Source organism: Eleutherodactylus coqui, chromosome 5, assembly GCF_035609145.1.
Source record: "Eleutherodactylus coqui strain aEleCoq1 chromosome 5, aEleCoq1.hap1, whole genome shotgun sequence".
Taxonomy (NCBI): Eukaryota; Metazoa; Chordata; class Amphibia; order Anura; family Eleutherodactylidae; genus Eleutherodactylus; species Eleutherodactylus coqui.
The window spans coordinates 263981198-264093599 of NC_089841.1; the positions used below are offsets into that span (position 1 = coordinate 263981198).

At 46.0% G+C, this 112402-nt stretch overlaps 1 protein-coding gene across 3 annotated transcripts; it reads right to left on the reverse strand.

The window, feature by feature from the left end:
- Positions 1-9829: 9829 nt before the first annotated feature.
- Positions 9830-84897, reverse strand: SIN3B (SIN3 transcription regulator family member B). 3 transcript variants are annotated; one of them, XM_066604616.1, is made up of 20 exons: positions 84731-84897; positions 68760-68933; positions 67338-67444; positions 64941-65094; positions 64604-64852; positions 60683-60826; positions 60465-60584; positions 60286-60375; positions 38595-38713; positions 35908-36118; positions 35530-35646; positions 33267-33505; positions 32814-32997; positions 29679-30279; positions 24516-24685; positions 22320-22493; positions 15936-16028; positions 13076-13167; positions 12364-12568; positions 9830-10795 (listed from the first exon to the last, which is right to left on the reverse strand). In XM_066604616.1, the coding sequence occupies exons 2-20, from the start codon at positions 68838-68840 to the stop codon at positions 10565-10567; spliced, it is 3381 nt and encodes a 1126-aa protein (XP_066460713.1). In that variant the 5' UTR covers positions 68841-68933; positions 84731-84897; the 3' UTR covers positions 9830-10564. The 3 variants fall into 3 exon arrangements, with proteins under 3 accessions (XP_066460713.1, XP_066460712.1, XP_066460714.1); XM_066604615.1 differs by having other exon boundaries at positions 68760-68936; XM_066604617.1 differs by having other exon boundaries at positions 68760-68936; positions 84803-84867.
- Positions 84898-112402: the final 27505 nt, after the last annotated feature.

Sequence of the window (112402 nt, forward strand, 5' to 3'; positions counted from 1 at the left end):
ACATTCTGGTCCTTCCAGGACCTGATGTCATACATCAGAGACTTGCTCTGAAGGGCTCGCGCTCTGAGGAATTTAAAACCTCTCTGCTTCCAGCTCCCATGCTCCAGGTAGCTTTCGTTTTGGCCGCTCAAGGGCTCTGCAAGTGTGCAATGAGGTCTGAAACACTTTCAAGCAAAATGTCTGTTTTGAAAGCCCCCGCCTGCTCCTTTCGGTTTGGGCCCTGTTGTGCATACAGACATATTAGGGCCACAATGGGTGCGTTTCTGAAAACAGGACACACAGGGGTATCCTTTTTTGGGTGCAAATCCACATTTTCATGTGCACTAAAGAAAAAAAAAAACCTCTAAGGATTTTAACCCCTTAATGACAGGGCCTATTTTGAGCTTAAGGACGCAACCATTTTTGGCGGAGTTTCATCTCCATTTTTCAAAAGTCATAACTTTTTTTTATTTTTCTGTCGACACGGCCGTAATAAGGGCTTGTTCTTTGCGTGGCGAACTATATTTTTTGATGGTGCCATTTTTGGGTACATAAGACTATATTGTAAACTTTTTTTTTTTATGATAACAGGGAGAGAATCAATTCTGCCATAGATTTTTGTTTTTTTTGCAGCGTTAATCATGCAGCATAAATTACACAATCCATTTTTTCTGCGAGTCTGTACGATTACAACAATACCAAAATTCTTCCTTTTTTTTAGGTTTTTCCACTTTTCTGCAATAAAACCCCTTTTTTTTGGAAATCCTTTTTTTTTTCTAAATCGCTGCATGAAAGTCCTGTGACTTTTATTTTTCTATGTACGAAGCTCTATGAGGGCTTATTTTTTGCGAGATGAGCTGTAGTTTTTATTGGTACCATTTTGGGGTACATACGGCTTTTTTGATCACTTTTATTGCGTTTTTAGGGAGGCAAAAGGCTAAGAAAAAAAAACAAAGCATTTTTCCTCGGTTTTTTAGCTTTTTTTTAATGCTTTTTTCCGTGCACAGTCAAAAGCATGTGCAACTTATTGTACGCGTCGTTACAGATGCGACAATACCAAATATGTGGGATTTTGTTTTTTACGCCAATATGACAAAAAGCCCCAAAAACCATTTTTTTTTATTTATTTTTTTTAGATTTTTCTCTTTTTTTTTTTTTTTTTTTTACACACAATTTATGTCCCTCTGAGGGACTTAGAGCACAGCACTCATGATCGTTGTGTTAAGGCATGGCAGGGCCCTACCATGCCTTGTCGCTTATGCAGCGATCACAGGCTATGGCAATACAGGATGCCGGTATCTGGCGTCCTGTTGCCATAGCAACCAGCCGGGCTCTCTGTGATTATATCGCAAGAGCCCGTCAACTTCACAGAGGGAGCGCGCTCCCTCTATGAACCCTTCCCATGCCGCGATCTACATAGATCGCGGCAGGGAAGGGGTAAACACTGGGGGGGCACATCTTCGACGGCCAGCTCCCGCTGCGGGATTGCTCGAGATCACTTATGATCTCGCGCTATCCCCAGGACGTAAGTTTACGCCCTGTTGCGGGAAGTAACCACTACCAGGACGTAAACTTACGCCCTGGGGCGGGAAGGGGTTAAAATGATATATTAGCAAAAATATGAAATTTTTTTATTCCTCTAAATTGCCTTTACTCTTGAAAAGAAACAGTGGGGTCAAAATGCTCATGATAGCCCTCTGTGAAAATATTAAGGGGTGTAGTTTTTAAAATGGGATCATTTGTGGGGGTACCTATCATTCTGACACCTATGAGCCTTTCCAATCTTGGCTTGCTGTAGGAAAACAAAATATTCCTCAAAATGTTAAGAATCAATGTTAAATTTGTACATCTCCTAAATGGTTAAACAAAAAAAAAAAAAAAAACACACAGTTTTTCCACTGTGCTTTCAGAATAAAGTAAACAGATGGAAATATATGTCTTAGCAAAAATTTCTACAGTATGTTTATTTTTGCACTTTTAATAGATACACATTCTAGCAGACTAGTTTTACCACCTAAATTAAGTACAATATGTGGCAAAAAAACATTTTCAGAATCACTTAGATCTGCAAAGCCTTTACGGAGTTATTCTATGTTAAAGTGACACAAGTCCGATTTCCAAATTAGTCACTAAAGGCCCATTTACACGGAGCGATGATCGCTCAAAGATCGTTCAAGCGACAGTTTGAGTGACAGCTTTGAGCGATCATTTTGCATAAACTATTAAGTAGCTACTCAGCTACTTAATAGCAAGTCTGCAAATGAAGCCTTTAGCTGAAAGCAGTTAATAGCCCGAAGGATGTTATCTGCATTCAGCTCCTTTGTTCTCCAATGGGAAACAATGCTATCAGCACTACCTGTGAAAAGCTGCTGATAAGGCCGAATGACGATTTTTAGTTTGGCCTGAAATTAACGATCAGCTAGCAGCGCACGATGGGCGCGCATTTAGACGCAACGATGATCGCTCAACAATCACATTTTAGCAATTTTTGAGCGATCATCGCTCTGTGTAAATGGGCCTTAAGGCGCAAACAGGCTTCGTCACTAAAAGGGTAAAACCCAAATATGAATTTTTTTATTTTTCTTTCTTACACACAAATACTTTTGTTACTCCCCATTCCCAGAGTAAAAACAGGATTTTTTGTTACTTACCGTAAAGTTTAATTCTCGTTATATTTATTGGGGGACACAGGAAATTTGGGTATAGTTGCTGCCATTAGGAGTCGGAAACAGCATTAGTTTCTCCCACCAACTATGCTCCTCCTGCAGGCACTGAGCTAAATTGTTTGTACAAAAGCACTAGGAGAAAACCATCAGATAGAAGTCAATCAAAACAAACTGTGACAAAAACCAATCATCGCATTTTCCCGAAAATAAGACACGGTCATTAATTATTGCCCCAAAAGAACTACTATTATATTACTTATCTAGCAGGTGTGGTTCCCACAGTCCTCAGATGGCCACACAGGATTACTTCCTGGTTATGGGATTCATAAATCCTGCCTCCACTAAGTGATGGCTGAGTTTAGTTCTTCGAGCACTGCTCAGCCAATCACAGCCAGTGCATTGGTTCATCGAGTGCTGCATTGACTGGCTGAGTAGCGCTCAAAGAACCAATCACAGACCTCGCGCATTGGTTCATTGAGCACTGCTCAGCCAATCAGATCCATCGCTTTCTGGACGCGGGATTTGTGAACTGGCTGAGTCAATTCATAAATCCCGCCTCCACATTACAATTACCAATAGGAGCCATTGCAATGCAAGTAGGTCTTATTATTGGGGTAGGCATATTTCAAGCAACCCCCGAAAACCCTGAAAAATCAGGCTAGGACTCATTTCCGAGGAAACACAAAGTAACTTGCTAGAACCAAAAGGTTTTGAAAATCTATTCAGGTAACTGGTTTGCATCTACTGTAGAAAGAAACAAACAATTGGGTGGGTGCTGTTGCTTCCTATGAATGTGACGAGAAATAAATTTATAGGCAAGTAACACAAAATCCTGTTTTCTTTACCAGGTAAAGAAATGCAGGAAAAAACAACAAACTAGTAAACAGTGGCTAAGGCTCCTTGAAGGGTCTTCAAGGAGCGTCTACCCCTGAGGCAGCTATGGTGTCAGGCAAGGAAGATAGGAACTCTTGCCCTTCAACTGGAACAGACTGCCAAAAACAGCTGTGGTAACATAGCTGGGGTGAAAGGCTGAGACAACTTTAAAGTTCCATGAAAAGACAGCTCAGAGTATCTAGTTCTGGTGGTTTCTTGTAACGTCCTGAGATAAATTAGGCCATCAGTGATGGAAATTGGTTAAAAAAAAAACCAAAAACACAAAAACAAAATAATATCTAAGGTGTCGAGCTAGAGCCCTATTAGTAGGCAGGAGAGTTGCAAAAGGAAGACGATTTATATACAAACACCAAGTGATGTTGAAGATGAATCTACATCGACCGACTAAAAGGGACGAAAAAAAAAAGCCAACCCCTCAGAATATCTTCAGACAGATGTGGATGATGACAAACCCGATGTCTGCCCAACAGATTGTAAAGTGTCACCCTCATGCACTACAACTGCTCATACCATCTCGAATGACCATAGCCAGTGGTCCCAAGTCAACTGAAGTGGAGTTTCGCCTATGCCCGGAGTGGAGAGTAGGCATAAGTGGATCATAGCATCATAGTATGCTAGGCCAAAAAGACATATGTCCATCCAGTTCAGCCCTGTTGATCCAGGTGCAGTCCTAGTGCTTGCCAGAAAAATACCAAAGCAAAACCCTGAATTAATGAGACCGTGTGATGTGCTCCATAAAGGAGAAGCCGTATTTGTGCAAGGTTGACCTAGGCACACCGTCTGCCTATGGAAGAGGAAATAGAGGCCAACATAAGTGTGAACTGCTTGGCAACGCCAGTTGCTTCTGTAGGAAGGGAGGGCAATATATCACCAATGTTTGAATACAGCTATTGATATGGGCCTGGCAAGTCTGAGTAGCAGTAACCAGAGGGTGTTATCCAAGAGAGCAGACTATAGCTACAAGAGTTTGACGAATCTGGATTTTGCAGTTTGTCGACATATTGTGCAGCCTCTAGCAATTGTGGTACTGAAGAGACTGAAGATCTAGAGATGACGTTGGGGCAGAATTCATCAAACATGAGAGATGCCCGATACACAGTAGTAGCTAGTAAAAAGGATGTAGACATAATAGGTAGCAGAAATTACCCTTATTCCTCCTATTACCCCCTTTAGTTGCATGCCCGGATATTTTCCGGGACGAGCTCCACTGCCCATAGTGATATAGCCTGGAAGATTTCCGGGCTATGTTTCACTGGTACCGTGCAGAACACAAGGCCATAAGCTGTGCATTGTGTTCTGCGCACACACAACACCTGCACAGTGCCACAGAGAACCAGTGCAGGACTTTAAAAAAAGAAGTGGGAAGATATAACCAAAATCACAGTGGTATTCCAAATCTATATGGTCGTATAGGCACCCTTCACAGATATAGATTAAAATTAAAATGAATAACTTTTATTAATAACTAGTTAAAATTGGGGCCACATAAATCATATAACAAACAAAGACAGACGTGGACTAACAACATGGATCATATAACAAGACCCAGTGATCAAATGATATGAGGGTATCGATTCCCTTCTAACAGCCAGTCAGGTTAACCCCTATTGACAATATTAGGGGACTGGGTCACTGGTTTGTAGCGGTACGTCACGAAGCAAAAAGTTGGTCAGAATGTATCAGGTTTCCGGTTAGGGAGAGCAGGGTACCTCCATTTATGATTAGAGGCTGGAAACCAGCTGACCTTATTTTTTGTCGCCGCTTTCAATATATCTGAATACAGTAGGGATTCATGTATTTAATCAGATGTATGTGTTACACAGTATGAAGTCCATAGTCACTCAGGGTTTGGGTATTACGGCGTTAGTACTGGAAGAATTGGTTTATATGGTAAACACCCACTCAGATACTATTATGCGTAATCCACCGTTGACAAATAGAGTAAATTGCTAAGCAGTCGCTCATGTATGTTACGTCTATTGACGTTTAGAGATAAAGTAATTGCTCCAAACGTGGGCGACTGCTTAAAGTGTCTTAACGTATAATGACTTTTTACTGTGTTTCAACTTTTAAAGAATAGGATATTTTGCTTGCTCAATAGGGTAATTGCTTGCTCAACGCGTTTCTCCGCCTCTGTCTGGGGCGGTTCCTCAGGAGCAGGGCCAAGGGTTGCCCTAGGATTTACGTGATTATCCCTATTAGTCCTATCGTAGTAGATAAGACCCTTGTTGATAGTCCTTTCGATTAAGAGGGAATAAGACTATATCCCTGATAGAAATGGAGTTCTCCTATTACTACTTCCCTCTCTCTCTTGGCTCAGAGACTTAGTTTAGGGAGTCGCTTTGCTATAAAGGTTCGCAAAGAGACCAGTGATAGCCTATAAGTATTAGTCTGAGACCATTTTTCAATGCATCGAGACCGGTTAACATATATGAGTCTCGAGGCGAGAAAGTGAGAGTTGGATGTACCAATTCCCTAACCCCCGGAGGAACCTAGGAAACCGATTCTCTCCTATGGCGCAGTATGTATCATGCCCAGAGATACTACAGGGCTAGTGGGATAGATCTGTTGGTTCACACCCACAAATACTGGACCAATGTCCTATTACAGCCTGCCGCCTGTAAAGGACTGTCTGTTACTTGGTCCCTAAAACAGGGATGGATCAATAAACCAATGCGCCTAATTGGGTTGGCAGCAATGCCCCAAATGCCGGACAGAGCTGCACAGCCCTGGTAGTAAGGGGGGGGGGGGGGGAGGGGGGTATATAGCGGATGGAGAAGAGGAGAAAAAGTATAGCGCCTATTTGTGGGTGTGAACCAACAGATCTATCCCACTAGCCCTGTAGTATCTCTGGGCATGATACATACTGCGCCATAGGAGAGAATCGGTTTCCTAGGTTCCTCCGGGGGTTAGGGAATTGGTACATCCAACTCTCACTTTCTCGCCTCGAGACTCATATATGTTAACCGGTCTCGATGCATTGAAAAATGGTCTCAGACTAATACTTATAGGCTATCACTGGTCTCTTTGCGAACCTTTATAGCAAAGCGACTCCCTAAACTAAGTCTCTGAGCCAAGAGAGAGAGGGAAGTAGTAATAGGAGAACTCCATTTCTATCAGGGATATAGTCTTATTCCCTCTTAATCGAAAGGACTATCAACAAGGGTCTTATCTACTACGATAGGACTAATAGGGATAATCACGTAAATCCTAGGGCAACCCTTGGCCCTGCTCCTGAGGAACCGCCCCAGACAGAGGCGGAGAAACGCGTTGAGCAAGCAATTACCCTATTGAGCAAGCAAAATATCCTATTCTTTAAAAGTTGAAACACAGTAAAAAGTCATTATACGTTAAGACACTTTAAGCAGTCGCCCACGTTTGGAGCAATTACTTTATCTCTAAACGTCAATAGACGTAACATACATGAGCGACTGCTTAGCAATTTACTCTATTTGTCAACGGTGGATTACGCATAATAGTATCTGAGTGGGTGTTTACCATATAAACCAATTCTTCCAGTACTAACGCCGTAATACCCAAACCCTGAGTGACTATGGACTTCATACTGTGTAACACATACATCTGATTAAATACATGAATCCCTACTGTATTCAGATATATTGAAAGCGGCGACAAAAAATAAGGTCAGCTGGTTTCCAGCCTCTAATCATAAATGGAGGTACCCTGCTCTCCCTAACCGGAAACCTGATACATTCTGACCAACTTTTTGCTTCGTGACGTACCGCTACAAACCAGTGACCCAGTCCCCTAATATTGTCAATAGGGGTTAACCTGACTGGCTGTTAGAAGGGAATCGATACCCTCATATCATTTGATCACTGGGTCTTGTTATATGATCCATGTTGTTAGTCCACGTCTGTCTTTGTTTGTTATATGATTTATGTGGCCCCAATTTTAACTAGTTATTAATAAAAGTTATTCATTTTAATTTTAATCTATATCTGTGAAGGGTGGGAAGATATAACCGATCTGCTGGCAACTTCCCACTTCTTGTTTTGAACTCCTACACTGTTTACATGTTGCCACGCAGACCATTGGCTTGTCAGAAGCCTGCCAATGGTCCCCGTGGCGGGGAGAGCTGGTGATCGACTGTCAGATGATAGCCGGTCACCAGCTCTTACAGCGGAGAACGAAAAACCCCTTCGATCTTCCTGTGGAAGGGGCTAATGAAGCCGCTGAAGCTTACTGTAACAGCAAAGTGGTGTCAGATAAAGACTGTAGAAGCAGAACACTTACCCTCCTACGGAAGGGAAAAGAGGAGGCTAACAGTCTGTAGTCCTGTCTGACACAAGTTTAGTGGTAACGTACCTATTGCCCTATGATGTTGTTAGTCGTTTAGTTATTCATGACCCTCGGAGACGTCCCTCCATGCTTTTCGGTTTTGCAATGCTTCTTTCAGTTGTGTGATATCCATGCCAGTATCAGCTCTGACAGTATCAGCCATTGTGTTCTTTGGCACCGGGTCTTCTGTTGCCACTGATCTGTTCATAGATTTTCCTAGTGACTCGCATTACATGGCCAAAATACGTGAGTCTACATTGAATCTACAAGATTACACCTCTCATAAAAGGGGGTAATGTAAGCCTATAGGCAGTTCTCGGCTGTTTTGACTGCTGGACACACATGGTTCCGTGTCAAAGATGGTGACTTTTCTCACCGAGTCTAACACCAGGTCCAATCAGCTAGGGAACTACATCCAAGATAGTGGTGGCCATGGAAAGGACACACCAGATACAGTGGGCCACATTCCCACTTATAACTCAGTAGGGACAGAGCTTGGGGACTGTAGAAAGGTATAATTCCCAACTGTTTGAGAGGGGGAACAGGAGTGACCCACTGGTAACCCATATCCCATTGAGGCAGAGAAGGGGGGATGGGGTATGCAGCACAGCGTTCATCTGTGTAGATGTAGGGTGGTCAGGGTTTCCAGGAAGGCTGCAGGCTGATAGGCAGTCCCATGTGACAGCTCTCCAGCCTGTGGCATTCAGTCTGTCATCTTTCCTGGGACAAAAGGGCTGGGAAATGGATGGCTGCTGGCTCATTGACTCGGGATGCCAGAATTGGAGACCAGCTTCCTTGAATGTGATAGACACAGAGTTGTTGGGGGAGGGGCAAGGGAACAAAAGGATCATAGAGGAGGTGTGCAGGGAAGGAAAAAAAAATCGTGAGTCCCTGCCATGTGAGCACGCGCAATACGACACGTGCCCCTTACACCCGTGGCCTGTACAGGCATGAAGCCTGGGCCTAAATTAGGAAGAGAGCGCACAGTGAAGACTGTGCACACCCAGGAAGTCCTGTCCCGCGCCCCTGTGGCCTGTATAGGCCAGAATTCAGGATCCAAATTAGGAGAAAAGGGCATGGTGAAGAGCATGTGGGGCGTCAGGCATGGAATTGAAGGAGGCCCTGATGCACTGGAGTGCCAGACCACCCAAGAGGGATAAAGGGGACAGAAGAACACAGGATGGCGTTGAAGATGGTGGTGGTGTTGGGAGGGGGGCCTTACTCACGTATTCCCGTTTACTCACTGTCTTCATCCTCTTCACTTCAGCTCCCCTGGAATACTAGCAGAGTATGCTGGATTAGTGGGTGAAGTCAAGAACAGCGGACGACCCCATGGCTGGCTATACTGCTCTGGTCTACTTTGCATTCTTGGAGGACGGAGTAACAGTGTGACTTTTTCAGCACTGCTCGCCCTTCCCACTTGGGAACAAACAAGGAGACCTTTGTCATTCCTGTTTTCCACCTAGAGGGGAGAAAGATTTAAAAAAAACAAAGAACCCATAATACCAGTTATGTTTAACGATGAGGCCTACTCAGTGATGATATCCCAAAACTCACTCAGACAAGCCTTTACAACACAGCCTTAGTCTGACAAAAAGCATCCAAACCCACAGTTTTCGACTAGTACATGCACTGGGGTCTGCAGACTTTCCTGCGACGAATGATACTGGAGGAAAGTAAGAAAGGGCACACTAAGTATAAGGCAATATCCTTTAAATTCCAGAACTGTCTAGTGGAGGCTTTCTCTGCTGTCCCCATATAAAAGACACGAACACTCTGTCAAACCGAGTATATGTGTGTATGGGGAAGCTACTAAATGCGTATGGGCACCATAACTTATATCACTGTGCACAGCCACAAACAAGGAACCAGTCAATGAGGATAGAGCTCACCTTTGCGCGCAAAAGTTGCTACAACACTGAAACCATAATCAAACACATGGGGCGCAAATGTTTTACAATTCTCAAATAGAGAATACATACAGCTGGTTTTTAATTTTTGACTGGCATTTTCCTTTATTACAAGTGTATAATGTATTAACCACACATGTACAATGTTAATTTTACAGCACTTGATTTGTTTTAACCATTATTATATAGGGTCAGTATAGACAAAAAAAAAAAAATTATAGATTTGTGGTATCACTGAATACTTTTATAATCAAACCTTGCCACAAACCCTGGGTAGTGCCAGACAACTTCAAAGGTTTATGGTCAACAGGGTAATACGAATTCATGTTCTAGATTGTTCCAAGGACTTGATCATCATTTCTGGAGCACTTTAGTAAGAGGATACCACAGCTTCATTGTAAGACATTTACAGTGGGCAGTATTAAATTACGGGTGCTACCACCACATGAACTGTGAAAGTCATCCATTTCAATTCCGTCATTTCAACAAAAAAAAGGTCCTGTCTCACAGCATCATAATTGACTTTGGATTGATGCAGAAACGGTCAATCCCATAAATCAGTGGCTCATAATTCATCAGTAACTGTAGCCAAAGCCAGATCTCATCCTGGCAGGTTTGCTGGCCCTTCTTGTCCCACGTTTGAGAAGGTCGATTAAGGTGTCCAAAGCACAAACTGAAGAATAAATGGCACTGGACTTTAAATGACTTCTAGTGTCAGACACCCCCTTTTAGGACAAAAAATAAGCCCTGTAAAAAAAAAAAAAAAAAAAGTTTCTCAGCAGCAAATGCAGACAGGGGAAACATGTGCCTATGTCAGGGAGAGGACGCTCTTCGTATGTACTGCACTCTGTATCTGGTGACTGTCATCCCATGAACCTCCGAGACTTCACAAACTGTCTTGCAAGGAACCATTTCTTCATCTTCTTCTCCGGTCAACCAGTCCTGTACCAGTTCAGCTGCTCTGGGACTGACGTTTTCCTGGAGCCAACTATTGTGCCAAGCAGCAAACTTCTCATGATGCTTCTGGAAGACCATCGACTGGAACTACACAAGGGACAAATATTTCCAGTTAGTACCGACATTCAGGGGATTGTGCTTCTAGTCTGTATTAGGACAAGCTAATAGGGAATGCCACACTAAAGCTGAAATCAAAAATAACTTCCAATTGCCTGGATTTTAAACACATTCATTAATACGCTTATCCAAAAGTTCTTTTTGATTGACTTAGTTCAAAAATTGCCACAGGGAGATGTTTTTTTTTTTTTTTTTTAAGGTCAATACTTTTGTTTTTGCGCTCAAAACACAGCATGCCCAAGGTATGGCGCCCTCTTCTGGATTTTTTTCTCATAGGCTTCACTATGGGACTTAAAAAAATTCTAACTATCATTACTTGAAGATTTATATATGATTAGTGGGACATGGAAGTTAAGGTCCTAGATCAAGCATAATAACGTACAAGGATGACATCACATGACAGACAAATTTTAACAACATACTTTAAAATGAATAGCGGCAAAAAATAAAATGAAAAAAATAATAAAAAATCATCTTTTAGTAAGTTGTCCCAAGAAAGCATGCTAGCCCCTATCCTAGCCCTTCAACTAAGCCATTCACAGTGGTCCCTCTGAAATTAAAGGGGTTGTCTCGCGAAATCATGTGGGGTTAAGTACTTCTGTATGGCCATATTAATGCACTTTGTAATGTACATTGTGCATTAAATATGAGCCATACAGAAGTTATTCACTTACCTGCTCCGTTGCTAGCGTCCCCGTCGCCATGGTTCCGTCTAATTTCGGTGTCGTCTTGCTTTTTTAGACGCGCTTGCGCTGTGCGGTCTTCTCCCTTCGGCTCCGCTCGGCAGCATCGGCGTTTTGGCTCCGCCTCTTGCACGCGTCATCGCGTAGCTCCGCCCCCCGTCACGTGCCGATTCCAGCCAATCAAGAGGCTGGAACCGGCACACGTCATGGGGCAACCCCTTTAATAGCAGTGTGCATGTATGACCACAACTTCATTCATTAGTGGAAGCAGAGGGAGTTTGGGCAGCTAGAAGGGGGAAGGTGCAAGGAGGAAGGCATATAACTAATTAAAACACGATAAGAGATGCAACCTTAAAAATGGTACTATAGCTTGACACACACACACAAAAAAATAATAGTCCTCTCATAGTTCAATCAAGAAAAAAAAAAAAGATTATGGATCTCAGAATACGGCAATGGAAAGCAATTAAAAAGTGTTTACCTTTTAAAAGTAGTAAAACTTAAAAAAACTATATAAATTTGTTCTTGTCACAATTGTACTAACCCACAGAATCAAATGCACGTGTAGCTTTCAGTGCGTTGTGAACATCAAAACTAATCCCCCAAAAATGTCGCAGTTGCATTTTTTTTTTATTTTGTCCCACTTAAATTTTATAACGTTTTTCGGTAAATTATATGGTCTGTGCCGCAAAAAACAAGCCCTCATTCTGCTGCGGTCGGAAAAAAAAAAAAAAGGTTATGGCTCTTGCAAGAAAAGGGATGAAAAATGGAAAATTACAAAACAAAAACAAAATTTTCTATCCTTGAACTGTTTTAAACATGAAAGTGTTAACTAGAATTTAAAGGTTGGCTTACCTCTTTGGCTCTAGTCAGTGTTCCCCAGCGATACATGTAATCTTCAGAGTTAACTATGAACATCATCTTGTGGCTATTGAGTCTAAAGCGGCAGTCCATATTGCTGGCACTTTCCACTCCCATCAGTCTTTTCCATGAGCTCTTCACTTCATCCTTCATCATTCGCATGGTTCTGCATTGCCACCTTTGGAAATGTCTGATATTTCTGTGGGGGGACAATTCAATTCTTATTACCTATGATTTGCTGTAAAACACACCCCATGTCCAGAAGAGGTAAACACTGGGGTGATTCATCCAAAAGGGGTGAAGGGGGATGAGGGACTTGTCATTTGTATAGCTCCAACTTATTCCACAGTGCTTTCAGGTCATTTGTTTATTACCCCCCAAGCAAGCTGGGTTCTCATTTTACGGACCTCGGAAGGCAGAGTCGACCTTGAGTCGGCTACCTGAACCAAGCGGAGATTGAACCTGCAACCTTCAGGTCGTGAGTGAGGACTGCCTTCTAAAAAATGCTAAACAAAAGTTCTTTGTTGCCTACAGCAGCCAATCACAACACAGTTCTCATTTCTTATAGCACTAATGAAAAATTAAGGCTAAACGGTGATTGCTTGCTCTTAGGAAACAGTGTTTCTGTCGTACATTTTTCAGGAATCTTCCAGTTATCTTAGCTTACGATGATCCATTCAAAGTGGTGCAAAAGTATAAAACTAACCTCTGTAAAAGCACGGGCTTCAGCAGAAATCCTTCGCTCTGGCTGTTCTGTTCATCTACATTGATGAATTGTTCAACATAGTTGGATAAGTGCTAAATAAAGAGATACGAGAAGAGAGTAATAAACACAAATAAGGTATAAACCATCTTATAAAGCTTTCTTTAGCAAATCAACGATTCACATCTATAGGCCCATCCCACATATTTGGCTGCAGTGGATCAATAAAAGGGTTTGTCTAAAACGATAGAAAAGAGTCATCATGATGAGCTCACAACCATCAACAGCCCATCTGTTCTCTCAATGGAGGGAATTTAAAGTTCTCCCTACCTACGTCCCCCTATGAAATGAAATGAACTGTGAAGGGGTGGGTGGGGTGGGGGGTGATGCTGTATTATGTTCAGCTTATTTCTACTGATGACATTTTTGGCATTTAACGGTGTTCAGATTATGGTCTTACTTGGAGTAGAAGCTACAAAGAAAGCCTGGCGCTGGGCTTATGACTCTCGATAATGGCAAGGAATGACCGAGTTATTGTACAAGCTATAAAAGGAGGAGACAATGGACTGGCTTGGCCAAGAGGCCGCAGTGGCTGATAAGCACTTGGTTTGAGCTTGGACAAAGTCGGAGTGAGAGGTGCCACACGTACAGTCATCCCAGTAGGACAGGATTGTGCTGCTGTTCTCCATATTTTGATAAGAGTGTCCCGAGTGTTGTGGTCGTATACACAATGAGATGTGGGGGTACCATGAAGACGGAGAAGAGCTTAAAGGGGTTGTCCCGCTCCGAAACGGGTTTTTTTTTTCAATAGCCCCCCCGTTCGGCGCGAGACAAACCCGATGCAGGGGTTAAAAAAGAAAACCGGATAGTGCTTACCTGAATCCCCGCGCTCCGGTGACTTCTTACTTACCTGGTGAAGATGGCCGCCGGGATCTTCACCCTCGGTGGACCGCAGGTCTTCTGTGCGGTCCATTGCCGATTCCAGCCTCCTGATTGGCTGGAATCGGCACGTGACGGGGCGGAGCTACGAGGAGCCGCTCTCTCCGGCACGAGCGGCCCCATTCAGAAAAGAAGAAGACCGGACTGCGCAAGCGCGTCTAATCCGGCGATTAGACGCCGAAAATTAGACGGCACCATGGAGACGAGGACGCTAGCAACGGAACAGGTAAGTGAATAACTTCTGTATGGCTCATAATTAATGCACAATGTACATTACAAAGTGCATTAATATGGCCATACAGAAGTGTATAGACCCACTTGCTGCCGCGGGACAACCCCTTTAACACTGTAGAGAGTAGCAACACATAGGAGAAGTTAGTGGGTCTTCAGGATTAAATCTTGTGGATCCTTAAAGAACAGGAGGTGTAACCAGCACTGGTCACCATGAACCACTTGACAAAAACAAGCAGGGAGGAACAGGCCCAGTGGTAAGCAGAGAAGTTACGTCTTCACCTGGTAGTTATAAGGTCTCATATGTCCAAGTTCCACAGTGATGGGGATGTTGCAGCTTGTACTCTTTCCTACGAGCACAGACTTGTAACACATGTGAACACCACTGAAATGATAATGAATGCTAAGGAAGAAAAGGGAGCACTAAAGGAGCAAGCCTAAGTAGAGCAGCGGTGACCTCCAGGGTGGTGACGGAAAAGCCTTTTCTTTCATTGCTTTTTGTGGCTGATTGCACCTCTATATACCAGTATGTTGTCTATACATACAATCAAGTTCCCCAAAATTTGCCTAGGCGCACTATCAGTAATATCATCATCTGGTGTGCTGCTTGTTGTGGGAATGGGATGGATAGCAGACCTGCATTACACAATTATCACCTGAGGTACTAGGGAGGAGAAAGGGGGTTAAAGGACTCTGTTAAGCTGTAGTAAAACAATGAACTTGATAAAACTAGAGATGAGCGGACGTGCTCGGCCACGCCCCTTTTTCGCCCGAATACCGCGATTTTCGAGTACTTCCGTACTCGGGCGAAAAAATTCGGGGGTCGCCGTGGCGGTGCGGGGGGTTGCAGCGGGGAGAGGGAGAGAGAGAGGGCTCCCCCCTGTTCCCCGCTGCTACTCCCCGCGCCGCCTCTCCCCGCCCTCTGGCGCACCCGAGTACTTTTCACCCGAGTAGTGAAGTACTCGAAAATCGCGGTGTTCGATTGCGAAATCGCCCTTACCGAGTACGTTCGCTCATCTCTAGATAAAACCTTCGGATCCTAGAGACTCCATTACACAGGCTTTGATTGTCTCCTCATTGGGTCTTCTGAACTTAAAGAGTGACGTATAACTTTTGTGGGTTGTACAGAAACCATTGAGACACTGCACCTCGTGATGAGGTTTCCAGACTTTAGTTACAGAGATTAAACTTAGAAATGTCTGGCAAGAGAGGTGGCCATAGGCCTGTGTAGGCCACATGGCCAGCTCAGTTATTACTGAGTCTTCAAAGGAGCGAGAATACGTTGGTGTGCCCAGATCCTGGGGCCGTGGAGAAGCCACCCGGAAAAGGAGATGATCTGTTACGAGAAAAGTGTGACGGCCACCTGGTCAGGGAGCGGTGCTGAGGCTACAGCCCATGTTGTTGATATTTTGGATTATTAACAACAATTCTGAGCTCCATCTGGACTGTCTAACTGCTGTATGAAGAACTCCCAAATCGTGCCTTGTCACAGAGATTCAGAAAATAACTACAGGGTGCATAAGAAAATTGCGCAATTATATACAACGATACACTATTTACTTGTAAAGAAAAAAAAAAAAAACCTTCTGAAAAGCTGCAAGCTGTCAGATCGCACGGCCCAATGTAAGAGCAGCTCATGTATACTGCTTCACTCTAAATATATATAAGCCATAAACCAGACTACTGTTCTCACCTGTACTTCTGTGGGGTCTTCTGTTTGGACATCTTCTGTGTCAAGCAGCTCAATTGTCATAACCACCTGGCCTTGTCTCTGAAGAAACATCATCTAACAAGAAAGAAGGAGTTAACCAGCAGTCGTCTTCATAACAAATCTTATTTATCATAATTTACAAGAGTCAGTTACATGGCTAGGACGAACTAAATAAAGCAGGGGGTGCACAATGGTTAATTTGGTTTGAGGGTTCCATTGTCAGAAAACACGGCTTCCAGAGTCGCCAGAAAAAAAAACAAGACAACTTAAAAAGTGTACCCAACTTTTTAGAATAAGTAGTTACTAGGGATGAGCGAGTATACTCGCTAAGGCACTACTCGCTCGAGTAATGTGCCTTAGCCGAGTATCTCCCTACTCGTCCATAAAGATTCGGGGGCCGCCGCAGCTGACAGGTGAGTTGCGGTGGGGAGCGGGCGGGAGAGAGAGATCTCCCCTCCGTTCCTCTCGGCTCTCCCCTGCTCTCCCCGCCCCGCGGCGGCACCCGAATCTTTCGGGACGAGCGGGGAGATACTCGGCTAAGGCACATTACTCGAGCGAGTAGTGCCTTAGCCAGTATACTCGCTCATCCCTAGTAGTTACGCATGTGTACATCAGGAATAACACCATCTCTGGCTACTATATGACTTGTATCCTACAGTTATCCCCATTTTCCCCTCTGCAGGCTGTATCTGTAATTCTCAGTTCTCTTTGAGCTGGTGGGAGGAGTCTAGCCGCAAGGTCATCTCTCATACACTGTGCAGAGAGAAAACTACAGATTCTGTTCCGTCACACACAGAAATATCATGCAAGACACAAGAGCCTTAGTGAGCAGCATTGGCATAACCTGAATTCATAAGACCCCCTAGAAAAACGAGATGGGCAGTTGTCAGTTGAGGCCTTTTCTGAATGTGCAATACGGAGGGCCTATACCTAGATCCTCCTACAAACTATATCCAGCCTGTATACACTTAGCTAAATGAGTTAATCTCTGAGCAACAGGAGAAGCACAAAGAAAAGGATGCGAGATAACAGAAAAAACTAACAACCCTCACAATTACTAATAGTATACCCTACATCAGCCCTGATAGTAACTGTGACCCCGAGACCCATATACTTACCCCTCCTCCTCGTTGAAGTGCCACTGCACTTCTGCTCGGTGCTACTGCTGGCGCTGATACCAGGTGCACACTGTGGAGTCAGTGTGTAAATCCAGACGCCTCCTCCCTCTGCTCTCGCAGAACCAAGGAGGAGGTGTCAGGGGAGGAGGATCCCGGGTGTACACTGACGCCACAGTGTACACCTGGGATCAGCACTGCTGAGTGAATACCGTCCGGGAAGCTGCGGCACCCTGGCCGGTATTCACTACCGTGGTGAGCAGCCGCCGGCCCATGTGCCAGCAGGGAGGACTCTGCGTGCCGCCTCTGCCACGCATGCCATAGGTTCACCACCAGTGATCTATATGTTCATTGTCTTATGATACTAGCTGGTGTCATGTGTCAATGATTTGTGCGCACATAACCAACTCCCAATCTGGACCAGGCAATAAAACCTGCTATGGAGTCCCTTTGTAGATTTTCCCACTAACAATATTGTGTTAATAACCCAGGATTTTTTTAAAAATTTTGTCTGTTATGATGTTGCCCTTTTCTAACATTTGCTTTGAAGGTGCCAGGAGACATCTGCGATGAGATTACAACATCTGCTTACCAGGAGTGCCTCAGCCACTCCTGAGATACTATAAGGTCAAGAACTCCTTTTGCTTTGATCTCCTTTAGCATCCACCCACAAAGTTACCAGATTGATGGTCGCAACTAACATTGGTTTGTGGGTCCTGGTGACAAACCACAGTACCTTGTGAAGTATCCAAGAAACTGAAAGGTCAATGTTTGGAGTGCCACAATACTCTCAAGAGTTGGGCAAAGAGAACAGGATGGTAAGCCTACTCACTGGAGTCTAGTTGTTCCCAACTGAGGGAGTCTGTGACCCAAATGTCTACTCCAAGAATGTGGGCTTCAGATATTGCCGAGATGAGATTCTATCCAGGGAAAGATGCAAGATCCTTCTTTTACATCACTTTTGCTGTGCATGCCACCCAAGAGGTTGGCATATGTAACAGCTAAGGCATTGTCCATCAGCATGACGTTGCTTTGAACTCCAAATTGTTGATGTGCAGAAGAGCATCTTGAGATTTAATGGCCATAGACTATGTGATTAAGAGAAAAATACTTGCCCCTCAACTCAGAACGTTGGCATCTAGGTCAGATTGAGATAGGGAGAATAAAAGGGAATAACGATACCAAAGGATCAAGAGGAGAGTGCAGTCACAGTGTAGATTGACGAAGTGGCCTGGGGGGGCGAACAGGCTCGACCGGTCCAGAGAGGGAGAGGACACATGCCACTTGGAGGTGGATAGTTGCCTAAAGGGCCCTAGGATGGGACTTTTTTTTTTTACGGCAAGTAAGAACCTACCCAATTGCTGCAAGGAAGAAGTTAGTGGGGACCCAGACTCCGGTCTTAAGAATTACTTAGTCTGATAAAACACACACAACCTTGGTGAATACATAGCATTGAGAAATGCACTGCGAAGGAGTAACACAACTGGAAATAATCCAGTCAAAATGAAGGTCTGGGAACCACAAAAGATGCCTCCTGGATTATAGGAGAGCCAAGTTTGTTGCCATTCCCCAGGGAAACGTTAAAAAGACAGACTCCACTGAAAGAGGGCCAAGGGCCTGATGTCTTGGTCTGGTGCATTCTGAAAGTGAAGGAGCGACCCTTGTTATCGAGTGCCTTCAGGTGAAGGAGGGTTTGAGAGCTCCACACTTAGAAAGGTCTCTTCTGCAGGGAGATGCATAGTTTGAACTAGTTATTCCAAAGGCAAATATGATGAGGAGCTCAATACGACCGCTCCTTAAAGGTAGGAGTATATGCACCATGAAAACCATGGCAGATTTGGCTTGCCAGACAACAGACCATCCATTGTGAGTAACGCTATCTATTTAAATACCAAGCAAGCAGGGCAATAGTAAAGTCTTATATTTTCAGGCTGGAAAAGTGAAACGCATCTCAGGGTGCTTCCATTTCCTGGCTTCGACCTCAGAATGGTAGCTTAAGAGTTTGTGGAAATTCTTGGGGCAACTAAAAGGAAACTTTCGCTTATGAGGCATCAGGCTGTGCATCCTTAATTTGCAGAGAGACGACTTTCTGGGTAATGCCATAATAAGACCGTCCCATACACTAAGGCCTCCTTCCCACGAACGGATTTCCGCCGCGTAATTCGCAGCGGAAATCCGCTGCGTTGCCCGCAGCTATTAGGTTCTATTGAATTAAATAGCTCGGTGTTCACGGTGCGTAATTCCACTGCGGAATTCCGCACCGTGAATTCACACATCCTCACCCGCGGCATGCTCTATTTGCCGCGGGTGTATGCGCGGACGGCTTCCATTGCAGTCAATGGAAGCCGTCCGTTCACGCTATCTTCCGCTGTAGCACAGCGGAAGATAGCGTGAAAACGCTTCCCCGCCCACCGCCGTGTCAGGTGACACGGTGGGCGTGTCACATGACGCGGCGGAGGTGGGCGGGGAAGCGTCATGCGGGAACGAGGACGCTGGATCCGCAGGTAAGTATGGGGTCTCCTAATGCAAACATGTTTTGTACTCATACACATGGCTTACAAATTAATTGAGCCTTGATTTCCTTACATATTTCTCTCAAAGTATCAACCCTTAGCAGCGATCACAGTATTTGCCTAAATAAAGCCTTTTTCATCTTCTTTTGGCCATTTTTGAAAAATTGACAATTTGGGTGATGCAAGGAAAAGAATAAGCCGTAGAGTAGGTTTCCCGTCAGAGTCGGATTCAGAGGCAGAATGCAAGCAAGGCTGGATTCTCACCGAAAGATGAGGGAAATCCCATGGAAAGGCAAACTATCCAACGAGTAAGGGTCCTTTCACACGGCGCCCAACAGACGTCCCCGGTGACAATCGCTCCAGTGGTTTCACACAAGAGCGAGGATTGCTCAGTGAATGGAGGTGGAGCTGGCTGGAGAACTCTTCCGGCCACCATTCACAGTAAAAAGGCAGTTGTTACAGAGGAACAATAAGTGGTTTACAAAAGCCTTTCGAACGATAAAGTCGTTTGTAAGTTTCTGCAGGTGTAATAATTAATCGCTGCGGGCATTTACACTGAATGATTATCATTCATATTTCCCCAATCCAGCGAGAATCTGAACGATTCGGTTAGTGTAAAAGGGTCCTACGTCAGAAAGATGGTTAGAACCATGGTGGTAGACCAAAGAGTTGGCCCTGGTGCCACATTGAGTCACCCTGGGAGGTGGGCAGCAAGCTAGAGATAGCTGGAAGATTTGAACGTCTTGCATTTTAGTTTTGCGCTACTCACGGAGTCATTGTGACCTGGAACCTCCCCTAACCAAAACAATGGATTGAAAACTCCGGTTAAGGTCTGTGACAGGTATGAGACAGAAAGAGAACTGATCTGGAGGTGGAACACAACCACCATGGGGGGGGAGCATTTCCAGCTGGTAACCTCTGAGTATCTTAGACTCACCACTTAGACTAACAGAATGGTATTTAACAAGGAGAAATGCAAAGATCTACATCTGGGCAAGAAAAATGAAAAAAGCACATATAGAATCGGAGGAATTGGGCTAAGTAGCAGCACGTGTGAAAAAGACTTGGGTATACTAATAGATCATAGACTGAACATGAGTCAACAATGTGATGCAGCAGCCAAAAAGGCAAACACAATTCTGGGATGTACTAAGAGAAGCATAGAGTCTAGATCACATGAGGTCATTATCCCCCTCTACTCTTCCTTAGTCAGACCTCATCTGGAATACTGTGTCTAGTTCTGGACACCCCACTTTAAAAATGACATAGACAAACTGGAGCAAGTTCAGAGAAGAGTTACCAAGATGGTGAGCGGTCTGCAAATCATGTCCTATGAGGAACGGTTAAAGGATCTGGGAATGTTCAGCTTGCAAAAAAGAAGGCTGAGAGACGACTTAATAGTGGTCTACAAATATCAGAAGGGTTGTCACACTGCAGAGGGATCAGCCCTATTTTCATTTGCACAAAGACAGACTAGAAGAAATGGTGTGAAACTGAAAGGGAGGAGACACAGATTAGATATTAGACAGTGAGGGTGATTAATGAGTGGGACAGGTTACCACAGGAAGTGGTGAGTTCTCCTTCAATGGAAGTGTTCCAACAAAGGCTGGACAGACATCTGTCTGGGATGATTTAGGGAATCCTGCAATGAGCAGAGGGTTGAACCCAATGACCCTGGAGGTCCCTTCCAACTCTACCATTCTATGAGTTGCCAGTAGTGGACTTAGCAACCATGAAAGCTTTGCAGCCGGACTGGATGTAAAAGGGGACCCATACCGAAGGGGAACGACCAATTCTGCACAAAGGGAGTAACATAAGCAGTCTGCAGGAGAGGTATTGTGCCTAGTAGCTGCAGGCACGGCGTGTGCATAGCAGGCTCTTTGTTCAGCTCTCTGTTCTAACAACCATTTCATATAAGGCCCCCAGGTAGTGGATATGTAAGATATTAAACCGTTAAAAACAGATAGTATACTAGATATCAGTCAAAGAAAGACAGTTTGCCAATGGCCATAGAAAGTAAGCCCCAGAGGAACAGAGACTAATGTCCAATTTACCCAGGACTACTCTCGTATAAACGAGTGCACGAGTGACGTCACCGCTGGTTGTTCGCGCAGAATGTTTAGGCAAGCATGTCACTGAGAATCGCTCCCTTCTCACTCAGTGCTTTACGTTCTATTGGAAACACCGATCGGGCGTCTTCAAACATAGCGGGATTATTTTTATGCAAGCTGAAACTGAGCGACAAAACGAAATGTAAATGAATAGTACACGATAGCTACGCGCCTGAACATGACGATTATTACGCATTCTTGTTCGCTGGAACGACAATAGTTGCATGTACGTGGGCCATAAGAGTTTGTGACAGTCTACCAATAGTGCCAAACAGCTTGAAGCCTTGCAAGTTCTTATCAGACGGCGTGGGTTGATGTTCTGCACTAGAAAGCCCCTACATCTTTAGACAATTTCCTGAAAATTTGCTAGAAAAAGCAGCTTTGCAGAGATGTAATAAAAGGAAAAACCTAGGACTTACCAGAAGGCTAGGTCGGAGGCTGTACATAGACCACAGGTTGAACACTCTTGATATATTGTAAATGGGCTAATGCTGCAGCTAATCAACCCTGTTTATATTGAAGTTACAGAAGACCAATGTGCAAGACTCCTAAATATTTTGGCTGCCGTTTATTAAGTGTGTTTGGAAAAAAAGGCAATTACATGTACAGAAGGCATTTTGTAATTACCTTGAAGCAATTCTCATCTGCCATACAGTGTTCTGCTTTCCACTGGTAACTGGTCTCCTTCGATACTCGGACACATTGGGTAACCAGACTACCTCCGGCCGCGCCCCTCTTCTTCTCGCTGAGGTACAGCTCCACCACTTTCAAGCAGATCTCATCACTCACTAGATGATGGAGCTAAGAGAAAATACGGGTCAGAATACGGAACACCAATCACCATAGTAAAGAGAATCTAACACTGGTAAACCTATAATACTGTAGAGCCCAGCATCATGTGTTATAAAGACGTGTCCCAAAACAAATTCTTAAAGGGGTTGTCTGGTTAGAAATGCACTTATTAAATACAGAATCAAATCACTTAAAACAATGACAGAAAACGTGAAACTTACCTCCCTCAGTGCTGGCGATCCAGCGCTGCAGCCCTGCGATTTTCCCGGTCTTTGTTGACAGTGGAAGTCAGGTGACTGCTGCCTGCCAATCAGAGGCCACAACATCGCTGTGCATTCTCTTGACATCAGCACTCCCATTCAGGACATCAGGATGCTAGAAGTTCAGAATGGTGATGCTGTGGGCTCTGATTGGCAGGCAACTGTCATCTGACTTCCAGTGTCAGAGCCCGGAAGAATAGTAGGGTTGCAGCGCTGGACTGCAAAAAGTTAAGCCTCATGCCAATGGCCGGGTCGGATTCAGACTGCGAAATATAGCAGTGGAATCAGACCCCGTTGCCCCAAAGAGACCCTATACTCACCTCTCCGGATCCGCCATGAGAGTCTGGGCCGTCGAGCTTCCACGCATGCACATGACACGCCGGCGTTGGGCTGTGACACGGCTTCTCTTGGTACTTACTCAGAGCTCACTGTGGAAGTATCGCAGGACGGACGGCTTTCACTGACTGCAATGGAAGCCGTCTGTGCGATTTTCCGCACAGAATAGAACATGCTGCGGTTTTCTCTCGCGAACAGAAAATCACATTTCATTTCCACTTGTGGGCAGACAGCATGTCTATGGACGGTCATGGCTGTGGAATTCGCAGCTGGTGTCTCAATGCGAATTCCGCAGCGATAAAATCGGTCCGTGGGCATTAGGCCTTAAGGGAGCATTTACATCACGTACATTGGACCTTGATGAACGGAAGATGCAAGTTGAAAATCTTTACAGTTATTGATTGTGTAATTCATTGCAAACAAAAGTCCATATCAATGGCCAATGAAAACCAGAATTAACCAATTGAAGCCTGCGTTCCAAATCGCCCAGAAAATTTGCAAGAATTTCATCACGGCAACTCATATGTAAAATTATATGGTGCCACTGAAAAAAAACCATTCACCCCACAAAAAAAAAATCTGCCTTTAGACAGCTACGTTGATGGATAAACAAAAGTTTCTACATTTTTTTGAAAGTGGGGAGGAAAGAAAAAAACAATGGGAAAAAAAAAAAAAAGGCCACGTCCTTAAAGGGGTTGTCCCGCGCCGAAACGGGTTTTTTTTTTTTCAACAGCCCCCCCCCGTTCGGCGTGAGACAACCCCGATGCAGGGACCTAAAAAAAATCCGCACAGCGCTTACCTGAATCCCCGCGCTCCGGTGACTTCTTACTTACCGGTTGAAGATGGCCGCCGGGATCTTCTCCCTCGGTGGACCGCAGGGCTTCTGTGCGGTCCATTGCCGATTCCAGCCTCCTGATTGGCTGGAATCGGCACGTGACGGGGCGGAGCTACCAGGAGCCGCTCTCAGGCACGAGCGGCCCCATTGAGAAAAGAAGAAGACCCGGACTGCGCAAGCGCGTCTAATCCAGCGATTAGACGCTGAAAATTAGACGGCACCATGGAGACGGGGACGCCAGCAACGGAACAGGTAAGTGAATAACTTCTGTATGGCTCATAATTAATGCACAATGTACATTACAAAGTGCATTAATATGGCCATACAGAAGTGTATAGACCCACTTGCTGCCGCGGGACAACCCCTTTAAGGGGTCTAGCGTGCTAAACTTTACATAGCCACCTAAGTGCTATCAAAAATAAAGTAATTCTGCGTCCCACCTTATGGTTTCTCTTCAGAAGCAGAACTGAATTTCCAACCTTTTCCCCCCATAATCTCTTCTACTCAGTCCAGACTCGCGCAGTCTGAAACCGGTAGGCAGGCAAACAATCGCACAATGGCAGATTCTCATTAAAAAAGACACCAGAACACTCCAGTCACCTGTCGCGTTATGTTCTGGATCAGCTTGTCCATGGTAAAGCCAATGTAAGCGTGTATAGTGAACATCTCCCGGAGTGTGTCCTCATAATGCGTGGGGTCCAGATTTCCAACCAGAAGGTTCCTCACCATATCCAAAAATGCAGGATAATACTCTTCTAACTCCACCTCACCTAAAATAAAAAAGGGGATAAAAGCTCACGGCCGTGTAAGGAAACAAATACTTTTCTTCATTGACAAGGTTTCATTAGAAAAGCTGAAAAGCAATATAAAAGTACCGTATTTTTCGCTCTATAAGACGCACCGGTCTATAAGACGCACCCCCGATTAGAGCCGGAAAATGGGTGAAAAAAAAAATTACTCACCCTCCCCCGGCGGGCGGCGGCGTTCGGCGGCGGGCGGCATTCGGCGGTGGGCGGCGGCATTCGGCGGTGGGCGGCGGGCGGGCGGCAGCAGCGGCATTCAGCGCTGCAGGCTGTAGCTTCCTCCTGGTCCACGGCAGAGCAACTACTGTGATTGGCTAACACACCGTCAGCCAATCACAGCCATTCAATGACATCATTGAATGGCTGTGATTGGCTAACACACGTCCGCCTTCAGCCAATCACAGCCATTCAATGATGTCATTGAATGGCTGTGATTGGCTGAAGGCGGACGTGTGTTAGCCAATCACAGCCATTCAATGATGTCATTGAATGGCTGTGATTGGCTGACGGCGTGTGTTAGCCAACACAGTATTAGCTTTCTGGAGGCCGGGATTTCAAGCCCCGCGTCCAGAAAGCAATGCTGCGCCGGGGACCAGGAGGGAGCGACCGCCTGCAGCAGCGCCGCAGAACACCGGGAGAGGTGAGTAATGATTTTTTTGGGCGAATTTTCGGCACATTCGCTTTATAAGACGCAGGAACTTTCCCCCCCCGCTTTGGAGGCGGAAAAAGTGCGTCTTATAGAGCGAAAAATACGGTAATTAGCGCCTCTATTCTTCATGAGGAAAAGGCTGCACATTGAAGACATAACCGTAGTTTCTACCCAACCAGTCTGCAGAGATCCTCAACCTCCCCTTCTCCCTTGTAGGTATAAGTGGCAACATTTTAACAGAGAATACCAAAAATCATATACAAATACACTAGGTTGGCGTCACATTTGTGCTCAGGGGTTCTGCTTTCCTGCTCAATCTCTGGACGGAAATGAACAGTGCCAAGCGGACTCCATTGACTATAATGGGATCTGTCTGCTTTCCACCCAGCTTTTGCAGGCCGAGTTTTCTCTTCCTGGATTTTGAGCTCCATCTTTGATGGAACCTTCGACTGACGGTTCTAACGCAGATGTGAAACCGACCTAAGGCATGCACAATACAGATTTCCCCGGAAAGTTGCTGGGCGATGACGTGGGTCCCACGACCTTTCTAGAATTGTCATTCCGGTTAAGGATGCGGGTTGGACATCTTCCATTGACCTCAATGGAAGCTGTCCGTGCGGAAAACACACCGAAATGGAGAATGCTGTAATTTTTCCTCCATGAGTGGTCTCTGCGCATGTGCATGGAAGATTCACTTTTACATAGCATGCTATGGGCGGACATTGCTGCAAAACCCGCGGACAAACGCCCAGCGCAGATTCTGCAGCAATTATTTGCCTGTGTGCATTCGGCCTAACTCAGTCACTCCTCATCAGTGGAGAATACAATACATCAGTAAACGTTTAGGGCTCATGTCCACGGGCAAAAGAAGAATTAAAATCTGCAGCGGATTTTAACTCTTCTCCTGCCCGCGGATCCACACCCCATAGGGATGCATTGACCACCCGCGGGGTAGATAAATACCCGCGAATGGTCAATAAAAGTGATTTTTTAAAAAATGGAGCATGAAAAAATCTGGACCATGCTCCATTTTAGTGCGGGTCTCCTGCGGAGACCTAAAATAGGAATTTAAAAGAATTTACTCATCCGGAGCGGACCGGGAAGGTCTTCTCTTCCTCACGGCCGCATCTTTCTTGCTTCGGCTCGGCGGATGTGCCTGACGCATGCGCGCGGCACGTCGGCGACGTGCCGCCGGCGTGACGAGTTCATCCGCCGGCCGAAAAAGAAGATCCGGCCGTGAGGAAGAGAAGACTTTCCCCGCCCGCTCCGGATGAGTAAATTCTTTTAAATTCCTATTTTCAGCGCTCATGTCCGCGGGGCAGGAGGGACCCGCTGCAGATTCTACATGTAGAATCCGTAGCGGGCCTGATTTTCCCCGTGGACATGAGGCCTTATACTGCAGTGATGTAACCCAAATGCAGAAAGGATCCGTGGGCTGTCACTGATGAAACATGCATACTACATAAAAAGTTAAAACAACTTTAGAAATACTTAAATTTTTTTGGGTGGCAATAATGTTTTATTTTCCCTTTGCAGTTAGTAAATGGTCCCCAAGATCAGAGTGGCTGATCAAGACCCTCCCACAATGGTTAAGAACGGGGATCAGTGAAACGTTTTCAAAAAGCCAATAATCACTGAAAACCCTAATGCTGCTATGGCTTAGCAGAACGTATGGAATGAAGACAACTAGACTTCACCCTTTAAACCTGTGGTGCCATCCTGGCACAGAATGATTGGATCTTAAGGGAAAACAAGAGATCAAAGAGGTTAAAGGGAATCTGTCAATAACAGCAATGGGGATGTCAATCCCCCAGTAATGGGTGCGACTACAGCGATTACCGTATGAAAGCATGGCACCGCCACAGTGACTCCCAGAAACGTACGGCCCATTTACACTGAAAGATAAAGCACTCAAATGACAGTTCGAGTGACAGTTTTGAACGATCATCTTTGCATAAAGCTGGGTTTACCTGGGACCAATGTCAGGCAAACGATGCCCGACACTCGTCCCTGTGTGTCCTCGCAACCATACACGGCAGCTAGTAGTGCTGGCTCGCTCACAGAGTGGCCAGCAGGGGGGTGAGGCGGCTGCAGGAGATTTCTCTCTTCTTGCTCCCCCGCCCCTCTTTATTGACATAACATAGCGGCCGCTCAATACTGAACAGCTGCTACTTACACTGAACGATGAGCAATCAGCTCATCCTTTATGCAGTATAAACAATGGACGATGAGCTGAATGCTGTAAATAGCAGGTGTTCAGTACTGAACCGCTGCTGTGTTATGTCAATGGAGAGGGATGGGGCAGCGAGAGGAGAGAAATCTCCTGAAGCCTTCTTCATCGTCACATTCCAGGAGCCATAATTTTTTAATTTTTCCATTAATATATGCATATGAGGACTTGTTTTTTGCGGGGCAAGTTGTATTTTCTAATGGCATCATTGTTGGGTCCATATAATGTACAACGTATTAATTTTCTTTAGGGGGATTGGGGGAAAAAGAAAAAAATTCTGCCATTTATTTTTTTGGATTTGATTTTTACAGCGCTCAGTGTACAAAATAGGCAATGTGATAACATTACTCTCTGCGTCAGCATAATTCCAGCAACAAGGTTTATACAGTTTATGCTTTGCTATTTTTGCACACAAAAACCTAAAAAAAAAAAAATTTTTTTTTTTACTTTTGTTGCCGCATTCCAAAAGGCAAAGCATTTTTATTTTTCCATCAACAGAGCTTTAAGGGGGCTTGTTTTTTGCGGAATGTACTTGAGAAGTCATTTATCCATTTTTGGGGGAACCTGTAACATTTTGATTGCTTTTTATTCCATTTTTGAAAGCGGTACTTTCAAAATCTGCAAATCTGGTATGTTTTTTTTAATTTTTATTGGCGTTCACCATGCAGTATAAACATGTTAAATTAATTCTGCACACCAGTATGAACCAGTGAAAGTTTTTTCTTTTTCTGGGATGAGTTGTACTTTTTAATGGTACCACTTGTTGATCAATGCAATGTTTTGATCACTTCCTATTCTGTTTTTTTAAAAGGCGAGATAGGCAAAATTAGCTATTTTCGTCATAGAATCATAGAATAGTAGAGTTGGAAGGGACCTCTAGGGTCATCGGGTCCAACCCCCTGCTCAGTGCAGGATTCACTAAATCATCCCAGCCATGTTTTTAATATTTTTTTTTTCATGCACTGTGCAGGTTAAATAATGTTCTTATTTTTGATTTTATTTATTTATTTATTGGGGGGGGGGGGGGGCATTACAAACAGCAATACCACGTGTGATTTATTACATAGAAAAAGGGCAAAGGTGGGATTTTGACATTCTTATACTTTAACTTTTTTTTATTTTTGCTCCACTGGGGGACTATATTATTGGAATCTTTTAATCACTCTTCTAACACAAGACTGTGCTCACTATACTAGTACATTAGTAAGCCAATGAAGCTCAGCCAGTTAGTAAGCCAATGAAGGTCACCGTAGTTGGCAGACCCCGAGGCTATATTCAATAGCTTGAAATATAAGCCCCACTCTGAAAAGTAAGCCCTAGCTACGCTACAAGAAAAACCAATACTCACCTAGCAGGCACCATTTTGGTCTTTCCCGCTGTTCTCCACAGTACCGGTAGGCTTCTGAGCAGTCCTCAGCGCCGACAGAGCATGGTTTGCTGGTAATGGGGTTTGTAAACCCCACCTCCAGCAAGAGATTGCTCCGATTGATTCCTGAGTGCCGTGGCTCAGCCAATCAGAGCTGCCACTCCATAAACCAAATCAAGGCGCTTGCCAGGTGAGTATAAGACAGCCCCCAAAAACAAGACCCTGCATCTCTTTTGGGCCAAAAATTAATATAAGACAGGGTCTTATTTTCGGGAAAACACTATTTATAACATATACATACATATAAATGACATGCTGGTCTTTTTTTCTGTATGATTACAGCTAGACCAAAAAAAAAAAAAAAATATAGGTATATATTTTATTTTTTTTTATTACTGTGTAGTTGTAATCATACCAAAAACACAAAAAAAAGGCCATAATGTCAGTTATGCTGCATTATTATAAGTTTTACAATACATGTATGTAGTCAAAAAGGAACCAGTAGAAACTACAGCCCGTCATGCAAAAAACAAGCCCTTACTTGGCCATGTTATATAAAAAAAATAAAAAAGTTATGACTTTTGAAAAGCGAGAAGAAAATCCCCCCCCAAATTCTTTAAGGTGTCAACATATCCTCATATATTCCCAATATACCATCCATCTCTACGTCTAACACCACACTATATAGGTTTTCACAAACAGTAGAGCTGCTCACTGGGCTGCTTCAGCCGGAGTTCCATGGCCGGCCCATTTGACTTCTCCTTTTTGCCTTCGCACAGCAGTTTCTCTCGCTCCTTTTCAGTCCGATATTCCAGTAGCTGAATCTGTGCCTGGCGATAGATCCTCAAGAGGCGAGAGCAAAGTGTGTGGTGCAACCGAAAGAAGAAGTACCAGTTATTATTAGCAAACAACAAGCTATACATTTCTTCCGTCATCTTCGGAGGCGGCTCTGGTGGGGATCGTGTAGGGGTGGTGGGCTCCGGGGTCACCCCAGGGTTGGCTGCCTTCCTCCGTCGTTCAGGAACTTCAGCTACAGAAGGCTCTGTGGTCGTTTCTGCTGGAGTCTCATCAGCGGTGGAACTGAACAGTGACTGACAAGTGGAAGAGGATGAAGAAGAGAAAAAAAGTTCAGGGATGAACTGGTGCAGAACTTGGCGGATTGTGTCCTTGTCCTCCTTCTGGATGGCCGGCTGCCTTTTCACATAGTAGCTAATCAATGAGGCTGCATCCTCTAATATTTGCCAGTCCTCATAGGTATAAATAAGATGTGGTCCACTGGATGTAGCCGTCCTGCCTTCTGGTTGTTGTTCCTGGTGCTGTAGGGATTAAAAGGGGAAAAGTTAGCAATATACGGCCATCAAATGGTTAATGACTTAAAGACCTAGAGGTTGATTACAATTGGAAGAAACCGGGTTTCTACATGCAATCATATCACATCCTTTTTTTCCCCCTGAATCTGCTCATAATTTAAAGGGGCTTACCAGGCAGCGCCGGCTGTCAGTTCAGGATACACCGGGATCAGAGTGGAAGCCGCTGCTCTGACCTCTGTAGTGGCCAGCGCTCGTAATTGCAGGCGCAGATTTCACTGAAATCAATGGGACCCCAGCCTGCAATTACCAGCGCCAGCCACTACACAGGGGTCGGAGCAGTGGCTTCTGCACTGACCCCAGTGTATCACAGCACGGACAGCTGGTGCTGCCTGAAAAAACCCTTTAAGTTTTCCTGCCATGTGTTAATGAGGGCAGATGTGTCCACTAAGCGCTTGAGGACTAAAACGAGTCAGAAGTATTGATAAGCTTCTCGTGTACCCCCAGCCTGTTGACTCACATGAGGTTTCATGGGGCACTTCTTTGAGGCAGAAAGTACAGTTATGTTAATTTAAGCGACTGAATAGAAGTTCACGAATAAGGTGAACACTGTTGGTTGTTTCAGGATCAAAAATCAAATCTCCGGTCATTTACATATGGCGAGGGAAACCGTTAGAACAGAGGTGCTGTGCACGCTTATATGGGTTCAGAAGACAGAGCTGACTTGACAATGCATTCATGGCCATTTGAACAGTTCACGAAAGAAAGGAGGCATGGAAGTTTGCTGGCATGGAAGTCACATGGTCTTGAGTCATATGACCAAAAAGGAAGAAAAAGGGGCTTATTCCTATTCATGGCAAAAGACCATGTGACTTTCCCGTCAGCAGACCTAGAAGGCAGTGTGTTCTAGCGTCTATCTTTTCAGGAGGTTGCTGCCCAGAAGTAGAGTCACAGCAGTGACTTCCAGGCTACATAGCAATGGCGGCATCCTCCCCCTCCTAAGGTCCTCTACAGGTTGTAAGGGGCATCGGACTGCACATACTCCTATGTCTTGGAATTACTTGAAATCACCTATGTATGTGTTGTGCCTTCTAATATATGATATATACCCACACTAATGTTAATTACATATAACGCACGCACACACGCACGCACGCACGCACATACGTAATAAAATTAAAAAGAAACTGACAACAGCTGTAAAGGGAACCTGTCACATTGCACATGCAGCCGGATCTGCGGGCGTTACGTTCTAGAATTGGATCTACTCAATCTTTTCCCACAAAACTAGAGCGTTTTACACGGAAAGATTATTGCTCAAAAAAATTGTTGGATCGTGCGGCTTCGAATGACGATTGCTCGATGTAAACATGGACAATGATTGGACGGCGAATGATAACTTGTTCACTTCTCATTCGTCGTTCATTTTACGTGAGCACAAAAATCATTGTTCTCGAATCGTGCCGTGTAAACAGCAATCGGTAATTAGTTCACAATCGCTGGTACAATGAATGCAAACAACTGAACGACAGAGAGCCAGTCAAGAGCTTTAGCTGCCTTTATAACCCGGCCGAACAAAACGAACTCTTGGGGACTCTTAAATGTCCCTGCCGAGATAGATAAGGACTGCCTAGATGTTTACTGTCTATGGGCAATCCTGAAGGGGTTAAATGAATATAACACCAGTCATACTGAATCTTTTTCCCATTCCACTACATCTCAATGTGCTCAGCTCCTCCGGCTCTACATTACAAGGCCCACAGATCGGACTGCAAGTACTCTAACAAAAGTTCCCTTCAATGCTGGGTCTTAAAGGGGTTGTCCCGCACCAAAACGGTTTTTTTTTTTTTTCAACAGCCCCCCCGTTCGGCGCGAGACAAACCCGATGCAGGGACTTTAAAAAAAAAAAAACCGCACAGCGCTTACCTGAATCCCCGCGCTCCGGTGACTTCTTACTTACCGGTTGAAGATGGCCGCCGGGATCTTCTCCCTCCGTGGACCGCAGCTCTTCTGTGCGGTCCATTGCCGATTCCAGCCTCCTGATTGGCTGGAATCGGCACATGACGGGGCGGAGCTACACGGAGCCGCTCTCCTGCACGAGCGGCCCCATTGAGAAAAGCTGAAGACCGGACTGCGCAAGCGCGTCTAATCTGGAGATTAGACGCTGAAGATTAGACGGCACCATGGAGACGAGGACGCCAGCAACGGAACAGGTCAGTGAATAACTTCTGTATGGCTCATAATTAATGCACAATGTACATTACAAAGTGCATTAATATGGCCATACAGAAGTGTATAGACCCACTTGCTTTCGCGGGACAACCCCTTTAAGATAAATATATGAATGGATGTAAATAGGGCTGTAATCACAGGCTGCAGTTTTTCATGCGTTTTTAGTGAACCAGAAGTGGATTCAAAGGGAACAGGAAACACAAAAGGAAGGACTTCTACTTCTCCTATTGTTGGTGCTATTTAGATGGGGGGTTTTCTAAGCTAAACTGCATCCCAAACTTTTTGTCTGATCGCAGCTTAAACCATCTCACCTCATCGTAGACACTCTCAATCTCATTGAGTAAGCTTTTGGAACGCAGAGCTTTAGTGTCATTCTGCTTGAAGTTCACAGCCTGATGGTCGAGAGACTTCAGATATGCCCTCTCGTATTGTTCCCGCCAGGTCTTGTTGAATCCTTGCTGAGCCTCCCTCCACTCCTCTTCTTTTGCTTTCAATCTGTAAAGCAGGACAAGACGCGAACATTTAGTGTTTCCTATGATACAACATGCCTTGAGCTTACAGCTTCTACCTGATTAGCAACCATTTTCTGCTGTCAAGCTCTCGTTCCAATAAGACCAAAAAGAGAGTCAAATAGTGGGAGTAATACATGTAGTATCACACACTCACAACTTCAACTTTTGAAAAAGTTCTGGATCAGGAGCATCTGCTAATTCTGTGAACATTTATAATTGCATATTCAGATTAATACTTGAATCCTCACTAACCGCTTTAGTACAACCGGTACTGCAGTTACTGGGTTTTTCTTGAGACTCTCTATGATATCTGGAGCCTTGTCCCCATAAATACGGTAGATTGCCCGCCGCTGGATAACCTCTGAGGTGCCTCCCAAACAATCATCCAGTCTGAATTTCTCCTGATCCTCGGCGGACATGCGAGAGAGTTTTTTCTGGACGCTCTCCAGCACACGGATCGTTGCCAAATTGGTCTCCAGCACAACATCCAGCTGTGGAGAAGCAGAACACCATTGGAATTACACAACAAACTACAGCGGGTACACTTTTGTGATCCTAGAACCCCTAAGGCCTTCTGCAAACGGATGGATTCGCATTGCGAAATCCAGAGCAAGATTCCGCCTCCGGATTCTGCAGCAAATCCACCCATAGCATGCAATGAGAAAACGCAATTTCCTGCCCATGAGCGGAAATCGATTGCAATTTTCAGCTTGCGGGGGACAAATCGCAGCATGCTCCGATTTTATGCAGGCTACGCACGGCCAGCTTCAGAAGAAGCCGTCCGTCCCACAGTCATTCTGCAATCATTGCAGAATGACGCAGCTCCCGCGACCCATTGCCATAGCGACGGTGCGGCATCTTCTGTACTGTTCCAGCACATTTGCAGCAGAGGAGAAGATGGCGGAGAGGTAAGCAGGGGTCACCAGCTGGGCACTGTATCGAACTCTGCTGCATGAATCCCGTATGCGGGGTCCGACCCTCCAGTGTGCAGGAGGCCTTAATGCTACAGGATGTAAGTTTAGGTCCTGGCTGTGAGTTACTTAACTCAAAAGGACATAAAAACCTATGTCCTGTGGATGGTGCGGGATCAGAAGCTCCATCCTACAGTAGGAGCTGGCTGTGGCTATCGATCACCGCTGTTGCTGCGAAAGCCTGGCTAAAAACAGCTATCCATGCGGTTAACACCATACATGCTGCAATCATGCAGTGGCTCACATAGGGAGCGCATATCATAGCTGTTATAGTTCAAGTCCCCTACGGGTACAACAAGAGAAAAAAAAAAAAAGAAAAAAAAAAACTTTTTTGTGCACTTTGCCCTATCTGTATAAAAGCACACCATTCATCTGGAACAGCAAATACTGTATTAAAAAAACAGAGCCAAAATGCTTATTTTGTTCATTTTGTCTCCCAAAAAAACACAATAAGAGTGATAAAAAAAACATATTTACCCCAAAATGGTGGCAATAAAAACTACAGCTTGTCACGCAAAATACAAGCCCTCATACAGCCGTGTCAAATGGAAAAGAAAAAAGTGATGGCTTTTCAAAAGTGGAGATGAAAAATTGCCCCCAAATTTGCGTCCTTATGGTCAAAGTAGGCAGTGTCCTTAAAAGGGTTAAAAGGGATTCTGTCATCTGGTTCAGCTGCCAGAACAATTGGCAGCATGAAACCAGGACAGGGATACCTGTTGCCCCTGTGGGTGGTCATTTCAGAATGAAACACCCACAAGGGCAACAGAAATCTCTAACCCTGGTTCATGCTGGCCATGGTTCGGCATAAACCTAATGACAGAATCCCCTTAAAAGGGGTTATAGCAACATCACAACCTATTCCCTATCCACAGCATAGGGGATAACCTGCTGATCGGTGCAGGTCTTATCACTGAGACCCCCCCCAATCAATCCCAAAAACGGGAGGCCTGTGTCCTAAGTGCTACTAATTGCGGGCTTAATGCGCAATCACGTTTCGACTCCATTCAAATTTGCATAGGGACTAGAGATAGCGGATCAGGAAGCACTCGTGTATAACTATTAGCCCCATGGAAATGAAGCGAATGGAAGCATTCAATTAATTCTAACATCGCTGCAGGGGGTGAAACTACCCCGCAGTCAAAGACAAAGGGGGGTGTGGGCCTCCCATTCTTGTCACCTTCTCCGATCAGCAAGTTATTCCCTATCCTGTAAAAAGGGCCTAATTTGCTACAACCCCTCTAAAGGGAACCAGTCAGGTCCACAACGGTACCCGGGCTGCAGGCGATATAGTACAGTGACAAACATTTATTTAGCAGTCTTTCACCTATATGGATCGGTTCAAGCTTTTGGGGAAAACTCACATCTCAAAGTTTGCAGTGTAGCAGGGATGAGTCCAATGCAACTCATTAATATTGATGGCTACCCCCTATCACGTTGCCAGGTCTCTCTGAAATGTGCAGAGAGACCTGCCAACTTGTGGCAGGGGGGGCGGCCAAAATGAGAAACACTGACATACAAAACTGCCTTTAGAATATGCAACTCACCTCAAACCTTTCATCTTCACAACGGTGTAGCTGCTCTTCATACGGAGTCTTCTTCGAGCTGACAAAAGTAGAATCCTCAGACCAAGCTGGGAAGGACACCCAGGTGTCGTTTAATACCTGCACGAAACAAGGAAGGGGGAGGACAACCCCCATCATTTATAAGGGATTTCAGAAACAACAACTTTCACTGCTAAGCATACTTTAATGTAAGACTCTGCGAAGTTAGTCCTGCCTGCAGGACATCATATTACAGTACGAGCTGCTGCAAGTACGGAATTACAGATAAACCGTACAGGTTTACATGTTAGCGGAATGTTTAAAAAGGTATTTCCTTTATTTGCACCTTGGTGCTTTAGCTAACAGTCAGTCAGTGCACACCTCTTTGCAGACAGCGGTCCTACCACTGCACTTCGGCTGCTGATAGGTCTTCGGAAGAGCTCGGTAGCTGGAACCAATTCGTTTACAGGAGGCGTAGTCAATTTCCCGTCCGATCCCTTCATTAGAACGATCGTTGGTTACCGGAGAGGTAAAGGAGAGTTCCTTGACACCCAAAAAAGACTTAAACTGAGCAAAGAGCTCTGGAAATTTCCTGTGGTAAGAAACATAGGCAAGTGTGAAAACAGTGAGCTGTTCATAGCAATACTTGTAATGATTTCATCCTCATGCATGTCAATGGCACCATCTCTGTAAACCCCCCAAACGATGTCCGACACTCGTCCCCGCATATACTCGCTCATGTGCTGCTGCACTGAAGTGAGTATCGTTGACTCAGTGGGGCGGCTAGAGATTTCCTCGCTCTCCCCCGCCCTTCTCCATTCACTTAACACAGCGGCCGTTCAGTACTGAACGATCATTGTGCAGGATTAGATGCAGCCTAAGCGATGAAAGATGAGCTAATTGATAAGTGTTCAGTGTAAACAGCAGCTGTTCAGTACTGAGCGACTGCTGCTTACAGTGAATGGAGAGGGGCGGGGGGATATGAGGAGTGAAATCTCCTCCAGCTGTCCCGGCCCTCTGCTGATCGCTCTGTGAGCGAGCTAGCAATACTCGCTCCTGAGTAACAGCGCGAGACCGAGTATGTGTGGGACCGAGTGTCGAGCATCGTTTGCCTGATATTCATCCCGTGTAAATAGGGCTTAAGGCTGGGTCCACACAGGGTTGATTTCCAGCAGGATATCCGCAGTGGGCAGATGAGCTACGGAAAGCCTGCTTCCAAACCCGCATCATTTGGTGCAGGCTTTATTGTGAATGCCTGTGTGGAATTCACCCCCTCAATGAGAGTGGTTAAATTCCGCAGTGAGAACGGCGCAATAAATGACATGGAACGGAATTTAAGTGACGTCCCTCTGAATCGAGCGCTGGCTGAGCACGAGTAGTTAGCACTCCATTCATTCCAGAAGGAGCGAAGGAAATACCCGAGCGGGTGTGTCACTTGGCTACAGGTATGCAGTCCCCGTCACATGATCGCCGTTATCCAATGGATAACGGCTAACACGTAAAAGAAAAAAAAAATTAAGGTTTCACCTCCCGTCACGGATCCGATTCGTGAGGGGCGTGTGGGGGGAACTACTTAATTAAGGCCTCTGGCGGTGTCCCCAATGGGATCTTTACCTGCAGACTTTTTTCTGGCTTCTGCCATGCGCCTATCAGCAAGATGGCGGACGCAAGCGAAGAAGCAAGGGACGGCCGGGGAAATTTTAAAACTCCTCACTCCTGGCTACCAAGGTAGCCAGGAGCCTGGAGCAGTGACCGGTGGCCTCGTTGAGCGTTCCTCAGTCACATGATCACAGTTATCCAATGGAGAATAGCGATCACGTAAATGTTCAACATTTTTTTTTTAAGTTTAGGCCTCGTTCACACGAGCGACAAATTTTCTCACATTGTGACAAACCACAGGTATATGAATCCCCTGCTTTCCTATGGGTTCCCTCACATTTGTGATGTTTTGTAGCATGCGACATTGCGAGACAAAAACCTTGCGGGTTTCGTGATACATCACGAGATCTGTGATGGTTTGTAGCCCAGGTTTCCCTAAGTAGCCTTTCTCTCTGTTGCATCGCATGAAAACGCGGTTTTCATGCGGTGCGATGAAATTTTTACAGTAGGAGATACTACTGTAACAGCCCTAAAATAAGCCCTAGCTGCATAAAAAAAAATACATCAACCAAGAAGAGCTGTAAGCTCAGACGCGTCGGACTTTGAATTATTTTTAGGGCGTCTTTCTTTTCTACACAAGTGTGCAATGGAGCCTAAACGTTATTCAGTTATGCCTTGAAATCCAACGGCTGTTCCCTCCATTGTAGGCCTAGCCATGTGTCCTGTAACTAGATTGGGGCTACAACGGGGGTATTGCTGAACACAGAAGAACTACTGCTATAAAATTTGGGGTGTCTCCTCAGTTTTCCCTGCTTGAAACAAAGGAAATTCATCTGTACTATAGAAAAAAAAAAATGCCTTTAAAATGACCTATTTGCAAAAATATAAAATAATTTCTCCTCTAAATTGCATTAACTCGTAAAATAAACTGTGTAGTGCCCGGCACTTGTAGCTGTAGGTGCAGCGCTCATCAAAATCAATGGGATAGGTCATCAGTAGTATTTTGCATGGAAAACTCTCAGGATAGGTTAAGAATAGCTAAATCAACGGGGCCTGCTGCTTAGGATCCCCACTGATCATTAGCAGGCCAGGCATGGTTATTGATGGTCAGCGCCGGATGTGTAATGGCTAGCTTCACTCCCATTGAAATCAATGGGAGCGCTACCTCCTATTACACTTCCAACAACTGACTGCGTTGAGGAGCCAAAAGTCCTGCCCTAATCGCAATGAAAAGCTGGAATCGCAATAGAAGACATCACTTCCATTCATTCCAACTGGAGCTAAGCCAGCTTTTCCACTACCGTTGTGCTACCGATTTGCTGATTGGAGGGGATTCCAAGTGGTAGGCGATCAATCAACTATTGTTGACCTATTTTTAGGATAGGTCATCAGTAGTTAAAATCCTGGAATACCTCTTTAGCGTATATATTTTATAGTATGATAAACAGCTGCAGTATTTTTAAACTTACCCTAAAAAAGGTGTGACAAGTTGCAAAAGTTCTGAGCCAGACACCAGCTCCTGGTTAAAGAGGGCTATGCATCGCAGAAAATTTTCATAAACTTCCTGGCTCTTCAAAACTCGCCGAACCTTAAAAAGGAAAATGTACATGTAAATTCTACACTAAACAAGCTGTAAAAGACAATGAGTGAAGTACAATAAACCAATAGCTCCAGAAAACTTTGCAGACCATTAAAAGGGGTAGGCTCACAAAAACTCATAGTCGAAATGCAGCCCCAAACATGTTCTGAAGTTCCCATGAAAAACTTGAACTTGCGATCAATCAGCTGCTTTTACAATACACTGCAATACTTTTTGATTGCAGTATATTGAATATTTATCAGCATGAGTTGCAAAATTAAACTGTGGGTGCAATTTCACCTTTTAATGCAAAGGTAGTTGTGCTAGAGAGCCCATAAATGGAGAACTGCTATCCTGTAATATCAGACAATTATACTTAAAGGGGTTGTCCCGCGAAAGCAAGTGGGGTCATACACTTCTGTATGGCCATATTAATGCACTTTGTAATGTACATCTTGCATTAAATATGAGCCATACAGAAGTTATTCACTTACCTGCTCCGTTGCTAGCGTCCCCGTCGCCATGGATCCGTCTAATTCTGATGTCTTCTGGTGTTTTTAGACGCGCTTGCGCTGTGCGGTCTTCTGCCTGGTGAATGGGGCTGCTCGTGCCGGAGAGCTGGTCCTCGTAGCTCCGCACCGTCACGTGTGCCGATTCCAGCCAATCAGGAGGCTGGAATAGTCAATGGACCGCACAGAGCCCACGGTGCACCATGGGAGAAGACCCGCGGTGCATCGTGGGTGAAGATCCCGGCGGCCATCTTGGTGAAGGAAGAAGTAGGAAGAAAGAAGAAGTCGCAGAGCGGGGATTCGGGTAAGTTATATATATATATATTATATATATATATATATATATATATATATATATATATATATATATATATATATATATATATATATATATATATTTTTTTTAACACATCCCTTGGGTTTGTCCTGCGCCGAACGGGGATGCCTATGGAAAAAAAACAAAAAAAAACGTTTCGGCGCGAGACAACCCCTTTAAGAACCAAATTAAACAGAGTGAGAAAATTCAGTTTATTATAGCAGACACTGGAGACCTTTTAATAAGGTGTGATCCCCTTGGATAAATGCGGTACATTCCACAAATTTTAAGTAAAGGGGGGCGTGGCCAGCACATGGCAGGATAGGTCACAGTTTCTGAGAGCTCCCGCAGCACCTACCCTGTGAAAAGCCCTGAGGCATCGGCAAACTTCCTCAGAGAGATCCCCAGCAGGAGAGATGGGTCGGCGGAGGACTGGCAGCCCCAATTCAGCAGCAGAGGAGGGAAATAGTGGAGTGTTGGAGCGCTTTCTCAGCACCCCACGCTCTGCAAGAGAACAATCCAAGATGGCGCCGGACCCTCCAGGACACCTAGTGCAGGAGACCCACGTGGAAGGACCAGGAGAAGAGCTTCTCACTGCTGACACAGCCAGCCTGGAGAGAGAGAATGGATCTCCCCCACAAGGGCAGGCAGATAACGGCTGCTCCAGGGACTCTGACGGCACTACAGTGAGTAATACAGGCAGCAGCCTCTCTGCACTTCAGGGACACACTGGAGGGAACCAGCTGGAAGCCTGGGCACAAGACCTCTTTCAGCACCTGCTGGGCTGACCGCCTGAGCGTCCTATTGAAATCCACAGGGCGTTAGGTCCCAAGACCTCCGATATCAACCGTCCCAGGGACATAATATGCAGAATACATTTTTACAGGGACAAAGACGCCATACTCCGCAAAGCAAGAGATCAGCCAGAATTTCTTAGGACCGACGGCAAATCAATCATAATACTGCAGGACTTGGCACATCACACCCTTCAGCTGCAGAAAGCATTGAGACCCCTCCTGTCTGCACTTAAAAAGCGGGATATTCAATACCGTTGGGGCTTTCCATTTTCCTTGTCAGCGAAAAATGATGTCAAAGTGGCTGTTTTCCGCACATTAGGCGACCTCCCCAAATTCTTAGGGGTGTTTGAATTACCCATGGTAGCGCTTCCTGATTGGCCTACACCTCCTACTCTGCTCACGCAAGCATCGCAAGAGCAGTGGCAGACAGCACAGCCCAAGAGGCAACGGGATCGTCGCAGAGGAAGAGAACATCCCACCTGAACTTGAACTGTGAGGCCCTGATGGGTCGCAAGTTAGACCTGATGGTTGACTGAGGGGGCTCGCACCTGTCCACCTCCCTCTCTCCCACTGTTTCTGTGGTGGGGAGGGAGGAGTCAGATTGTGCGTTTATTCAGATTGAGTTCTAAATTATGGGACCTCTCGCCCACACGGTGGAGTGCGAAGTTATTTGAGGGATTATATTACAAGTTTTTTCTTCTTGGGCTGCCAGTGCCTGGAAATTATTATTGAAGACCTCTTGGAGGTCAATTCATCTACATAAGTTTGGGGGTGGGTGTAAGCGGGGGCTGCGTTCCTTCTTGTGGTGTGCTCCAATTCCTCCTATTGGGTGACTTGTCACACGACAGTGTGACCTCTAGCGAGTCGCTAGCAAGCAGGGCTCACCGTGAGAGCAACAGCGGCTGCTATATGCCGTTAGCAATGTTCTTTCCTACTTTCTATTTCTTTTCTCTTTTTTGTCTTTCCCTTTCCCATCCTTTTGTTTTTCATTCCTGGTCCCTTGTCTGTCCAGCTACAAAGGAGTATCACACGACAATAACATAATGGCAAGACTCTCATTCGGCACCTTTAATGTAAGGGGCCTAAACGAACCAGCAAAGAGGGGACAGATTTACTTACACAAACACAAAATTATGATAGCGTTACTTCAGGAAACACACTTTCAGACCGGGAAAATACCTGGGCTCGCACATCGCCATTATACCACCTGGCATCACAGCACCCACCCGGAGAAAAAAGCTGGAGGTACTTCCATAGCCATTCATAAACAACTTCCACATCAACTCATCTCATCTGAGGCAGACACAGAGGGGCGTTATTTATTCCTGAAAATACAACTGGGTACTGAAATATTTACGATTGCAAATGTGTATTTTCCAAATCAGGCACAGGTCCGTTTCGGGATCCGGATGCTGGGGGCTTTGGCGACCTTCGCGGACGGCTCAAACATAATCCTGGGAGGCGACTTCAACATGGGTAGGATTCCTAACCTTGACTCGTCAGGTGGTAAGTCAGGGGTTTCCTCCACAGCAACACGATAACTACAGAGGGAGCTGACCAACCTACGTCTGGTGGACATGTGGCGGGTCTTACATCCTAGAGAGAGGGATTACAGTTTCCACTCACCGGCCCATAATAGTTACCATCGCCTGGACTACCTCTTCATTTCCCATAGATTACTAGACCGCAGCCCTAAGTGTTCCATTGGATCCTTTTTGTGGTCAGACCATGCTCCGGTCTGGGGGTCACTGGAGGGGGGGGGCAGGGAGGGAGAGTTAACCACAATTGGAGGCTTAACGACAACCTGTTGAATGATGCGGTGTGTCTTCAGGAGATCCAGCGGGTGATAGAGCAGTTTAAAAATGATCACGCTCTAGATGCCACCCCAGCACCCTTTAAGTGGGAAGCGCTTAAGTGCGTATTGAGAGGTATCTATCTCTCAAGGGGCGAGACTAAAAAAGGACAGAGTTAACGCCCTGGAGGGGCTTTCTGCCCGGCTGGGTCTCTTGGAGTCATGTAATAAAGCTATGCCCACAGATCAAAAAAATGCTGAAATCTCAGACGTTCGTAACAAGATCCTTCTCCTCCTGAACCAAGCCTTGCTCTGCCAAAGAGACAAAGCGAAAGGGAGTTTTTATGAATATGGTAACAAGTGTAGTAGGGGTCTGGCCAGGATCCTCAATCCGAGATCTTCACAGATTTACGTCTTTTCTATACAATCTCGGAGGGAGGGACAGGTGCACGCCAATACTAAAATATTAGATAGTTTTCACTCATACTACCACAACCTGTCTGGGGGTCAGAGGGAGACCAGCGAAGAAGAGAACAAAGCAAGGGATACAAACTTATCAGATTATGCTCCTGAGGGCATCCCAGATGCTGAAAGACGCATGCTAGAGGAAGACTTCTCTCTAGAAGAGGTGACTGACATTATCCAGACCCTCAAGATAGGCAAAAGCCCCGGACCGGACGGTTTTACACCACGCTTCTTTAAAGTTTGTGGGGAAGCATTGGCGCCGGTAATGCTGGACGCCTTAAATGCCATTGCGCAGAGGTGCCCTTTTCCTCAACAGGCATTACAGGCTATTATAACCGTCATACCTAAGCCGGGAAAGGATCCATCCGACTGCGGCAGCTACAGGCCGATCTCCCTGTTAAATATCGATACCAAGATTTATTCTGGGATGCTTGCTGCCCGTCTCCGGCCTCTTGTTCCCTCGTTGATAGATAAAGACCAGGTGGGATTTGTTCCTGGGAGGGAGGCAGGGGACAACACCATCAGAACCTTAGCCATAGTGTCGAGGGCACGCCGATCAAGAGAACTCCTATGTTTGTTATCGGTAGATGCTGAGAAAGCGTTCGATAGGGTGGACTGGGGGTTCCTTGAGGAGACATTGAGGAAAATTGGCATAGGCCCAAAATTCTTGAGTAAGATTATGGCCCTTTATCATGGCCCAACTGCCAGAGTCCGTGTTAATGGACAGCTATCGTGCCCGGTGCAGATTAACAATGGCACCAGGCAGGGGTGTCCACTGTCCCCCTTCTTGTATATTCTGGTGATGGAGACGTTGGCGAACGCGTTGCAAGCTAATCGCAGTATTCGGGGGATCGAGATTGGCTGGACGGAACATAAGATCGCACTGTATGCGGACGACCTCTTGGTATACGTCGCCAACCCTAGAATAGCACCTGTATCCTAAAAGAATTTGAGACGTTTGGTAAATTATCTAACTTTAAAGTTAATTTAAACAAATCCGAGATACTTAACGTGACGCTACCTAGGACTGACAGGGAGTCTCTACAGTTGGCATTTCCCTTTGAAGGCCCTGGAGGCAGACCTTGACAGGTGGAAGACCCTCCCACTGTCGTGGTTTAGAAGGATAAACACAATTAAAATGAACTCTCTCCCTAAATTTCTTTACATGTTCCAAACAGTTCCCATAAAGCTAACAGGAGCGTTCCTGTCTCAGATTACAAGATCAATAATGAAGTTTATCTGGGGAAATCGTAGACCCAGGCGGAATTGGAGATCCCTCACTAGTACCAAAGAGATGGGAGGAATGGGTGTTTCAAATTTCGCTCTGTACTATAAGGCGTCCCTGACCAAATGTGTACTAGACCTGTTTCACAGCAGAACTTGCAAAAAGTGGGTGGTAGCGGAGCAAGATTCAGCTCCGTTCGGGGGGTTGGGGTGCGTCTGGTTGCCAGGTAGTGAAGGATATAGGAAATTGGGGTTCTCTCCTTTTTTAAAGAATATACTGAGGGCTTGGGTGGGTCCTGCCATTAAGTCAGGGCTGATATCCACTCCAGGCCCTCTTACTCCGCTGGTAGGCAACCCAGATGTACCAACCTTTTTTCGTGGTACCCCATTGACAGCTAGGATAGCGAGTCAGGTCCCACGAGTTCTGGATGTTATGATAGGCCATAGGTTGAAAACCTTGCAAGAGATTTTAGATGGAAGGGACCCCCCGACTGGAGCATGGTATCAATACTTGCAGTTGTGTCACTATCTGAGGTCACTTGGCAATGTACAACACTTGGGGAGACCGATAACTACTTTTGAGAAGACCTGTTTATCAAGTCCTGACGTTCCGCTGAAAATCTCCCTCTTATATAGAACCCTCTTAGAGACTGAGACGTCGGAGGGAAGCAGGACACTGGAGTTGGCCTGGGAGAGGGACTTGGGTTTGGGCCTCTCGAGTGAGTTATGGAAAAAGGCTTACGTCATGACACTTAAGATGAATATATCCAGCAGGATGCAGGAACTTAACTATAAAATCCTGACACGATGGTATAGGACGCCCGAACGGTTGGCCAGAGTGTACCCCCAGTATCCGGATCTGTGCTGGAGGTGTGATAGACATGATTAGTTAGTATAAAATGTCTATTGATTTGTATAAACCAAATGTATTATGCTATTGTAATGACTTTTTAACTTAGTGGAGGATAATGGCCACACAATCTCATCATGGTATTTGCTAGACAATGGCATGGTGAAAGATGTGTGGTGTAATGTTAGCTGAGTACATAAAGTTGTACAAACAGCCTCTAAGAGTTAAAGGTCATAGTGTTATATGTATACTCGTCCAATACGGAGTGTTTTCCTAGCCCTCTTCCACCCCCCCACACAGACACTATTTAAACAATGAGTTGCCACGTACACAGACATTGTTTAAGGTTGCCTGCATGCTAAGAAGACAAAGTCCAAGCTACATCGGGCTTGAGGAAGGGTGGGCAGAGAGGCGGGAGATTCTATATGATCCGACAAATGAGAATCTTATGTTACTGATGTAATCTGTCGCACGCCCATTAAAGGGCAGGTGTCATGTGTTATAATAAAAAGGCTGAGGCTCTACACATTGTAGAGACTCTCCCAGTTTTAGACCAGCATTTGTGTCTGATCTGGTCGATGATGTGTGCACACTATACAATTTGGAAGCTACAAAATACCCCGAAACCTGCTGGAGAAAATATAATCCAGCTCAGAGGTGCCTTAGAGAGAGAGGGACTTTAGTACACTTGTGGTGGTCCTGTGCTCTAATTCAGCCACTCTGGCAGGAGGTAGGAGCGCTGTATTCAACGGTCTGCAAACAGGTAATCAACCTTACCCCTGAAATCGCCTTGTTATCTATGATCCCGGGCTCGATGTCCCACATAAAAGGCTCTTTGTTGCGCTTTTTCTTGCTAGCCATGAGACAAATCATTCCTAGGAAATGGAAGTCCACGACTCCCCCCACGAGATTAATGTGGTTAGAGTCTCCAGACAATCTAAAATACATGGAGGAGTAGTGTGCCAAGGACGAGATGCGTTTCACCAAATTTTACTCCGTATAGGCGGTGTGGCTTCAGTTCCGCTCCTCCCCAGAACTGAACACCTGGTTGGATAATGGTGCCCTTATTCCCCGATTGGCCTGAGATACCCCTTGCCAAATGTACTAGACAATGATAGGACTGAGAGAACAAGCTGGAACCATGATCAATGTGGACAGATTATCCCTATCCCCTTCCCTTACCCCACCCCACCTCACCCCACCCTATGTTTTCTCCTTCCTTCTTTTTCTTTCCTGTCTCTATTGTTTCTGTCGTTCTTCCTTTTCTCTTTACTTTCCCCAGGCGGTTGGTTCCTTTCGGAGGAAGTTGTACTGGGGAGCTATATTATAACTGCTGCCTAAAATGTGCCTAGCTGAATAGCAAAACAGAACGGGTATTGTACTGCTACTTCTTTATTATAATGGTATTTCCATTCTGTATGCTTCGATATTAATGTGGCAGTGAATAAAATATTTTTTGAACCACAAATTTTAAGTATTATCTGTCCCTTTAGTATTTTTGATATGTGGGTCACTCTTGTTCTCCTGCTAATCTATATTGGATTTCAGATACCCCAGCCTCAACAGAAGTGCTGACTTTTAAAGGGAGCCCATCACCAGGAAACTGGTATCTCAGCCGTCGCCTTGTTCAGCATCTGAATAGCTTTACAAACAGGTTTGTGCCTTAAAACATGCAAGTAACTACTTTATATCCAGCACAATGATAGTCTGCCCGTCACGTAACACACATTTGAGTCCACGCTGGTAAAGTTTGTTGGATGCAGTTTTTCCAGTTACTGTAGGCGGTTATAATCTTGGATACTGTGCCTTACACAGCAAAAACTTTCGGCACTTTTATTACAGAAGCATCCACCATACGACCCTAACAACTGGACTGCGTTGAAATTCCGTCAGCTCTGCCATGATTCCCTACTAGCTGCACAGAACGCTGTCTTGGAGCAGTCATACAGATCATTGCATCAGGCAATAACTACAGCACCTACTAACTCCGCTGTAGTACATATGTTTGGATCCCGGACCATTAGGAGGGATCCACATGGGATTTTAGTCATTAGCACCGACCTGCTCTTTTGATATAGTTAACATTTCTGGTAATATTGTTCAATATGATTTATAATCCCATGTAACTGACAACATGCATTTCGTACGGTGTTTCCATATTTTTGCCTACCCCCTGTGTATGTGTGCAGAAGAACATAGTGGTCATACATATGCCAAATTGTAACAACAGGAGGATAACCCATATGTCAAGTTATACCAACGTATCCATGTAAGTGGCAATTATGTGCAATTCAAGTAGCAAGAAAGTATCATCTACTGATAATAGGATGAAAAAATATCCACAGGTGGTACTCACAAAACTTTGGTATGTGTGTATATAAAGGATTTAGGAGTGCAACTTTCAAGATGTGTAAGGCTGCCTGTCCACGGGCGTTGTGAAATCCCGTGGCAAATCTCCACCGCGGGAGCCACTGTCCGGGAGCTGGAGCCGGCAGACGACTTCCGCGGTGAGCCTGACAGATAGGCTCACCTTGGAGAATCGCAGCATATTGCGAATTGCCGGCCACGAGCGGAGAATCGCAATGATTCTCCGCTTGTGGACGGATGGTGGGGGTCTGCACGTTCCATAGAAACGCTATGAAAAGCGTGAACTGCTTTTCCCACGGTTGGATTGTCGGCGCGGGGAACGCAGTGAAAATTCGCCCTTGGACTGGGGCTCTAAATCTTTTTTTTTTTTAGGGTTTTTTTTTGCATTTTGTGAAGCCATATGTAGGCCTAAGAGGGTATATATGAACTCTGCCATGTTGAACTTTTATTTTTAGAAGATAACGTGCATCAAGTTTTTTTACCTGGGTGACTATTTTAGCCACAAACCTGAATATGTAGGTATTTTTTTTAAATGAAAAAGTACATTAATTCAAAATTGAATAAAGGTGCCTGTGTGTAGAAGGTGTCAAGCAGCCCTCGGACTATGTGCCAGCTCTCTGCTTCAGAATTTACTATGAATTTATTACAATTTATACATGTCAAAAAGTATGAAAATGATCCTGGCGGCCAATTATACAGAATGTGGGAAAAACCCTGGCAGTGAGACTGTTGAAGAAAATGTTAATGTAACTATCCCCCCATATATAAGGCAGCTAGCGTTACCTTGGTTACTTCTTTCTACCTGAAGCTCCTGGATTTCTACTCTTCATGTAGTCATGTGATCTCAATTCTAATCAGCTCAAATTTACTTGTTTATGTGCTCTTAAATTAGTGTGTTTTTTTCAGGCAGTATAACTTCTTTAGAGAGGGACACAGACACTCCTATCACAGTTCCTAATGATTAGAGGCTCCTGTCACACAGTTATAATGAAGGAGATCACAGTTCATCCCCCCTGATGATATACTTATGGTCTAGATCTTATTAAAATTAATATAAAACACTGATGGTAATTACATTGTCCTCCTTGCAGGCAGAAATGGTAGAGGCTGTAGCTGCTCATGTTGTTGTGCCAATGCATCATGGGATTGATAGCACAGAATAGTGAAAGAGAAAGCAGAGACAAATCTCTACATCAAGATGGTGTCTGATAGCCATCAAGACAGGGGGCTGCACTGCATAAAGTGAAAGCAATATACATAGGAGACATCCAAACATGCGGCTCACGGTGCTCTAACCGCAGCAATTGCTAGGAAAATCGAGAGACAACAACCCCTTGCCGGATGGCGGGAGGCCTCCTGGTTGTCTGTGGCGCTTGTGGCTGCAACAGATAGCCAACGGTACCTCCTCTGACATCAACACTGAATGGAACAATGCTCCCGGTTGGGGTCATTCTAGATTGGCGCTACAGACCCTCGTCGTCCAAGCGAGATAACTATCCAGAGTGTGACAGGCAATCAGGTGAGAAGGACAATGATGGAAAATTTGTGTTTTCCCCGGAGCCACATTTAAGGATCAGACAACCTCTTTTTAAAAAGATGATCCGCTTGCAGATGTTTGTGCGATTGAAAATGTATAATAAAACATTTACATGAGCAGACTTACTGTACAGTCATAGAACGACTCTTTAGGGAAACTGTATCAAAACTAATGTGAAGGAGAAGTTGTGCAGTTGCTGTAGGAACCAATTGGATTCAAAATTCGGAGGCCTTTTGAAAACAGATGTCAACAATCTGACCGATTTGCTATGGCCAACCTCTCCACCAGTTTTGATAGATCTTCCCCACATTGACTTCCATGACAAACTGCTCTAGGCATTATCTGTGATCTGTACAGATGTCATTGTGCAGATACTAGAAGGTGGGAGCCGTGACCAGCACACGTTGTCAATGGTGTGATCCGCGGTTATCCGCCCACTCAGCTAAAGAGTTCTCACCCGATACGCTCAAAAAGTGCTGTCAAGCCTATTAACCCCTTGAGTGGCGGGTTTCCTACCACCCTGTCGTGCCCACCAGGGCAGGTTTTTTAAAATGGTCTAATCATTGAATTTCAACTAATTTTGCAGTTGCGTCTCAAGAGCCATAACTTTTCATTTTTCCATTGACATGGCCATATGAGGGCTTGCTTTTTGCGGGACAAGTTGTGATTTTTTAAACAGGGGGGAGGAAAAAAAGAAATGGGGAAAAAAGAAAAAAAGGGGCCATGTCATTAAGGGGTTAAATAATGCATTAACTTCCTTCTTTGGGTCATTACGACGCACAGATACCACATGTGATTGTATTTTTGATTTTTTACAAAAGTAAAGGGAGACAAGTGTTTTAATAATTTTTTTTTAATACTTTTGTAACTTTTTTTTTTTAACTTTTTTTTTTTTTTTGTCCCTTTAGGGGACTTCCACAGGGACCCATCAGGACCCCCTGATCACATTCCGGGGGTCTGATGGTGACAGCCCTTTACATGCTGCAGTCACATAGACTGCAGCATGTAAAGGGTTAACAGCAGAGATCGGAGGTTTTCTCTGATCTCTGCTTTAAGAGCAGGTACCTAGCTGTCCTCTGATAGCCAAGCACCAGCTCTCCCTGCCATAGAGACCATCGGCTTGCTTCTGACAAGCCGATGGTCTCTATGGCAACCTGTAAACAAAGCAGGACATTGCAGGTATGCCGGCAATATCTTCTGCTGGTTTTTCAAAGCCCTTGCTTTGTTCTGTGGGTCTGTGCAGGCAGAGTACACTGTCACAGCTTGTGGCATTGTGCTCTGCAGCTCCCATAGTGATACATAGCCCGGAAATCTTCCGGGCTGTATCGCTATGAGCAGTGGAGCTCGGCCCAATTTCCGGGCGTGCCACTCAAGGGGTTAAGTGATGCAGCGGGGCCTCTGCTCATACAACATGCTCTTGCCTTTGGGCCATAATCTGTGGATTTACTGAGGACGTTTTCAGTAGTAGCTACTGCAATCCATTGGCTAGTGTTAAAAATGCGAAATCACCCTAACGTAACCACGGAAATACTCTGTAATGAATATGCCCGACTTTACTCGCAAAATCCTAAAAAATCCAGATATTGCAGCGTTTCTTCCTCCTGATATTTCAATGCCTTCACTAACAGAGGAGAGAGAATTACCCAACTCCCTTATATCACAAGCAGAAGTCGGGGAAGCAATACACAACCTGAAATCCAATCAAGCACCAGGCCCTGATGGCTATACGGAGGAATTCTTTAAAAACTCTGAAAGACCACATGGTCCCCATACTGGAAAAACGATATAACGGTTACACACAAAATATTCCTGTCCCCGCTGAGATGAACATTGCATACATTAAACTGCTCCCCAAACCTGACAAAGACTTCACTAATCCATCAGCATAACTTCCGATATCCCTGATAAACAACTTAAAAATACTGTCTAAAGTCATGGTGGACCCATTGGCCACCATCCTCCCGCGCCCAATCTCACCCCTGCAGACAGGGTTTGTGAAAGATAGGTCAGCAGTTTGCAGAATACTGTCGGTTCTCGACGAAATAAAACTCCGTCCCCAGCTGCACCCGTCCCCAGTGAGATTAACTATAGACGCCCGAGAAAGCCTCTGATAATATCTTAGGAGAGTGGCTCGGGGAGGTTTGCGGGAACCTTTGTACCTATATATGGAATTTATATACTTCACTGACGGCTCGCATTTATGTGCCAGGGTTCCTGTCTCCGAGGTTCTCACTTCAAAAAGGCACCAGACAGGGATGTCCTCTATCCCAGTTATTATGTAACAGCCATTGAATCTCTGATCCGGGTCCTGGAAGGCAGGAAAGACATAGGAGGTATAGCAATAGCCAAATCTACAGTCAAATCCATGTTTTTTGCTGGCCCTGGTCCGTCCTAATAGGGACCTCACAAATGTTTTCGCTATTTTTGATCCTTTTGGCAAACAGTCAGGATTTAAAATCAACGTATCAAAATGCGAACTACAGAAGGGCATGATAGATGCCAAACTTTCCATTACTTTAGCTAAATCAGTCAAATATTTGGGAATATACATAGGGAAAAACTGAGTCAATATACACACTTACCTACCATCCTTTAATACTTGATATGGAATAATCTACCACTATCTTTCCTGGGTCGTTTCACTTAATGATCAGTTTTCCTAAAAACTCTTAGGCCTCATGTCCACGGGGAAAATCAGGCCCGCTCCGGATTCTCCATGTAGAATCTGCAGCGGGTCCCTCCTGCCCCGCGGACATGAGCGCTGAAAATAGGAATTTAAAAGAATTTACTCATCCGGAGCGGGCGGGGAAAGTCTTCTCTTCCTCACGGCCGGATCTTCTTTTTCGGCCGGCGGATGAACTCGTCACGCCGGCGGCACGTCGCAGACGTGCCGCGCACGCATGCGCCAGGCACATCTGCCGAGCCAAAGCAAGAAAGATGCGGCCGTGAGGAAGAGAAGACCTTCCCGGCCCGCTCCGGATGAGTAAATTCTTTTAAATTCCTATTTTAGGTCTCCCGCGGATCCGGACGGCTTCCATAGGCTTCAATAGAAGCCCGCGGGAGCCGTCCCCGCGGGAGACCCGCACGAAAATGGAGCATGGTCCAGATTTTTTCATGCTCCATTTTTTTTTAAATCCCTTTTATTGACCATCCGCGGGTATTTATCTACCCGCGGGTGGTCAATGCATCCCTATGGGGTGCGGATCCGCGGGCAGGAGAAGAGTTAAAATCTGCTGCGGATTTTAATTCTTCTTTTGCCCGTGGACATGAGCCCTTATACCCCCTCCAAACGATCCCTTTACTTTTGAAGCGTGAAGACATTGGGAAGCTCCATGCGGCTTATTGCTCATTTATATGGAACAATAAGCGTCCGAGAATAGCACTGAAGAAACTGATGCTTCCGAAACATAGAGGCGGTACTGAATTTCCTAAACGCAAGAACCTACAACCTGGCTAGTTTGTTCCGACACTCCCTTGGCCGGCTCCAGGGTACTAATTATTTTTCAAGTTTCTCTTTGGAAGCAGACCTTCTCTCTCCATGGGATCTAAAATGCTCTTCCGCACGCCAGCTTCTCAAATCTTCCACCTTTGGTCAGACAATCACTTGTGGCTAAAGACACGATTGCAACCTGGAAGACTGTGAGAAAGGCATATAGGCTACCCTTTAAAATTTCAAAGCATATGAAGATATAGAGACACCCAGAATTCAAAGAGGGACGGGAAAGCAAATGATTTACACAATGGCAAACTAAAGGTCTAGAGACCGTGCAACATACATTACATCCCCAGGAGCCTAGACTACAAACGTTCTCGGAACTCCAAGAAGCCTTTGAGCTCCCAAACACACACTTCCTCTACTATGCGCAATTGAGAGGGTTTATACTCACCAACTTATGACAAATGGGTAAAGAACATATCTTTAACCCGCTAGACCTCTTAATCTCCTCCCCCTCGCGAAAGCACCCCCTCTCTAGTTTATAGCGAGTTTTCAGGTTAAACAATGCGGCATTCGATAGCTCATCAATTTTTTAAAAAATGGTCAGAAGAAATCAATGACCCAGAAAATCACGGATGGCTGGTCAGCAATGCGCAAAGACATTTCCAATGAAAGAGAGAGAAGAAACCCAGTTTAAAAATCATACATAGGGCCATATATGGTTGTGATATCCCACTACGTCCCAATGCAGACTGCTGGCCTGCCCTAAATGTGTCAAAAACAAACATGTCCCATAGTTTATGGAGCTGTCCTGAAGCTCAAAGATATTGGGCAGGGATAAGACACTAATAGACAAGGTCCATAAAACAATCTTACTACCATTGACACTGCAGGTTGTTACATTTCATTGTCTCCCTGCTGAACTACAATCAAGGCATTTGATCCATGCTGCTCTTCTAGTAAGCAAATGTTGCCTATTAAACACAATGGCTTCAGCCGCTAACTCCATCACTCACAGACATAACACACCAACTCAGACAAGTGTATGGAAAGATTGGAATTAGATCACAGAGTGGAGTCACAGGCTTCAGGTGTTTTTAAAAATGGCGTCTGTTCATTGAAGAATGTCTCATCACACAAGAGATCGTAGAATGTAGGAAGCCATTCAAGGATACCTCATGGTACCTTAAACTACATGACCCAAACCAGTTGGATAGATTAAGAATAGACTAAGGGAGGGGAGAAGAAAAAGAACGACAGTGAGAGAGAGCTTAAAGGGGTTATCCCGCGGCAGCAAGTGGGTCTATACACTTCTGTATGGCCATATTAATGCACTTTGTAATGTACATTGTGCATTAAATATGAGCCATACAGAAGTTATAAGAAGTTATTCACTTACCTGCTCCGTTGCTAGCGTCCTCGTTTCCATGGAGCCGACTAATTTTCGCTGTCTAATGGCCAAATTAGCCGCGCTTGCGCAGTCCGGGTCTTCTTCTTTCCTCAATGGGGCTCCGTGTAGCTCCGCCCTGTCACATGCCGATTCCAACCAATCAGGAGGCTGGAATCGGCAATGGACCGCACAGAAGCCCTGCGGTCCACCGAGGGTGAAGATCCCGGCGGCCATCTTCACCGGGTAAGTAAGAAGTCACCGGAGCGCGGGGATTCAGGTAAGCGCTGTGCGGTGTTCTTTTTTAACCCCTGCATCGGGGTTGTCTCGCGCCGAACAGGGGGAGGGGGGGTTGAAAAAAAAAAACCCCATTTTGGCGCGGGACAACCCCTTTAATGGAGGTCGGGATATAATTTTAATACCAATAACTGGCAAATTTTCGATTTAAAACCCCAATATTCATGTAGAATATAAAGTCCAGAGAGTGGTGGAATGACCTCGGTGCCCAGAAGGTTAGTTAGTTGGTTTACGTTTATGAATTGATCATGGCAGCACGGGACAATAATGGAAATGACATGATATAAACTACATCTACCTGTTTATATTGTCTAGAGAACGCAGAAACAACTATACCACAGAAGTTCTTCAAAAAGACTAACTCGTTAATAGTATCCTTCATCTGGGGGAAATCTAGAGCCAAACTCCGCATGGACACCCTACAAAGACCTGAGGAAATGGCAGGAATGGCGTTACCAGACTTTAAACTATATTACCTAGCGGGACAGATCAGATCTATCCGTCACTGGCTGTCGGGATCTCCTCTCCCCAACGCCGACCACCACTTGATGGTTTTTTTTTGCCTCTCAGAAATATCATTCTGGATCCTCCTGGAAAAACCAGGACTACTGACCAGACAAATGCTGCCCATCCATAGACTCGCAACAAATGTGTGGCTAACATGTAAGCTACTGACCAAACAAAAGGACATTCCTCTGGAAACCCCCCTATGAGATAACAGAGCATTACCACACCTGATGAACCTGCCAGATAGGCAGTTCTGGTCAAATCTGAGAGTCACATTGGAACATCTATACATTGACGGAGTATTGGCCTCCTTCGAGCAGCTGCAACTATACCAAGTCCCTAGAGTGGGTTTTTTCAGATACCTCCAGCTTAGACACGTCTTAAGAGCACAATTCCCAGAGCCCAGACAACCTTCTTCTCTACACCCATTAATAGGCATATTGCACACCCAAGGACCCAAAGGCCTAATTTCGGTGATATATACTCACTTACTACATTCCAAGATTCCTGATGCACCAATGACAGTGATAGAGAAATGGAAAGAACTTATCGCCTTGGGAGACTACAATGTCCACATACACTATGGCACAGGTGTCAAACACAAGGCCCGCGGGCCGAATCCGGCCCGCCGCCTCATTTTCTGAGGCCCGCCGGTTGTGCAGTAACTTCCCTCCCCCTCCGTGCTGCTGCCAGTAGATGATCTTCTATTGGCTTGTTCTGTCTAGTGCAGACAGTAACAGAGGAGTGCCGATAGACTGACAACGGCCGGAGGAGGGAAGATGACTGCAGAGAGCTTGATCTCTAGAGCGACGCTGAGGAGGAGCAGCTGCAGGGTGAGCGCCTGGTGAGCGCTGACCTCCTCTCACCGCCCCAAGAACGACTGAGAGCAGCCGGTATACCTGCCAGTGAGACCATATTGGATGCAGGTAAGTATAAATGTGTGTCAAAATGCAGAAGTGTCCTTGTGTGTGTGTACGTGTATATGTCTAATGGTGTGCGTATATGTTTAGAATGTGTGCGCCTGTGTGTGCGCGCAGAATGGTGTGCGCCTGCGCCCGTGTGCGCGCCTGCGCCCGTGTGTGCGCGCAGAATGGTGTGCGCCTGCGCCCGTGTGTGCGCGCAGAATGGTGTGCGCCTGCGCCCGTGTGCGCGCGCAGAATGGTGTGCGCCTGCGCCCGTGTGCGCGCGCAGAATGGTGTGCGCCTGCGCCCGTGTGCGCGCGCAGAATGGTGTGCGCCTGCGCCCGTGTGCGCGCGCAGAATGGTGTGCGCCTGCGCCCGTGTGCGCGCGCAGAATGGTGTGTGCGCCTGCGCCCGTGTGCGCGCGCAGAATGGTGTGTGCGCCTGCGCCCGTGTGCGCGCGCAGAATGGTGTGTGCGCCTGCGCCCGTGTGCGCGCGCAGAATGGTGTGTGCGCCTGCGCCCGTGTGCGCGCGCAGAATGGTGTGTGCGCGCAGAATGGTGTGCGCCTGCGCCCGCGTGTGCGCGCAGAATGGTGTGTGCGCGCAGAATGGTGTGCGCCTGCGCCCGTGTGTGCGCGCAGAATGGTGTGCGCCTGCGCCCGTGTGTGCGCGCAGAATGGTGTGCGCCTGCGCCCGTGTGTGCGCGCAGAATGGTGTGCGCCTGCGCCCGTGTGTGCGCGCAGAATGGTGTGCGCCTGCGCCCGTGTGTGCGCGCAGAATGGTGTGCGCCTGCGCCCGTGTGTGCGTGCAGAATGGTGTGCGCCTGCGCCCGTGTGTGCGCGCAGAATGGTGTGCGCCTGCGCCCGTGTATGCGCAGAATGTGTGCGTCACTGGCCCCTATGGAGGACCTTATTACCAATCGGGCCACTGTGGGGTTTACTTTTACTGTCTTACAATTAGAATCGGCCCTTTGAAGGCAACCATAAGGCTGATGTGGCCCTCGGAGAAAATGAGTTTGACACCCCTGCACTATGGTATCTCCAGCCGCAAACAATAAACTAACTCAATTGTATATTCTACACCAGCGTTACTTGACACCAATCAGGCTTCACAAAATGAATAGAACGACCACTAGTCAATGCCATTGCTGCCGGGCACCCAACGCAAATTTTAACCACCTAATTTGGCGCTGCCCAGCGGTTTACACGTACTGGGAGAGAGTTACAGAGTTCCTAACTTAACTCTTGTGACTACCGGTACCACCTGATCCAGCAATATGTCTGCTAGGTATTCTAGACGAAGAACAATGGCGACACCACGACAAGATATTTCTCATCAAAGTATTATTTTATGCCCGTAAAGCTATAGCCTTACGCTGGATGGATAGGCGCCCTCCGACACTCTCAAAATGGTAGAAGATCACCAATTTTACCATGCCATACGAGAAAATAGTCTATAAAAACAGAAAATGCCCTAAAAAATTCAATAAGGTATGGGGAAGATGGTGCGGGTCAACAAACACACATTTTACACAAGACTTATTCCAAAGTTTATTAAGAGGAATTATACCCAGGCCTACTCTGTAAAATGAATGACAATTCCATTGACATTATGAACAGGCAAATTAACACAATATTTTTAACCCTTTCCAATCCAATTTGTATCCTGGTTTTCCTAGGGGGCTTACTCTTTTTCTGCCGTTATACAACAGCGCTATCTGCTGGCTAAAGCCAGTACTGCATGAGGTGACAGGTTGGATAGGCTCCGACAGCGGAGAGGCTGGCAATATACAGTAAGAGAACCCTGACGGACGTCTTCCAACATCGGAGCTGTACAGCCTTAAATCATAATGTCTTCAGAGGTCAGACAGTGGATTGGAGAGGGTTGAAAAAAACAAACAAAAACGTTTCGGCGCGGGACAACCCCTTTAACAGTTTAATTCGTTCCGTAATGGAGCTCTTAATCCAAAACACCCTTATGTCAAATCAATTTTCCCCATTGAAATGAATTGAAAGGCCCTTAAATCCGTTCTGGGCCTCCCCAAAACACGGAATCAATTCCTTTTGGGTTTTTTTCAGTATCTCTGCTTGCTATCATGGAATGACACAAGATGAAATTGTTCCTGTTCACCATCACAACTCTCATTCTAGAAATCAGATCTCCCTTTTGTAAAGAGTCGGGGACAAATGTCATCATAATATCACCAATACAGATATTGGGTTCCTGGTAGTAAATGGTTTCCATTCAGTGACAGCAAGACGACACCCTGACAGACGGGAGTAGGAACTAACAAGGACTAGAGAGAGCTGGAGATGTGGCTGTATTTGAAGAGGTTCTGCAGTTCACCCCTATAACATGGCCTCTGATTGGCTGCTGCGCCGTGTGACGTAACCACGGATTCCCAGAGACAGCGGCGGCACTGCGCATGGGCAGTGACGTCACCTATCTCTGATGGAATGCAGAAGCAGGGGCTCGTAACCCGAGTTTTTGCTCTTAAATCAGAGTAAAAATTCGGGGGAGAGCCTGCTCGCAAGTCAAGAAGCTGGCAAGCTCAGACACCAGCAAGCCAAGGTACCACTGTACAGTATGTTCAAGGACCACTCTGAAAAATGTTTTGTCAATCCCTGCCCCCTCACCTGATTGCTTATCAGGCACTATCTTGAGAGTGAGATTTTTTTACTTTCACTTTCAAATCTATCCCACAATGCATCAGCACACCATTAGCTAGAGCCAATACCATTCTGCCTGCTGGGAGGACAATTTAATTATAACTACCTTCTGTATTCACCCAAAAATCCTATGGGCCACAAGTATACACAGTCAGTAGGATGAGCTGTGATCTCCTCTGTTATAACTGTTTGACAGGAGCTGTGAAAGGAGTTTCTGTGTTCCCCTCTAGTCAGTTTCTATGGCAAGAATTGGGCAACAGCATCACTCAAGACTCTGAAATTGACTAGTCTCAGACAGCATAACCCCAAATAAATCTGAGCTAGTCAGAGATTGAGACCAGCTGGAGGAGGAGGGGGGAGGGGTGGGGGGAGAGTCCGAAATATAAATAAATAAAAAAAAAAAGACAGGAGTTTTAGACAGAAAGGAATAACCTAGGTAACACTAGCTTTTTCGATTACTGTTAACCCTCGAAATTTTTCCCTATTGTTCTCCAGTGTTTATTGCGTAATGTATAATGTCGTTGTCTATTGTAGCTATAGATGTATCTACCTCAATAGCTTCAGACGCAGCCTCTGTACATGGATAATAATCATCCACATACAGAATTTTTTTCTCTTTAACCCTTTGCAATCCAATTTTGGATTCAGGGTTTCCTATGGGGCTTTCTCTTTCCGCCATTATACAATGGTGCCATCTGCTGGCTACAGCCAGCACTGCGGTGTGGGACATACTGGAGAGGCCCCTGACAACAGAGCGGCCAGTAATCTACAGTAAGAATACCCTGCCGGACGTCTTCCGACATTGGAGCTGTACAGCCTTCAATCAGAATGTCTTTACACGTCAGACAGTGGATTGGAAAGGGTTAAAGGGACAAAAGCAGATTGTGTCTCAGTAAGAGTCCGATCGGTGGTGTCTGGGAGTTGTGTTTTAAGTATGTCTTTTGTAACATACATTCCTCGTGACAGGGACGCATTAATAAATAAGCACCTCACACTCATGCAAAAAGCTTCCATGCAGAAGAGGATATTTGAAATGGATGCAAGTGGCGTGGGATTGCAGAGGTTCACAATTTTTTTTTTTTTTTTAAGAGGGAGGACAAGTCATTTTACTTATTTTTTTTTAACACGTTTTACCAATATACAGGTCAGGAATGCCATCTTTTCTCCTTAGGCCCCTGTTCACGGCCGTGACGGAATATCATTTGCGATATTCCACCGCGGGGGAGCAGGGGGGGGCGAGCTGTCAGGTCTCCGCGCTGAGCATATCTTAAGGATAGACTCACGGCGGAGAATCGCGGCTATTTGAATCCCGTGAGCGGAGAATCGCTATGATTTTCTGCTCTTGGACGTTGGGGCTGCGCTTTCCATAGTAACGGGATAACGCAATGAACTATCGCCAGGGGACAGGAGCTCATAGGGAGAGCGCTTAGAAAGTGAGTGAGAAAACTTATAAGGCCATTCATGCTCCTCTGGATAATATGCAAATAAGGGAGATGAAACAATACCTCTGCAGCGCCACCTATCGGAAGACAACATTCCTGCAAGTCAATGCTAGACTCTTTATACAAGCCTTGTAATAATGACTGGGAATTGAAAGTCATTTTTACAATGCTTGTATAAAGAGTCTAACATTGACTTGCAGGAATGCTGCCTTCCAATATGCCTTCCCAGCATAGATATTGATCCATCTCCCTTACTTGCTTACTACTATATAGACACGGGTTAGCAAGCAGCACATTATCTGGGTGTCCCCGTTATCTCCCTATACAGGCCACCGATAACGGTGATCTATTGGCGACAGCCCATTAAATCCTTGTTAACAGCAATCTATATCTAGCGCCATATAGAAAGGCTGCACATCGCATCCTCTCGGCATTCCTCCAAGCCGGCAGAGGGAGGCCATCCGCTGGCTCTCCACGGCAGGAACTGATCATTCCTGTGCTGCCAGGACCAGAGGATCTCAGGCTGTTGTGTCTTCAAAGCTCCTGCTATGGCTGTAATTACCAGCTTCTGATACAGGTGCCGTTATCAGGACGTGAAACTAATCAGCTCCTGATCATGGCACCTGTACTGGAAGGTGTTAATTACAGCCATAGCAGCAAGCCTGTGATCACTGATGGAAGGGGGGGAATTAATATACAGCAGCTCAGCAAACTGGCACATTGCTAGCTACCATTTATTCGCATGAAGCAGTCGGGAAGGGCTTAAAGACAGCTTTCCAACATTACGTCCCCCCACCTGATTACAAGATACATAAAAGTTCAGATCTTGATACTCTCAGCCTCCTGTCTACTTTTGATCCGACACCATGTTCGATTTCACACGGCTTTCCCTTCCCCTGTACAATCTAATAATGCCTCAGCATAGCATCATATGGGCAAGCAAGTCTGTCTGCGGAAGGACCAACGATTCAACCTCCATAATGCCAGGTGATGCTTCTGCATCCAGGCAGTGGATGAATAGAAAGACGTCCGCGCATGCCTGCAGCCGTCTTCATTCATACGATTTAAAAATTCATTTCCACTTGCCTTATTGAAGAAGGAGAATTCCTGCAGTGTACCGTACTTGCCCACACTTGCCACTGACTGGTCTTTGGACTTTCGCATCTTCATTTTTTTCTAGTGAAAGACAAGGGAAGTTAAAGCATAAAAAGCCCCACGAGCTCATTACTAAAAGCATAACCCTCCAGAGAATAGTAACACCTTACCTTGGAAGGACAAGACATGGGGCGTAAAAGGAAAGATCTTGAGCGTTTTCGACTTTCTAGGTTACGCTGATACTCCATTTTTCTGGCATTACCAAGATCACATGCTCCATTTCCAGTGAACTAGATAAAAAAAAAAAGAATTAAAAAAATTACAGTAATTTGAAAAGGGCTAAAAATGTATATTTCAGAAAAAAACAAAACCCAAAACACAAATTTACCAAGGATCTCTTCGCCTCTGGAAGGAACTGGCCAAATTCAGAGAGTAGATCCTCTTGTCCACGGAACAGATTGGCTACCTCTGTGAACACCTCTTCCTCCGACATACCACGAAACGGACGGCTTTTTGGATTTAATTGATCCTTCTAAAAAAATTTAAAAAAAATAAAAAAAATTTATATATACACTTTTCGTAAAGGAAGGCAAGGCTACATGCTTAAATTATAGAATAGATTTTTCGGTGTGGTCTTCTGAACTGGACTGTTACTTTAAGGCCTCATGTCCACGGGCAAAAGAAGAATTAAAATCCGCAGCGGATTTTAACTCTTCTCCTGCCCGTGGATCCGCACCCCATAGGGATGCATTGACCACCCGCGGGTAGATAAATACCCGCGGATGGTCAATAAAAGGGATTTTAAAAAAATGGAGCATGAAAAAATCTGGACCATGCTCCATTTTCGTGCGGGTCTCCCGCGGGGACGGCTCCCGCGGGCTTCTATTGAAGCCTATGGAAGCCGTCCGGATCCGCGGGAGACCTAAAATAGGAATTTAAAAGAATTTACCCATCCGGAGCGGGCGGGGAAGGTCTTCTCTTCCTCACGGCCGCATCTTTCTTGCTTCGGCTCGGCGGATGTGCCCAGCGCATGCGCGCAGCACGTCGGCGACGTGCCGCAGCCGTGACGAGTTCATCCGCCGGCCGAAAAAGAAGATCCGGCCGTGAGGAAGAGAAGGCTTTCCCTGCCAGCTACGGATGGGTAAATTCTTTTAAATTCCTATTTTCAGCGCTCATGTCCTCGGGGCAGGAGGGACCCGCTGCAGATTCTCCATGGAGAATCCGTAGCGGGCCTGATTTTTCCCGTGGACATGAGGCCTAAGGAGCTTCCTCTGGGACCAAGAATAGTCGCCCAGTGTTCTGGTGGACCTTGCTCCATCCTGTTAGGCCATGTTCACATGGGGTGGAATTCACTGGAGTGTCCACAGCAAATTGGCAGCATGAGGTCCATGTCAAAATCCATTCCATTTGGTGTGGGCTTTGGTGCGGAATTCATCCCCTCATTTGAAGGGGTGGAATCCACACAGCAAATCCGCTGCTAAAATTGACATGCTGCAAATTTGAATTCCGTACCACAAAATCAACTTCCACACTAATTTTGGCCGGCTTCACATGGGCCGAGCCGGACCCAGCAGCGGATTCAGGCTGTGACCCCGTCCAGGGAACATGCGTACCTGTATTGCGAATGACCGCTTACGCTCGCTGTCAGTCATGTGTAGTACAGATTTTTTTCCAATATTTGTATTTGCCGCACAGTTGCTCGGACCCGAAGCCCATGTGCAATGTGATTTGATTGTTGTATGTCCTCTATTGACTTCAATGGAGGTTGTCTGCACAGTCTGCAGCTAAATAAGAGTATGCTGCAATATGTATCCACGGGTTTGAACGAAAAAACAAAACTATATGCTTCACAATGCCCACGATTTGCTGCAAATCTTCCACGCGGACGGCGATTTTGTAATCCGGCCTTAGTGTAGATTTTTGCAGCAGCATGCGTATGAGATTTTGAGAAGGTCATCCATATTGTTGCTACTGTAAATATCACGGATGTTCCTTGCAGAGTGTCGGTGAACATTGGATGATACATTTTCCCTGCAGCATGCATGGCTTTCCCAAGTAAAAGCAGCTGATCGTCATGGGGTGCAGAGAGCTGCACCCAGGGCAGTCAGCTGTCTGCCGCTGGTCCTGCATTCTGGGAGAGACTGAGCACAATCCCTTTTAAATCCTTTATAAATGAGAAGTTCTAGAGCTTTCTAAAATACTTTTGGTTACTCAGAATTTCAAGATTATTAGTTTGCGGGCAGTGAATGAGAATAGTATGGTTTACATTGAGAGGCCGAGAACCTGTACATAGCAGGTCCTGTTCTTAGCTGTGAAGTAGATGCAATGGGTATTAGTGTATCTTGACGCCACCAGGAAGCTTGGCGTTTGACAGGGGGAACGCCCCTCTCACACCCCTAGCTGACGATTGTCTGGATTCGTCAAGGCACTTGAAGGTCCTTTACTAGGGTCTGCATACGGTTCCCCATTGGCGATTTACTGCCAGGGGTCCCTGGCTCCCTCAAAAGGCGGATGGCGAGTTCTATGGCCTCTCTTCCCCCATAATTGTGACAAGGGGTGTGTGGACAGCAGCTGAGAGCACAGGGGCGCACATGCAAACATGGAACATGCAGCACACTTACAGCAGCGGGGTCCCTGGAGTGCCGACTGCCACACATCACAGTACAGTGTGGACTGAAGACAGGGGTGTCCTCATAGCTGACAGCCGCTGAGGGCAGAACAGCAGCGACGGGACACTTACACCAGCGCACATCGCTGCACAACGGCCACTGCACCCCCTGAAGCGCCCCGTGATTTAACTGTGAGATGGGGATAGGGGGATAGCGAGTGCAGCGAACCAGTAGCTTCTGCCCGCATTTACCTCCCAGCTTTAAAACTACCGCTTGGAAGATTACGGGGGGTTGCGGCTTCAGGTTCAGCGCCGGGGGAAACCCTTGCTACAGATCGCCCCACTATATATCTTCTGCACTTGGGGACGTTGTATTGCTTTTCTTAACATCTCTACTGCCCTTCCACAACCTGCAGCCTAAGCACATGTGGAGCCAATCAGGGTACAGGGGGCGTTGCCACAGTGTGAATCTTGACTCCACCAGGAGTTCCTGGTGGCGTCAAGATACACTAATACCGATACAATGTATCCAGTATAGGGGATGTTCTGTGAGCCAAATCTAGCAGCAGCTTCACAAATCTCTGAAAGTTTGCTGCCTACACCGGACCCGACTGCATCCACTTCTCAATGGCGCAGGAATAGCTGTGTATTACTATTCAAGACTGTTCCTATTCACCAACACCAAATACTTTGAAAATGTTAAGAAATTGAAACAAAATATACTAGAAAGTGGTAATACTTTATTTCTACGGTGACTATTTATGGGTAGTTTCATACATTTTCAATTTTTTTTTCCAAAAAGCCAGAATTTTTGTGGCAGTTTGTCATGCTATATTTTTTTAGACAAAGCCAGAAGTAGATCCAGCAGGTAGTGAGAAGTAAAAGTCTTTCCCTTTGTATTTTTCTTGAATCCAAAAACGATACGAGAAACAACATTACATATGGGCTGCAGGTGCCCGCGTCATCACTAAGCGACGGCACGAGAAATACAAACCAACCAACTGTACCGCACTTGACCGCCTCTGAACCGTCGCGGTCATTTGCAATATAGACAAGTCAGGTTTGGAGGGCTTCCTGCATGCGGAATCCAACCCGTTCCTGTGAACCAAGCCTTAAAGGGGTTGTCCCGCGCCGAAACGGTTTTTTTTTTTCACCCCCCCCCCCCGTTCGGCGCGAGACAACCCCGATGCAGGGGTTAAAAAAGAACACCGCACAGCGCTTACCTGAATCCCCGCGCTCCGGTGACTTCTTACTTACCGGCTGAAGATGGCCGCCGGGATCTTCTCCCTCGGTGGACCACAGGGCTTCTGTGCGGTCCATTGCCGATTCCAGCCTCCTGATTGGCTGGAATCGGCACGTGACGGGGCGGAGCTACAAGGAGCCGGCATCCTGCACGAGCGGCCCCATTGAGAAAAGAAGAAGACCCGGACTGCGCAAGCGCGTCTAATTTGGCCATTAGACGCCGAAAATTAGACGGGCTCCATGGAAACGAGGACGCTAGCAACGGAGCAGGTAAGTGAAAAACTTCTTATAACTTCTGTATGGCTCATAATTAATGCACAATGTACATTACAAAGTGCATTAATATGGCCATACAGAAGTGTATAGACCCACTTGCTGCCGCGGGACAACCCCTTTAACCCAATAAGGTGGTTTACAAAACAATGTGCTACAAAGACGACAAGAGGGAAGCTTAGTTACCTGGTAAGTATGAAGGATTTCCAAGAAAGACCTATAGATTTCAGGGCGCTCCAGGAATCGCGTTTTTATTTTATTAACATAACTAATGGCATTGTGAAATTCCAGAGAGTCCGATTCTGGAGGAGTTGGATTCTTCTCCTTTTCCTGTTGCCGTGCCTCTTCCACCACATCGCTATGAGAATTTTCAGGCACTGGAGGAGCCACGATCCGAGAGCTGGGCATGTTGGCTGTGGCTGCATCTGCAGACACCTATGCAAATAATTAAGATATGTCCTCGTTTAACTTGGCCGTTTTATGAAATAAATATATATATAAAATATATAAAAAGTTGACTTACCGGGCTAGCCAGCGACGTCTGAACAACAACTTTGCCATTTTTAGGAAGCTCAATTTTATAGCCAAGTGGCAGAAAAGCATTAAAGCCCAACATCAGATCTGGGTGCTCATGAAACAGCTGGGAAACACGGCGAATTACACCTGGAGTGTCGATGCTGCATACAAAATACAAGGCAAATTCAAAAACGAAACCACCTACACATAAGTCAGATAATAGCGGCAACAAACAAGTATTTTTCACACCCTTTAAAGGGGTTATCTGAGACCATAGTGAAATTTCAGTTAAGTCCATCCTTTACCTTTCCTCTTGTTTTTCTGCTCCTTAGGGTAACTACCCACTACAGTTTTTGTTTAACTGTGAAATTTGCAGCGTTTTTTTTCTGCAGGGGTCTATGGGACTTCTAATGTTAAAAGCGCAATTGCGCAAAAAAAAAAAAAAAAAAAAAAAAAAAAATCGCAATTTACCGCGAAATCGCGATTTTGCGCGATTGCGCTTTTAACATTACAAGTCCCATAGACCCCTGCAGGAAAAAAAAAAAACCGCTGCGAATTTCGCAGTGAAAAAAACAAAAACTGTAGTGGGTAGTCACCCTTATTTTGAAAAATTCGGCATACAGTTTACATCCTGTTCAGACTTCCTGTCTGCCGCTTCCATTAGACTTCCCGTAATCCCCTTAGTGGCATCACAGACAGTATAATGGGCCATTTAAAAAGGGATGATTATTGCTCAAAATTCGTTCAAACGAACGAAAAAGTGCGATAAATGTTCAGTGTAAATGCAAACACACCCTTTACCATTCGTGATCGCTGGTTTTTTGCTGACTGAAGGTCATGGCTGGATCGCAGGCATGTCGCTCCATGTAAACACTCAGCACTTCACGTAGAAGGTGAAGCGCTGAACGACAAGCCTGTGGTCAAGTCTGCCAGTCTAAACGCTCTGCTCGAGCACCAACGACCTTAGTGGCGACACCAGCGCTCGTGCAGTCGGTTAGACGATTGTCGTCGTATGTAGAAGGGACATTAGACACATTCATCATTGCACTCAGAGCATAACAGAATGCATGTTCATCATTGTCAAGAGCATCTCTGGAGCACATTCTCTGGCTATTCATTACTGGAACTACCTCTAGACGCGACAAATGTAGCAAGACGTTTGTGCCTCTTAATACATTTCTTTGCTCCATAGTATTAGTCACTCCTGACCTGGCCTGACATGTCAGTTAACCCTTTGCAATCCAATTTTGGATTTAGGGTTTCCTAGAGGGCTCTCTCTTTCTGCCATTATACAATGGCACCATCTGCTGGCTAAAGCCAGTACTGCAGTATGGGACATGCTGGAGAGGCCCCCGCCAACAGAGCGGCCAGTAATATACAGTAAGAATACCCTGCCGGACGTCTTTTGACATCGGAGCTGTACAGCCTTCAATCAGAATGTCTTCAGACGTCAGACAGTGGATTGGAATGGGTTAATACAGGAAGTATCAGAACAAAAAAAAAGCTGCAGCAGGGAAGAGGATGGGATGCAAAGGCATAAAGCACATACAAAACAAGCAAGTATTACTGAACCAGATCTCAAAATTAAAACAATCTATCACTACAGGACAATGGCCGCCTGCAGACGGCCGGGTTGGATCCGGCAGCGAGACTTCTCGCAGCGGGACCCAACCCGAGTGTCTGCAGAGAGCAGCGCGGCACTCACCTGCTCCCACGGCTCTGGCGCATGCGCAGACCGGAGCCGGCGGGTGACATTTCTGTGCAGAGCTCTGCGAGCCTCGTACAGAAATAGAGCTTGCCGTGATTTGTTTTGTGCACATGATTTCGCGTCCGCCTACCTAGGATTGCGTTTTCTAACGCAATCCAATGGCAGCTTCTACGGGCGGAAATTCTGCGGGAAATCCCACCCGTGTGCAGGGGGCCAATGGCTTCAAGAATGTGGCTCTTTGAATCAGCTGATTGCAATGAGTTTCTCCAAGGAAAGCCACAACCCCTGCAGCAGCAGCGGAAGTGCACTGTTGTATTGGGACCAGATCAACGTCTGCCCATGTGATGCAAGAACAGCTCACACACAGCGATGGGGGGTCCCAAGCAGGGCACCTCCTGAGCTCTAGGATATCAATACGTCCCAATAGGGTATATAGACTGGAATTTTCTTCATCATGCAGTAATTGAAGTTTTGAACTCCCAGCTTAGAATACATGAATTACAGGCCGCAAGCTACCTGAAAGAAAGGGTGGTCAGAAAGAAGGCTTGCAAAAAGGAAATGTGCATCATCCTACTGTGGCTCCTGCCTCTTGGGCTTTACCTTCCTCTGGATCAACAACATAGGAGGGTAACAGGCTGGACTAGATGGACATTGTCTTCATTCGGCCTTACATACTATGTACTGCAGCACACCTACCTCTGAGACTTGAACTCCTTCATGATTTCTAGGAAGCCATTATATGTAGCTGGATCACTGCCGAAACGGATTTTCACCTGATCTAGATAGGATAAGGCATCCTCGACCTAAAGGAGATAGAAGTTGGTACATTAATTAAATAGATTATAATAGTCATTACCATTCCAACCAATTCTCTGGATAAAGCTTTCAAAAGCTGTTATCTCACTAATGCTCCTTTTCCACTGACCCAAGAATCGTTCGCGAAGCCCGTTTAGACGGGCAGATCATCGTTGAGAATCGTTCACATCTCGTTTAGCCCTTTCCAATCCACTGTCTGACATCTAAAGACATTCTGATTGAAGGCTGTACAGCTCCAATGTCGGAAGATGTTCAGCAGGGTATTCTTACTATAGATTACTGGCCGTTCTGTGGTCGGGGGCCTCTCCAGCATGTCACATACCGCAGTACCGGCTCTAGACAGCAGATGGCGCCATTGTATAATGGCAGAAAGAGAGAGCCCCCTAGGACATCCTGAATCAAAAATTGGATTGCAAAGGGTTAGTGTTGAATGTGAATGACAAACAATAAGGGAACCATTCTCGTTGAACGTTTATGGCTCTTTTTCTCGTTCGAATGATGATCGTTCTGTCTAAACATATCTTAAGACAACCTGGGTTATAGTGTGTGTTGAGCTTCTGATCCCATGGAGATAAGCTATGGCAGATAAGGCTTCTGCCGATTACCTCCATCTTGCTTTTCAAACAATCATGCCTGCACTGTAAATCCAAAGTAGGGTCCTTCTACACGAGCCGATTCCTGTTTGGAAAGAGCAGGGGACGTCACCACTAACTTGTTCGCCCTCATACAGCCCGTTTGAACGGGCCAACGGTGCGTTCGCCATTCTAAACAAGAATCATACAGTCCCTGTATAAAATTAACCCTTTGCAATCCAATTTTGGATTCAGGGTTTCCTAGGGGGGGGGCTTTCTCTTTCTGCCATTATACAATGGCGCCATCTGCTGGCTAGAGCCAGTACTGCGGTATGTGACATGCTGGAGATGCCCCCGACAACAGAGCGGCCAGTAATATACAGTAAGAATACCCTGCCGGACGTCTTCCGATATGGGAGCTGTACAGCCTTCAATCAGAATGTCTTCAGACGTCGGACAGTGGATTGGAAAGGGTTAATGAGAACGACTGAACGAGCATTGTTTAAACCCAACGATCAGTGAATGAGCCGACTATGATTTTTATATGCCTGCGTAACATGAATGACGCTCGGTTGTTGGCTCTCGTCTGCCTGACGAAGTTTCTCTCTGCGCTATGGATCTGTGGCATACACAACGTACGCTGTGGGTCAATAGAAGCCATCTTACAGGTATGCGTGCACAAAAGCCTGAACTGTACAGGTATGGCTAGGAGACGTCTCCATTTACTCACATGGACAGGAAGCTTCTCCTGTGACTTGCACCAGCTGTTGGCGCTTGGCTTGCAACTGCTGCCTCCACTGCTGCTCGCCATACTGGGTCACAAATCACTTCTGGTCAGTCGGAAAAAGGTCTTCTCCCCAATAGACCCCAAGGATGCTGGTGCGCTCAGATACCAGAATGCATGCTACTGAAGAAAGGAAGAGTACATGGGTTAATACTAAAAAGCACAAATGTCAGACGTAGTAGACAAAACAATAGTCCCGATGGGTAAGGGCACACGGGCGGCTCCTACGAGAGAGAACTGAAAACTCTTTACAATACAACTGGTTTGATATATATGGCACGAGAGAGGAGGAGGTCTGCTGATCAGGAGGGATTCTCTACATACATTCAAGTGGATGGGACAAGCCTGTAGGGCCGTTGGAGAGAACACGCAGAATAATGCTCAGATGTACACACTAAAAAGGCTGACCCGCTCACATGCAAGCATCCTGAGGATAGGCCTACAATTCGTAAAGTCCGACCTGGTTCGGGAAGGGTATCATTTCTCCTTAAAGAAGAGAACCTAGCAGGTGAGCGAGGAGACTTACAAGGCCGTGCAAGCTCCTCTGGGAAATATGCAAATAATGAAGATGGAAAAATACCTCTGCAGTGCCACCTATTGGAATGGAGAATTTCTACAAGTCAGACCTTTCAGACAGGCCTCGTAACAATGACTGGCAATTGTAAACCAAGCCAGAATACTATACAGACAGCAGTTTCGGAGTCGGACTAAAACCTTAAGGCCTCATGTCCACGGGGAAAATCAGGCCCGCTACGGATTCTACATGGAGAATCTGCAGCGGGTCCCTCCTGCCCCGCGGACATGAGCGCTGAAAATAGGAATTTAAAAGAATTTACTCATCCGGAGCGGGCGGGGAAAGTCTTCTCTTCCCCACGGCCGGATCTTCTTTTTCGGCCGGCGGATGAATTCGTCACGCCGGCGGCACGTCACCGACGTGCAGCGCGCATGCGCCGGGCACATCCGCCGAGCTGAAGCAAGAAAGATGCGGCCGTGAGGAAGAGAAGACCTTCCCGGTCCGCTCCGGATGAGTAAATTCTTTTAAATTCCTATTTTAGGTCTCCCGCGGATCCGGACGGCTTCCATAGGCTTCAATAGAAGCCCGCGGGAGCCGTCCCCGCGGGAGACCCGCATGAAAATGGAGCATGGTCCAGATTTTTTCATGCTCCATTTTTAAAAAAATCCCTTTTATTGACCATCCGCGGGTATTTATCTACCCCGCGGGTGGTCAATGCATCCCTATGGGGTGCGGATCCGCACGCGGGAGAAGAGTTAAAATCCGCTGCGGATTTTAATTCTTCTTTTGCCCGTGGACATGAGCCCTAAGGCTGCCTGCACACAGGCTATGGGACCCCGTATGTGGGATTCCTGCAGAGTTCAACCTGGTGACCGCCGGTGACCCAAACTTCCCTGTCTGCCAGGTCTTCTCCTCTGCTGCGAATGTGCTTTCTGGAGTGCCGGCGCACCTGCGCAATACAGAGGACGCCACGTCGTCGCAATGATTGCAAAATGGCTGCAGGACGGACGGCACCAATGTAAGTCGGCGGTGCACAGCCCCGGCAGAGTGGGTGTGGGGGGGGGATCTCAATTGATTTCCGCTCATGGGCAGTAAATTGCGTTTTCTCATAGCATACTATGGGCTGGATTTGCTGCAGAATCCAGAGGTGGAATCCCACTCTAGATTTCACAATGCAAATCCGTCTGTGTGCAGGAGGCCTTAAAGGGGTTGTCCCGCGAAAGCAAGTGGGTCTATACACTTCTGTATGGCCATATTAATGCACTTTGTAATGTACATTGTGCATTAATTATGAGCCATACAGAAGTTATTCACTTACCTGCTCCGTTGCTGGCGTCCCCGTCTCCATGGTGCCGTCTAATTTTCAGCGTCTAATCGCCGGATTAGACGCGCTTGCGCAGTCCGGGTCTTCTTCTTTTATGAATGGGGCCGCTCGTGCCGGAGAGCGGCTCCGTGTAGCTCCGCCCCGTCACGTGCCGATTCCAGCCAATCAGGAGGCTGGAATCGGCAATGGACCGCACAGAAGCCCTGCGGTCCACCGAGGGAGAAGATCCCGGCGGCCATCTTCAGCAGGTAAGTAAGAAGTCACCGGAGCGCGGGGATTCAGGTAAGCGCTGTCCGGTGTTCTTGTTTAACCCCTGCATCGGGGTTGTCTCGTGCCGAACGGGGAGGGGGGGGGGGGGGTTTAAAGAAAAAAAAAAAACCCCGTTTCGGCGCGGGACAACCCCTTTAAGTATACACTCCGGATGTATAGCGAAATTTTTAACTGTGAATCGGAGTGCCACCTTATGTCTGCGACCCAATGTCAACATATCACACACAACTTGTTATTCAACCTCAGACCGCAGCACAAACTTACATGGTATATGTAGTGGGGGGGGGGGGGGGGGGGTAACCAGTTGGCTTTATGCAATCAATCTTGGATTCTTTTGTGACCACAATGACATCATATGCACAACTGCAATGTCACAGGAAAGGAAAAAGCAGAGAACGTACTTCACACAAAGTCACCCTTTATGGCGAGTGGGAAGTGAAATCTTGAAATCTCCTCTGGCCAACTCCAAATACTTCAGAAGACGCGGCTTACAGCCTCTGCAGTGCCGTCTCTACAGCCAACAACCAGGATGTATATTAATAATCTATATAAGTAGCCGACTCACCTGTAAATTATTCATCTACAAGGCTCGGCCGCCGGAAATCAGAGACTTCCAGGACAGCACAGTTTTGGGGTAACTTTGTACAGAAAATAGAAAAGAACTGCTTAGCTATCAGCTGCATTAGGGCTTATTCACAGGTCGCTGTTTTATTAATGTTTTTGCAAGAAAAAAAAAACAGAACTCCGTGACATGTGAAAAGCCCAAATCATTTGGGGGTGCTTTAACATGTAGAGAGTGTCTACTGCACGCAGCCAAATATATTACCGTGCGGAAAAATCCGTAACAAAACCCAAAACGTCCAAAATCGCTGATTCTGAAGCAGATTAAAAAATGGCTTCATTCCACATAATAAAAAATAAATCCATTTTTAATTCACACATTAGGATTGCAGACTTTGTTGCAGATTTCCACGGCCGCACATTCCGCTGCACCTTGTGGACAGTTCCAGCACGCGTGAAGGCATCCTTCTAATAATGTTCACAAAGCGAAATCCAACATGGAACCGTCAGCAAAAGGTCCACCTGTGAAACAGAAATCAATGTGCAGAAACCACCCGCCGAATGTGAGGCTTTTTTCACATAGCTCCGCTCGAAGTGACAGGTAAGAAAGACACGGTCTTGGAAGAAAAATCTGCTTTGAAAAATCCGCGTCAGGTTCGCCTTTGTGAAGAAACCCTTAACCCCTTGAGTGGCACGCCCGGAAATTTTCCGGGACGAGCTCCACTGCTCATAGTGACATAGCCCGGAAGATTTCCTGGCTATGTATCACTATGGGAGCTGCAGAGCACAATGCCACAAGCTGTGACAGTGTGCTCTGCCTGCACAGACCCACAGAGAACAAAGCAAGGGCTTTGAAAAACCAGCAGAAGATATTGCCGGCATATCGGCAATCTCCTGCTTTGTTTACAGGTTGCCATAGAGACCATCGGCTTGTCAGAAGCAAGCCGATGATCTCTGTGGCAGGGAGAGCTGGTTGTTAGCTGTCAGAGGACAGCTAGGTACTAGCTCTTACAGCAGAGATCAGAGAAAACCTCCGATCTCTGCTGTGTTAACCCTTTACATGCTGCAGTCTATGTGACTGCAGCATGTAAAGGGCTGTCACTGCAGCATGTAAAGGGCTGTCACCATCGGACCCCCAGAATGTGATCAGGGGTCCTGATGGGTCCCTGTGGAAGTCCCCTAAAGGGACAAAAAAAAAAAAAAAAGTTAAAAAATTAGTAAAAAAAAATTATAAAAACACTTGTCTCCCTTTACTTTGTAAAAAAAAATCAAAAATACAATCACACATGTGGTATCCATGCGATGTAATGACCCAGAGAAGGAAGTTAATACATTATTTAACCCCTTAATGACAAGGCCCCTTTTTTTCTTTTTTCCCCATTTCTTTTTTTCCTCCCCCCTGTTTAAAAATCACAACTTGTCCCGCAAAAAACAAGCCCTTATATGGCCGTGTCAATGGAAAAATGAAAAAGTTATGGCTCTTGAGACGCAACTGCAAAATTAGTTGAAAATCAATGATTAGACCATTTTAATAAAAACCTGCCCTGGTGGGCACGACAGGGTGGTAGGAAACCCGCCACTCAAGGGGTTAAAGCAGATCCACATGGAGCTCAATATCAGTTTCGGCTGTGGATGCGGTCACAACCAAAGAGAGCAAAAATCCACTTGTATTACATGCGGATTCATGGGGCATTTTGGTGCAAATTCACGTGGATTTCTCCCCGTATTTGAAGGTGTGAAAACCCCAACATTTGGATGAGATTTCAAGAGAGCTCATCCGCTTGGCCAATAGTGTAATAAACTGCTTATTTTCAGCGCACAAATACACCGTGTATACGCCACATGTGACCATACCACACAGGTGGGTTTGCATGGGCGGATTGTCTCGCCAATCAACAATATAGCATGCCATTATTGCATCTGGTAAAGCATCACTAGTATGGGAACATGTCGTTTCAGCAGCACAAAACTACTTTTTTGTCCCTCAAGGAGAGTTGAAGATGCGATCAGTCAATCGCTAGCATAGTACAACATAGCACACTGCATTGCTTGTACTGCAGTGTACTATGCCTATGACAGCAGCCTAGCAGATCCTGCTGGTCTGATAGGCTTCTAGCATCTGCCATGTAACAGCCTTCGTCAGGCTCTCCTGCTGCTGTGGTCATTCATCGGCAACCTGCGATCGCACCAGCTTACAGGCTGCGATCGCTATTGAACACAGCATGGAAGGGGTTAAATGGCCGGGAAAGGAGGTTCTTCTGTTCCCAGCAGTTACAGCAGGAGCATGCCTATCAGCAGACAGCTGAGCACCAGCACTGACACCAATGCAGGGTTAATCTTGCACCACCATAAAAAGGCAGGTTTAAAGAACATTAGCAACCTCTGCAAAATGGCTTACTGCGGTCAGTAAGGAGATAAGCTCTGTGCACTTGAGGCATCCATCTAGTAGCAGGCTGGACCTTCTTTAGGTTTCAGATCTGCAGCTTTTCATTGTGGTGTCCATCCGTAGATACAGAAGGACCCTGAAATATAGAAGAGCTCAAAAGCTACAAATCATTAACCAGTTAGTGAGGCTGCGGACGGTCTGGAAAAGTTGGATCTGTAGATGCTTTTTCAGACAATATTGAAGAAGGAGAGCGCCCCCAAAATGTGTAACCAATCAAAGATCATTCTTCGATCATGACCATTTTGATAGACCATCTTTGAGCGTGGCTTCAGATCCCAGCCTTCAACTTCAGCAGTAATCATTTGCATGCAGACCACTGAGATTGGAGTGTCTGTCGCTACTTTATGCAGCCCTCAGTAAGGGAAGCAAACAATATGACACATTACCTTTAACCCTTTCCAATCCAATTTGTACCCTGGTTTTCCTAGGGGGCTTACTCTTTTTCTGCCGTTATACAAGAGCGCTATCTGCTGGCTAAAGCCAGGACTGCATGAGGTGACACGTTGGATAGACTCCAACAGCAGAGAGGCTGGCAATATACAGTAAGAGAATCCCGACGGACGTCTTCCAACATCGGAGCTGTACAGCCTTAAATCATAATGTCTTCACAGGTCAGACAGTGGATTGGAAAGGGTTAAAGGGGGTGGCCACCTTAGTAAAACCTTATTGACCCCCCATGCGTCTCTTGGAGGCGGCCGGCCGTTAAGGAGTTTATTCTACAACGCCTGCGTTAGAAACTTGGCATGGATGCTTTAACACTTAGGACTGAAGAAACCTCAAATCCCTGGTATTTAACCCTTTATATGCTGCGGTCAGTGTGACCGAAGCATGTAAAAGGCGGATTACTATGGCACCTGGAATATAGCCTCCGCGTCTGCCATCTATGGTGACCTATGAGGCTAAAGGCCCGTTTAGACAACGATTATCGCTTAAAATGATAATCGTTGTGTGTAACTGCACTGACATCGTGTAGTTTTGTTCTCCAGTCCGTTTACACAGAAAAGGGTTCTTTACAGTAAGAGCAGTGAGACTGTGAAACTCAGACTGTGAGACTAGATGTCTTTCTAGAGCGGAAGGATATTACAGGATATAGATTTTAGGTGACCAGCGGGATGTTGATCCGGGTATACAGACAGTTAGGAACGATTAGATGTTGATCCAGGAATTAGACGGACCGCCATTAGGGAGTCGGGAAGGAATTTTCCCCCCCCAATAGGGCTAATTGCCTTTTGCCTCTTCCTCTGCATCAACAAGGAGGCTAAATAGGCTGGACTAGATGGACATGGTCTTCATTTCGCCTTACATACTATGTCGCTCATCGCTGTCTTTCAGTGTGCTGAAAGACAACAATCGGCCTTATCAGCAATTCACAGCGGGATATAGCTGATATTGCTGCTCCCTGAACACAGGCTGGGTATGAAGAACAGAGCGGCCCAGCTCTGTTCTCCATACCTGGCACGGAGCGCTCGGCTGTAGAACAGAAAACAGACAGATGCAGAAGGCAAGCGGGGACACCCCGCTTGTCTCTTCTGCATCCTCCGCTGTATCATCACCTTGCGCTGTAAATGACACAACGATGATGGCTCAAAAGTTGCTTGGGCGACATCTTTTGAGCCATTATCGTTGTGTCTAAATGGGCCTTAAGCAGCATAGGCCTTCTAATGCACTACTAGACTTCAAGGGGTTGTCCCGCGCCGAAACGGGGTTTTTTTTTTTCAACAGCCCCCCCGTTCGGCGCGAGACAAACCCGATGCAGGGACCTAAAAAAAAATCCGCACAGCGCTTACCTGAATCCCCGCGCTCCGGTGACTTCTTACTTACCTGCTGAAGATGGCCGCCGGGATCTTCTCCCTCGGTGGACCGCAGGGCTTCTGTGCGGTCCATTGCCGATTCCAGCCTCCTGATTGGCTGGAATCGGCACGTGACGGGGCGGAGCTACAAGGAGCCGCTCTCCGGCACGAGCGGCCCCATTGAGAAAAGAAGAAGACCGGACTGCGCAAGCGCATCTAATCCGGCGATTAGACGCTGAAAATTAGACGGCTCCATGGAGACGAGGACGCCAGCAACGGAGCAGGTAAGTGAATAACTTCTGATAATTTCTGTATGGCTCATAATTAATGCACAATGTACATTACAAAGTGCATTAATATGGCCATACAGAAGTGTATAGCCCCACTTGCTTTCGCGGGACAACCCCTTTCAGTATCGTAGTGTATTAGAAGAATGACAAAATATGGTCATATTCAAAGGCCCCCAGTGGGGCAAAAATAAAGAGTCAAAAAAGTATTAAAAAAAAAAAAAAGAAAAGCCAAAACCCACCTTTCTCCCTTTACTATGTAAAAAACAAACAAATCATACATGTGGTACAGCTGCGTTTGTAATGACCCGGAGGAAAAAGTTAGTACATTATTTAACTCGCACAGTGCACATGAAAAAAAAAAAAAACCCTTTCACAGTACCACTGACAAAAAGGAAAAGGTTAAGGGGATTTTGAATGCAGCGAAAAACAAAATTTTTTTCTAAAAGCATGAAAAAGTTGCCAAAAAACACAACCTATATGCATGCGGTATTGGTGTAATCCTGCTGGTCTACAAATTTAAATGTAACATGTTATTTATACTGCATGCGGAACACCATTAAGAATAAAAAAAAAAACATGGCAGAATTGCAGATTTTGTCAATCCTGCCTCTGACAAAAAAATAGGAGTAAAAAGCAAATCACAATGTTCCATGTTGGGCAGAAGGCCTGAACCTGCTGCCGTCAGGATAGTGCGGACCCCGAACAATTTTAGCATAATGTTTATCTGCACACTGAACTCTATAAGGCCTCATGTCTACGGGGAAAATCAGGCCCGCTACGGATTCTACATGGAGAATCTGCAGCGGGTCCCTCCTGCCCCGCGGACATGAGCGCTGAAAATAGGAATCTAAAAGAATTTACCTATCCGTAGCGGGCGGGGAAAGCCTTCTCTTCCTCACGGCCGGATCTTCTTTTTCGGCCGGCGGATGAACTCGGCACGTCGCCGACGTGCCGCGCGCATGCGCCGGGCACATCCGCCGAGCCGAAGCAAGAAAGATCCAGCCGTGAGGAAGAGAAGACCTTCCCGGCCCGCTCCGGATGGGTAAATTCTTTTAAATTCCTATTTTAGGTCTCCCGCGGATCCGGACGGCTTCCATAGGCTTCAATAGAAGCCCGCGGGAGCCGTCCCCGCGGGAGACCCGCACGAAAATAGAGCATGGTCCAGATTTTTTCATGCTCCATTTTTAAAAAAATCCCTTTTATTGCCGATCCGCGGGTATTTATCTACCCCGCGGGTGGTCAATGCATCCCTATGGGGTGCGGATCCGCGGGCAGGAGAAGAGTTAAAATCTGCTGCGGATTTTAATTCTTCTTTTGCCCGTGGACATGAGCCCTAAAAATGGAATCCAAATGACAATATCTCCCCCCCCCCCCAACTAATCCCCCTGAAGAAAACTAATAAAAGTTATACATTACAGGTACCCAAGAATGATGCCATTAAAAATGCACCTTGTCTGTCCTTTATTTAGGGAAGGCTAGGACTAAACTCCGTATGGAAACATTACAGCGCCCCAAAGATGGAGCAGGAATGGCGCTGCCAGATTTCAAGCGGTATTATCTGGCTGGACAAGCAAGATACATTCGCCACTGGCCATCGGGTTCTCCGAACATCTAATGGCCTCTCTGTCTGAAACATCTCTGTGGGTAGTTTTGAAAAGACCGGGGTTACTGGCCGCCATATGGTTGCCATATACGGAGGGGGTTGCTCAAAAATGGCCGCATCCCCGTCATATGCGGCGACCGTATGAAAGCAGCAAGGGAGGCGCTAAGACTCGGGGGGTAGGGGGGGAAAGTCTATACTCACCTCCCGCGGCGGGTCGTCCTCCCGATGGTCTGCGGCGCTGCTGCAGGCTGTCACTTCCTCCTCCACGCCGACAGAGCATTGCTTTCTGGAAGTGGGGCTTGAATGCCCCGCCTCCAGAAAGCTAATGCTCTGATTGCCTAACTCCAATGAAAGCCGGCGCTGGGTCAACCAATCACAGTTATCCAATGGCATCATTGCTCATACACAATATTAATTGCATATGGGTGACAGAAAACTCGCGTCCATTGACTTCAATGAATCCGTGCTAAAATAGAGCACACTGCCATTTTTCTTCCACTCGCACAATCCGTAATTCCTATCCACACATGTGAGCGAACTGGCAATGGTTCATAGCTTTTAATGCAGGCGCAGACCCCGAAATCCACTGGTGTGAGCCCGGCCTAAGAGATATATTCCAATTCATGTCCAGCAAACGCATGGCTGCGGTCTTATGTCAGCCACAGGCTTCTGGCCCGCCGCTGTAGGTTTAGGTCAAAATCACGGGAAAGTCAAAAGCATTATTTTTCAAGCAGTCTTCACAGCAAATGACTGATGAAGAGTAGGGGGCGCGTTACACCGGGCAACGGGCGGCCAAAAAAAGATCACGCAAAAGGCAATTCTCAGTGTAAACGGACGACCTGGAAGTGAGAAATCACTCAGTGGCCGCTCGTCGCTTTGCTTCAGGTCATTAGATGACTAGTGATCAAGACCTCGTTAAGTGTGAACAGGCAGTTGTCACTCATCTCTGAACGACTGCCTGTTCACAGTGAATGGAGGTGGGCGGCTGGAAGAGATCAGGTAAGATAGGGGGTCTTTCCAAGGACCCTCGCTCTAGATCTAGTTACATGCCCAGAGCCGCACCTGCATCTACAAGACATATGTTGTATCCTGCTGATAGATCATGAATGTTAAAGACGGAAAATACGCCTATTTGCTGACCTGCAGCTACAGTATTTCAGGAGGTACTGCAGTGCAGTATTCTGCAGCGTCGCCCCCTGCTGGTTATGTTTGGGGTTACCTGCAGCAGCTCTAGCGCTCCATCCCACACTTCTAGTAGCAGGTCTATGTGAGGCACCATCAAGTCTGTGAAAGGTTTCCTAATTGTCTGGTTGCCAAATGTAGCTTAAAAAATGAAAGTAGTCTTTGTGACGGCGTTGCCTGCTATAGGGGGGGTCCATCTTTCCAGGGTTGCGTTAGCCAGTGGCAGGCCAAGAACCAGCAAACCTATACTGAGTATTACAAGGGGGGCGTACAGATTTGTTTTGCTTAAAGGGTTAACAGTAGAGATGAGCGAATGTACTCGGCCACGCCCCCTTTTTCACCCGAGCGCCGAGATTTTTGAGTACTTCTCTACTTGGGTAAAAAGATTCGGGGGGCGCCGTGGGTGAGCGGGGGGTTGCAGAGGGGAGTGGGGGGGGGGGGGGGGGGGGGGAGTTAGAGAGAGAGAGCGACCCTGCGTACCTCCTTTTCGGTATTGTGGATGATAGCGGTCGCTCACTGTTGGGCATGCGCAGTACAGATTTTTTTTTTTTTTTTAAATCTTCCTACCGCAATGCCAATGGGCCGCGGGTCGGATGGATTCCACACAAAAATAGAACATCCTGCGAATTTGCGGAAATCGCAATCACTGCGCCCTCATGTGAGCAGAAATGCAAATGTTCTATTGTTCTCAATGTGTACGGAATACCAGGGTTCGCCTGCGCGGGTTACGATCATGGTCGTGTGTAGCCGGCCTCAGGGAGCCTCGCGTCACACTCGTGTGAACCTAGCACGCCGTGCAAGGAGTTTTTCAGCCTCATTGAAAACAACGGGCGATGTGTTCCGAGGAAACGCCAAAAGGGAGAACACGCCACAAACTTTCCCTGCACTGCGATATGGGAAACAATGTAACTGCTCCTGTATGCGGCTCCATCCAAAAGAACGGGGTCACATTGGGGCGTCTCGCAACGAACACATCTCACACGATTTTCTTAGCTGTGGGAAACCGACCCTTAAGCAGATCTGTACATGCTGGGAGTTGTGGTGATTAGATGAACGGTCTTGTCACCGGAGGCCCTAAAAGTGGTTCCCCCTTGGCCTATAAGAGGCTCTCGGAGGATCCTTGTGTGTAGAGACCTCTTCTTCCGCTTGTGTAGAGCTTGTTGGCCACCAGACGCCTCTATGACTAAATCCGCCAGTACATTATATAACCCATCCCCCACGATACACAGTATACGGTCCCATCCCCTGATACAGCATTAACCCATCCCCCCATATACTGTCCCATTCCCCCGGATACAGCATATAACCCACCCCCAATACACAATATACAGTCCCATCCCCCCCCCCCCCCTCCAATACAGCATATAACCTATCCCCCCATACACAGTATACGGTCCCATCCCCTGATACAGCATTAACCCATCCCCCCCCCATACTGTCCCATTCCCCCGGATACAGCATATAACCCACCCCCAATACACAATATACAGTCCCACCCCCCCCGATACAGCATATAACCTATCCCCCCCATACACAGTATACGGTCTTATCCCCCCCCCCCCGATACAGTATATAAGCCACCCCCAATACACAGTATGCAGTCCCATCCCCTGATATACAGTATATGGTCCCATCCCCCCCAATACAGCATATAAACCCCCCCCCCCCCAATACACAGTATACTGTCCATCCCCTGATACAGCATTAACCCATCCCCCCCTATACACAGTATACAGTCCCTTCCCCCCGGATACAGCATGCAACCCATCCCAATACACAGTATACGGTCCCATTTCCCCGATACAGCATATAACCCAACCCCCCGATACACAGTATATGGTCCCAACCCCCCGATACAGCATACAACCCATCCCCCTATACACAGTATGCGGCCCCATCTCCTTGATAAAGCATATAACCCATCCCCAAATACAACATACAGTTCATATGCCACCTGCCAGTACAGGTATATATTCCCTGATTCAGTACAGTATACATCTCATCCCTGACACTATAGAGTACTTAACCCATCCCTCCCCGGTACAGTATATATCCCACCCCAGAGCCAGTACACGGTATATATCCCATGTAGCAGAAATAAAGGAGAAGAATCCCACCTGTAGTTTGAGTACTCGCCGTCTTCTTTTACAGCAGCCACCAGTGGCCAGGGATTACTTCTTGTCCTCATCCACTTCATCCTCAGTGGTTCCACATTTGAAGATAAGGACCTCTGGGAGCCAGGACCTGGGGAGGGCCTCTGGGGGCCAGCACCTGGGGAGGGCCTCTGGGGGCCAGCACCTGGGGAGGGCCTCTGGGGGCCAGCACCTGGGGAGGGCCTCTGGGGGCCAGCACCTGGGGAGGGCCTCTGGGGGCCAGCACCTGGGGAGGGCCTCTGGGGGCCAGCACCTGGGGAGGGCCTCTGGGGGCCAGCACCTGGGGAGGGCCTCTGGGGGCCAGCACCTGGGGAGGGCCTCTGGGGGCCAGCACCTGGGGAGGGCCTCTGGGGGCCAGCACCTGGGGAGGGCCTCTGGGGGCCAGCACCTGGGGAGGGCCTCTGGGGGCCAGGACCTGGGGAGGGCCTCTGGGGGCCAGGACCTGGGGAGGGCCTCTGGGGGCCAGGACCTGGGGAGGGCCTCTGGGGGCCAGGACCTGGGGAGGGCCTCTGGGGGCCAGGACCTGGGGAGGGCCTCTGGGGGCCAGGACCTGGGGAGGACCTCTGGGGGCCAGGACCTGGGGAGGACCTCTGGGAGCCAGGACCTGGGGAGGACCTCTGGGAGCCAGGACCTGGGGAGGACCTCTGGGAGCCAGGACCTGGGGAGGACCTCTGGGAGCCAGGACCTGGGGAGGACCTCTGGGAGCCAGGACCTGGGGAGGACCTCTGGGAGCCAGGACCTGGGGAGGACCTCTGGGAGCCAGGACCTGGGGAGGACCTCTGGGAGCCAGGACCTGGGGAGGACCTCTGGGAGCCAGGACCTGGGGAGGACCTCTGGGAGCCAGGACCTGGGGAGGACCTCTGGGAGCCAGGACCTGGGGAGGACCTCTGGGAGCCAGGACCTGGGGAGGACCTCTGGGAGCCAGGACCTGGGGAGGACCTCTGGGAGCCAGGACCTGGGGAGGACCTCTGGGAGCCAGGACCTGGGGAGGACCTCTGGGAGCCAGGACCTGGGGAGGACCTCTGGGAGCCAGGACCTGGGGAGGACCTCTGGGAGCCAGGACCTGGGGAGGACCTCTGGGAGCCAGGACCTGGGGAGGACCTCTGGGAGCCAGGACCTGGGGAAGACCTCTGGGAGCCAGGACCTGGGGAAGACCTCTGGGAGCCAGGACCTGGGGAAGACCTCTGGGAGCCAGGACCTGGGGAAGACCTCTGGGAGCCAGGACCTGGGGAAGACCTCTGGGAGCCAGGACCTGGGGAAGACCTCTGGGAGCCAGGACCTGGGGAAGACCTCTGGGAGCCAGGACCTGGGGAAGACCTCTGGGAGCCAGGACCTGGGGAAGACCTCTGGGAGCCAGGACCTGGGGAAGACCTCTGGGAGCCAGGACCTGGGGAAGACCTCTGGGAGCCAGGACCTGGGGAAGACCTCTGGGAGCCAGGACCTGGGGAAGACCTCTGGGAGCCAGGACCTGGGGAAGACCTCTGGGAGCCAGGACCTGGGGAAGACCTCTGGGAGCCAGGACCTGGGGAAGACCTCTGGGAGCCAGGACCTGGGGAAGACCTCTGGGAGCCAGGACCTGGGGAAGACCTCTGGGAGCCAGGACCTGGGGAAGACCTCTGGGAGCCAGGACCTGGGGAAGACCTCTGGGAGCCAGGACCTGGGGAAGACCTCTGGGAGCCAGGACCTGGGGAAGACCTCTGGGAGCCAGGACCTGGGGAAGACCTCTGGGAGCCAGGACCTGGGGAAGACCTCTGGGAGCCAGGACCTGGGGAAGACCTCTGGGAGCCAGGACCTGGGGAAGAATTCCCCTTTAGACTTTATTCAGTACTCTGAAAAGGGAAATTTTTCCCCAATTCCTGGCTCCCATAGTTACTTATCTTCAAATGTGGAACCACTATATATCCCATGACCTAGTATAGCATTTGTCGCACCACTGGGTAAAGGGATATCTCATCTCCAACACTATGCAGTATGTATGCCATCCAGTAATATATATCATCCCTGACACTATACAAAACGTATCCCCCCCCCCCCCCCGATACAGTACATGCCCCCCCTCCCTCCCCCCAATACTGTAGATATCCCATCACTGAGTACACGCTATATATCCCATGACCTAGTATAGCATTTGTCGCACCACTGGGTAAACGGATATCTCATCTACAATGCTATACAGTATGTATCCCATATAGAACAGTATATATGTCCCCACAGTATTGTACGTTATATACTCCATCATTCAGTACAGTATATATGCCCCTTGATATCCCAAGACCCCACCTCAGTTTATGTCCAATCACCAAGTAAACAGTATAGATCTCATCCACGACACTACACAGTAGGTATCCCTTCCCTTTACAGAATATATATCCCCCCCATACAATACACATGACAACCCCCAGTATTGAACATTATATCTCCCATTACACTATATAGCCTCGCCCACAGCTACAGTACAATATATATCCCCCCAGTACAGTATATATCATCCACAACACTATATAGTATGTACCCCATCCCCATGCAGTATACATATCCTTCCCATACAGTACATACCGCATACCCCAGTATTGAAGATTATATACCTTATCAGAGTATACACTCGCCATCTTACAGTACAGTATATATCTCATTCCTGACACTATACAGTGCTTATCCCCCCCCTGTACTGTAGATATCCCAGGACTCAATACAGTATTTGTCGCACCTTCGAGTAAACCGTATATCCCATCTACAACACTATACAGTATGTATCCCATACAGAACAGTATATATCTCCCCCCAAGTACTATACATTACATACTCCATCATCCAGTCCATATCCCCCAGTACTGTAGATAGCCCATCCCCCAGTACAGTATATATCCCCCGCTAGTAGTGTACATACATCCCATCCCCCAGTACAGTATATATCCCACCCCTCCCTGATACAGTATATATGCCTTTCCCCAGCACAATACATAGTATATATCCCAGCCTCATGCAGTATGTATATATTATACATTCCCCAATACAATATATATCCCACCCCTCCCTGATACAGTATATATCCCCCGCTAGTAGTGTACATCCCATCCCCCAGTACAGTATATATCCCATCCCTCCCTGATACAGTATATATGCCTTTCCCCATTACAATACATATTATATATCCCAGCCTCATACAGTATGTATATATTATATATTCCCCAATACAATATATATCCCATCCCTCCCTGATACAGTATATATGCCTTTCCCCAGTACAATACATAGTATATATCCCAGCCTCATACAGTATGTATATATTATATATTCCCCAGTACAGTACATATCCCCCAGTACAGTATATATATCGCACCCCTCCCTGATACAGTATATATGCCTTTCCCCAGTACAATAAATAGTATATATCCCAGCCTCATACAGTATGTATATATTATATATCCCCAGTACAGTACATATCCCCTCCCCTGTACTGAACAATCTATACCGCAGTACACTATATATGCCCTCCCCAGGTACAGTATATACATCCCCTTCCCCCCACCTAGTACATATATCCCCTCCCCCGGTATTGTACATACATCCCATCTCCCCCAGCCCAATATGTGTCCCCTCCCCCAGCACTGTATGTACACAGCCACATCTCCTCCAGGCTGTCCGCTCCACATCCCCCGCCGTTAGCAGCCTCAGTCACTGCCGCCGCCTTTGCCAGGGCTCCATCATTGTAGCCTCCGCCGCTTTGTGACTGTCCTCCATCTCTAACCTGCCTCTCTCTCCTCCGGTGAAGCCCCGTCATTACCTCCCCTCTCGGCAGTTACTTCCTCCCCGCCATCTTTACTAGTGGGGGCGCTGTCATTTCCGCTGCTGTTACCGGGAATACACCGGAGCCTGCCTTCCAAATTGACACAAAGTACGACGGGAAATCCGCCGCCGTCAGCGCACGTAGCGTGACGTCACTCCGCACATTCCATCGGAAGGACGCACGGAGGTAGACAGCGTATAGCAGGGGCTGGCTGGTCAGCAGGAGGGGGCGGGGCTGGGAGGTCGGCCTGTGGGAGGAGCTTGTACAGACAAAAGGTGTCAGCGCTCTCCATAGCAACCAATCAGACTGCAGCTCACATCATTCTAGAGCCGCTGTGGAGAGAACAGTAGATTTATTTGACCATAGATGCGAGGTTATTGATGCAGGTGTGCTCCTGTCGCGGTGCTGCCCATAAACAGCGCCCCACGATGGTAATGCGTTAGTGCCACACATTGGACCTGCCTGACCCACACATCCATGTCGGCATGCATTCTTCTCGCATTTAGGGCTAATGCCCACAGACGGATTGTCGCTGCGTAATTCAGGTCCAGACGCCCGCCGTGAATTCCGCAGCAATGACCGTCCATAGCCATGTTGTGTTGCAAGATTCTCCCCCGCCCACGAGCAAAAAACCGCAGCATGCTCTATTTTGTGCGGAAAAATCGCAGAGACGGAGTCAATGGAAGCCGTCCGTCCCGCGATATTCCACACAATGGGCACCGCGGAAGTATCGCAGTAATCCGTGTCATAGCCCAGCGCCGGCGCATCATGCCCTGTACTGCACAGGGGCGCTGGCTCGCTGGGCAAGATACTCGTGGCGCATCCGGACAGGTGAGTATAGGGTCTCTGGGCGTCACCCGGTCTGATTCCGCAGTCGGAATCCAACTCGGCCGTGAGCATGAGGCCTCATGTCCACGGGGAAAATCAGGCCCGCTACGGATTCTACATGTAGAATCTGCAGCGGGTCCCTCCTGCCCCGCGGACATGAGCGCTGAAAATAAGAATTTAAAAGAATTTACCCATCCGGAGCGGGCGGGGAAAGCCTTCTCTTCCTCACGGCCGGATCTTCTTTTTCGGCCGGTGGATGAACTCATCATGCCGGCGGCACGTCGCCGACGTGCCGCGCACATGCGCAGGACACATCCGCCGAGCCGAAGCAAGAAAGATGCGGCCGTGAGGAAGAGAAGACCTTCCCGGTCCGCTCCGGATGGGTAAATTCTTTTAAATTCCTATTTTAGGTCTCCCGCGGATCCGGACGGCTTCCATAGGCTTCAATAGAAGCCCGCAGGAGCCGTCCCCGCGGGAGACCCACACGAAAATGGAGCATGGTCCAGATTTTTTCATGCTCCATTTTTTTTAAAATCCCTTTTATTGACCATCCGCGGGTATTTATCTACCCGCTGGTGGTCAATGCATCCCTATGGGGGTGCGGATCCGCGGGCAGGAGAAGAGTCAAAATCCGCTGCGGATTTTAATTCTTCTTTTGCCCGTGGACATGAGCCCTTAGTCTCTAATTTCTGGTCTACCCATGGGGGCTACCTTTATCACCAAAAACTACTGGCCAGGGCAAAAGGGGTGTGGTCTGGGCGTGGCCAGTGATTTCTTCTTAGTTATTCCACCTGAAAGTGTATAAGCTGACAACCACCGCCACCTTGCTTATACGAGGGGCTGCTGATAAATCTTTGGCTTTGTGTTCTTTTGTTTCTATGGTAACGAATGTTACATCACATGAAAGCCTTATGTGTCTAATATTTGCTTAGGCTGCATAGGTGACATGGTTGTTTACCCACATGACCGCTGCAGCCAATAGGAAGGCTAGGACGTCATCAGTGACTTCTACAGTAGATTCATTGGATGATTGACGTCTCCCATCAGATGCTGGGGTGTCGGACCACCGGTTGTTGTGTTGAGTATATTGCTTTTGTATAGTTTTGAGCAATGGGAGACAAAAAAATCTAAAAAAGTAATAACTTGGAAAACCCCTTTCAGGTAGTAAAGGCAGTGAGTTGCACTGAACAAAATTATCATAACACTGAGTTAAGTAAACTGATGGGTGAGGAATATTTGTGGGAACGTTACCCTCTGTGTATTATACAAAGGTCAAAGCCGCAGTTTGGGATATTGCAATAATTGCAGTAGTTATCCTGGTTCAGATTGGAAATCAGCACGGAGAAGAAATGTAATTACCATGACGACCTTCAGACTCCTAAAATCCCTAATGGCCAGTGAAGGGTGACTTAAAAAACAGTATCAAATTGTATAATTTGCACTATATACTGCAATATTGAGAGTTTGCAATCTACAAAGTGTGAAGGAGACCCTGTGTATGTGAGCTGCCTGCTAAAATAACGGATCTCAACTGTTTCAGTTATTAGGTACACCCTTATTATAGTAATAATATATGTATTCTATTGTATATATTATCTTTTCATATGTTTCTCACATGAGCCTATCCAAATGTGTGTGTCTATATATATATATATATATATAGAGAGAGAGAGAGAGAGAGAGAGAGAGAGAGAGAGAGAGAGATTGGTATATTTTCCTTCTTAGTGAATAGCTAGCATTTAAATGGTTAACTTGTTCTTGCTATACAGAAAAGTGAACGCAAAATCAGTTTCGTTTCTTAAAGGGGTTGTCCCGCGGCAGCAAGTGGGTCTATACACTTCAGTATGGCCATATTAATGCACTTTGTAATATACATTGTGCATTAATTATGAGCCATACAGAAGTTATAAAAAGTTTTATACTTACCTGCTCCGTTGCTGGCGTCCTCGTCTCCATGGTGCCGACTAATTTTCGCCCTCCGATGGCCAAATTAGCCGCGCTTGCGCAGTCCTGGTCTTCTGCTCTCTTCAATGGAGCCGCTCGTGCAGAATGCAGGCTCCGTGTAGCTCCGCCCCGTCACGTGCCGATTCCAGCCAATCAGGAGGCTGGAATCGGCAATGGACCGCACAGAAGAGCTGCGGTCCACGGAGGAAGAGGATTCCGGCGGCCATCTTCACAGGTAAGTATAGAAGTCACCGGAGCGCGGGGATTAAGGTAAGCGCTCCGGTAAGCTTTCTGTACGTCCCTGCATCGGGGTTGTCTCGCGCCGAACGGGGGGGGGGGGGGTTGAAAAAAAAAAAACCCGTTTCGGCGCGGGACAACCCCTTTAAGAATCATGTGTCTTAGTAGCAGCATACACCTTAAGGCGTTAACATATGTTAAATATTAGAGTCATTACAAGCTAAGCCAATTGTGTAGATCGTCACCACCCTAACTTTTGCTTACTTGGTAAAGCATATATATATACACATGTGTCTGCCTTGTAATAAACTCAGAAGAGCTCCATTGTCGTATGATACTGGCTAGTGTCATGTGTCAGTGATTTGTGTACACAGCTTCTCACATATGATTCAGAGCAGACAATGAGACACTGTATGAAGTTCCTTAGAGCTCCAACAATAACTGGCACTCAAACAGGGACGAGAGACAAGGATTTTTTTTCTGACTGCTTAAGTTTGAGGCTCAGATGATAGAGCAATCGAAGAAACTGCAGTAGTGAGGTGAGTCATATGATTCATATGTACTATATACCTCAGCTCCTTATATTGTTTCTCATCTGTCTTAGAGCTCTGGTTGGGTAAATTAAACCACATATGGGTTTTCTTTGTGTAATTTAAAATCTCTCATCCTTTAATAGATAACAAACCCTGCAAACGTGTTTCATTGTACTGTGAATATGTGAATGTTTGGGTGCTGTGTAAGATCTGTTTTGTTTGTTTGTCGTTACCCTGGTTTACCAGTGTCGAGTCATTGATGGATTGCTGAGCGTAGTCTCAAAGGTTTTTATTAAATAGTTTTTCTGTGCAAAGGTATGCGTCCCTGCTGAATAACGGACTGATCTAAGAGTAGCATGCTAGTGGTGTAGCGTATGTAGATCAGATTAAAAATGGGTAGCACTGACAGCAAGCGGGTGGATGCTCGAAAATGTTACACAGTACCGCAGATTGTATCTCATATGGAAGAGAAAAGAATGTGAGCAAGTTGAAGAAGGTTGATTACATCAGGAAACCTTTCTGGAAGAATGTGTTGATAACGGAAAAAAGGGCATTGGAATGAAAATGGTGGATACATGTATAGTTATTGTGTCTTGGAGGAGAAGGAGTTGGCTTCTTCTTCCGTTGTGAATGATAAGACATCAAACGGTGACGCTGTTCCCTCTGATAAGGAGGCAGCACATGACACGCCTGCTCCTGTTGTGCCAGCCCTACTGCCCCCCCATACAAGCTCTCTGAATAGACTTGTTGGCTTTGCACACAAAGGAATAAGGCATGGCAAGATGCCTGCCTGGCTTGATGGTGCTCCTAGACAACACCCCTTACCAGCGTCCAGTCAGGCCATGCCCCCGGTGGCCATTTCAGTGCCAGTCATGGCCTGCGTCCATTTTAGAATCTGCTGTAACAATACCTTCGGTCACCCCCCAAGCGCCATCTTAACTCCACAGCAGGCACAGTTTGGCTTCTCACCTCCCATAGATAAAAAATTCACTGAGGCATAAAGCCCTAATCACAGAAGATCCCTAAAATCAAATCTTTTATTGATATATATTAAAAACACTGGGCTTAGAAAAAATCATAAATGATAAGGACAAAAAAGAAACAAATATACTCGTGCGTGTGACAATATTCCCATGGGGAAAATTCTGTGCGAGACTATATTGATTCGTCTCACATGTCAAACTTTATTTTATCTTGTTTTTGTTTTTAGAATAAACATCCCATGGAAAAGAATAGAGAGCTTCCAGTAATGTCTGAGATCAGTCCCAAATATAGGGGGTTCGTGATAATCAAACTGACTGTAGGTATAGTATGGTCCAATGGTCCACCCCCATTTTTTTTAGATGAGAGTGTTCTGGGCTGATTTACTGGACAAACCCTCTATAGTAGATACGAACTTAGCCTAAATAGACGAGAGGAAGAATCATATACTGATGATCGCTAGGGTAAATGTGGTAGGGTAAAAATCAGCCTCCTACAAGGGAAGTCAATCAGGGCTGGAGGCTATACTACTCTCTCTATCTATCTAGCCTAATGGGTTATTGTCCCCTGTTTCTGCATCTGCTCTCACCTTAGGTAGCTCAGTATTTTGGCCATCATAGATGGCCTAGGTTCTAGCTAGTATTTTATCAAGCAATCTAGACCTAGTTTTAAGCTACTTGGTTGAGGAGCCCAGATCTGGTTCATATTAGGCTACCTCTATGCGATCTATAGGGATCTCAGAGCTAGCTATATGATAATATGCAAGGAATAGAGGAGCTCTGTCTAACTTCACTGACAGAGCTACCTTTTATATCATACCTCAGGGTCGCATCATTTAGACCCTCAGGCATCTATCCTTGCCATAGTAATAAGGATTCACCAAGCATTTATCCTGGTGGTTGAAAGTATATTTCTATTGGTATTTATTACAGTAACATTCAGACACTAAAATCTTTGTCTGGAACTGGGGGGAGCATTTTGGGCCCCCTCCTAGTCATTTCTAATATCTCTGACCACCTGGTTCCTGAAGAGTTGCAGGTCCAACTGAAATGCATTGAACCACATGAATTACATCTGAATCTTTTTAGAATATCTAGTTCAGTAGACCTCTCTTGTAGGAGCCCGATTTTTACCGTACCACATTTACCCTAGCGATCATCAGTATATGATTCTTCCTCTCGTCTATTTAGGCTAAGTTCGTATCTACTATAGATGGTTTGTCCAGTAAATCAGCCCAGAACACTCTAATCTAAAAAAAGGGAGTTGACCATTGGACCATACTATACCTACAGTCAGTTTGATTATCACGAATCCCCTATATTTGGGACTGATCTCAGACATTACTGGAAGCTCTCTATTCTTTTCCATGGGATGTCTATTCTAAAAACAATATAAAATCAAGTTTGACATCTGAGACGAATCAATATAGTCTCACACAGAATTTTCCCCATTGGAATATTGTGACATGCACGAGTATATTTGTTTCTTTTTTGTCCTTATCATTTATGATTTGTTCTAAGCCCAGTTCTAAAAACACTTTAATATATATCAATAAAAGATTTGATTTTAGGGATCACCTCCCATAGATGTATCTTTTACCTAGCATCGCTATGCTTGCACTGGTAGTAGTGCACAACATCAATGATGAGCGCCTTCTCTGAATTGCGTAGGAATGTTCAGAACCCCTCCATCCTGTGTCCTCTGTGTCATAATGATATGTTGTCTGTGTTAGATGTGTGCTATAAGATAAATTCTGTATGATACTGTGGATTATTTAGCCATAGTTCTAGATTTTAGGTAGAAAATCTAGAGGGATATGTATTGTCTCCTTAAGAGAAGTGTCAGGTAGTGTTTGCACTGAGGGGACAGGTTGCTAAGGGTGACAGTAGCACTGATAAAGATCAGGGATAGTTGGCAGCAGTAGAGACATTTTCAGAGAAAGAAGGAATGATTACATAATGCAGATAGTCCTGGGCTAAGACAGTGAAGAAATAAAAGTCTAGAGTAGCATTAAATGAAGTTGACGGGTAATGGCTTGATGAGTACTGGTTCTGTGTGGTATGGTTGGTTTTACAAATGGTTAAAGAACTTTTCTTCATTTGGAATGCTTGATTCTTGTAAGCCCTGATGGAAAAGTTGCTTCCTTCTTTCACCTCCCCCCCCCTCAACCTTACAGAACTTATCAGACACTTTCAGCGAGAGAGAGGGCGAGGGGGGTTGTTTAGGTCGGAGAATCAAGTGAGTTTGTATACCGATAACGGGAGTAGTGGTACTTGTATGAATTCCTATGCTATGCAGTAAAGATTGTGTGTGGAGGATTATATGGTTATTGATTTAAATGAGAGAAAAAGACTTGACCACATGGATGGATGAAAGTTTATGACAAGTGTTCAAGCTGTAATGAATGTGAAATGTGTGATGAAGATATTGTTTGGGGATTAAAATTTCTCTCCCCTACGCATAAGACTCTAGTGACCGCTCAGGGTGGAATGTGAATTTCATCCACATTTTTGTTTCCCTTTTTTTCTATTTCTTTGCATATGTACGTGTCAGTCTACAGTGCAGCTCCGGCATTCTATTCATGAACTCAGAAGTTCAGAATAAGCAACAATAAACACAAGACTGAAGTGCACTTCTTTGTAGATGAATGCCTACTCAATAAATCTTTCTGCTTGACTGACAAGGCATTGCACACAAAAAAACACAAAGTTTTTTTTACACTCCTTGTAAATTGAAGTCTAGTTTTTTTTCTGTCTCAGCCCTGGGAATATTGGACTATACTAAGCATTTCAATATTGCTTGTGGGGCGCCCTCTTGTTTTAGAAATAGTAGCAGCAGGTCAGCAGCAGCTGGACAAATCTTCTGAGATAGTTTTACATTTTTCTGTTACAGTATTAGGCCCCGTGAAGTCACGGCCAATACTGGCACAGGTTCAGCTCAAACTTTGGTCCACAGCACCTCACTTTCGTCTACTGTGCACTCTGCTCTGGCCACACAACGTGTCCAATTAAGCGCTGCAACACCCCCAACCCCGCTACCTTGCTGCATCTGGAAAAGGAGACTCTATAATAGCAGCCAGAGTAATCCCTGGATCAATATTTAAGATCAACAACCCCACTGGTCACCTAATGTCTATATCCTGTAATATCATAGTGCTGTAGAAAGACATCTAGTCCCCTCTTAAACATCTATCTATCTATCTATCTATCTATCTATCTATCTATCTCATATCTATCTATCTATCTCCTATCTATCTATCTATCTATCTATCTATCTATCTATCTATCTATCTATCTATCTATCTCTCTCTCTCTCATATCTCTCTCTCTCATATCTATCTATCTATCTATCTATCTATCTATCTATCTATCTCATATCTATCTATCTATCTATCCCATATCTATCTATGTCTATCTATCTATCTATCTATCTATCTATCTATCTATCTATCTATCTATCGATCTCTCTCTCATATCTATCTATCTATCTCATATCTATCTATCTATCTAATATCTATCTATCTATATCCTATCTATCTATGTATCTATCTATGTATCTCTCCTATCTATCTCTCCTATCTATTGTAGGGGGTCTTTTCAAAGGAGACCAAATGCTAATGTTGCCTGGGTCCAAATTAGTATAAGCAATTCAACGAGTACTCGGAGAAGACATGAGCTGACAACACAAGCAGCGTGTGTGATCAGAATGAATTCTAGTTTATTCAAGAAAATACATTAGATTATATAGACCATAGACCATTATCTAGGCAGGATGCGCTTATCTCTTGGTCAGCATTTTATTACAACAACACATTCCTTCTTAATGAACTACTGCAAAGAGAAAACTTGGAGCCAGGACATCCTGTGAATGTACCATAGATAAGCAGAAACCTTGAACAACTCAGAGGAGTCAGTTCCTGGCCACCTGGCTCCTATCTTTCCTAACTAACCAAAGCACATTTTGTATTTCAACTATTTAATTCTTATTTTGATAGCTCAGCAACAAAATTAACCCCTTACATATCCCCCGTTTGGACATAGGGTCCACCATCATGCTAGGTACTTCACCCGAGTGGTGCCGGCTCCTGCCAGATTCCCTAGAGTCATGTGGTGGTCCCAAAGTCCATCTGGGTTAAAGTTTAGCAAAAGCCTTTTCACTACATTTGGTGATACATGAGATTACAATTTTTATAACTATATTCATGCATAATAAAATCATCACAATTTGTAATATACTTTGTAGAATCCCCATAAACCAACCTCCTAACCCCGAGAACCAATTGGCAGGGTTCAAAGAACTAAATGTGTTACCCCACCAGCTATCCCTGGTTTCTGAGTTTTCATTTGTCCATGCAAGCAGTTCTTTCGACGGAACAGGAACAGCCAGGAAAGGAAGACTAGTGGCAATTACTGGTGCGTGTGGGCAAGTCCAACAGTCCTTCACCTGTGAGGTGTTCAGTCCATCTACCAGTATTTGGTAGTGTCTAACAAAGTGGTTCTGGGCATTGTGTCCAAGCTTAACTTTCTCATATGGAGGCAAAGTATGGAGCGAGGAGTCCAAAAGTCCAACAATAAACAAAATGTCCTTCATTTTTCCTTCTCATGGGGGGGGGGGGGGCAAAGCAGGGAGTGAAAAGTCCCATTAGTCCCAAGACAAGCAACAGTTCCTTCAACTTTTACTGAAGTAGGTGTGGTCAGCAGGACTTGATAGGGCCCCTTGAATCTGGGCCCTAGGGATTTCCGGACACGCCTCTTTACGACCACCCAGTCTCCAGGTTGTAGAGAGTGTGATCCCTCTAAGTTGTCTTGGTCTGGAATGGAAGAAAAGACTCGATTCTATGTTATTGTTAGTTGGTCACACAGGTGCTTTACATATCCGGTTACTGTGTCATAGCCCTGCTGTGGGGCCTGTGGATGATACAGCCCCAATCTTGGCATAGAGCCAAACAACACTTCTTTTAACTTAAGCGTACCGTTTAGTCTTTCAACCTTGTCTGAACTCTGCGGGTGGTTTGGGGTGTGAAACGCTTGTTCCACCCCAAGGGCTGACATCACCTTTCGCATCACTTCACCTGTAAAATGTGTACCTCTGTCGCTCTCAATTGTCTCTGGTACCCCAAATCTACCTACAATTTCTGACACAAGTTTAGTCGCTGTGCATTGTGCGGTGGCTTTGGACAGGTCCATGCACACAAGGACATACTCATACCTGCCTGATTTGGGAAACTGGATGTAATCGATTTGTAATCTCTGGAAGGGATACAGTGGTCTGGGTATGCACTTCCGGGGGGTCCTAACCACTTGTTGTGCAGGATGCACACTTCACATGCCTTCACATATGCCTTCCCCAACCTGTCGAACCCTGGAGCATACCATACCTTGTCCACAACAGAAACCATGGCATTCCGAGAGGCATGCACTTTCCCGTGAGCTAGGACGGTGAGGTGGGGGTAGGCAGCCGCTGGTAAACACACTCTGTCTCTCATCATCCACACATCCTTCACTTTCCTCCCTCCTGCCATGGCCCATCTCTCCTCTTCCCTTCTGGTGGGCTGCAGTACCACCTCGGTAGAAGCAGCAAAAGAAAAAATGCTGGCAGATACCCCGGAGTCCTCCTCAGGTGGGCAGGATCTTAGCCGGGTACTAACCCTGCACACACAGTCCTCTCTGTCCAGCAGGGCTGCAGCCTTGGCTGCTCTATCGGCCTTCTCGTTACCCTTGTGTTACCATACAGCGCGGCACGGGGTCCCGCGGTCGGCGCGCGTCGCTCCGGCGTCGGCTCTGGCGGCCTGGAGCCCTGTGTCGAGGTTATCCCAGCAGCTTGGGGCGGCCGGTGGGCGGCGGCGTGGGCGTGTCCGCCCGCAGGGTGCCGCCCGCAGGGTGCCGCCCGCACTCCTCCGTTCTTCTTATGCAGCAGTGGGTGGAGTTGCCTCCTCCCACTCTCCGCCCCTGGGCGGAACCTTGTGGTTAAAAGACTGGCAGTGAAGTGAGCTCACTGCCAGTTATTGGTTCTGCTTTCATCTAGTCAGTCTGTCTGCAGTTTACCTCAGCCAGTCCCTAGTTGTCTGTCAGCTCCTTCTATCCTCTCTCAGTCTGTTGCTGTTGGTCCTGTTAGCCTCTAGTTTGGTCTGTCCCAGTCAGCACTAGTTGCTATTCAGTGTCCTGTCTGTTTGCCTGTGAGCTCCATCTCCAGCCCTGCTTGTACTTGTAAGTTCTGTTGGTTTGTTCCACCTGCCTCTTCTGTCGGCACTCTGTTCCCCGTTAGTGAGTTTCCTTCTAGGTAGTTGCCAGGTCCCCAGCCAGAGCAGGGACCGCCGCCCAGTTGTCCGCCTGGGGTTAGCCAGGACCGAGGCAAGTAGGCAGGGACAGTGGGGTGCGGGAAGATCAGGGCACCCCACCTGGCGCTCGGGGGGGGCAGAGTGCCGTAACACCTTGCTCTCCATGGACTGACCCTGAGTGTGTGCTTTAACTTTTACTATAGCTACCTGTTCTGGCAACATGATAGCTTCCATCAGCGAACTTACAGCTTTCCCATTCTTGATCGGCTTGCCTTGAGCTGTGAGGAAGCTCCTCGCGCGCCAGATAGGCCCATAATCGTGTGCAGTACCAAAGGTGTACCTGGAATCAGTTGTAGATGTTAGCAGTGGTACCTTCTGCAATCGTACAGGCCTCAGTTCCTGCGCTGACATGTGTGGCGGCAGTGGTCTTTGTACAAGTATCTCATTCAGTGTGACTACTTCAAAACCGGTTACAAACCTTCCTTCGTCATTCAGGTATCTGGATCCATCCACAAACAGCTCAAACTGGGGGTTCTGCAGAGGCTTGTCTGTGACATGCACGAACCCAGCCGTTTCCTGGGCCATGAGGGCCACACAGTCATGCTGGTTTCCGGTGTCAAATGCCTCCTGTTCGTCAGTCAGAGAGCCGTAAAACAACTGATCCCCTGTACTTACTCCCCCATTTGAATCTACGTCACCTAATGGAAGTAAGGTGGCTGGATTCAAGGTGGTGCACCTTTGGAATGAGATGTTCGAGGAGGGATGCACTGCGAGTTCCATTTCTATCTGTCTGGCAAGAGACAGATGTCTACGGCTTACCTGAGTCAGGATACCATGTATGTCATGTGGGGTGTAGATCACCACGGTGTGATCTAGGACAATGTCAGAACTTTTGTCCAGTAGTGCCTGGACTGCTAGAACCGCTCGGACGCATGATGGAGACCCTCTAGCCACCGCGTCAAGATGGGCACTGTAGTATGCTACAGGTCGTTTTTTTTTGTCACCATGCATTTGTGTCAGTACAGCGGTGGCGTGTCCTGCCATCTCAGTGACGTACATTTGGAAAGGTTTGTCATAGTCTGGCAGTCTGGTTATCTGTACTTTCAGCTGATGGAAGGCTGACTCGGCGTGCAGGGTCAGGGCAAATGGCCGTGAACCCAAACAGTCGTACAGAGGCTGCATGGTCATGGAGGCAGAGCGTATCCACGGCCGGCAGTGTGAAACCAGTCCCAAGAAGGTATGCAACTGGGCATGGGAGGTGGGAAGTTGCATATCACTTACCACCTTCGTGTGCTCCGGCGTCAGGTGTTTAGTACCTGGACCTAGGCAGTGGCCCAGGAACACTACATGAGATTTGCAGAACTGAAGTTTGTCTTTGCTAGCTTTGCAGCCATTCTACTCTGATGGAGGAAACACAAAAGGCTTAGTGATGCATTGAGGTAACTATTTGGGTCAGGAGTACATAAAAAAGTGAATCATCAACATATTACAAGAGGGCGGTGCCCTCGGGAATTGGCCAGGCGTCTAATACCAGCTTCAGGCATCTGGTGAACTGGTTTTGGGCTATTCTGTGCCCCTTATGGGCAGTACTGCTTTCCTCTGAAAATAAATGCAAACAAATACTGACAGTCTGGCTGGCCCTTTAAACTCTTTCTGTTAATGGGGAACAAAAGGGGTATTGGCTGAAAAGACACATTCCTTAAGGGCTTTAAGTTAACATAACGAAGAGACAGTGTCTGCAATTGCATCTTCCTGGACATGTGCCGGGGGGGGGGGGGGGGGGGGTACTGACGGACCAAGGGTTTTTTTCCCCTTCCTTTAGGTAGACCATTACCAATGAGACTGACAGTCTGCCGAGGTCCGTCTGGTAGCCCAAAGGCTCGAAGGAACGACACTAAATACTTGTTCCTCTGCGTGCGTAAGAGTGAGGACAGGGAGAGGTGTCGCTTGGTCTGCTGCCATCCGACAGAAGGTCGGGTGACTTTCAAACCCGGGGTGTATACGAGCCTCACCGGACGGGTGAAGTTCGATACAACATCCCAAGGGTCCCATCACATCGGTTCCCAATATGCTTTCAGGACCTTCCAGCACAAGGAAGCGCGTGAGGCATCGTTGTGAGGGTATATATATATATTGCCATATGTTCTTTATACTTTTATAGCTATATGCAAGTTTTATTCAATTCAAAATGAGAAAAAAACTTATATGTCGCCTTACATCAGATATTCCAAGGCTTTAGAAGGCTGAGAGAGATGTTCTAGAAATTCAGAGATGATACCGAACCAGACATGAAGGACGCGTGTACTTGGCCGTTTTCCCAGAAGCCCATATCAAGATGTTCCACTATGTACATAATTTTCACTGTCCCAGGCCGGAAATCCGGACTTCTTAGAATTGAGTGGGTGATTCTTTGCACTGGAGTTAATTAAATACGTGATTTTCTGTACAAGCCAGAGGCGCCTCACTGTCTAAGGCGGAAATCCGGACTTCCCATATATGGTTATAAGCCCATCACCCCTTGTTGGTGATGGGACAAAGGGTATAAGATCTCATGTAATCTGTAATAAAGCACAGCTGAGAGCCATGTCCCGTGTGAGGAATGATACCAGACCTCTGTGTGGTGTTTTCTTCTTACCGCCGGCAGCGGGCAAGTGGGGTGGGCCCGATTGGTGCTGTACTTAGAATATTTTATTACCCTGATAAATGGCGCAACCAACTGGGGCGACAAAGCCAGAGCCTACAACGCATTCCACCCGGATCCACGCCGCAGAGAAGCCGTCCTGCTGCAAACCGAGCCTGATCAACTCACAAGAACTCCAGGTAAGGCCAGCATATATTTATGTTGTGTTTTACACTGCGAAGTCTTGCAGCAGGACTGACTATCTGTGGTTTGTGACCGGACTGGTTGGGTTAAGAGTTCTACACGGTAACTCGTGTGGGCTCCGGGTTTGCCGTCATGGACCACTGACCGTGATATGCGCACCAATCGGTCACCCAGAAACTAGTCTGTAGTCTATTTGTACTTTGAAGTCCGTAGTGTTTTAGCGATAGTGGAGATTGTTTGATTGTTTGTTGTATCTGCAGAATTTTTTTTTCTCTTACTTTTCATTTGGTCTCACAGACGAAGGAACCCTCCGTTTGAGTTTATTTAGTCGTTAATGGTTTAGCTAAGGAGAGGGATGCACTCTGTAAGACAGGTCCCATAGACGAAGGAACCCTCCGTTTTAGTTTAGTTTAGTTGTTGATGGTTTAGCTGAGAGGGATGCACTCTATGAGATTGGTTCCATGGAAGAAGATTCCTTCGGTTGTCTTGCCGGTATATAAGGGGCTGACAATTCGGGTCAGAAGGATGCACTCTATGGAGCGTGTTATTTTTATTGTTGTTGATGTTCTAATATGCGTAAGATCTTATTAAAGAAGACAGAGCCCCTCAAGGGCTGCCGCCGTGCGGATGAATTTGTAGAATGTAAGAAAACTCTAATGAAAATGTGTGACACCGACCCGCACGGCAGATTACAAAATGGTGTCTGGAGGGAGGTCTTTAGGACCCAGAGGTGCCTTGGAAGATCAAGGTTTGCTAGAAAATACTGCTGGAGAGAGAGAGAGAGAGACAGTCAGAGTAAGTTAGGTATGTACACATTATTTGTTTAAGAAAGTATCCGTAAGTGAAATGTTGAAAAGTATAGTAAGTGATCAAGAGGGCGTCAGGAGAGTGTCTATTAAAGGTTATATTGGCAGTTAGGTAGGGAGAGAAGTATGAGAAACAAGCAAGTCGATAAGAAAGTTACAATGCATGTGATTTGTTGACAAAGAAAGGAGAAAAATGTGTATAATACAAGATAGATAATAGATATGGATATATATGTGTATATATGTATATACTGTGTGTGCAAATAGTTAACTGAGCTTGCTTTTAGATGAGAAAGATTGTTGACATGTAGCTGCGAGCTTGTGTTCAGTCTGTCTAGTTTTCAAGGTCGGAAGATAACAGCGAGAGAGAAAATGCAATAACAACCTTGGTTAATGTCTCTGCTTGCTTACAATGAATTGAAATGAATTTAATTAATTATACTGTCTTAGTAGACAGGAAATATAGCAATTTCTAAAACATATATTCTTACTTATACAGGGGTTGAAAATGAATGTTGCAAGGTCCCAGCATATGTGTTAATTATGAGTTCAAAATGCAGGCAATAGTTTAAGCTAAACAATTCAGTCTGTGTTTCATATTCGTAGAGAGATAACGGTTTGTTTTAAAAAAAGGTGGGGGCTTTCAGAATTCACTCCAAATTCAGGGTCACAGATTCTAAAATACTTTAGCGTTTAATACAGCATATAATAGCTTCAGTAAATAAGAAATATAGAATATTTCAGTCACTCAGCAAACTTTTTCACATAATTTGTCAAAGATAGCGCTCATTCACAATCTCATCTCAATAGAATTATGTACTTTATAAAATTATAGCACTCACCTCAATGTTTTTCAATTGATGATGTATGTTTGTCAAATTTTTTTTTCTGTGCATCTACATGGACTGGTACGCCTTCAATAGGGGGTGACGGAGCAGACTTGAGAGCAGGGATGGATGAGAGTTTGGGCCCGTGTTCAAGCTGTGGTGGAATGTGTGATGCAGATAATTGACTGGGGATAAAAGTCCTCCCCATGCATGGGACTTTGCTTGGTTGAGATGTGGACGTGTGGACTGTTACTCTGAAATGGAGTTGGGAAGAAAGTCGCAAGGAGCCAATATCGAAGGGGTGGAGCTAGATGATGTAATAGTACGTAGTAATGTTTCATCCCTCTTGTACAAGGGAGGGGTGAGGAGCTTGAACAGCTAGTAAAAGTTTTTTTTTTGTTTTTTTTTCTCCTGTCTGAAATTTGATAAAGATATTGCAGGCAGGATCAGACTAATAATGAATTCACTTAAAGGGATCTCACATTTCAAATATGAATAGATGTTTGTAGATTATTCTGCCCCGATGTAACTCATGTTTCTGCTATTGGTGCTAACATCTTACAGGCCTTATCTGCATCCATCAAATCTTTTTACAATGTTGTACTAACTTAAACCCGGCTACTATTGTTCCAATTGAGTACCCTGGTTTAAAGGGGGGAGGAGAATGCATAGGTGATCTAGGTATTGCAAGTCAGCCATTTTTAAATTCAGCCATTTTTAAATTTTTTGCAAGCCATTTTTAAATTTTTTTAATTTTTTGCAACAAGATTCTGATCTTTTTGAAATAGAATACCAGCCTGATTGTCTAGCATTGATGCAACAAGAAAATTTAAGTTTTAAAAAGTTACTGAAAGCCCTTGTTAATAATGCATATTTTGAGTTGTTTTTTATAGATGGTACCCAGGGTGATGGACGACTCCACACTGGATATACGGTGGTTACACAACAAGATGTCCTAAAAGCAGAATGTCTCCGCATGTCGCAGTACAAGAAGCGGAACTAAAAAAGGCACTCGCTGAGGCGTGTAGAGTGGAGGAAGGTAAGACGGCAAACATTTACACTGACTCCCGGTATGCATTTGGCATAGCTCATGATTACGGCCCAAAATGGAAGGCCAGACAGTTTTTTACCTCAGCAGGACAGCCAATTGAGAATGATGCAGCGGGCAGAGTCTCACGGAGGCCCTATTTCTACCTGACAAGGTGGAAAGCTCACACCAATTCCTACACCAAAGAAGCGAGAGGCAACGCCATCACAGGCCACACAGCAAAAGCAGCGGCCCTCAAGCCGTGGAAGAAAAGAAGAAAAGAAGAATTCGACAATAACTTTGGACTTTGACTTCACTTGGACTTTGATTTGAACTTGGACTTTGATTTGAACTTGGACTTTGATAAAAATTTGGCCTTTGATATGCTAAAGACTTTACAGTTAAGAAAAAGACAAATGGACTAAAAAGGGACGGCATATGGTGAACAGTCAACAGCACTTGCCTACCACGGTCCCTGTGCACCATGATGGCCCAGCTGACGCACGGGAAGACGCACCTCTCAAAGCAGCAATGATGACGACGCTTGAACAAGGACGGGTGGCTCCTGGGTTTTCTGTAGCTGCTGCATCATTTGTCCAATTTTGCATGATCTTTGCCGTAAGCAACAGGGCAGAAGTAAATTTGCCACATCACACTTGCCTAGACCACTCTACCCATTTCAGGGATTGCAAATTGGCTACACTCAGCTACCACTTGTTGGAAAGCATGAATATGTGCTTGTTGTTGATTTCTTTTCAGGTTGGAGATGTACTCTGTTACCAAAGTAAATAAGCAGGTAATCGCACAGAAGCTCATGAATGAGGTAATCCGCAGATACGGGGTACCGGAAGTGATTGAGTCAAACAAAGGTACACACTTCACAGGTGAAATAATGCAACACATCATGTCTGTTTTTGGGTATATTCCAGGCTTTTTACACACCCTACCGTCCACGGAGTAAGGGAAAGTAGATACAAAAGACAATAGTGGAAACGGGTAAATTTTGAATTGAGTGTCTTTCATTAGTTTTTCTTTTTCTTAGGAGGATACATGCCACAGTAGCTGAGTTTGGGGAATGATTTTCTTGTTAATTTTGTCATGGGTCCCTCCAAGGAATTGTCAATAATGCATTCTGCAGTCTCTGCTTTTCTCCCAGGTCCTACAGATGAGTGTCACTATCTGAAACCAGGTGACAGGGTCTATGTGAAAAAGTTTGAGAGAGAAACCCTGTTTGAATGTCCTTACCAGATGTTGCTCACCAACCCAACTGCAGTCAAGCTCGAAGGAAAGCCCACTTGGATCCACACTTCGCACTGAAAGAACTCATGATCCTGCATATCCTTTAAATGCTATAATGTGGTACAATTCCTCTAACACACACCTTTGACTACTGTACGCTAGCCCCCTGTTTCAGAACAAATTAATACAATGAAATGTGCAATATGAAGAGTACACTGAGGGTGAGAATCCAACACCGCATTGTGCTAAGAGACGTTGACACTGAGGGTAACTTTTATCCACATGTATACATAGATGTAATAGGAGTGCCAAGGGGGGTGCCAGATTAATTTAATTCTAGAGATCAGGTTAAAGCAGGTTTTGAGTCCTTATTTGCTATTGTCACTGTTAATAATAATGTAGATTGGATGAATTATATCTGTTCCAATCAGCAGAGGTTTGTAAACTACACCAGAGATGCTTTGCAAGGGTTAGCTGACCAGGTAGGGCCCACTGCATCCATGGCCCTAGAGTAGCCCTGGATATGATTTTAGCAGAAAGAGGTGGGGTATGTAACTTCCTGTATGTGTATTATCCCTTTGATCAAAGAGTATGAGTAAGGGACTGCATAATGTGACACCAATGTTTCCCTTGTTTAAAAAAGATGAAGAGCCAGTTCCGATAATGACAACCAGATACGTTACCAGAAGAATGGAGAAATGGACTAGTACTGCGCCGCCCCGGTCTCATAAGATGGACTGTCAGTGGACTTCCCATTTGCCTAGGGAAAGTGCAGAAGACCTTAGGTTCCGGCGAGGGTACACCCTGCGGGGTGTTAACTCGTACAGATAGAGGGTATGGATGCCCGGAAGTAAGCCCAGGGAATCCATGGCCTCCTTCTGAGGTGAGGTAGGGATCCCTCCCTTTTAGGAGTAGGGACTTACGGGCAGTGGAGAAACCCTGACGCAAGGGAGAGACGACCGAGGAAGAGTGCAAAGTCTGATGCTTGATCTCCATATTAAGTTTTTTAGGGGGGTTTGTGAGGGTATATATATATATTGCCATATGTTCTTTATACTTTTATACCTATATGCAAGTTTTATTCAATTCCAAATGAGAAAAAAACTTATATGTCGCTTTACATCAGATATTCCAAGGCTTTAGAAGGCTGAGAGAGATGTTCTAGAAATTCAGAGATGATACCGAACCAGACATGAAGGACGCGTGTACTTGGCCGTTTTCCCAGAAGCCCATATCAAGATGTTCCACTATGTACATAATTTTCACTGTCCCAGGCCGGAAATCCGGACTTCTTAGAATTGAGTGGGTGATTCTTTGCACTGGAGTTAATTAAATACGTGATTTTCTGTACAAGCCAGAGGCGCCTCACTGTCTAAGGCGGAAATCCGGACTTCCCATATATGGTTATAAGCCCATCACCCCTTGTTGGTGATGGGACAAAGGGTATAAGATCTCATGTAATCTGTAATAAAGCACAGCTGAGAGCCATGTCCCGTGTGAGGAATGATACCAGACCTCTGTGTGGTGTTTTCTTCTTACCGCCGGCAGCGGGCAAGTGGGGTGGGCCCGATTGGTGCTGTACTTAGAATATTTTATTACCCTGATATCGTGACCCTTTAAACATTACCTCAAGTGGTTCAGTTTCTGCCAGCTGAATTGGCACTCCTGAAACCCCTTGCACCGATTACCGCTAGACAATCAGGCTGGTATTCTATTTCAAATAGATCAGAACCTTAAAAAAAATAAATAAATTAAAAATAGCTGACCTGCAATACCTAGATCACCTATGTCTTCTCCTCCCCCCTTTTGAACTAGGATACTTAATTGGAAGAAGAGTAGCCGGGTTCAAGGTAGTAGCAACATTGAAAAGAATGACAAGAGCACATTGTAGCTGGATTTGACGGGCCAGAAATAAGTGCTTGGGTTGCACTTGCGTGTATATGCTCCGGATGTCATGAGGGGTGAGGACCACTAGGGGGTAGTTCAATACCAACGCCGAAGATTTGTCAACCATTGCCTCTACTGCTGCCACTGCACACACACATGAGGGAGCTCCTCGAGCCACTGGATCCAGCCTCATGGAGTAGTATCCAAGTGGCCGTGGTTGTCCTCCGTGCTTTTGTGTCAATACTGTCGTCATATAGCCAGAAAATTCAGTACAGAAAAGAATAAAGGATAAAGTGTAAAGGGTGGAGAGCTGAGAATTGAGCTTCAGAGGTGAGAGAGAAAAGAATGATTGAAAGACAGTCATAGAGTGGTTGCATAAGAGAGGAAACAGAATGGACCCATGGGCGGCAGTATGAAACAAAGCCCAGAAAGGTGCGGAGTTTGGCAGCAGGTGTAAGTACAGGTATGACTTTTGGTCAGCAGCCTTTTGTTCCTATGTCAGATGTCCAGTTCCTTGGGCCAAGCGATGACCCAGGAGAACAACCTTTGTTTTGCAGAATTGGAGGTGGCTTACTATTTGTCAGGACCTGCGGAAAGCTGAGTTTCTGCAGTGGCCATCAAGACAAATACATGAGCCAGATCCACCAAGAGAGCAGTTAGTTTACAAAACTCTTCTGAACTGTCACTTGCGGTCTCAACCCATACCGATCCATCCGGTGAGAATTTGATGGATGCAGATAAGGCTTGTAAGATATCAGTACAAATAACAGAGACATGAGTTACAACAGGGCAGAATAATCTACAAACATCTATTCATATTGGAATATGATTTCTTTAAGCAAATTCATTATCAACCTAATGCTGCCTGCAATGTCTCATTAAATTTGAGAAAGAAGAAAGAAAAAAAAACTTTTCCTAACTGCCCAAGCTTCTCACCCCTCCTTTCGGAGAAGAGAGGAATGAAACATTACGTACTTTTCATCATCTAGCTCCACATTCTCTCAGAGTCAGTATAGTACTAACAGCATTCAGCAGTGATACAGATGTCCAACCAATCACAGAACTGACATTTATCCAATGTAGCAAAAACATACCTCAAAATCCCTACATACTTTCCACTTTCAAGACAATTAATTCACGTAATTCATTACAAGTTTCTTATTTCATCAACGTCTGTTTTTCTTCTATAACCTTGAATTTTATCTCTCTATGAAACAGATTTTAGAGAGCGGACAGAACATTCAGACTTTACACAACATTAATCATTAGTAATTATAAGAGGTATATTTCTCTGCACAGACTATCAAACACGGACGGCAGGGGAATAGTTAAACACATAGAAAAGACAACATGCTAAGCGCTTCTAACAGCGCAACATTTGCCGCATTCTTAACCCTTGTATTCTTAAAAGCCCCCACAGATGTGAGTGGGGTATAACTTTCTTACACTTTGTTGTAGAAAACTAAGACGTATAACAAAGATTAGATTACGTAACATCAAGACATACAAGACAAACAATAATGGTTATTTGTCACATAGTTGTCCACAGATTCTGCATGAACTTGCTTTATGTTCCAAAGGAACACAGACTATAAGAGGATTCCCTTTCTCTGATAACCCCTTCCTGCCGTATCTACACTTGCCTCAATCCATCTGTCTAACATACTTTTATCCAACCTTTGACTATCTCTGAATCTTTCCCAAACTCGCTGGTCTGAGACTCCCAAAATTCCAAACACCTGCTTTTCTCAACAACTTACTACAGTCTCTCCCCACGGCTAACTTGCTTTCTCTGACCTTTGCTATTTCTCTAGCTGTTTCCATATTGTCCGTTCCTTAGAGCCCTCTTATCCCTTCCCTGACTCTATTTTTCCTCTTCCACAAAAGAAGATTTCCCCAGGATTTACCATTTAAAGTTAGTCCTGTTCTACCTAGGCTTCTCGCAACCCAAAGGTTGTACCTGTATAGAGGTCAGTAGGGGGGATTCCCGGGCTCACTACTGCCCCTTTGGACGCTTTCTGCAAACCTGTTCCTTTTTCTAAACCGGCGTCTCTGATATTTTTAAGTCACGTAGTATTTTTATCTTTAAATTGGGACCAAAATTCATAATTGAAAGTTCCCGCCTATTTAAGTATAGACTTGTTTACTGATGTCCTCCCCTTCCCTCTCTCTTATAATCTCGATAGGGGTAAGATATGTCCTAGACTGTCCTGCCCCCATCTTCATATGCTCACTATTCTTCACGAAGTAAACAGGACACTATATCACACAGTATTTTATAGGAGGACACGACACACGGTCTTCCTTGTCCCGGAATAGTTTTACAGCCTCTACCAGTAATCACACAGATTACTTCGGAGGGTAAAGGGGAGACCAAACTTCGGCTCTCAGGGAACTTTTGGAGATGTTATAGCAAAGCCAACAAAAACAGATAATTGCCAACGTGATACAAACAACCTGTATCGAAACTTCAAGAATTCCCTCAGGCAACATGGCATAAAACAACAGGGTATGAGTTCTTCCGTCTATTACAGTTTCATGAACATCATACTTAAAACAGGGTGAAGTATTCTTATAAATACATGCAGCGACTAACCTTCTGTCAACAGGGAGCCCAAAGTCAGGGGAACCCAGAATCAGAGTGGCAGGTCAAGGGCCTACCTTTCACCGGTGATTTTTGGTCCCGTGGTGTTGGCAGTTGGCGTCGTCAGATATCGGCTGCAGGTAAAGAATAAACTCCGTCCCACGTTCAGGGCGCCAAGTAACTGTAGGGGGTCTTTTCAAAGGAGACCAAATGCTAATGTTGCCTGGGTCCAAATTAGTATAAGCAATTCAACCAGTACTTGGAGAAGACATGAGCTGACAACACAAGCAGCGTGTGTGATCAGAATGAATTCTAGTTTATTCAAGAAAATACATTAGATTATATAGACCATTATCTAGGCAGGATGCGCTTATCTCTTGGTCAGCATTTTATTACAACACATTCCTTCTTAATGAACTACTGCAAAGAGAAAACTTGGAGCCAGGACATCCTATGAATGTACCATAGATAAGCAGAAACCTTGAACAACTCAGAGGAGTCAGTTCCTGGCCATCTGGCTCCTATCTTTCCTAACTAACCAAAGCACATTTTGTATTTCAACTATTTAATTCTTATTTTGATAGCTTAGCAACAAAATTAACCCCTTACACTATCTATCTATCTATCTATCTATCTATCTATCTATCTATCTATCTATCTATCTATCTATCTATCTATCTATCTATCCATCCATCCATCCATCCATCTCTCTCTCATATCTATCTATCTATCTATCTATCTATCTATCTATCTATCTATCTATCTATCTATCTATCTATCTATCTATCTATCTATCTATCTATCTCATATCGTTACTGGTGCATCTTGTCTCCACCAGAAATATGGGTGGAGAGCTGCACATAGACAGGTAACTCCTTGTTCACGCCCCCCCCAAAGTTCTGGATTGGCTGACGTCCTGGTCGAGGGCACACCTAATTCGGAGCTTCCCTGCGTTTTTTTTTGTTTTACCATGGGCGGCCTGTGGCTGGAGGAGATGCAACGAATCCGGCAGCAGGCAATGGTGGCTCCCTAAAGAGCAGTTGAAGCCACTTGCAGCCCAGAAACAACACCTTTGGCATCGCCACTGGCGGAGCAGCCTCCAGGAGCTTGTCTGCCAGGGTCGCAGCAGGACTTAAGCGTTGCTGATGCTGTGGTCCTACAAATGTCAGGTGACAGTGTTCGTCGGAGGACGGGTGCTGAGAAACCAGCAGGGAAGGCCGACGGGGAGAGTGTCAGCGGCTGAGGCGGTAGCCGAGAAGTCTGAACGGCGGCATGCGTGACAGGAGGTAGGAAGGGCAGATTATGCGAGAGCGGTGTAAAATCCCTCTGCGGGGCCAGAGGCTGAGATGACAGGCTGGCGGGGTAAGACAATTACTGCAGACCAAGGACTGCAGATGGGAGGGCATTTGGTAGCGTACAGCAACCAATCCGAAGTTGTGGCCATTACCTGCCCCTCCCCTATAACTAAACCGTTGGAGACAAGATGCACTAGTACACTCCACAGAAAACGCCCTTACAAAAGTTTCAAATGACCTCCTGACAGGCAAATCGAGGGGTGACTCCTCCCTACTGATCCTCCTCGATTTTATTACGCAAACCAGGACTGCAGGTGTGACACCTGGTCCCTTTCCCATGTAGGTCCAGGTGTTCAAGCCAGCTGAGCCCTTTTGCATATTATAACTGTATGCTGTTTGAATATATGACTTCCTGAGGCGCTGTCCTATTTTTTAAGGCCTCCTTTCCATGGACGGATTTCCGCCGCGTAATACGAGGTGAAAATCCGCCGCGTTGCCCGCAGCTATTAGGCTCCATTGAATCTTATAGCTCAATGCTCACGGTGCGGAATTCCATCGCGGAATTCCGCACCGTGAAATCTCCCGTCCTCACCCGCGGCATGCTCTATTTGCCGCGGGTGTACGCGCGCCCGGCTTCCATTGCAGTCAATGGAAGCCGTCCGTTCACGCTATCTTCCACTGTAACACAGCGGAATATAACGTGAAATCGCCTCTCCGCCTACCGCCGCCGCGTCATATGACACGGCGCCCGTGTCATGTGACGCTGTGGGCGTGTCTTGTGATGTGGCCGGTGTGTCACATGACGCTGCGGCGCATCACGCCGTAGCGTCATGCGGGACCCAGGACGCCGGATCCGCTGGTAAGTATGGGGTCTCTGAGGGGTGCCATGACGGGCTTCACCGCGGAATATTCCGCGGCGGAGCCCGTCACGGCCGTGTGCAGCCGGCCTAACCCTCTGGCTTTAGCTGTAATATTTTGAGTCTTTTATTACCAAACTCATACAAACTATGTTTAAATTAGCAAATCACTATTCATAAACATCTCTGAGAGCTGCTCCAACACAAATGGAAACGTGTTCCAACTACAAACGGGATCCAATGCATGACGATGGTATAAAAGGCTATTATGCTGGCAGAGATAGATATTTCTAGGAGTCAAAATTTGAAGTTATATTGAGATTACAAGAGTCATCTTGAAGATGGAGATGTTTATTTTGATTTTTAGTTCAATAAAACTAAACATCCCAAAGCATCGCCTGCCTCCAAACTGGAGGGGATTGTCTTTGATTTGATTTTAATATTTTCTGATTGTTGTGCCTTGTAATGCTGTATATTGGCCACTGGGTGTCACTGTGATCACAATGCCTGATTACTGTTGTGGCTTAATTTAAAGCTGTTGAGAATCTACATGTGATATACCAGTAAATGATACTGGTGTAATATGTAATAGGTTGCTAGTCTGTGACAGATAGGTCCTAGTAGTGGGGGACTCAATTATTAGGGGGACAGACTGGTAATGCTAATGGGGGACTTAAGTATTAGGGGGACAGACAGGTCCTGGTAGTGGGGCACTCAATAATTAGGGGGACAGACAGGTCTTGCTAATGGGGGACTCCATTATTAGGGGGACAGGCAAGTCCTGGTACTGGGGGACTCAGTTATTAGGACAAACAGGTCCTGGTAGTGGGGGACTGAGTTATTAGGAGGACAGACAGGTCCTGGTAGTGGGGGACTCAATTATTAGGGGGACAGACAGGTCCTGGTAGTGGGGGACTCAATTATTAAGGGCACAGACAGGTCCTGGTAGTGGGGGACTCAGTTATTAGGGGGACAGACAGGTCCTGATAGTGGGGGACTCAGTTATTAGGGGGACAGACAGGGCAATCTGCCACAAAGACCGGGATCGTCAAACAGTGTGTTGTCTTCCTGGCGCTGGAGTTCGACACATCGCGGATCGGGTGGACAGGTTTCTTAGTCCCTTTCTCAGTTTGTCCATTAGCAAATCCCTGGTTTAGGATTGGAAATTGAGGTAATAAGTAAGATAAAGACTTTTTAATTCTCATTCTATCTCCCTGTATTTCCTTCCCCAGCGGGTGGTGGAGCTCCTGAATCTGAACATCAAGTATCTGTCTTCTTGGCCCTTTGAAGCTTGTCCAATCTGCATGTGGCTTCCTATGAACCAGGTTTAGGTGAAAAATATGGCACTCCTCTTTAAAGATGAGAGCAGATCTGTGGATAGGGGATAACTTTTTGATCAGTGGGGGTTTCACCACTGAGACCCCTGCCAATCTCAAGAATGGGACTTGGGCCCCCTCTGCCTGTCACTATAGGGGTCATTTTCCCCCGCAGTGACATCAGAATGAATGGAGTGCTGGATAAGCATGCACGATCGGCGTTCCATTTCAATGGAGCTCTTGTCGTTTGAGTATCTCAGCAGTCCGATTGTAAGTGAATGCAGCGCCGATGTGCTTGTGTTACAGGAACTCCATGCAGTCTCCTACTCACTGCGAGGGTGCATTAATCCCGCAGTGAGGAGGATGGGGTACATGGGACCACCATTCTTTAGATCAGCAGGGTCTCAGACTCGAGGCTCCCACTAATCAGCAAGTTATCCCCTGTGCTATCATCTGTTATGGCAGTAGACCAGATCATAACTGGTTTGAGCTGCCCTATAGAAATCCTGTGAGCAATATTCTATATGTGTGTGAAAGCCATGTGAGCAGAAAGAAGGTTTTCCAGCTCCCTTAAGACTCATTTAAACTGTCCCCGAGAGAAAACATTTGTTGTTATAGAGATGAATATTGTCTGACACTCTGCGTGCCGCACTCACCTCGATGCAAAGGCTGCTCCTTCAGTAGTATCTTCAACAGGAAAACTTTAATTCTCCGAGAAAAAGTCACTTCTGTAAGTGTTTCTCATTTACTTTTCGTCTAATCATATTTTATTCGTTTTTAGCTATTTTTGTCTATGAGCTGCACATCCATCATAGTTCTAGAAAACATATATTCTGCTTGGATCACTCAAGCTTGCGAATGACTGGTTATTGTGGGAGAGAGCGGATCCTTGTAAATGACCGACTCAACTTACTGTCTTGTGAATATTTCTTATATTAGGAAGGGAATGAATGACAAGTGAACTATGATTTTTGAAACTGCAATTGTTCAAACTTCTGAAAGTTACGTTTTTGCTTTTTAATGAAACTAAAGCAACATGTGTTAACTTTATACGAGCTTATTAATCTATAGCATATAAGCATCAGTTTATTGAATTGCTGTAATGTTTTAGGCTATATTCACATAAGTATATTGAAACGTAGTAGACATCATTTATCAAAACTGTCTACCAAAAAAGTGGCTTTTTGTGCCTATAGTAACTAATTACAACACAACTTTCAATATTCTATAGTGGCCTAGCCCCTTGGCAACATCCAACGTATAGGTATTTGTGTACAGGGTTTGCATAGAACAAGCCTGGGAGCCGAGTCCACTCTTTACATAGTGTCAAAGACAGCCGATACGGGCGCAGCAGCCATGATCGTGGTTCTCTCCAATAAATTCTGGCAGCTGCATTTTAATGGCCCAATTCACATTTAGAAGCCCAAAATGGCCCCCAGTGATGAGATCACAGGGTGCCATTCGGGTGTCATGGCAGCCAGGGACCTTGTCCCCAGGGCTGCCATTAATTCTTGCAACACATCTTAATAGAATGCCTGTTGAAATACAGTATACTGGAATACTATAGTATTGCAGTATACTTTATAAACAAAGTTCATTTAGGGGACTAAAAAAAAATGTAAAAGCTTTACCTCCTCCCCTTTTAACATATTTAAATAAAAAATGTGTTAATTATACTGTATGGTGGACAGCATATCAGAAATAAAAATGCACAATGTCAGAATTGCACTTCTTTGGTTGCCCTGTCTGCAAGGAAAAATGTAATACAAAACAATCAAAAAGTTGCATATACCCAAAAATGATACCAATAGAAACCACAGGTGGTCCCACCAAAAACAAGCCTGCTTATGTCTGCATTGAAGGAAAAATAAAGTTATGGTGATCAGCAGATGGTGGCAGACATTTTTTTAAAAATATATTTTATTTCTTAAAAGTAGTATAGTAGAAAACCTAAATAAACAAAACTCTCAGACAGCTACGTTGACAGAAAAATAAAAAAAAGTCATGTTTTTTGAAAGTGTAGTTCGAAAACAAAAATAAAAACAATGGTCGTGTCCTCAAGGGGTTAACAAGTAAGAGCTGAGTTACTACGCGTTTCCCGAAAATAAGACACTGTCTTATATTATTTTTTGCGCCAAAAGAGGCACAGTGTCTTATTTTTGAGGTGAGTGGGCCCTATTCTTACGTGGTCCGGGGCATCCCGATGC

Bases quoted from the DNA above. Each gene is read 5' to 3' on its own strand.
- SIN3B (XM_066604616.1), bottom strand. From the start codon at position 68,840: ATGGCGAGCAGCAGTGGAGGCAGCAGTTGCAAGCCAAGCGCCAACAGC. The intron at 67,445-68,759 runs GTGAGTAAATGG...TATCTCCTTTAG, and splicing joins AGGAGAAGCTTCCTGTCCAT to GTCGAGGATGCCTTATCCTA. The intron at 38,714-60,285 runs GCAAGTGGAAAT...TTCCTTTTTAAG, and splicing joins AATTCTCCTTCTTCAATAAG to GTTCGGCGAGTTTTGAAGAG.